Genomic DNA, 135814 nt, shown 5'->3' on the forward strand with positions numbered 1-135814 from the left:
AACTAAAGGCCTTGGTTGCTGCTGTCGTGTCTAAGCCAGCACAAGACACGTCAGTTAGCAGTGAGAAAATTCCCCCAAATGTAATGTACAGTGAGTGCAGTTCGGACAGTGAGATAGCAGCTTTGAAAAAACAAATGAAGCGCTTGCAACAGAAAGTCACAAATAAAGTAGCTGAACCGCAAGCTGCCGTATCAGCTGTGAATACCTCCAAACCAGTAGCCAGCTCCCCACAACGATCATTCAAAGTATCGGAGGAACACTTCTGCTATCGATGTGGTGAGAGTGGGCATTTTGCCAGGAAGTGTCAAAGCCCAGAAAACCAGGCTAAAGTTATCAAGAGACTTATCCAAGCTCTGAAGCTGTCCAAGAACAACCAGCCGTCAAGTGATGCCACCACTAATGCAGTCAACTGTTCTGTTAAGGAAAGTACAGCTGACATGCCTGAGCGTGTGCATGTCCCTGATGGGTTAGTTGGGCCGCCTAGTCTGGTGCCGCTGAAGGTTAATGGACAACCCTGCACTGCTTTATTAGATAGCGGCTCTCAGGTGACAATCATTTTTGAACCCTGGTACCAGAAGTACTTGTCTGATATCCCCATTCAGCCAGTAGCTGGTCTTTCCCTGTGGGGTTTAAGTGAGTCTGGAGCTAGCTACCCTTACCGTGGCTATGTGGTAGTTGATGTGGAGTATCCAGCTGAGGTGTTAGGAACCAGTCAGACTGTAACTGTCCTAGCTCTCATATGTCCTAACCCCAGGAGTGAAGATAAGACGTCTGTCATTGTGGGCACCAACGCGAGCCATGTTAGACGCTTGGTAAATCAATGCAAAGATAATGGCATTGATGTCACCCGAACACTAGGTCTTCGTGTTCAAGTGGAGGAAGATCAACCTGCTCTAAAGGGTTTTGCAGTCCCGGTCCAAGAGGAGGAGGCGGGCCGTGTCCGATGGATGGGTCCAGGTCCCTTGGTCTTACCCCCAGATGGTGACACTCAAGTTGTGTGCAAAGTCGACCTGAGGGAGCCTGTTTCTCAAGAAATCCTGATGATTGACTCCTCACCTGCAGCTGCCTTACCTGCTGATGTGATTTTTCATCCCATGGTTGTGCCCAGTGGGGCATTGGATGTCAACAGTTTGAGAATACTACTCAAAAATGAGTCCTCAAGAGAAACTTCCATACCTGTGGGAACAGTGATTGGATGTGTGTACCACATTGATTCAGTTGCGACGATTCCCCCTAAGGAGACTGCTTCCTCTGACTTTGATGAGAGCATGATCAATTTTGGAGACTCCCCCATCTCTGAACAGTGGAAGAACAGATTATGTAAGAAACTGGCTCAAAAGTCTCATGTCTTCTCAATGCAAGAGTGGGACGTGGGATTAGCAAGAGGAGTGGAGCACAGAATCCGACTTTCTGATTCCCGCCCTTTCCGTCAACGATCACGCCGGCTAGCCCCAGCAGATATCGAAGATGTGAGAAAGCATTTACAAGAACTACTGCAGGCTGGGATCATAACAGAGTCGCGGAGCCCCTATGCATCCCCAATAGTTGTAGTAAGAAAGAAGACTGGGGCTATTAGGATGTGCATAGATTACAGACTATTGAATAGCCGAACCATACCTGACCAGTACACTACACCATGCATTGAAGATGCGCTGAATGCTTTAACAGGAAGTCAGTGGTTCTCTGTACTGGATTTGCGTTCAGGCTACTATCAGATAGCCATGTCCGAAGAGGACAAAGAGAAGACGGCATTCATTTGCCCGTTAGGATTTTTTCAGTTCGAACGAATGCCTCAAGGGATCACTGGGGCACCAGCAACCTTTCAAAGGTTGATGGAAAAGGCTGTCGGTGACATGAACCTCTTACAAGTGCTGGTGTACCTGGACGACGTGATCGTGTTTGGAAAAACTCTTGAGGAACACGAGGAGAGACTGCTCAAGGTCCTAGATCGTCTCGGTGAAGTTGGGCTGAAGCTCTCAGTGGACAAGTGCCAGATCTGTCTGCCAAGGGTCAAGTACCTGGGGCACATTGTGTCTGCAGATGGAGTTGCCCCAGATCCAAACAAGATTGAGGCTGTCACTGCCTGGCCCAGGCCAACAAACTTGAAGACGTTGCAATCTTTTTTAGGATTTTGCGGTTATTACCGTCGATTCATCCAGAACTATTCTGAAATTGTAAGACCACTGACTGAACTCACAAAGGGATATGCTCCAACTCAGAAGAGAAAGAAGTATGACCAAGATGTGAACAAAGTCTACTTGAAAGAATCAGAACCATTCGGGGAAAGATGGGACCAATCCTGTACAGATGCATTTCATCACATAATTCACTGTCTGACGCATGCGCCTGTCCTGGCATTTGCCAATCCACAACGTCCATACATCCTGCATGTGGATGCAAGCTTGAAGGGTCTGGGTGCTGTTCTTTACCAAGAACACCCTGGAGGCTTGAGACCAGTTGCCTTTGCCAGCAGAAAAGTCAGCTCTGCAGAGAGAAACTACCCCATACATCAGCTGGAATTCTTGTCTCTCAAGTGGGCAGTAGTTGATAAATTCCACGACTATTTGTATGGGGCAAGATTCACCGTACGTACTGACAACAATCCGCTGACGTACGTGCTGTCCACAGCCAAGCTCAATGCGGTGGGGCATCGCTGGCTAGCTGCCCTATCGACGTACGAGTTTGATGTGCAGTATCGCCCAGGCCGACAGAACATTGATGCCGACCTGTTGTCCCGGAACATGTCAGAGGAGGATGACAATGGCTGGGTGACTATACCTCAGTCTGGAGTGAAAACCATTTGTCAGAGACTCTGCATCCCAGAGTCTGCACGTAGTACACCAGTCTGTGTTGCTCAGCTTGGAGCATCTCCACACTGTGTTCCTGACCTGTATGCGTTTCCAGCACACATGGAGTTAAAGTCCCTGGAGCTCATGTCCAAAATGAGTCTCAGAAAGGCTCAAGAAGAGGATGAAGCCATTGGACCGGCCATCCAAGCCATCAAGAGTGGGCACTGGCCAGAGGAGGGGGATATGTGTCCTGAGTTGTCCAGATTGAAAAGAGAAGCTGGGAAGCTGTCAATGAAGGATGGATTGCTGTACCGGTACACTAAGAAACCATCCGGAGATGTGGTCAATCAACTCATCCTGCCAAGAGAGTTCCGGGAGATGGTTATGCAGGCCATGCATGATGACGTGGGGCACCTTGGACAAGAAAGAACTGTTGACCTGCTCCGAAGTAGATTCTTTTGGCCTATGATGTCGAAGCAAGTGGAGGAATACATTAAGAACTGTGGGGAGTGTGTCACTCACAAGACCCCCATACAGAGAGCTGCTCCATTGCACCAGATTGTAAGTCAGGGGCCTATGGATTTAGTGTGCATGGACTTTCTTTCCATGGAGCCTGACTCCAAAGGCATAAGTAACGTGTTAGTGATCACGGATCATTTCACGAGATACGCCCAGGCTTTCCCAACTAAAAGCCAGAAGGCTCATGTTGTGGCAAAGGTTCTGATAGAGAAATATTTCATACATTATGGACTGCCTTCAAGGATCCATTCGGATCAAGGAAGAGATTTCGAGAGCCGTCTGATCCGAGAACTGTTGACCTTGATGGGGATACGCAAGTCGCGGACAACGCCGTATCATCCGCAAGAAGACCCGCAGCCAGAAAGGTTCAACCGGACTCTGCTCTCTATGCTTGGTACTTTAGGCCGGGAGAAGAAGCGTACGTGGAGTCAACATGTGCCTTACCTGGTCCATGCGTACAACAGTACTAAGTGTGATGCCACAGGGTACTCACCTTACCATCTAATGTTTGGCAGAGAGGCGAGACTTCCTGTTGACCTGTGCTTTGGAACGTCCCCAGATGGCATAGAAGAGGCGTCTCACACCCGATATGTCACAAAGCTGAAGGAAGACTTGAAGCAAGCCTACAAGTTAGCCTCTGATGCTGCAGACAAACGGCACCAGAGAAACAAGAGGTTGTATGATCGCCGAGTTACCTTTCAGTCCATAGAGATCGGCGACAGAGTACTGCTCCGGAATCTAGGTTTGAAAGGCAAGCACAAACTGGAAAGCAAGTGGAGTCCTGACCCGTATGTTGTCATTGGAAAGATGCCAAACCTACCTGTGTTCAAGATCAAGCGGGAGGATGGAAGGTTAGGGACAAAGACTATACACAGGGACCACCTTCTTCCGATTGGACAGCTGGTGAGAATGCCTTTCACTGACCAGGATGTTGATCCGCCTGAGAAACCCAAGACCAGAGCAGACACTTGTAAGAGAAGTCAAAGAGACTCAAGACCAGAGGTTCAAGAGTTACAGGAGTTTTCTGATTCGTCCTCTGACATGGAGTATTATGTCACTCACCGTTGCAATCGGAGAGAGCATGTCCCGAGGGTGCTAAATACTGCTAGGCCAGTAATTGAATTAGAAGATGACCCTGAAACAGAACATGAAAATGATTCAGGCCCAGAAGAGGTTGATCAGAACTCTAAGCCAAGACCTGAGGATGAGGAGTGTGATCCAGAAGTAGCTCTGGAAGAGACCAGTGAAGCTGGATCGGAGTCTGAACAAGAAGTAGTATCTGAGGTCCAGGAGGATAGAGTGCAGCCCAGATCTGAGCCTAGACCTAGAAGAACTGCCAAGCCAACTATTAGACTTACCTATGATGAGCCTGGTAGATCAAGGGATGAGCCTTTGACTATTGTACACAGAGGGATAGTCATTAAAATAGGAAAACACTAGACAAACTAGTTATTATGCCCTTATGACTCCTTTGATAGTTTATTAGTGTCTGATGAGGACACACAGACATTTAAAAGGGGGAGGGTGTAACCCTGTTGAAATCATTATCATTAGTAAAAGTTATATAAGATGGAATAAATAATTTCATTTTCATAGTTTAATAAATAGAATTTGAGGTTAAAAAAGTTAAGAATCATTGACCAGCAAAGAAGTTGTGATTTTGCTCAATAAGAAAAATGCATTTTGTGTTATGTTCATGTTTTACATTTAAAATATTTTTTGGTTAATAATATTTGTGAAGATGCTTTAGTGATGCCGGTAAGAATAGAAAGAAAGAATTAAATAAATGTTTTGTGAATTTATTTTATTTCTGAAAGTTTTGTAATGAGCCAATCACAGTTGAGGTCAAAGTACAAGGAAGAGAGAGGATCGCGAGACGCGAGAGACGGGAGTGTGTTTAATGATAAGAGAAACGTGGTAAATGTTAATATAGCTTATGCACCCGTTTTAGTGAAAGTGTTCAAACAGGACTCTTATATTCACTTTAATGGTGATAATTCTGTCAGTGTGAGTGGCATACTCCGCACACAAAGACTGAAATTAGTGCTTAGTGTTTCGCATGGACTTTGCTAACAAGCTAGCGGCCAGCGATCTCGAGTAGTTAAGCCTGTGTGGAACTGTGAGAGTGACGATGATCAAAGACCCTTACGGAGCCGGATAGCGTTGCCGAGTGGTGGACTTTGCCCGTATCGTCAACCATGTGACTTTCCTCGTCAACCATCATCTTTTCTCTTTAACTCTCTTCATCTTGTTTCCTGTTACTGATGCCTTTGATCCTGTCCGTGAGCTTACATCTACATTGAGTATATAAGGTACCATTTTTTTGTTTGGCCTGTGTGGTGAAGCAGCCATTTCGTTTAAGGCTACAACGTACCCAAGCTACATTCAGGCCTGCATCATTTGAACATTTGAAGGGTATTTCAAATTTAAAATAGAGTTTTGCCGGCTATTTTATTTTCTTGGGCCCTATTGTTTGAATGTGAATTTAAATACCTTTGTGATCTGAAAAGTGAGTTTATTAATACCTTTTACTTTCTGACACACTTTTTCTAACTAAATCTGTCCTTTTTTATAAAACAGTTGTGGTTACTGACTGATACTTTAAGTTGATTAAGGAAAAGGAGTAATTTTTGAGTTAAATGTGAAAGTATTTATAAGGTAAAAGTTCTTGAAAGACATTTCATTTCCGTTTAAAGTGTAAATAGTACTACTTAAATAGTGATTTAGAGGGAAAGAGTATTTCAAACAATGAGTTAATAATCACACACACACAAGTTGAATACTGATACATTTATTAGTGAAACTCACATATTTTACTGAAAAGAAAGTTAAAGAACTCAGGCTAGCCACCTCTCATTATAGTGAAACAAGCTAGAGAGGCGCTACATGTCGAAGATCGGTGTAACACTGCTTTCAATGTTTCTTCCTTACGCAAATGTATTTATTTGTGTCCCTATTGGAAGCTTTCTTCTCTCTTTCTGACTTTTACTCACAAAACATCACATATAATAAACACATATTGGTATCTTTGACCATGCCTCATAACTTTGAAGCCTCAGAAGTGCTCTACACAAATCAGTTATGCTGTCCATGGTGCTTAAGTAACTCAAATTATTTTTGCATGTGTTCGTTATTCTGATTCTTGTGGTTCTCCCCATCTGTTTTGTGATGGATATTATTTTGTAAACTACATAATTAAAGCATAAGCTTAATATGCTTAATTAAGGAAACCACATGGTTGTATCATGCATATGCTAAGTTGGACTGGTGGTACCTGTTGTCCACCAGATGGAGCCATAATAAATCGTTTCAGGACTGGAAGCTTAATGTCGATGAAAGTGGTTTATTATTTTAACCTGTATTAAAAAAAAAAAACTGCAACATTTTGTAGAAAACTTAACTGCAGCAGAAATGCAAAATTAAGTAACTTAGATTACTGTTGCATGACATTTATATCTTGAAAATAAGAGATATTTTATTACAGTACTGTCTACTTGAGATTGGACCTCTATGATCGCCATTATATTTATAATGAATGGTTATTATGTCTAAAGTATGATGTGTTTGTAAAATTACACTGTGCAACGTAGTGCAATGTCAAAAGAGCAAATATATAATACGTTTTAAACAGGCACCTGTGAAGCCTAAACATGCACCTACACCGACAACAACCGTGCGATGACAGTATTGCTGTTTCTTGATAAACAACAAAAAACGTAACTTACCTTGCACCATCTGATGACTGAAAAGATGCTGAAGAGCAAGAAAGGGTGACTGCATCTTTTTGTTAAATGTACAATCCCCATTTGCTATACACAGCTGGATTTATTTGCACATTTGAGTAGCGTTACTCATCACGGCAATGACATTGTTTGCCACTGTAACAGTACAGAGACGGATACAATCGCAAGTAAAAGAATGTTTATTCAAAGAACAGAATGCACTGGTCGGGAACAACACTCAGATGAAGGAATGACGCAGGGACTTCAATGGGCAACCCGGTGATGGTGTGCGGTGAACGGCGTGCTCAGGAACCAGGAACAATAAACAATCCAGACGCGTGAACACACAACGAAGCAAATCCACGAAGACAGGAATCCACACGAGGAGATGAGAGCCACACACGGGAACAGGACACGACACCGGGGAAGCCACAACGATCTGACAACATGAGATGGGAATTACTGCACATATAAAGGGAACGGGGATTGAACACAGCTGGCAACAATAATCACCACAATGAGTAACCACACCCACACACACACAACACACACACACACATCAGTAATGAGACAGCCGATTCATGAACCGTGACAGTACCCCCTCCCTTAGGAACGCCTCCTGGCGTTCCCCGATAACCCTACCTGTCGATTGTAATCATCGATAAGGGAGTGATCCAGGATGTCTCTAGCAGGTACCCAACTTCTCTCCTCCGGACCGTAACCCTCCCAGTCCACCAAGTACTGAAATCCGCGTCCCCTCCGTCTCGAGTCCAGAATACGACGTACCGAATAAGTAAGCTCCCCATCTACGAGTCGCGGCGGGGGGGGAACTGGGACTGGCGGATTAATGTGAGAATAAAACACAGGCTTAATTCTAGACACATGAAAGGCGGGGTGAATTCTCCTGTACGCTGGAGGAAGTTTGAGTCGGACTGTCACCGGACTAATAATCTTGGTGACAGGAAACGGGCCGATAAATTTGGGAGCTAACTTGTTAGAAACGGAGCGGAGAGGAATATTTCTGGTAGAAAGCCACACTTTTTGACCCACGACGTATACGGGAGGCTTTGACCGGTGGCGATCGGCCTTGGCCTTCATGCGCCCCCCCGCTTGGAGAAGAGTCTCACGGGCTCTAGTCCAAGTGCGGCGACACCTCTGGACGAAGGCGTGAGCAGAGGGGACCGCGACTTCGGATTCCAGACTCGGAAAAATTGGTGGCTGGTAACCTAAACTACACTTAAACGGAGAGAGGCCCGTAGATGACACTGGTAACGAGTTATGGGCGTACTCCACCATAGAAAGTTGTTGGCTCCAGGACGAAGGATTCTTGGTTACCAAACATCGCAACGTTCTCTCCAGATCCTGGTTGGCCCGTTCAGACTGGCCATTGGTCTGGGGATGATAACCTGAAGACAAACTGACCGTAGCCCCCAATAATTTACAGAACTCCTTCCAGAATTTGGACACAAATTGGGAACCCCTGTCAGAGACCACGTCCGTCGGGAGGCCATGTAACCGAAAGACATGATCAATGACCGTGACCGCTGTCTCCTTGGCTGAAGGTAATTTGGGCAAGGGGATGAAATGTGCCGCCTTCGAGAACCGGTCCACTACGGTTAAAACAACCGTCATGCCCTTGGAGGGCGGGAGGGCGGTAACAAAATCTAGTGCGATGTGGGACCAGGGTCTCGAAGGGACAGACAGCGGTCGAAGTAACCCATCCGGAGGTCGGTTGGATGTCTTACCAGTGGCACAGATAGAACAAGCCAAAACAAAATCGTGAACGTCGCGAGCCATTAATGGCCACCAGAATCGTTGCTTAACTAAAAAACTGGTGCGAGTCACTCCTGGATGACAAGCCACGTTGGAGCAATGACCCCACCGAATAACGTCGGACCGTAACCCCTCCGGAACAAACAAACGATTCGGTGGGCAGCCGGGCGGAGGCGTTACCCCTTCTAAGGCCGTCTTGACCTTCGACTCGACCTCCCATACGAGTGTGGAGATAACTACTTTCTCAGGTAAAATACACTCGGGAGTCACCGGGCGTTCGGAAGGATCAAAAATACGAGATAAAGAGTCGGGTTTGATGTTCTTGGAACCCGGGCGGTACGAGAGAACAAAGTCAAAACGTCCGAAAAAAAGAGCCCACCGAGCCTGCCTGGAGTTAAGTCTTTTAGCAGATCTAATATATTCAAGGTTCTTGTGATCGGTCCAAACGATAAAGGGGACCCCTGACCCCTCTAACCAATGACGCCACTCCTCCAACGCTAACTTGACTGCCAACAACTCTCTGTTACCAATGTCATAATTGCGTTCGGCAGGCGATAGTCGATGAGAATAAAACGCGCAGGGATGCATCTTGTCGTCTGAGGAAGCGCGTTGAGAAAGCACTGCTCCTACTCCCACCTCTGACGCGTCGACCTCCACCACGAACTGACGTGTGGGATCAGGGGTGATGAGAATGGGGGCCGAAACAAAACGACCTTTGAGTTTGACGAACACTGCCTCGGCAGTGTTCGACCACCTGAACGTCGTTCGGGGGGAGGTCAAGGCAGTCAGAGGTGCGACTAGTTGGCTGTAATTGCGAATGAAACGCCGATAAAAATTGGCGAACCCCAGAAACCGCTGTAGGGCCTTACGGGAATCTGGCTTTGGCCAATCTACCACAGCCTTAATCTTGTCAGGATCCATGCGCACTCCCTCAGAAGAGATGATGTACCCTAGAAAAGGAACAGACTGTGCATGAAACGCGCATTTCTCCGCCTTGACAAAAAGCCCATTCTCTAACAGTCTCTGGAGCACTCGTCTGACGTGTTGAACGTGTTCCTGGAGAGACGAAGAAAAAATCAATATGTCATCCAGGTAAACATATATGAACTGATCGACCATGTCTCTCAACACATCATTGACGAGTGCTTGGAAAACCGCTGGGGAGTTGGAAAGCCCGAAGGGCATAACCAAGTATTCAAAGTGCCCCCTAGGGGTATTAAAAGCGGTTTTCCATTCATCCCCCTTCCTGATGCGAACCAAATGATATGCATTACGCAAGTCCAGTTTCGTGAAAATGGATGCTCCCTGCAACCTCTCGAAAGCCGAAGACATCAACGGCAAAGGATAAGAATTCTTTACCGTGATGTTGTTCAGCTCTCGGTAATCAATACAAGGTCGCAGAGAGCCATCCTTCTTCCCAACGAAAAAGAACCCCGCCCCCGCAGGAGAAGAGGAAGGCTGGATGAACCCAGAGGCTAAAGAATCAGAAATATATTTCTCCATGGCCTCCCTCTCGGGAACAGAAAGAGAGTAGAGTTTGCCTTTAGGCGGAGATTTACCTGGCAGTAGATCTATCGCACAGTCATAGGAACGATGCGGAGGAAGAGAAGCAGCACGAGACTTACTGAACACCTCCTTCAGGTCGAGGTACTCCGCGGGCACGTTAGACAAATCCGCTGCCTCACTCTGAAACACAGAACCAGACACAGACGAACAGGCAGACAACAAACAAGACTCATGACAATGGTTACTCCAAGAGGAAACAGAATTATTGTGCCAGTCGATATGGGGGTTGTGTTGAGTGAGCCATGGGTGCCCTAAAACCACTGGTGCTAGTGGTGAATCCATGAGTAAAAAGGAAATGTTCTCGGTGTGATTGCCAGAAGTAATAAGTTTAAGTGGTTCAGTAGTGTGGGAGATTTCAGGAAGTTCTTGTCCATTGAGTGCGTTGACGGAGATCTTGTGGGAAAGGGGAGTGATAGGGATCTGGAGTCTGAGTGCAAGTCCGAAGTCCATAAAATTACCCTCTGCTCCCGAATCCAGCAGTGCTTGAGTGCGATGCGTGGAGGTTGCCCATTTCAGTCTTACCGGGAGGAGGGTCGATGATGGTGATGAGGTCTTCTCGGCGGAGATCCCACCCGATAGTAGCCTCATACTTACTATCGGGCTTGCTCTTTTACCGGGCAGCAAAAAAGGAAGTGGCCAGCCTTGCCACAGTAAAGGCAGAGTCCCTGGGACCTCCGCCTTTCCCTCTCCTCCCGGGAAAGCCGAGCTCTCCCTACCTGCATGGGTTCATGATCTGGAACTGGGCTGACCGCGTTCCCGCCGCTGGCCCGTGGATCCTCAGGATGGTGCTGGAGTCGACTCTGCTGTGCACGAGAAGCCACACGATCAAGACGAGCATCGACCCTCAGCGCAAGATCCACCAGGCCATCCAGGGTCTTGGGAAGGTCCAGGATGTAAATCTCTCTCTGAACGCGGTCAGCCAACCCATGCAGGAACATGTCCCACTGCGCCTCCTCGTTCCATTGGCACTCTGCAGCCAGGGTGCGGAACTGGATGGAATAGTCCGACACCGAGCCATTTCCTTGGCGTAGATCCGCGAGTAATCTGGCTGCCTCCTTACCCGCCACCGCTCGATCGAATACTCTTCTCATCTCCGAGGAGAGTGCCTGGAACGAGGCGCAGCAGATGTTTTGGTTCTCCCACACCGCCGTTCCCCAGAGAGCCGCCTTCCCCGACAGTAGTGTCAACACGAACGCCACTTTAGACTGTTCGGTGCAAAAGGTCCGTGGCTGCAGTGCAAAGTGCAAAGAACAAGCAGTGATAAAAGCCCTACAATACTCGGGCTCACCTGAGTATTTCTCTGGCGTGGGCAGACGAGGCTCCGGCTGATTCTCTTGCAGAGGCGGGGGGGGTTGAACGGGCGGTGTGGGCGGCGCAGTGGGAACACGGAGAAGTTGTAGCTGTTGGGTGAGCTCGGACACCTGCGTCACGAGTGTCTGAACCGCGCGACCTGTGTTCGCGATCTCTTCTCCTTGTTGATCCATTCTTGTGACGCTGTGCGTGATGAACTCATTCAATCTGGCAGTACTTGCTGTATCCATAGTAGGTCAGATCGTTCTGTAACAGTACAGAGACGGATACAATCGCAAGTAAAAGAATGTTTATTCAAAGAACAGAATGCACAGGTCGGGAACAACACTCAGATGAAGGAATGACGCAGGGACTTCAATGGGCAACCCGGTGATGGTGTGCGGTGAACGGCGTGCTCAGGAACCAGGAACAATAAACAATCCAGACGCGTGAACACACAACGAAGCAAATCCACGAAGACAGGAATCCACACGAGGAGATGAGAGCCACACACGGGAACAGGACACGACACCGGGGAAGCCACAACGATCTGACAACATGAGATGGGAATTACTGCACATATAAAGGGAACGGGGATTGAACACAGCTGGCAACAATAATCACCACAATGAGTAACCACACCCACACACACACAACACACACACACACATCAGTAATGAGACAGCCGATTCATGAACCGTGACAGCCACATACCATTAGCCATATGCATGTCAAATCAATTAGGCCTACGTAACACAATTCAACCATCTATTCTAGACTAACATGTTATTTCTCTGAGGTCTGTCTAATGTCATGCAAATGTTTATTATACAGTAAAGTGTCTACTGAATAATAAAAGAGAAATGTTTTACTTAGGCCAGTCTTTAGTTCAATCAATTGTCATAATTATTTTAAATAGAAACTGATGATTGTTGATGCTATCACCGAAAAGTAATTACAGTGATAAATTTACAATACGGTTCTATGCCATCATTAATGAAAAACTAGTCAAGTCAAGTCAAGTCAAGTCACCTTCATTTATATAGCACTTTTTACAATACGGATTGTTTCAAAGAAGCTTTACAGTGAAAATAGGAAAGTCAAAGGACAGATATTGTTTTGGCTTTACAGCAACTCTATAAAAAGTTATTGTCTATGTAAAGTGAGTTTGATTTTTTTCTACACAGGAGCAAATGAGTAGCACAAATATTAACACTAGTAACTACTATTTATTAACCAAAAACTCTGATTACCGAATTATTAAGTAATAGTGCTTAGTCGGCTTAGTAGTTCACTGTTATCTAATCAGTTACTAAAAAAAAAAATCACTCCTCCCTCAGGACTACTTATAACTGTACAGGTTCAAAATTAATGCGTGTAATGTTTAATGAATAATTAAAAGATGAAGATCATGGTGGTAACCAAATAATAATGACTCAAATATTCCAAAATTACAAATTATTTTGAACATTATTTCAAAGTGAAAATAAAGGTTGTTATATTGAGTTTCTAAAAGACAGATGCAGGCATGTCATATTTTTACAAGGTACAATATATATTTTTCCAATATCGTAGGCGCAGTCAAAACAAAACCTATAGATCCCCTCATTTATACTTTCGAAATGTTTACATTTAAACATCGTTATTACATTATATACTTTGTCAAAAAGCACCAGGCAGAATATTCTCCATCTCCTCTGCCATTTGTGGCCAGTGGAAGTGCTGATGAAGATGAGGGACACAAGTCTTCAGAGAAAGGTAGTCTTCACTTTGCATTGCATTATAGTGCGACCTCAAAATTCTGGCCAGTTGATAATACCTAGAATATCTAAATCGACTGCTGGCGGTAGATCCTTTTCCTATTTAGCACCAAAACTTTGGAACAATCTTCCTAACATTGTCCGGGAAGCAGACACACTCTGTCAGTTCAAAGCTAGACTAAAATGCATCTCTTTAACCCAGGGACGGACTGAGGCTAAAAAACAGGCCTGGACTTTCTCCCAAATAGGCCCATCATCCGGCCATTCGCCCCTGTGCGACAGACATAGCCAGGATGTCCGGATACTATGCCACAATACTGTAGCCTATCAGACAAAGTATTCACAGCAAGTAACATATCAAACCAATGATGATAATTGGGGTTGTGTTTATTAATGAAGCCTCAGCCTTCAAATAAAGGCAAAAAATGTACAATGCCATAAAATGCAAATAATGAAATGTCACTGCAGGCTACAGAAACCCCAAATTACACAAACTTGTAATTATAAAACATATACAGTAGTTATATACCAGGGGTCTCCAACCTTTTTGTGTGCGTGGGCTACCTCAGGGGATAAAATAATAGAAGGGATTTTTGTTTGTTATGCTCAAATATTTATTATACATATAACATGGTGGTGATTTTTTACTTCACACCATCATATGCGAAATAATAAAATATCTTGATATTCTGGTTCAGACTTACAAGCGTTAAAAAAAATCAACAATTCCTGAAAAATTATGAAAATATTTATTGATTTTTTTGTTGATTTTCTATAAACCTATTGTATGTGTTATCAAAACAGTAGCCCAAACATTTAGTATAAATATAAATGCAAAAAGAAATAAATAAACTGCCATAACTTGTAATAATGTCCGCGTGATCGAGATCAGCTTTGGCCGCGATCGCTGTTTTTTGGGCCGAGCTAATAATGCTCTGCGCTGCTCAGATCAAACCAGTTTTGTTCCGCTTTTTGAGCGTTTGCCATTTGATGTTTCTCATACGCAACGCAAATGCTGTCATGTGAAATCTGATTGGACCCTGTTTGGCCCCCGTTCCTAGGGTTTGGGGGAAAAATCGATTCTTAGATGCATCGCGATGCGGAAGTGGACGATTCTGAATCGATTCACAAATGTCAAAAATCGATTTTCTAAAAAAAAAAAAAAAAAAAAAAAAATCCTAATAACGTAATATTGACGGAACGCAAAAGGCGGAACTCTAAAGTGGACGTGCAGTGCGCGGACAGTCTGTGGCGCGCACATAACAGACGCATGATGGCTGAGCGCCAAATTCGAACGGCACCCTCTTCGTTAAAAGCTAACGTATGGAAAATTGGCAATTTCATTGTGACCTATTTAGTATTTTTTGTATGAGAGCTGCTTTCTGTATTGTTTAGTTTCCACATCAATATGCTGTAGCCTAAACCGATCTGTTATGTACGTTGTACTGCCCTGCAATATGTGCAATGCCAGTCACAAAAAGTTACATTTTGACTGTGCTCTCTGCAGATGTTCATTCACTTTTTTTGTATAAACTGTTTTTGATTGTGGTATACAGCAAACATTTCAAGTCATAACTCTTTATTATTTACTTGTGTATAAGAGCGGCTTTGTATGTTACTAATTATTCAGAATATGCGCAAGTCCACAAGCATTATGTTTGTATGAGAGCTGCTGGTACATAATTCTATATTTTTGAACGAAAACTGTTTGTGAATTTCAAAAGAGAAAAAAAGAAAAGAGGATAAAAGAAATCGATACTTTTATTTAATCATACTATGATTTCTGAAGGATCATGTGACACTGAAGACTGGAGTAATGATCACAGGAATACATTACATGGTGACAGTTTTATAATGTTTTCGTGAATAGACCTGATCGCGGACGACTTCCTGCCCGCGCTTGTCTGTATCGTGCTGAAGGCCACCCGGCCCCGACTGCACTTCAACATCCAGTACATCACCTGGCGGGTGATCTACTGCATCCCCAGCCGGCTCATGAGTGGAGAGGATGGCTCCTTCTTCACTAACCTGGTAAGAGTTCAGTGGTTAGCGAACTAAATGAGAATAAATCCATAACGCTTCTGTCATAGTCATAACTAAGTGTTAGATCGCTCATCACATTACTAGGAGCACTAGTATCAGGGTTCGTACAAGGTGCTTAAAGTGCTTGAATTTGACTTTTTGAAATTTAAGTCAAGTCACCTTCACTTATAAAGTGCTTTTAGCAATATGAATTGTTTCAAAGCAGCTTTAGAGTGATAATAGGAAATTACAGTAACAGAGATTGTTTTGGCTTTATAGCAGCTCTAGAATAAAGTTATTGTCCAGCTAAAGTTAGTTTTGATTGACTGAGTCACTTCCGTTACAAAGATCATTAGTTATTAACTTAGGGGCCGCTAACACGGCACCCGTTCTAACAGAAAACCCTTAACGCGCTCCGGCCGCTCATTCACACAACAACAGTGCCTAGGGCTCAAGAACGCAAACCTTGAAATAGGTTTCAAGGTGCAAGTATTGAAAAATTATGAAAAAAAAGGTTATCTCTTAGCAAACCTCAAAAGTGCGAACCTGTGAGAACGCTGACGGTGTACACATGTGTATTAAGTGTTTAGTCTATAGGTATGCACGTTTGAATATGCGCGCAGGCGTGTAGTCTTTCTGTACAAATTGACCTCAACAAATTACTAGTCTGGCCTTAAAAATATTAAATACTGAATTTTTTATCGCTTCCCATGTGAACTGGAATTATCTGACAACGTTTTATCTGTGCAGAGGTAAAGGGAAGGGAAGGAGGCCTTCACAGGGGAGAGACTAGTTGACATTTCAGAACTGCGCTGTCGTCGAATCCAGGCGTATGTCTTTCATCAGATCTGGATACAGCCTGGATCCAGCGGACTGCCGTAAACCTTGGGATAAACAGAGAGACTAATATTAACGTAGACGCTATTCTTCTTATGATGTAACGAGTACATCAGGATTTATGGGAAGTGTTCCCGGTTCCGGCTGATCTAAACTATGCATCCTAATATTGAATTATAGAAGTCTATTATGTGTTTTGTGTATGCTAGGTCAAAGAGATGTGTTTTTTTGTCTAGATTTAAACTGACAAAGTGTGTCTGCTTCCCGGACAATGGTAGGAAGACTGTTCCAAAGTTTTGGCGCTAAATAGGAAAATGATCTACCGCCAGCAGTTAATTTTGACCTGCTGTTTGCACTGTTGTTGTGTGAATGAGCGGGCCGGAGCGCGTTAAGGGTTTTCTGTTAAGCCTGGAACACACCAAACCAATGCCAAAGAACTAGCGCTGATGAAAGCCGACTGTGTTGTCCTGCGTCAGGGGAAAAAAGCGGCACCTGAACAACACACCGAGCGAAGTGCCTGTGTGCCTGCGTGTAAATGAGACAACTGTCTATTTCTGAAGATATATTCATCTATATTCGTCATTCAAAAAGAGAAACCGATGCTGCGGGCTGCAGATATACAAACCATAAACAAAGTAGTGCGTGCTTACCATTTTGAATATCAGTCCTGCTAAACACTTTCTTTATTCCACTCCGCTCATGTTAATATTGAAATATTCGCCAAGGAACACTCAGGTAAGATGACGTAACATTAGAACAGCCTTCAATCTGTACCGTTTTGACTTCTTTGCTTACTGTTTTGCTATTATTCTCGTCTCACGTCTCACTCACTAAGCTGAACAGCCAATCAGAGTTCTCTCTCTCTCACCGAAGGCCCGACGCCGATTCGACCGAAAAAAAGCCGACGAGGATGAATTTCAGCCGACTGTGGAACACACCGAGAAAACTTAGTCAGCCGACGCACAAAAACTGTCCGACGGCCGACCGTCGGCTTGGTGTGTTCCAGGCTTTAGAACGGTGTCGTGTCAGCGGCCCCTAAGTTGATAACTAATGATCTTTGCAACGGAAGTGAATCAATCAAAACTAACTTTATCTGGACAATAACTTTCTACTCTCTAGTTCTAGAGCTACTTCTAGAGCTGCTGTAAGGCCAAAACAATCTCTGTTACTTTAATTTTCTATTATCACTGTAAAGCTGCTTTGAAATGATCTATGTTGTTAAAAGCACTATATAAATGAAGGTGACTTGACTTGACTAAATCTGATGGTTTACTTTGCTGGATATAGCAAATGGTGATAAAATGAACATGTAAATTAGACAAATGATGTATGGTTAATTTTACCACAAGTGTGCGATTAAATCACGAAAAAAAAAAAAATCTATTGACAGCCCTATTGACAGTCTACTGACATTCATTGATTCTGTATTTGTAAAGTGAGAAATTAAATACTCACATGTTCCTGTTCATCAAGATATTTAAATTTCTTTCTTGAGTAACCTTCCTGATGACTAGCAAGCCAATCAAAGAGATAATTCACCTGCAGTGGCCCACAGATAAATTAAAAAGAGAATAGCATTAGTTTTTTTTTGATGGGCTATATATAATTTTTCTATATATTTTAACAAATATGTCAGCTCTAGTTCCTGCCCTTTATAACCCTAATTATTATGACCGCCGCTAGCGTAGCTAGCGAAAGCGGTCATATAGGGATTGTCAAAGTTTTTTTTTTTTTTTTTTTCGTCACCTTACTGAATTTTTCGTCAACGATACCAGGGACACCGGAACACCGGGGAACATGAAATTTGGTGGGCATGTAGCCCCACTAGACTTGTACGGAAAAATTTCGTTTGGTCCTCGGGGGCCACTCCCCCCCCCCCCCGCGCTGGGCCCCCCCAAACCCCAAAAAATGCAGTTTTTCCTAAATAACTACCTGAACCGTGGCACCGAGGATGAAGAAATTTTTATGGTATGTTGGTCTACTAGACTTTTACGGAAAAATTTCGTTTGGTCCCCGGGGGCCACTTCCCCCCCCCCGCGCGCTGGGGCCCCCGTAAATTTTTCGTCAACGATACCAGGGACACCGAAACACCGGGGAACATGAAATTTGGTGGGCATGTAGCCCCACTAGACTTCTACGGAAAAATTTCGTTTGGTCCCCGGGGGCCACCCCCCCCCCCCCCGCGCTGGGCCCCCCCAAAACCAAAAAAATGCAGTTTTTCCTAAATAACTACCTGAACCGTGGCACCGAGGATGAAGAAATTTTTATGGTATGTTGGTCTACTAGACTTTTACAGAAAAATTTCGTTTGGTCCCCGAGGGCCACTTCCCCCCCCCCCCCCGCGCTGGGGCCCCCGTAAATTTTTCGTCAACGATACCAGGGACACCGAAGCACCGGGGAACATGAAATTTGGTGGGCATGTAGCCCCACTAGACTTCTACGGAAAAATTTCGTTTGGTCCCCGGGGGCCACCCCCCCCCCCCCCGCGCTGGGCCCCCCCAAACCCAAAAAAATGCAGTTTTTCCTAAATAACTACCTGAACCGTGGCACCGAGGATGAAGAAATTTTTATGGTATGTTGGTCTACTAGACTTTTACGGAAAAATTTCGTTTGGTCCCCGAGGGCCACTTCCCCCCCCCCGCGCTGGGGCCCCCGTAAATTTTTCGTCAGCGATACCAGGGACACCGAAACACCGGGGAACATGAAATTTGGTGGGCATGTAGCCCCACTAGACTTCTACGGAAAATTTTCGTTTGGTCCCCGGGGGCCGCTCCCCCCCCGCGCTGGGCCCCCCCAAACCCCAAAAAATTCAGTTTTTCCTAAATAACTACCTGAACCGTGGCACCGAGGATGAAGAAATTTTTATGGTATGTTGCTCTTAAGGGCCCACATCAACCTAGCCCATAATCGATTGTCAAAGTTTTTTTTTTTTTTTTTTCGTCATCTACTGAATTTTTTCGTCAACGATACCAGGGACACCGAAACACCGGGGAACATGAAATTTGGTGGGCATGTAGCCCCACTAGACTTTTACGGAAAAATTTCGTTTGGTCCCCGGGGGCCACTCCCCCCCCGCACTGGGCCCCCCCAAACCCAAAAAATGCAGTTTTTCCTAAATAACTACCTGAACCGTGGCACCGAGGATGAAGAAATTTTTATGGTATGTTGCTCTTAAGGGCCCACATCAACCTAGCCCATAATCACTCATTTGTGATTTGCGCCCCTCCCATAAAAAATGAAAATGCAATATTATTCTGCTTTAATCGCCCCTATCTTCAGTTGAGATGTTCAGAACTGCACCATATTTCATGTGTATGATTAACTTGACATCCTCTGGGGGTATGCTAAGTTTCGTAGAATTTCATCCATGGAGGGGTATAAAATAAATTCATTTATGTGCACATTTAGTGACTGTACACTCATCGGCCTGTAGATAGGATGATACTGTCACTAAGGTTGCCAACTGTCCCGAATTAGACGTCCCGTATTTTGGGCCTAATTTATTTGTCCCGTGCGTGACCTCCCGTGTCCCATTTTTTGACAAGCTGATAAACCACTGACTGATACAACAGCAACAGCAGCAGTGCTGACCACGACACTTGAGAATGATCACCGACACCTGTCATCATCCAATCACAGCATTTTTTAATCACTGTTTTGAGACAAATCATTGTTTGATTTGCGAACATTCTCTGCCGTCTGGTCGCTTCCGCTTCAAGCCGGACTCGTCTCACGCTAACGGTAATTTCCTTTCACTGTCCACGTTTTGATTTCGGCTAATCAATTTTGGCGAATGCAAACAACGTGATTATTGTTCATGAGTCTAACATCCAGCCACGCAAGAAAACATGTAATCTACCTGAGGAAATAATATGCTCAAAAAACATTTCTGATTATTATTAATGTTTTAAAGCTTTTAGAAAGTACATAGAAAGCTTTTGTAACATTACCTTAACTGTCACTTTTGATTAATGTAATGCATCCTTGCTGAATAAAAGTAGGCAATTACTTTCTTTATTTTTTTTCCCAAAAAATAATCTTACTAACCCCAAACTTTTGAACTGTAAGCCTAGTGTATAATGTTAAAAAAGCTTTCTATTTTAGATAAATGCTGTTATTTTGAACTATGGTTTGTTTGTAATGTGACTTTTTTCATGTATGACATTAAAATTATTTTTAGAATTAAATACATAAATAGGTTAAGCAATACAAATGTGTTTATGTCTGATAACCTTTTAAACACAAACTTAACTGCAGACACTGAAATGACGTACACTGTGTGATACAGTACAAATATTTTGAGTGTCCCTCATTTTCCTATAAATAACCACGATTGTCCTGCATTTTCCTTTTCTGAAGTTGGCAACCCCAACTGTCACACACACACATGCAGGAATACAAACAAACGCAAGCATGCACACACACTGACATCCACACGCACAGACACACACCCATACACACACATACTGTACAAATCCACATGCACAGACACACACACACAAACACAAACACACACGCGCACACACATGTACGCACGCATACTTACACACACACACACACACAGACACACACATACACAAACACACACACATCCACACACACAGACAGACATGCACATACTACTACTTTTTTTAGGTATATACATAAACACGCAATACAGCCAAATTGCTCCACGTCATTTATTTTTGTGGAAAGCCAGTGCAGGCCTGAGCGGCGGTCATATTTTGTACCGCCATGCGGTACATCTAGTTAAGTTTCTATATCCAAAACTCTTCTTACCAATCTTAAAATCGACAATAGTCCACCCACGTTGATAATTGTTGTAAAAAAGCTGAATTGTTTTGCCTGTACAAAGAACAAAAAAAAAAAAAACACTTAATGTACTTCTTAAACAACTTTGGTTCTAATTCATTTAGTCATTACGAGTTGTGTCAGTGACTGACGAATTGAGATCATGCCTGAAAGTCCTATCTCCTTTGAGTGTTAATGTACCCTTGTTAATGGACATTGGCGGGTGAGATTTGCATTGCGTACCACGCCCTGTGCTGCTTGCATATAGGAAGCAAGCAGAGAGACACTCACCAAGCTTTTGCTTTAAAGCCGAGCATTTCTTAGATTCACCTCTGATTTTCATCTATGTGTGTTGTCTTCAGAACCCAGAAGTGTTCCTGTGTTGGTGTGACGGTGCATCAGGGGTTATCGTCTTCCTGGGGAACTCTGAAAGAGCCCTTCTCTGCATGCTGTCAGGCGATCTTCGCCTGTGCACTTCAACACTGTAACGCAGTTCAGACGTTATGGGAAGAAGGAGGCCGGAACCGGCGAACAATCAAACATATTTTAATAAATACAAAAATGAAAGTATAAGCCAGCAGTCCCTTGCGGACGACTGCTGGCAACACAAAACAGAAACAAAACATCAAATAAAACTCAGGCCTGTTCCTCTCTCGCTCTTCACTGTCGTTGCTCCTCCTTTATGCTTCCGCTCCTCCGTGAGAGATACGAGACCGGTGCGTCGCGCAGGTGTCGCTCATCAGTAATCACGCCACCAGCCTCGTGCCGCTCTCTCACGGCCCTCGGCCTCATCCTGCTCGCCACAAGCACAAAGAGCATTTCTTCTGAAAGAGTAACACGGGTGTGTTTGCATCTTTTTCAAAATGTCATTCGACCCGTGCATTTCTGGATGCGGCAGTTTCCTGGACCCAGCTGACAGTCCCGATCAATTTTCAAGATAAGATACATTTCTAACAAAGATACATTTCCTCATTCTCTGGGTCCTAAATGCCTTGCCCCTCTCAGTCCCCTCTTCCATCGCCAGCAGCGTGCAGTCAAAGACCCAAAGCCTTCTCACAAGAGTTGGCTCCCAAGATTGGTTTGCAGTAATCGACCTAAATGACTTTCATGTCTCAATTCTCCCTTGACACAAACCTTTCCTACACTTCGCATCATGGGACGGGCATACCAGTACAAATTCCTCCCCTTCGGGCTGTCCCCGTCGCCCCACGTCTTTAAGAAGGTCGCGGAGGCCACCCTTACCCCTCTACGGGAAGTGGGTGTTCGCATCCTCAACTAACTCGACGACTGGTTCATCTTGGCCCACTTGCGAGATCAGTTCTGCGAATCACAGGGACCTGGTGCTTAGACACCTCAGCCATCTAGGGCTTTAGTTCAACTGGGAAAAGAGCAAACTCTCCCTCAAGCAGAGGATCTATTTTCTTGGTATGGAGTTGGATTCGGTCCTGAACGGCTCATCTCAAGAATGAGAGTGCTCAGTCAGTGCTGAACTGCTTGAATTTGTTCAAGAGCAGGACAGCGGTCCCACTGAAATTATTTCAAAGGTTCCTGGGGCATATGGCATATCACGGTTACGCTGCTCTTATTGCTTCATATGAGACCACTTCAGCATTGGTTACACGACCAAGTCCTGAGATAGGCATGACACCGTGGCACTCTCCGAGTGACCATCACTCCAACCTACCGCTAAGCTTTCAGCCCGTGGTCAGACCTTGCTTTTCTATGGGCCGGAGTTCCCCTAGAACAAGTGTCCAGGCTTGTTGTTGTCTCAACAGATGCCTTCACCACCGGCTGGGGTGGCGTGTGCAACAGGCATGCTACCTTGGGCTCCTCGACAGGACCTTGACTGCAGTAGCTTATCAATTGCCTTGAGTTGCTAACAATGTTCCTTGCCCTCCGCCAGTTTCTACGTTGCTGCGGCACAAGCATATACTGATCCGGACAGACAACACATCAACCATTGCGTACATCAACCGTCAAAGTGGTCTACACTCCTGTCGCATAACGCAACTCGCCCTGCCATCTCCTCCTCTGGAGTCAGAAGCGATGCAGGTTATATTCTGGGCAAGCTCAATCCTGCAAGCTCATGCTTCTCCCCCCTCCCTGACACATTCCCCGAGGAAGGACCTGCTTTCTCAGGCACCGGGCACCATATGGCACCAAGACATTCTTTCCTTTCTGCAAGATGAGTAAAAGGCACACTATGCAGTTTCCATTTTTCTCAAAACAGTGACCCCTACAGTCGCTGTGGAGTACTTGTATTTAACATTACTCTCATAAATACCACACACGCAGAGCCGTCTCTGCACTCTTCCGACTGCGTTTTCTTCGTCGACTGAAATTACTTGCTATGATTCACGTCTGAAATGTGTGCTAGTGTCTTCCATAGAGGCTGCTTCATATGTTGTTGATGTATGTGACGTCATGCCGTAAATCAAGTCGTGATTCTCGCGAGATTTGTCGGTGGCGCCACCTCTTAAACCTGCATTGCTGGTTTTGTTCATGCCCGGTAGTCAGCACCTATGCTATACTAGGTGCCTATATGTTGTAATTCCCTTCGGGTGATCCCAGATGTGTATTCTTCCACGGTGCGGCTTCCTGGTTGGCAAGCCCGTGTGTTTCCCTTGGCAGAGCCGCTCTGCCATCCCTGTTGGTGTTGCCACCACCCTAGCTAGGTTAGATCCTCTGCAGGGACCTTCCATATGTAGTACTGCCCTCTAGCCAGTCCATATGTGTAACTCCACATGCTACCTCCCTACGGGCAGGATGTGGTTTCTGTAGTGTCCCTTTCTGGATGGATTAGGCAAGCTTTCCCAGTGTTTGGGTCAAGTAGGAACAGCAGTGATTGACTTCTTTAAGTAAGCCCTGTCCAAGGGGTGCGGGAGGATCAGGCGGCTTATGCGGAGCACTGGAAGGTGCAGCAATTGTGGCGTTCCCAATCCCAATTCATCAGGCACTGACGTAACTCGTAGTGACTGACTGAATGAGAACGTCGATGTTACCTATTGTAACCCTGTTCCCTGAAGGAGGAAACGGAGACGTTACTTCCCATCGTCACAATCCCTGTGCTCACCGCTGAGCGACCGGGCACTGCTCGACTCCTCAGTGAAAGCTTGGTGAGTGTCTCTCTGCTTGATATCTATATACCTGCAGCACAGGGCATGGTTTGCGATGCAAATCTCACTTGCCAATGTCCATTGGCTGGTTCTGTTAACACGAGAAGGTTATAAGACTCTCAGGTGAAACCCTAATTCGTCAGTAATTTCTCCTTCAGGAAACGGGGGTTACAATAGATAACCTAAACGTTTTGTTCTCTGAAAATATAACTGCATTTTATTAAGTTTAATGTCATTAACAAAGGTTGAACTGTCATTTGAAAAACTCACCTTGCCATAAACCAGAACATCCAAACGAATGCCATATCCCTTGATCAGGGTCCTGGTGTCTTTGCCATCACTGTTCTTGTAGTATTTAGCAAATCTGTAAAGATTACACAAAAACACCCATTTATTTGCAACATTTGTTCACTTCTTCTGAAGAATCATCTTTACTAGTTACTGTTAGACTGGAACCAAGCTGTCTAGACTCAGAAAGGGCTACACTCTTAGAAAACAAAGGACTTTTATGGAAATGAGCTTTTAAACTCTCTTCAACATGGGCATCCTCATCCTGAGTCAATCTCAATTTAATTATAAAGCCCAAAAAACAACAGTGGTTGAGCATTGCGCAGAACAATATAATTTAGAAGAAAACTAAAAGACAAAAAACAATATGACAATAAGACACAAACACACAATTGATGTTTAGACAAACCCCATTTGACTCAGTGAGTATAAGCCTTCTCAAAGAGAGGTTTTTAATTTTGCTTTAAAATGTGATTCTGACAAGATTATTCTAATAGAGAGTGGTAGGCTGTTCTACAGTTTAGGGCCGGCTATGGCAAAAGCCTGGTCAACTTTTTTCGGTGACTTTAAACATCTAGCTGATAAGAAGGTGCTAGTCCATTTAAAACCTTAAAAACAAAGAGTAAAATTTTAAACTCTATTCTAAAACAGACTGACGTGATTTGTTCGTATTTGCGAGTGCCAGTCAGAAGTCTTGCAGCTATGTTTTGGACTGTTTGTAAGCAATTTATATAGGATTGGCTAATACCTATATACATTGAGTGAACACCTGAACTGAAGTGGGCAGAGCACTCTATATATACTCTTAAGGCCTGAGTAAGTGCAAATCTTGCCTGTCCTCTGAAACCAGAAGAGAGAGTAATTACCTGTGCTCTAAATGGAGTAGAGAGCATGTTAGGTACATAGCTGTGTCTTGGTTTGAGGATGAATTTACAGAATATCAAAGCAAGAAGCGCTCACAGAGAGTGCTTGCAAGTCACACACTCGATTGACCGATGCTGGGGCTAGTAGGACGGAGGTCTATAGCGGAAAGCGCCACAGCTCGGCTGACTGGAACTGCTTGAAGGGTGGGCCCCTAATGGCCCTAAGGACTGTAGATGTTGGAATAGTAAGGAGACAAAGCCGGTTCAGCCTTCTAGCCACCTTCAGAAAACGAACGACAAAGTTATTCCAGCCTACAGACTGGCCGGCCACAGGAGCGTGGTACGCTGTTAAACTACCAAGCTCTGGGGTCTTGATTAATGCAAATTCTTATTGTAATTCATGTTTCACTTTGGTGGATGTTTTGTCTTGGTCTGAGTATTTAAAGAAATGTTGCAAGAGGAAAAATGGAGCGTAGCTGGAAGAAAACAATTTTTTTCCGCATTTCGTGGAAAGAGAGCACGATTTCATACAGAAAGGCCTTAAAAACTGCTAGATCTGCTTATTTTGTTTTTTGTCTCTTAGAAGAAAACAAACACAACCTTGGTATTTATTTGATACAGTGGCTAAATTAACAAGAAATAAAGCTTCTTATTCTGAAGTTTCCAAAAAGTATAGCAGAAAAGACTTTATGAACTTCTTTACTTGCAAGATTGATAATATTAGGAAAAAAATTATAACTATGCAAACGTCTACTACAGTATTGCATTGGACCGTGCATTGTAGTGTCCCTGAGGAACAATTCCATTCATTCGTTGCTATAGGGGAGGAAGAATTGTCTAAACTCGTTAAATCATCTAAATCAACAACATGAATGTTAGACCCTATACTGACTAAGCTACTGAAAGAGGGGGAGAAATACAAGATACAAGACAACCAACCGTGTCTAGTGTAAGTACACTCTCAGAATAGGTGGAGCAGGCCGACTGAAGTTTTAGAGCTCCGCCTAACAAATTGGGGATGTAGGGACTAATTATTAAATTTGTGTTTAGAGCAACAGAGTGTTGCTAGACCAATCTAAATAGGGTGAGCCTCAACCCTGTATTATTGTAATATTATTCTAACTAAGTGTACATGGGAAACCATGGCATGGCATGATTATATAAAGTCTCTTAGAAGAAAACAAGTCTCTTAGAAGAGTGTGTACAGATCTACGAGTACTAAATAGCACACTATTAGAAATAAGCAAGCATGGTGTGGCATCTAAAGGTAGTTTGGTTTGGTGTGAGGATGTTGGTCATCAGGAAGAAAGAACTGTCCTCCTGCAACATCAAAAACATGTGATTGTGATCACACCTGAAATACTCCCTCATGAGTATAAGATGTCTAAAGGCATGTTGATAGAATGTAACTATCCCAGACTGCATACATGTTGGTCAATAGAACGCATTTGTTTGATGAAACCTGTTTGGAAACGATTTTGGAATTCTGATTGGTGCTGTTAGTAGTGCAGAAATTACAAACTTCACTTTTAAGGTAACTAAAGTTGGTCAGCTTTATATTTATATGGTAATGGTCATGACTATTTAGAAATAAGAAAGCATGGTGTTGTTATATGCATTGTTCACTCTGTCATTCACTCTATTTTCTAAAAATAAATCTCACAACTGCATGCTTCTCAGTGCTTCAACTTTTTACTTCCTGTGTTTGCGCATCTCAAATGACGTCACATACACATTTAACCATACATGGTCTGTCACATCCTTCTGACAATATAGAACAATATATAACATATTGTAACATCCTTCCTTTTTTTTGTTTTGCCACTGTGGTCACTGTATGCAATAAACTTGTGACCATAAAACAACAATATAACACCATATACTCAAAGTAACTCTTCTGTGTCACAATAACAATTAAACAGATTTAAACAAAATCTTTCAAGTGTGTTGGTCTCTTGACTATTCTGCCACATCTGGTTGTCACAACACTGTTGCTGTTATCTGAATGTTGTGTGCGTATGTGTGTCTCTGGTACTGTCTGTGAATGTCCCTCATCCCGATGGATCTTCTGATTAGACTGTTCAATCTTCACACTCCTGTTTTGTGTGTCTGCTCTCTGTGGTCCTCCAGGCACAGTCCTGAGATGTTTCCTATTTCTCCTTACAACAGTTCCATTTTCCAGCTTGACTGTGTATGATCTGTTGTTGGCAATTCTTAACACTTTTGCTGGTGTCCAGTCCGATCTGTGTTTCGTGTCCAGCTGAACTCTTACGTGTTCTCCTTGCTGGTGAGGTCTAAGATCTCTTGCTCCTCTGTTGTAGTAGAAGGCTTGTTTGCGTTGGTTGTCTTTTACTGCATGTTCTGTGTTTACAACACCTGGCTGCAGGAGGCTGTCATGTGTCGGCAGTAATGTTTTAGTCCTTCTGCTCATGAGTCTTTGTGCAGGACTGGCATGGAACCCCTGAGATGGTGTGTTCCTGTGTTCTAGAATAGCTAGATATGGATCAGTCTTTGCTCTCTTTGCCTTTTCCATCAGCTGTTTGGCCGTCTTTACCGCAGACTCAGCTTTGCTGTTGCTTTGCGGATATGCTGGAGATGACGTTACATGCTTAAATTCCCAAGCTGTGCTGAACTGTTTAAATTCTTGCGAACTGTACTGTGGTCCGTTATCAGAGATCACAGTGTCTGGGATTCCGTGTTGTGCAAAATGGGCCTTTAACTTGTGTATCACTGTACTTGACCTGGTGTCTGTGAGACAGTCTACTTACCAGAAGTTGGAAAAGTAATCCACTGTGATGAGATATGCTCTGTTGTTAAATGAAAACAAATCTGTTCCCACTTTTGACCATGGTCTCATGGGAATGTCATGTGGGCACATTGTCTCTTTTTGCTGCCGTGCATCCACTGCTCTGCAGACTGCACAGTTTCCTATGTATGTTCTTATGGCGGCACTCATCCCAGGCCAATATACACAGTCTCTTGCTCGGCGTAAGCAGCTTTCTATGCCTAAGTGTGATGCATGAATTCTCTCCATGATTTCTGTTCTTAGCTTTGCTGGTATTACAGCTCTCTCTCCTCTGAAAATCACACCATGTTGCACACTAAGCTCTTCTCTTACTGAAAAAAATGGTCTCACCTCGTCTTTCAGCTGAGTTTTCTCTTCTGGCCATCCTTGGACTATCACTTGCTGTAATATCTGAAATGTCCCATCCCTAGCAGTTTCTGTCTGTATCTTTTGTAGACTTCCTTCTGATATGGGCAGGTACTGCAGCATGTTAATCGTCTCAATTTCTGTCTCTACGGATCCTTCTGAAGCACACTCCGGTAAGTACGCTCTGCTGAGGGTGTCTGCTAGGTACATTAGTCGACCTGGAACATAGACAACGTTAATATCATATCGCTGAAGCCTCAAAAGCATTCTCTGCAATCTCTTAGGTGAGTCTTTCTTGTGATAGTTTCTAGGTGTTTGTGGTCAGAATGGACTTCTATGTTCCGGCCATAGGTGTACTGGTGGAATTTCTCCATCCCAAACAGGATTGCCAGGCATTCTTTCTCTATTTGAGCATACCCCTTTTCTGTGGGTGTAAGTGCTCTGCTGCAAAAAGCAACTGGTTGTCCTGCCTGCAGAAGTGCTGCACCCAGCCCTGTCTCTGAGGAGTCACACTGAAGAACCAGGTCTTCTTCTGGGTTATAGTATTTCAAAACAGGTGCAGAGGCAATTATTTGTTTCAATTTATTGAACGCTTCTTCCTGTATATCAGTCCATTCCCAAACCACATCTCTGTGTGTCTGTTGTCTTAAAGTGTCGCAGCTATCTGACAAGTGTGCACAAAATTTGGACAGATAGTTCACCATACCTAATAATCTCTGCAGCCCCTTCACATCTGACGGCCTGGGCATCTCCACTGTGGCTCTCACCATCTCTGGATCAATCTTTAGACCTTCCGAAGTCAGTCTGTGTCCGATGTATGGCACCTCTTTCTGTTTCAGCTTGAGTTTGTTGAAGTTTAGTTGAAGTTTAGTTTGATGTTTCTGTTTCTACATTGCTCCAGTAGTTGTCTTAGTTTTTCGTTATGATTTTTCTCAGCTGTCTCATCATTATCGCCTTCCCCACAGATGAGGATGTCATCCGCTATTATCCGGATTCCTGGGAGCCCCTCCAGCGCCTGAGTCAACCTGTGCTGGAAAACTTCTGGAGCCGGGCAGATCCCCATGGGCATTCTGATCCATCTATACCTGCCGAACGGAGTAGCGAAAGTAGTAAGATAACTTGACTCTTCTGAAAGCCTTACATGCCAGAATCCGTCCTTTACATCACACACTGTAAAAACTCTCACCTTAGTCAGATCCGGGAGAACATCGTCTATGGTAGGAAGGGGGAAGTGTTGACACTTAAGTGCTTTGTTTAATGGTCTTGGGTCAATACAGATTCTTAATGTTCCACTTGGTTTCTTCACCACTACCATGCTGCTAATCCAATCTGTGCTCTTTTCCACCTGAGCTATGATGCCTCTCTCTACCAGGCTTCCTAGTTCATCTTTTAGATGTTTCATTAGTGCCACTGGAACTCTCCGCTTTGGAAGCCTCACCGGTTTAACTTCAGGATCCAACTCGAGGTTGTATTTCCCTTCCAAGCATCCATCTCCCTCAAATACATCAGCATACTCTCGTTGTATGTCTCTCTTGTCCCACGTTTCCTTTTCTCTGCATCTCTCTGTGGTAACGATATCATCAATTGCCATAATGTTTTCATGCTGTATTCTTGCCAGATCCATTGCTTGCACAGCCTTGTTTCCTAGCAGGGGCACTGATGAGCTTTCCTCCACTACAATGAACTCCAGACGATAAAGTTTTCTGTTTCTGGGGTTCCTTATTTTTATTCTGCACTTCCCTATGGGTTTCAAGGTGCTCTTGTTATACATGACCAGAATCTGTTCAGTCTTTTCCATTACTGTGTCAGGGTTTAACAGTTGAATGGGTATAACGTTGCAACTGGCTCCGCAGTCTAGTTGAAATTTTACTGGCCTCTCACCTATCAGCATGGTTGCAAACAGTTGATTTTCATGTTTGTCCTCCTTTTGTGAACTAAGGCTTAGGATTTCTTGATACGGTTCTTCTTCCATTTCTGCTACACTGTGTATTCCTTTTTGCATTGTCTCTTTTGTTTTGCATGTGGATGCAAAATGGTTCAGCTTGCCACATTTCCTGCACTGCTTTCCGTAAGCAGGGCAACTCTGTGTTTTCCACTCATGCTGTTTTCCACAGAATTTGCACTTAGCTGGTTGTGTTTGTTTGGCACTCTGGGCCTGTCTAACTCTCTAAACTGCGTGTACTTCCGATTTCTGACCCTCAATAGTCATCACATTCTCTTTTGACAGTTCTGATGCTTTACATATCCTCACACATTTCTCAAGTGTCAGGTCCGTCTCTCTTAATAGGCGTTCTCTCACGTGCGAGTTCATTATGCCGCATACTATTCTGTCTCTAATCAGAGAGTCTCTAGCAGATCCAAAATTGCATGTGTAAGCCAGCACTTTCAAATCAGTAACATACTTGTCAAACGTTTCGCCTGAGTTCTGATTTCTGGAGAAAAAATTTGTATCTTTCCACAGTTTCATTCGGTGCTGGATGGCAATGATTTCTGAACGCGGTTAACAGCCATTCCAGCATCAGCTCACCGTCAGCCGGCAGAGCCGCACTCAGCGTCTTACACAGTTCTCTTCATGTTTCTTCGATTACATATTGGAAAACTTTTACCTTTGTTTTGTTGTCCGAGTCTGTAAGCGACAAATCCATGTTCAGGGAAAACTCCTCTTCCCACGCTTTCCAAGCTTTGGGTATGCACGTAGTATTCCAGTCAAAATTTGCTGGCGGTTTCAATCCGAATGCACCCTCCATGACCGGCCCTTGTCTCTCGCAGTTGCTTTCTCGATAGCAAACTTAACTTAATCTTTCACTTTTATCTCGTACTTTACCGCTGCCACTATGTTATATGCTTGGTTCACTCTGTCATTCACTCTATTTTCTAAAAATAAAGAATCTCACAACCGCATGCTTCTCAGTGCTTCAACTTTTTACATCCTGTATTCGCGCATCTCAAATGACGTCACATACACATTTAACCATACATGGTCTGTCACATCCTTCTGACAATATATAACAATAACATATTGTAACAGGTGTGGCATCTAAAGGTATCACGGGAAAGAGAACAGCGGAGGCAAAAGCAAGTTAACTGGTTCTTTAATGTGCAAACAGAAACCAGACTCAAAACACGAACGAACTCAGAGCTTGCATGAAGATCACAGGAAATGTCACAATGGTAAATAGATCACTGGAACCAGTCTCAGAGAGGGATGCAGATCACGGCACAGGCGGTTGGCAGCGCAGGTTTGTAGAAGGCAACTCGGTCAGTGCGTGAAGTCAGATGAGTGAAGTGCAGACCCCGAAGTGAAGGTGCAGGAACGACGACTGGAACTGCTACAGATAACTCCCCACATGAAGACAGGAACTGAAGCACGGAAACACGAGGATGAACTGAACGGCACAGGAAAACATCCACAAACAACGATCTGACAAACACAAGACGCAAGAGGTGAGTAAAAATAGGCACTAGAAATTCGAATCAGCTGGCGCTGATTCTCTCGGAGGATCATCAGCGACCACGCCCACACACACACTCATGCACACACACATAAACACAGCGCAAGGAAGAGTCAATGAATTCATCAACCGTGACAAAAGGTACAAGCCAATTGCCTCTGTCTAATGACCAGGACCGACGAGTTTGATTATATGATCCGGATCTCCGGCTGGTGCGAGACTCGAAGTGTTATAGGAATCCGAATGTGAGTGTGATTTCAATAAAGAGTTAAATAGAATAATCAAGTGTGTAGATAAATTATTATATAAATGGTCAATAACTAATTGGCATTCTAACCTAAATTCGAGGTTGTGATAAAATGGAGTCAGATAAAAGTTTAATTGGAATTATATTACTTTGCCACGAACGCGCAGGACTGAACAGGCCCTACATAGTTACAGTACAAACATACCGTAAGTTGTGCACTGGGGTTTCACTACTTTCTGGGTCCTTCTTGTCTATTCTGCGGAAGGAGTACTGGGGAGCACACGAGTCAATATCCAGGTCACAATCCCACTGGATTTGCACTGCCATTATTCCCCCCTGAGCACAGAAAACACTTAAAGATGTCAGTCAGTTCTACAGCAGTGTTCCAACAAAACACATATTCATCAACAGAGTATCATAAGGGGATTAAAGCTTATTCATGATAAGATCAATGTCAAATAAAGATAAAATTAGTTTCTTACATAGACTGCCATGGTCTGAAAATCCTCTCGAGCCTCTTCAAAAATATCTTTGATTCTGAAAATTGGGCAGTTAGGGTCAGTATTTCTGTTGAACACACAGTTTGCCAAATAGGACCGGCTCATGTTTGGTAGGATATTCCTTCTGCAAGAAATTAAGAAATAAGCAACACTATATTAACTCACTTTATCAAGTAAAATTTATATGTTTGATTTGCAGCACTTCTGTTGCACATTTGTAGTTAAAATACAGAAAAAATGGTGCTGAATTATGTGTTAGAGATGAACATACTTGTTGAAGTTAAATTTGGTGAATTGAATATTATTCTTTATGAGTATCGTGAAGTTTTCAGCATCTGCCAGGAGTGCTGGACTGAAATATCAAGGCAAAAAACATGAATATTATGAATAACTTTACTGCTCAAACTAAGAAATAAGTTTCAACGTGTATTTTTTTTAGTTTGAGATGGTGAGTGGTGGGAGTTTTACTTCGGAGGTTCGACTTTCTTCTCCAGAGGACACCAGGCCAGCACCTCACATGTCTTCACTGAGTCTGAGAAATCGACACATCTACCTGTCTGAACACCTAAAACAGAGAGGCATGTCTTAATAGTCAGTACTGCATGGATTTCAAGTCACAAAACTTAATATTTTGTATGCAGTGTACAGATTGAGCCATACCATTCCCTCGAGCATCTTTAAAGCCTTTGGTGCAGTTCATGTCAGATGTGCAAATGGATTTCAGGGTTGGATACTAAATGAAATTAAAATGCATACCAAGTAATGTAATACAAAGAATTCATAAATGTAATACTAAGACGGGTAAATGTCAAATCAGTTGATTTAGTTTTAAAATAAATTAACAGCCAAATCTTTTATGGTCATTCAATAAGTTGAATGACATTGATATAATGTTATATATTATTCGGAATTTGTTTTGAGATGTAATTTTAGTTGTGTTTGTGCCTGTGTCTAAATGGAAGCTCAAAGAAGAGGAAAGATTAAACAGAGAGCACACTTTCTTCATGTCTCACCTCTGCACATTTTGACAGTGTTTGGTTTGGTGTGAGGATCATGTTGGTCATTAGGAAGAAAGAACTGTCCTCCTGCAACATGCAAAACATGTGAATGTGGTCAGTGACACCTGAAATAGTTCCTCATGAGTATAAGATGTCTAAAGGCATGTTGATAGAATGTGACTATCCCAGACATGTTAGTCAGTAGAATGTTCAGCGAATCCAACAAAGAGCAGAAAGACATTTTATCTCATAATGCCTAGTTCACACTACACAACTTTAAACGTCGGTAGATCGCTGTGCTGTTCAGACTACATGACTTGCTCTGGAGTCTTGAAGTCGTTGTGCTGTTCACACTACGCGACACTACGTGAATGATCTGCAACAGGGGGTTACACACTACACGAGCTGACAACAACTCTGTCACTCAACGACTCTCTCCAGTCCCCAAACCACGTTTTGTCACGAAAACACACGCGAGAGGTGGATGGGAACTATCGCGAAACATGTGTTAATTACGTCTATTTGAAAATGGACACCGGGACAAAATTGGCGGTGCAAGTTGTTTGCGCAATGGTCTGTTCAGAACCAAGAAAAAAAAAGGAGAAAAAAAGAATATGGGTCAAAGGCTGGATAAGCGCATGCAGGCAGCAGGGATTGTCCGTGCTACAGAGAGAGTTGGAGGTGAGTAAAACATGTATTGAAGCAGCTGCCTGCTCGTGTTGTGGTTTGGCAAAAATGTTTACAAATACAAAGGGTTGTGTATTGTGATAAGCTGACTTATTTCTTTATTTGTCTTTTAAATAGATGAATGATAAGTTCAGAATGAGTGGGTTTAGGGAGATGCTGCGAATGACCGCAGACGAGATTGATTTCTTGCTGGGGAAAGTCTGTTACGGCAAGCTGTGATATATTAACATCCAGAACATACATTCTGGATATTTACAATATACAGGACAATTACCTTGAAAATATTATTTTACTACAAAGTATGACCAGAAACAATGTCATTGTTAAATTCTGTGTATTTATTTATATTATTATGTATTTGTACTTGTATTACTTTATTTTTTATTGCATCTGTATATCTGTATTTTTTATATTTGTATGTGATGTTATTTTTAACTTTATTAGATATTATTTTATCTACCTATTTTATGTTTTATTTATATGCTGTGTGTAATTTTATCCCTAGTTTATCTTTTAAACCTTTTTTATGTTTTTAATTATATGCTCTTTGAACCACAAAAGGATGGCTATCCAATTTTGTTGTACTTGTGACTATGATAATAAAGGCATTCTGATTCTTAAATAAATTCCCAACCACTGTTTTTTTCCCCCTATTGTTGTAGACACCATCAACAGAGGCAGAATGGCGGGCAATAGCGCAGGATTTTGCAAGGAAATGGCAGTTTCCACATTGCCTTGGGGCACTCGATGGAAAGCACATTCACGTGCAGCCTCCAACAAAAAGTGGCAGTCTTTACCACAACTACAAGGGCAGGTTCTCTGTGCTAATGATGGCGGCTGTAGATGCGAACTACAAGTTCATCTATGCAAGTGTGGGTACCCAAGGTAGGGTGCTGGACTGTTTGCACACTCTGACCTGCGCAAAGCAATGGACCAGGGCCTGCTGAACTTTCCTCCACCTGAGCCTTTGCCCAGCTCTGACATACTGATGCCCTATATGTTTGTGGGTGATGACGCATATACCTTAAGACATGACCTGATGAAGCCCTATCCATTCAGGCAGATGGAGCACAGTCAAAGAGTACTGAACTACCGGCTCTGTAGGGCACGACGAGTGGTAGAGAATGCCTTTGGCATTCTTGCCAACAGGTTGAGAGTTTTCCGATCGACCATATGCTTGGAGCCACACAAGGTGGTGAAGATAACAATGGCCTCCCTGTGCATCCACAACTTCCTCTGCGAGCGGAGGTCTGAGGCATATACACCTCCAGCCTTTGCAGACTGGGAGAATGCTGACCATAACATGGTTGATGGAGTCTGGAGGAATCATGGGATGGGGGCTTTTCAGCCGGTGGAGCATAGAAGAGCGCGCAATGCAACAGTAACAGCAAAAATGCAGCGAAATCTTTTGCGAGACTATTTTGTCTCACCAGCAGGTAGCGTTTCTTGGCAGGAGCAACACATTTAGAAAAGTAGAGATGTCGAGGTATCTTGTCAGCCTATTTATTGTGTGTGTTCTGCATTGCCCTTTGTTGTTAAAAATTCTAAATTAATAAAGATCTTTAATTTACCTGTTATAAATTTTACATTGTCATTCTTTAAATGGATACTTCAAACAGTATATTAACAGTATACATTTTGCTCATTACTGCAGCTTCCAAACTATTTTTTTTAATGTGTTTAAAAGGCCAACAGACAATTAAACATATAAAGAAAATGTAAAAATGTAATGTATTGACAGGCTTTAAAGACACTATGAAATTTGTGAAGCAATGGCTTTAAAAAAATGTACAGACATGCTGTTTTTGTAAATTGATTTTCAAACATTTATTGAAAAAATACAGTTTATGTTACTGTGCAAAACCCATCCAGTGCTTTTACTTTACACTGCAATGTCAACATAGACTTTGAGAACAGTTATGGACAATACCAGTCAAAAATTTGGACATACTTACACATCCAAGATAATGGGAAAGTGTGTCCAAACTTTTGACTGGTACTATATATTTAAATGTGTTTACAAGTGCAATAGTGCAATAGTGCAAAAAAATGACAAATAAATTCACAACAATATGTAAACAGAAACACTGTAACAATGTAAGCTTTTCACAGTTTTCATAATGGCCATTATCTTGCAGTGTTTGCAAAAAGGTTGGATGAGGACTCAAAGCTGATGAGTAACAAGGATGAGACTGTGCCGGAGCCGGAGCTGAAATGACTTGTGCATGTGAAGACATGGATCTGTTCCTTTCAGTCTCCTGAGCGTCATAGATCATTACCATTATGTTCTTTTTCAGTCTTGCTAAATATCCAGGGTCTTGAATTTGCCTCAATTCCAGTACAACCTGGTTCCCAAATGCTGTTAATGCATCTGGAGTTGGTTGAACATCTACTTTAGCAGCCATCCTCTTTAGGACTTCAAGCTTCAGCAGCTCTACATCCGTTTCTGGCATCCTCTTGCGTTTCCCTCCCCTGGTGCTAAAAACATTTTGCGCAGCCATCCGATCAGTTGAGGCAGTCGGAGGAGTTTCCTCAACAGCTGTGGGTGAAGCTCCTTCATGTGATGATTCAACTGAAGCTGTACATGATGGGCTTGGTGCTAAAGGTGAGTCCGGTATTGATTCCGAAAGATCCTGCTCCTCTGCGTCACCCAGCTCGCTGAATGAAGCACCAAGCTGGAAGAGAGATGATTATGAAAGTTACTGGTAACACTTTATTTTACATTGTCCTTGTTAAATACAGGTGCTTCCCAATAAATTAGAATATCTTGAAAAAGGTCATTTATTTCAGGAATTCAACTTAAAATGTGAAACTAATATATAGACTCATTGCATGCAAAGTGAGATATTTTTTAAAACCTTTATTTGTTATAATTTTGATGATTATGGCTTACAGCTTGTGAAAACCACAAAATCAAAATCTCAGAAAATTAGAATATTTCATGAAAACACACAGTAGTTACACAGTAATCCCATGGTCATTGAACCCTATGATTGAACCAGGTTTTTGTTATTTTGGCAGTGTGGACAGGTGCAAATCCTGCTGGAAAATGAACTCAGCATCACCATAAACCAGGAAGACGGCTGCGTTGACTCTACGCAGCCGTCTACCAGGACATTTAGAGCACTTTATGCTTCTTTCAGCAGACAAGCTTTATGGTGATGCTGAGTTCATTTTCCAGCAGGATTTGCACCTGCCCACACTGGCAAAATAACAAAAACCTGGTTCAATGACCATGGGATTACTGTGTGATTTCATGTAATATTTACATTTTCACATTTTGTGTTTTTCACAAGCTGTAAGCCATAATTAGCTAAATTATAACAAATAAAGGCTTGAAATATATCACTTTGCATGCAACGAGTCTAGATAATATATTAGTTGCACACTTTAAGTTGAATTTCTGAAATAAATGAACTTTTTCACGATATTCTAATTTATTGGGAAGCACCTGTACATTACATGTACTTACCATAGTAATTAAATTATGTCCAATTACATAAACCTTCACCAAAACCTAATCCTACCCTAACCCTAAGTAAATAATTATTTAATATTTAATAATAGTTCATTAATATTACTTAAATATATAATTATACAATAACAATGACACGTTAAAATAAAGTGTAACAGAGTTACTTTAATCTGCACTTACAGTTTGTGGAACTTTTTTCAGCACTGTGTAATATTCAGTGCACGTTATCACGACATTTAATCTGTTGTGTAGACTGTGTAACTTACAGTGGTTTCACATGGACGGTGAACAATGTAGCTTTTAATAAAATCCATGACTCTGAGGAGCCACCTTTGTCTTGGTGTCATGGGTTTGCTGCCATTCCCACTCGGTTTTGGTTTTAGCAACCTACAGTACTGCGTTCGCAGGGATTTTGCCCTGGTCTTAACGTCCTCAACTGAAGAATGAAAAAAAATCATACATTTTAGAGTTGTCAGTTGTTAATGCAGTCCAGAAATTATTTGCCTGTTTCAAATTGCCTTGAACAATGTGACCATAAAAATCCAGCAATATGAATCAGGTACCATTAGGCCTAGATGCACATTTATTTTATTTTAACATTTTTATTTTATTGAACCTATATTTATGTTACCATTACAGAGAACAATGGAGATGCAATAAAAGAATATATGATATTTTCATCCTCACCTAATATAAAATCTCAATTTCAAAGACCACATCACCATTACAACCACAATCCTGCAAATTATAGCCTAATGCAAATGAATATCATAGCTAAACCTTGACTACAACTGTAACTGTACATTTGATGAAAATAAACGCAAGTACAACAATTATGCTACAATTTATAAAGTAATAGTCATGTCCATTGAAATATTAATACATACAATATTGTGTTATTACAACACAACTTCCATCTATCTCATCGTGCTAATGAATTAACATATTTGACATTAGCTCACCTGGCTGTTGAAGAGCATTAGCGACTTCTGTCCACCTCTTCTCTTTCTCAGCTCGGTTGTGGTACATCTCGTTTGAAATATCGTAGAGGCAGTTATGCTCCTGCCACAGTTCTATTAAATTTTGCTCCATTTTTTGGTTCCATAATTTCCTTGAAGCCATTGCTGGTGCTGCTGCTATTTTTCTTTCGGTGACCTCAACCTATGCCTTGCTCTCTCATTGGCTGTAGCTCGCCACGACACGTGACACCACACGCTATCGAGTCGGCCGACAGCTCCAGATATTTGGCATGCTAGATATCTGTCCGGCGTCGGCGACGCGTCGGCGATGTGTCAGCGAACGTTTTTGATGCGTCGTTTAGTATTTCACACTTAAAGATTGGCGAGCGCGGATCACCCGCAGATTTGCGCGCGATTACAGCCCGACCTGTCGGCGAGCTCGTTAACTTGCAAATCGGGCTTAAATCGGGCTTAAAATCCTGTAGTGTGAACTAGCCATAAAACTCATCTTTGATCACCAAAATGGACATATTTAAATGTTTTATCCTGTGGAAAAAAAAATGTCTTCAAGCATTAAAATAACTTGAATGTAACTCTACACCCTTGCTCTATTTAGTATACGCGGATCTATGAATATGCTAATTAGCCCCGCCTCCACTCACTCACACTAGCTCACAGATTCACTCGGTCAACTTACTGAGGTAAAATGCACAATGGTGTCGCTCTTTATAATGTCTGACACATAACAGTAATTAATATAATTAGCCATTTGCCTAGCCCTTGACTATGTTCTCAAACAGCTAATAATGTGTTGCTTATGTTTCACAAACTATGTTTCCATTCGCCCTCTCAGTCTGCCTTCTAACAATCATCAGAAACGCTTTGAACAACTCAGAACGTCAGTGGAAGAAGGCATGTACACCCGCTATATTGCTAAATCTACCCGATTTTTCATATCAACAGAAAAATATAATCTGGCATCTCTCGAGACTCCCCTGCTAGTTCGCTGTTAATGGCCCTGTCCCAAATGGCACACTTCTTGTGCACTTTCGGTCTTGTGGACTTACAATGGCTGCCACGTGTGCGTGTCCGTTAAGTCCGTGAGACCGCAGTGTGTCCCATTTGTCATTTTTAGATCTCAGAAGGGTGCTCGCGAGCGGCCCCAAGTGGTCAATTTGCGCCCTTGATGCGCACTTTTGCCGAGCCCACACTGATGTGGGCTCCGCAGCAGACTTATTCCGAGACAGTCAAAGTGGCATTACGTCACGAAAGTGCGGACTCAGAGGAAGACCGCGAATGCTTAGGGTTCCATTTGGGACAGGGCCTATGATATGTCAAAACCTGCCGGCATGTTGATCTGATTGGTTACAAGGAAGTTTGTGACGTCAGAAACACCAGCGATTTTAAACCGCGTTTTTGAGACTGTTTTTGGTTCACTGCAGTTTTAAGGAGGAAATACTCAGCAATGGTGTCGACTTATGAATTTACACATGGTTTGTCTTAAAGCATATTAAAAACACATTATTATAAATACAACATTATTACAACCTAGTGCTCTTGTTCAATGTAGTTATGGTGAAAGTGTTTTATAAAAGTCGTAAAATTTATAAAAAAAAATCTAAAAGTTATGAAAAGTAATTAAAAAAAAGTACAAAAGCAAGGCTTTAGTTCCAAAAGGTTGAGAACCTCTGCTCTAGTGTGTGAAGTGTCACGTTGTGATGACCAGGAAAGCACACCACACACTAACAGATTCCATTCACAAACAACCAAGTCCCACCTGTGAACACATCTCTCGTATCAAACATGGCTTTAAAGTAAACAAACATGGTGAACAACATATCATTAAGGAACCGCTCGGTATTTATGGAATGGACCGCCGGAGGAAAATAGGGGAGGGTCATGTCTTTTTATTCTTTGTTGAGGGGAGGGTCACCCAACTTTTTTAGTCTAGGGGAGGGTCACCCAACTTTTGTATTCATGAAAACAGCAACATTTCTAAGTGGCTTGTTGGGTGCATATTTTTCCATGTAGCTCCATGTAGCTCTCTCAGTCTCGGCCCCCCATCGCTAGCAGATGGGTCTGACCCAACAAAAATCTAGTTTGGCGCTGTTTGACAGTACGCGCTCAGAAAAAGTGCATCATGTCAGAACAGAACGCCAATGAAATGTTTACCCGGCAAAGCTTTAAAGCACGAGCAAATAATGAACTTTTGTGATTATGAATAAGTGCAGTGTCCTGTGAGTGTAACTCTACATATGATGTGAATGTACGTCGAGTTTTACAGTACTGGGACTGAGGCGCCAGAACTGCATCTGATAGAATGTGCGCTGTAGCACGATACTACCATTTACTAACTTTTAGTTTCCATGCTTATTGTGTTTCCACAACAATGTTAGTGAGTAAATCTACTGAAATGGCCACCATAACAGTGGAGTGTGATGTGTAAGATGAGAAAGCAGAAGTTAACGCCTGTTTCACACATACTCCGTGTGCAGTGCGTAGGCTATGCGGTGCAGGAGTGGCACGCTATAGTGCTTTCACATATGCTGCGTTTGCAGTGCAACTGATCACAAACACATACTCACTATTTTTATTTCAAATCCAGAAGTTATCAGCAACTTTTATTTAAAAAAAGTTTAGTCAGCATTGAGATTTTCTTTGCACACATATACACTCTTTAATATACGTATTCACATTTAAACACAATTTAAACTACGTATTATTCAATGCATTAGGCTACTTCTATATAGATTTATATATTTGCTCAAGTAAGAGGTAAAACAATTAACAATGTACTTATCAAAATCGCAGACATTTTAAATTAAAACGTAAAATTGACAAAAAGAGCCGACTCTCATGCCTTTTATTTTGCATTTAAATTTTAATACAATAAATCTTGCATTTCACAAATAACTTGTTTTTCCAGCTCCACGAATGAGACGAGTGTTGTTCATTATGTAGCCTTGTTGAGGTAAATTGTAGCTTTCCTTTCTTTACTTAAAGTCTTAAAGTAAAAACGATGACTGTGAAAAATAGTAGTATTTAATTAAATGAATTTATGGTGAGATTATTATATTTTCACGTCAATCTGTGTTCATTTTGACCACGAACCATGCGCTGTCACTTTAATTCCGCATTTGCAGCACAGCAGAAATAGACTCGTGTGGAGACCGCATCCGCGTGCAGTGTGAAAGCTCTAACCTGTTAACATGGGAACGGAAATAAATACGCACCGCAAACAGAGTATGTGTAAAATGGGTGTAGTCGTTTGTCATGGTTGTAAAAAAACAAGCGCAAACCAGTACAGAAGTAATTAGTAAATTATCGGGGAGGGTCATGCCTTTTTTTACAATCATTTTGGAGGGTCATAGAAAAATGTATTGCTGGCGAAGGGAGGGTCAAGTCTATTTTGACTATGGTAGCCCCTTAAAAAACGAACAGTCCATTATAGTGTATGGACTGCTTTTTACAGAAAATGTGCGGGGAAAAAAAGAGAAAAATGTTTAGATGAAGTTATGGAGACGGTGTGAACATGAACTTTACATGTTACAGCATGAGCTGGAGGTGAGTCTTCTGTCAGCTCGCGTTCTGAATGGCTATTGTTTCGTTTCACGTGACAATCTCCAGCGTGTGTGAGTTTGTCCTTGGGGTTCCCCTCACACAACAAGATTTCTGATTGTAAATATTCAATTCATGTTGAGATTGGGGCAGCTATGGCGTTCATCAGAGCAGATTCAGTCACTCTTAACACACTTCACACCACAGGAAAATCTGATATGATAATCAGGACTTTACCTGGGATTGCCGGAAGGGGAAAATTGGGGCCAAAATCAGCCCGATTATCTTGTATCTTGTATTACCATGTGTTCCTATAGGTGTCTAGTAACACCTCCCAATTTATCCACGGCCAAATCCTCGTGGAAACGCCTGGAGAGGCAATCAAAGTTGGGGTGCCCAGACGGCCTGGGTAAAAATAATGATTTTTTTTTTCCAATATTACCTTTTGAGATGTCTAACTAGGGTTTTTTAGGGGTGCTGAATCTATCTCAGCCATTAGTTTTGAGTAAAAATGACTCCAAGTCCATACAAAAACCACATAAAAATGGTTTTATTGAACAATTACAAAACAAAACTTACTAAATCAGTTTAAAATTTAACAAACCTCATCCAACTCCCCTACATCTCCCTCACTCCTGTTATTATCTGGCTGGTAGATGTTCTGGCAAGAGTTACCATGACAGTTCCCACAAACAGAAATATGCTTGACGCCTTGCTTTTTACAGCAGCACCTGAGAGTGTCACAGTCCCCTGCACAGTTGCAGCTGACAAACTTCAGAAGATAGTGCAGTGCAATGGGATCTGTTGTAGGGTCTGGTGCATAACCTTGTTCTCCTTGTTTCCATCCATACTCAAGGACATCCAGTGATGGACTTTGTAGCAGTAGCCAATCTCTGGTCTGGAGATACGCCCGCAGAGAGTGCTGTGCTGCAGCTCCTGTAGTCGGAGGCAGTTTCTCAGGCTTGATGCTCCCGGCTGTGACCCGCTTGCTGAAGATATAAAATCTTAAGTTTTCCAAATCTTCAGGTGGATTTCCACAGAATATGAGCTTGAACAGTTCGCAGCCAGCTTTGATGATGTCACTTTTCTTGGCTCTGATGTCATTGACAGGGTTGGGGAGTAACGGAATACATGTAACGGCGTTATGTAATCAGGATACAAAAATCCAGTAACTGTAATCCGTTACAGTTACGTCAAAAAACGTAGTAATCAGATTATAGTTACATTTTGAAAAAAGGGGGAATACTTTCAGGATTACAATGGTTCCTGGTTCTGTTGCCAGTAATGACTCAGGTGTGCCACGCGCTGGTGCATGTGCAAATAACAGCTGTCTACAAACTCCTCAAACGCAGATTGAATCACTGCTGCTAGTAGAAACGGTGCTGCCTGCGGGTAAAATCGCTTTTAATTCATGGAAATTCCGCTGCTATTTTGTAGAAATTAGGAGAGTAGCTTTTTTAGTACCCAAAATGTCCTTTCTTAATCTTTTCTCACGTAACGGGATGTTCGCTGTCTAGGTAACGTAGGGGAACTCCCACTACCAACGCCCCAAGTTCAGTCAGGCAAATTAAGAAAGATCACGGCTTTAGTCAACATGTAGGCCTATTTTAAAATAAACTTATGTAAATTGTGTAAAAATTTTAAATGTTGTGTTTTTATTTTTTAGTTAAAAATTTGTTAAAATTAAAACAAAATAATCTGTAATACCATACATTAGCCACTAGATGTCTGTATAGACCTTAACATAAATATGTGACCCTGGACCACAAAACCAGTCTTACGTGTAATTTTTTTTAAATTGAGATTTATACATCATCTGAGAGCTGAATACATAATCTTTCCATTGATGTATGGTTTGTTAGGAAAGGACAATATTTGGCCAACTATTTGATTTTATACAACTATTTGAAAATCTGGAATCTGAGGGTACAGAAAAATCGAAATATTGAGAAAATCACCTTTAAAGTTGTCCATTTCTATTGGCGATAGTGCTGCATCCATTCACAAAAATAAATGTTTTATATATTTAAGGTGGGAAATTTACAAAATATCTTCATGGAACATGATCTTTACTTAATATCCTAATGATTTTTGGCATAAAAGGAAAATCTATAATTTTGACCCATACAATGTTTTGTTGGCTATTGCCACAAATATACCCGTGCGACATAAGACTGGTTTTGTGATCCAGGGTCACATATATATATATTCAGGCCTGTGTGTATATTTTGCAAATATTGTACACTGGACCAAATTCTTAATAAATAAAAGTTTTTTTTTTAAATAATATTTCTTCTTCCTTGACTTTATTATATACGTGACCTTGAAGTAATCCAAAAGTAATCAGTTACATTACTTTCATATTATAGTACTTAAATTACGTTACTCAATACTTTTTTTATGAAGTAATTTGTAACTGTAACGGAATACATTTTTAAAGTAACCCTCCCAAGCCTGGTCATTGAACACATCCATGTGTACAGAGATCCAATCCTGGCTCTTCCCTTACCGAAACCCCTGGATCATTATGACCAGATTCCAGCTCAACATAAGAAGTTTCTACTTCTCCAGACTCAGGTAAGCTTTCCCTTACAGGTTCCTCTGAATTCTCCTCTAATAACTCACAGGTAGGTATACTCTCTCTTGCAGGTTCAACAGCAGGTAAGTCAATTGGGACTTTCTGAGGATTTCGACAAGGTAAGTGCTCGGGGCTCACCAAAACTCGGGTTTCAAAATCCAATGTATCCCTAAATGCAGGATTAATGAATCGATCAGTGTCAGACTCATATTCACACTCAGATTCTGGCTCTTGTGAATCATTATCATCTGCACAGGCTCTAGTTCTGGGCCTGCGATCCCTTTGCTTAGGCTGTTTCTCATATTGACTCGGCTGCAAAAATCCACAAGGTAACAACAAGTCACGATGTAATGTCCTGAGGGGACCACTCTGTCCAACTGGTCGGACAGTGTACACCGGTAAATCGCCCGCTCTCCTAACCACTTTCTTGAATTCCTTGCTCCCACTTGTCTGCGAGCTTGTGCTTTCCTCGCAATCTAACATTGCGCACAAGGACTCTGTCACCCTCCTCCAAGGTAGAAACAACCACGCGTTTATCAAACCTTCCTTTGTTACGCTCTGCTAATTTAACAGAGTTCTTCTTAGCTATCTCGTAGCTCCCTCGCAACCGATCTTTCAAATCCTTCACGTATTGGGAATGAGACTTGGCCGGAGCTTCTGTTGGCAACCCGAAAGCCAAATCAACTGGCAAGCGAGGCAGCCGCCCAAACATGAGCTCATAAGGAGCATACCCGGTTGTATCGTTGCGCGTACAATTGTATGCGTGCACTAAGGGCTTCACAAATTCTTTCCACCTGGACTTTTTCTCATTATCTAATGTTCCCAGCATTTGGAACATGTTGGTTCCAAGCATTACCAACTTTCTGTAACCTGCGTCGCGGCGACAGTACAACCCTCACTTACAACCAGCGAAATATGCAAATGAGCGTGAAGTGCACCGCTTAAAATTTGGACCAGTGACCAGAAGACCAGAATCGCTCAAGAGACTGCGCTAACAGCAAGGGGAGAAAGAATTTATGACAAACACAATTGTGTTAGAAAATTTAGGATGATGTATTTAAAAAAAATGTAATTAATAAAACAGTGAAATTTAATACATCACATCACATCAGGAGGGAAAGAGAAAATATATATATATATAATGGCAAGGAGAACAGCAGATCTGCCGTGGAACAAATAATTTATAAGCCCTAAAATAAACCCTAATTTGTATTTCCTATTTAGTTTATAATTATTGTTTCTCTTTTTTATGACCTATTTAGTTTCAATCTAATAAATTTAATTTACCCTTATTCTATTAATATCTATTATTTATTTATTTACCTATTTATTCAATTTGTTTCTAATTGGATTATTTAAGGTTAAGTAAACGTTTTAAATTCACATACAATCTTTCAAAATGATTACCCCTTTAAGAATACCTTTTTTTACTCTCGTTCTCCAAGAAAAATAAATAAAAATAAAATATAAAATCAAAATGAATTGAAATGAAATACAATGGAATTTGAAAGATTTGAAAAAAATAACAGTAGAGAAAATAAAATCACAGGTCAAAGTTTACTGCTTATTAGCAGTCTCAATACAATTCAAATTCCTCTTTTTGTATACATGTATATATATGTATATACACCCTAATTCTCAGTTCCAGTTCGAATGCCGCTCTCACGAGATCCTTCTTCCGTATATGTATCTCAGATCAACACAGTTCAATTCAGTTGTGTTCTCTGCTTTTTCAGTCTTGCAGAGCTTGGTGAGCAAAGTTGGTTTGCTAAACCCAGAAATTGCTGATACGGTATCGCAGCCAGAGAAGCTGTTTAGGAAGATCAGGTATTTACGGTATCTCTCTGGGAGGGCCTCCCGGATCTTTCGTTTGTGACGTCAGAAACACCAGCGATTTCAAACCGCGTTTTTGAGACTGTCTTTGGTTCACTGCAGATCTTTTTCAACCTCACTCAGACCGAAACCACGGTCTTCCCTTGAATGACGCCATTCTTCAACCTATTGGAGAGGCAGAGGTGGACAAAGTACACAACTTCCTTACTTGAGTGAAAGTACAGATGCTACTGGTCAGATATTACTCCGTTACAAGTAAAAGTTGTAAAGACCGATTTTTACTGAAGTAAAAGTACAGAAGTTCTTGTCTTAAGATAACTTAAGTATTATAAGTAAAAAGTAAATGTCAATGCATTGTTTTATTATTGTTGCATTGTTGTATGTAATACTTACAGTACCTTATGCCTCTAAATCTATGCCTGCCTACCCTCATATCAATATTACATTTATTTCTAGAACACAGTTCCAATAGTGGGATTGAATGTGAGATTGAATAAGTGCACTCAATAACGTCCACAATGGTTTCGGACACCCAAATGGCTGCTTGGCCAAACCCAACGTTGAAAATGAAAATCAAGTTGATGTCAGAATCCAACGGCAGATTGACGTTAATCTCCAACATTGGAGAGACGGTTTGACGTCAGAAACCAACATCAGTCGAGTTCTGACGTCAACCTGACTTTCATTTCCAACCAAAATGCAACCCTTGCAACCAAAATCATCCCCTTACTTTCTACTCAAGGACCTTGACAGAAATGTCGTGGAGTAAAAAGTACGATATTTGTCTTTCAAATGTAGTGAAGTAAAAAGTTTCCATTAAAAAATAATACTCAAGTAAAAGTACAGATACTCAAAAAGTGTACTAAAGTACAGTACTCAAGTAAATGTACTTTGTTACTGTCCCCCTCTGCTCAAGACCTAATATCAACAATTGTCAGGTGACTGACCTTAGGGGTTGGCTACATAACATCCAGGTAAACCAACCCCTTCCTAACTAACTATAGGCTTTTCCATGCATTATAATGGGAGTGAATGGGCACTATTTTTTACGTCCATACAAGTGCATCTATCCATCATAAAAGTGTCCCAAAAGGCTCAGAGGGGTTAATAAAGGCCTTCTGAAGCAAAGCGTTGCATTCTTGTAAGAAAAATATCCATATTTAGAACTTTATCGATTAAAATAACTAGCTTACGGCAGACGGCCATACGCATCGACTTATGCCACAAGAGGAACACTTGACCACAACGTAATGCACAACGTAATGACGAACGCGGTTGCCTAGCCCTGTGTGTTTGAACCACGAGAGGCTTCAAAGCTTACGCTACTCCTACATCTACGTCATACATCGTCAAGTATTACTCTTTTGGCGTAAGTCGACTTGCGTACGCCGTCTGGGAGTGCAACTTTTTACTAAAATTCTCAGAGGTATTGTAACGGGAGCGCAGAAGACGGGAAGCATAATAAAAGCTTTTTCTCTTCTGGACATTCAAACCTGAAACACCTGACAACAGTGTTGGGGAAAGTTACTTTGAAAAGTAATGCATTACAATATTGTGTTACTTCCTTAAAAAGTAATTGTGTTAGTTACTTTTTTAGAAAAGTAATGCGTTATGTTACTTTTGCGTTACTTTTTTTCACCTGGGCTAGGCTTAAAAGTTATATTTTTGGGCAAATGTAAAGACCTTTCCACACCAAGGGCCCTATCATACACCTGGCACAATGCAGCGCCAAGCGAGACGCAAGTGTGTTTTGCTAGTTTCAGCCCGATGTAGTTATCCTTTTCACGTCCTGCGCCACATTGTTTAAATAGCAAATGCATTTGCACCCATCTGTGCACCCATGGGCTGCTGGTCTGAGAACGAGGAGTGTGTTCAGGCGCATTGTTGGAGCATTGCTATTTTGAGGAACTGAAATAGACTGAACCGTTGACCAACAAAAACCTGGTCTAAAGTCAATGGCGTAATCATTTTTTTTGTTATTTAAAGAGCGCATTAGTAATGTGTGCCTATAGGTGGGTCCACTACGCGCGTACACACACAGGTACGTGCAGCAGCACACAAACATGCCAAATATTAAAAATAAAAGGATTATAATGTACTGTAAAAGATTAATATTGTGTACATAAAGATATGGTGGAATCCGGCTTGTCCCTTATGGTCTACTTGCGCGCTTTAACCTCGTGCACGAGCAGATCCGTTTGCGCTCTGGAGACGCATTCGGTCTTTCCGCTTGCAAATTCCGTCAAGTAAATAGCTAATCCGCCATGGGCGAGCGCAGCTGGCTTTTAAAGGGAATGGGAGATGAGACTCTGATTGGTTTATTTCATGTTACGCCCAAAACAAACCCATTACTCATTAAGAGAATAGGGACAACCCTTTTAGACCATGCGCCTGGCGCACCATTTTTCCCGTCGTTAAACTAGCAAAAGTGGATTCGGACGCCTCTGCACTTTGATTTGTCTCAACATGGGGACAGGAGAGCTGTCATCCAATAAATGGGAAAACAAAGTAAACTTGCGTAACTTATTTTAAAAAGTAACTCAGATATTTTGTTGTAAATAATACGTTACTTCACTAGTTACTTTCAAAAAATCTAAAATCTGATTATGTAACTCAAGTTACTTGTAATGAGTTACCCCCAACACTGCCTGACAATACACACAAGAACCAATAAAGTTTGTGTACAATTTCGCCTTCTCTTCATCCTAATATGGCAATAGAAGTCACTGTTTTTATGCCTGTAAATAAAAAATACTGTATGCATTGTTTGTAATTCTAACGCACTCTTATAACTGATTTGTTAAAAACAACACATCCTGTTAAAAACCACACATCCTGTGTTATTTATTAACACATTCGTGAGTCTAGTTAAGAACAATACAGTTTGGGCTATTGAGGACTTCTTTATTGAGGACTTCGCGTTGACATGGCTGCAGGAATCCAACATTTTCTAACAATGGGAACTTTACATGGTATCTTATAGGCATTTTACGAGGAGGGACTTTTGAGGGTGGAGACAAATTCAAACAAAGCATGTAACAGGTTTAGGTAACACCCTAGACTGAGGGTCTGGCCAATCCTAATTCAATCAGCATAAGGCTCTAAGAGCCATTTGGGTCCGAAAGCCATTTGCAGAACAAAAGGTGAGATTCTCAGTGAATCATTCGTGTGCTAATCCCATCAGTCTGAGTGAAACTGGGGCTTCAAGAGCCATTTAAGACAATAAGGAGAGAACAGGAATTGCAACTTTGCTGAGATCTTAACCTTAAAAACTAAAATCAGTTTTCTTCACTGTGATGTTATGTAAGGAAGCATATCTGAAATAGATTCTTAAATTTGTAACCCTTCAGTCCCCTCTTTGAGAGTTCTTAAAAACTCTCACAAAATACAAATTTAGACACTTAAAAGTTCATTCTTGTAACTTGAAAAAGTTACAGGCACAAGCATGATCTGTGTTGTTCATCTGTAATTGCATGCTGACACAGAAACAAAACATGCAATTAGGGTCCATGAAGTCTCTGCATTGTGTATTTTTTTCTTTTTCTTTTGTGATAGTTCGTTCAGCAGTGGGTCTAGTTGTCGTCTTGAGGTTGTGGCTTCATATGCAGATGAGACGGTCGTTGCATATGGATCTCGGAACAGCCATCAAGTGTTTATCTGTACAGAGGAAGAAAGAAAACAGAAAACAGAGCAGTATTTCTTCAAACACTAGGGTTGTATGGTTTTTTAGAGTCTGCTGTTGTTGTTTCATTCTTTCCCTATTTCTTAATTGTTTTGACACCTATGGACCAGTGAGGTGGGGATAAGCTACTGAGGGGGAAACCTATGAGGAAATCTTCACCACATGGCTGACCCCCGAAGCCTGTTGCTTTTGGTTCTTCCATGGGCTCCGCACTGGTCTGTGTGTCCTATTCTGTCCCTGTTGTGTGCACACTGTACAGTGTGTGAGAAAATTGGCACATTTCCATTCTCCAGTGAAACATCAGTCATAGTAGACATCATATATAGAGGATGGTGTCTGATTGTAATGTTCTGCAGTATAACATTTAAGGCTGTGAGTATACTGAATGTCCCCCAAACAAAGGCTGTGACAGTCAATAAGTCTTTCATCTTTGTTGTAAGTTACTGGGGAGATTAAGCAATCACAGCCCAAATGGTTAACACTTCAAAAAGCTTACCCACGAGTCCAATGACGAGGGGAGGGGCTGCTTCAAAGTAGCCAACAAATGTAGTAAAAGCTGCATAACATTGTTAACTTGTCTTAAGTTATTTTTGTTTTTTTCTACATTCTTTTCCAAAATGTCCGTGCTTGCCACAGTAAGAACAACTGGCTTCTCTATGACTTTTGCGTTTCTTTTGCTTCTCTGAGTTGCCCTTAACAGAAACTACTGCAATTCTTACTCTCTCTTTGACATCAGAGTCTCTTTCCCAAGTAACTAAACTATCCAAGTTGTCTTGCAGGGTTCTCGTACACCATGTGATGTTTAAGTAAGGCAACGCCTTTCTGTGTTCTGGCAAAAGACAATGAAACCATGTGCGAACCAAAGGGCCATTATCACCAAACACCTTCTCTGGAGAGTCAGCAATCCCGCTGTAAACTGCAGCGGTCTGGCAAAATCTTTCTGTGTACTCTCATACATTTTCACCCTTCTTCTGTACCAAACTAGTGATCTTTGACCAGTCCACGTTTGGTCCAACAATGTTCGTTAACACTCTCAGAACTCCCTCTCTCAATTCTTCTTTTCTGGCATTTTGAAACTCAGAAATGTTTACAGCACTTTCAAAATCATTGAATTCTGACTCAGTCAAAATCTGTGATATTAGCTGGGTGACTTCAGCTAGAGACATATCATAGAGCCGCATCTTTTTGGACAACTCTCTCCTAAACTCAGAAAAAATTCTTTGCACTAATGGCAAACTTTCAGCAATTCTCTCAATATCTTTAGGACCTAAAGATGTTTTGACTGCTTGTACCTGCAGTATGGTGGTTGCAAATGGAACTGTATCAACACCTTTTCCCTGAGGCTTTTTTCTAGCTATGCACACTTCAACTGCATTTACATCTGCCTTGACATTGTCCTCTATACTATCAAAAGACTGTAAATCAGGATAGCTTTCATCTGACTGTTGGTTTTCTGAGTCACATTTGGTTGAGGCCTTGTTATGGCCCACATTTGTCTTGAGGCAGGACACCTGAGTCTGCAGTTGTTTGATCTGTTCTTTTAACTTAGCAATACACTGCGCTTGTTCTTGTGCAATGAATAAGCTAAATTCTCTGTGACAACAGATAATGGCTTTCACATTGTTCTTGCGAATACTGGCTCCTAGTATCTTTTTACAATCTTCAATTGACCATACTTTTTCTGCATCAATGCCAAATTTCTTTGTCAAATTCAATCTGACTTCCTCAGTCACGATTGAGTCCATGTGCTTTCTTAACAAAGACTTAAACTCATTGTCTGTCCATAAAGGTGTAATCAGTCTAGTACTTTTCCTAAACATTTTGTGAATTTCTGTTACCACACAAACAAACAAACACTAAAAACTTCTCTCTACTGTCTACAATAGAGGTAACAATCTTATTAGCACATGACGCTAAATCTTCTCTAGCTTACAAAGGATAGGTCTTCTCTAGCAAGAGGATACACACAATATTAACATGTAACTGTTAATCTTCCCTGCCTGAACAACAGAGGATAAATTTCATCTCTAAAAGAAAACTTTTTTAGAGGATAGACTTAGTTAACCAAACCCTGCAGCTGTTTGTTAACTTCTTCTCTGAACGGCGCAGAGGAAAAACAAATTTGTACTGGTCTGCAATGGTTCTTTGAATGGGGTGAAACTCACCAAGTCTTTCGTTTGTAGAGAAAGATTCCGTCTGGAAAAATTCAGTCTTTGAGATTTTTTTGGAGCTTGAAGTTTTAAGATTCAGTTTCCTTTTTCTCCATCCGGGTCACGGCACCATCTGTTGGAAAGTTTTCTTTCATCGACGCAAAACCAGGAGACGTTGGGATCACGTTCAAACAAAGTTATTCTTTATTGAGGACTTCACGTTGACATGGCTGCAGGAATCCAACATTATCTAACTAAGGGAACTTCGCATGGTATCTTATAGGCATTTTAGGAGGAGGGACTTTTGAAGGTGGAGACAAATTCAAACAAAGCATGTAACAGGTTTAGGTAACGCCCTACACTGAGGGTCTGGCCAATCTCAATCCAATCAGCATAACCATTCAAACGCATATGTGCTAATCCAATCAGCCCAACGATTCAATGTCTGGGCTGTGGCTCTGAGTGAAACTGGGACTCCAGAGCCATTAAAGACAATAAGGAGAAAACAGGAATTGCAACTTTGCTGAGCAGAATCATTATCTCAACCTTAAACGCTAAATACAATATTCTTTACCGTGATGTTATGTATGGAAGCATATTTGAAATAGATTCTTAAATTTGTAACCCTTCACCTTCTTAACCAAGATAACACAAAATAGTGATAACACAAAAGGCTCATCAGAACCACTGTATTATAGCATATTTCTTTTTTATTTTTTTACTAACATTGTAAATAACTCTTGTAAGTTAATAGAGCAAACACAAAGCAGTGTATGCATGCAAAAATCCTTTGTAACACTTTATATTACGACCCGCAAACAACTGCGCAAGTAAACCGAAATTACGGTGTACGTTTCTGTAATTATAGTGTACTTCCGTGTAGGTATAAGGGAACAATATGTTAGGTTTTGGGTAATAAAGGGGTACAACCAGATATACAAGAAAATGATTTATAATGTAATTATTTTAAAACTAACAGGTACCTATTCTGTTAATATATTCCAGGCAAAAATTGTACGTCTGTTATATATAAAAGTTTTTATCACATTTCTGGCAAAATATGTTCTTGTGCAATGTAGTTACAGGGTAATTTTGACATCTGTGGGTTGTAAATTAAACTTACATATATATTAGTGGTGGGCCATACGAGACTCTTATCGCGCGATAAAAAAAATATCGCCGTTAATCTATTCCCCAAGTTGGGTTGGGAGATGGCTCTACTACACAAGCTATGATGACGCAATCTACCCGCGGCCGCGAGGTAAACCCGGCTGCAACGCATATTCGTCGTCATCTTAAGTAAACACGGCTGAAAGTGAAAGCTGCAACATCCATTATTTGGACTTGGTTCGGATTTAAGCCGTCCGACAAACAGCAGCAAACTATCCGAGTGTGTGGGGTAACGGTTCGGTAAGTTAACACACGACTAATCCGTTCTACCACCTCAAATTCAAAACGAAACTGAAACTGATATCACTGAATACCAGCGCGCGCGTATTATTCTCAATCCAATATATCTTAGTGGTGTAACGTTAACACATAATCTCTGTCTACACCCGATTTTAAGAATCGTTGTTGTGTTTCTTTTTAACTGAAAAGACATCAGTTAGACAATATTATAACTTTAAATTTGGGGTTTCATAAGCTCAAAGCTATAATAAACATTAGACCTACTTAAGATCTCTGCAGCTAGTGTAGGCTACTTAAATTTTATTTATCTGCAAAATTATGTTGTATACTTACAGTTTTGCACAATATATGTTCTCAAAACTACATGTACCCTTTAAAAAAAATAGCAGTTGTTTAGCAGGGTCTGTGTAACCTGTTCTGTAATGGTTTTATTATAATATACTGTATATCGTTATCGCAAGAGGCTACAATGTATATCAAAATATAGATTTTAGGCCATATCGCCCATCCCTAATTGATAGCCTAGTAGTTGATAATAACATAGGCCTTTGTTGCCTACGGACGGTAACAGTACAGAAGTAACCTTTTACAGTCTATGAGTAGAACAGCTTTCTCAAGCAGTTTGTGATGCATTTTGGAAACAGTTCCTGAGATGAGCCCCTAGTCTAAGGCGCCACCTGGCTTGAGAAACCCGTTCTCAAAGACTTAGCCTACTTTTATAGTCATTATTTGGGTAGCACACATATTCTGAATGCCTTCGGCAGAATTCAAATGAGCCATTTTAATCTAGATTAATCTAGATTAATTTCAAAATTAATCTAGATTAATCTAGATTAAAAAAATTAATCTATGCCCACCTCTAATATATATATATATATGGCTGTATGTAAGCACAGTATGATACAATTTTTATCTGAAACAATTTTATAAACAGCTGATTTCGAAAAACATTGGCAATGCTATTTATTGGCTTTTCTTACTAAACTACTTAACGTTAAGCCAAAAAAAAGAGTTTCTGCTATGATTTTAATTTAGAACGTACCATGTAGTACTTAGTACTTACCTTATCACATTGTATTGCAATGACACTTAAATGTCAGGGCAAATATACTGTGTAATTAAAAGTTTTTTTTTTTTTTTTTATAAGAGTACCTTTCTCTGTAATTACTGTGCAAATAGTGTTGTTTCGTATTGTTACATAGTAAGTAGTGTTTGTTACCCGTTTCAACTGTGTATTTACAGGGTAAGTGTAACTCCTGCGGGCTGTAAATTAAAGTGGCGCTTGTTACCCCCTTGTTCTGTGTAGTTACAGGGTAAGTGTAACTCCTGCGGGCTGTAAATTAAAGTGGCGCTTGTTACCCCCTTGTTCTGTGCAGTTACAGGGTAAGTGTAAGTCCTGCGGGCTGTAAATTAAAGTGCCGCTTGTTACCCCCTTGTGCTGTGTAGTTACAGGGTAAGTGTAACTCCTGCGGGCTGTAAATTAAAGTGGAGCTTGTTACCCCCTTGTGCTGTGTAGTTACAGGGTAAGTGTAACTCCTGCGGGCTGTAAATTAAAGTGGAGCTTGTTACCCCCTTGTTCTGTGTAGTTACAGGGTAAGTGTAAGTCCTGCGGGCTGTAAATTAAAGTGGCGCTTGTTACCCCCTTGTTCTGTGTAGTTACAGGGTAAGTGTAACTCCTGCGGGCTGTAAATTAAAGTGGCGCTTGTTACCCCCTTGTTCTGTGTAGTTACAGGGTAAGTGTAACTCCTGCGGGCTGTAAATTAAAGTGGCGCTTGTTACCCCCTTGTTCTGTGTAGTTACAGGGTAAGTGTAACTCCTGCGGGCTGTAAATTAAAGTGGCGCTTGTTACCCCCTTGTTCTGTGTAGTTACAGGGTAAGTGTTACTCCAGAGGGCTGTAAATTAAAGTGGCGCTTGTTACCCCCTTGTTCTGTGTAGTTACAGGGTAAGTGCAGTAAAAATACAATAAAGGATCCCATTTAATTTCTGACTTTTATTTTACAAAAAAATTTCAAAACACTTTTTCATCTTAATAAAACATTGTCTTTTCTACAGTATACTCAAACAACAAAGTAACACATTATATCCCCCCCCCCTTTTATTTGCTTCTCTTGCTTTTCTTGCTCTTCTTTTTCTTAACTTCCACTGGGGACTCTGAAGTTGAGGAGTTGATGGAGTCCCATTGGTCTTGCTGCACTGCAAAAATATGAATATATATACATGCTCTTAGCAAGCTACACCTTCAATTTTAAGTTGTCGAACAATCCTCCACTCTAAAACATTTTGTGCCACCTAATATTACTGTAGTAACTGTAATTTTTAAGAAAACACATTTTGGTGAAGTTTGAGGCAGATTATGGGGGGGGGTTGTGATATTTTATAGTGATAATGACTGTAGTACAGCAGAAAATGTTTTTTAAAAAGGCATTGTTGTTCTGACAGCAACAAAAAACAAAAAAGCATGAAACACAAACCTGAGGGCTGTGGCAATAGTTCAATAGTTCGGATTGAGCTGATCAACAAACGGACAGGGAACTACGTCATCACGGTGAAAGGTCACGCCTGCGCCGGCCGAAGTACCGCCCCACTGTTTACAATGCGACCGCACGTAGGAGGATAGTTCAAATAGTATTGTTTGCGATTATATATGTAAGGAATAATTGACGATAGGCCGTTGAATTATTAGAAAAATAATGCACACCCGAGGTGGTAATGCAGTCAAGACGCGAAGCGGATATATATATATATATATATATTATATATATATAATTTTTCGAAACATTGTTCAGATTATGTATTTCAAGACGTTTGTAAAGTTGTTGTCATTAAAACGCTCTTGTATGTAAGACAAATTTCTTACGCATCTAATCCGATGCCTCCGTTGCTAATTCCAAAATGTAATTTTAGAGTTAGTAACGGAGGTTTGAGCCGCTGATAGCAGACTAATGCTGGGGACACACGACTAGCTGACACATTCTCTGACTGTTTTCATCGACTGCAGCAGATTTTAAACACCGACTTTGAACACAGACTGAACGCGCTGAACACGCGTTTGGGCATGATCAGTCATAAGTATCAAATTACATTCATAACCGGCCTTTAAGTGTGTCCCCGGCTTTATGCAGTTATTAATGCAGTTATTAATGCGTTCATTCACTGGATTAAAATACTGTACACATCACCCAGGGCCACCATCACCACTAACAGAATCACTTCACAGAGTTTCACACTGCATCAGGGCACCAGACAGGGATGCCCACTCTCGCCTTCCCTCTTCGCAATTTTCATTGAACCACTCGCAGCAGCAATAAGACAAAACACCATAATCAAAGGAATTCAGGTAGACAACGCACAACACAAAATCAGTTTATATGCAGATGATCTTTTACTTTATTTACAGAACCCACGAGTATCACTTCAAGAAACTTTCAACATTATTAGCAGATTCTCCCTTGTCTCACATTACACTATCAACTGGAACAAGTCAATTTTACTACCACTTTCAGATGATGCATGGGATTCTGGAGCTCAGGACACATCCCTCCACCTTCACACAGGCAACATCAAGTACCTAGGGATTCAGATTTCCCCCAGGCTGTCAGAGCTTTTCACCCTCAACTATACTCCACTCCTAAAGAAGGAAGCAAACATCAGCCTTTGAAGACACCTGGTCCCCATTTTTGACATTTCTTAATACCACACAAACATAACTACAAGCCGTGTACATTACCAGCTTTTGTTCTTGCAGCCATCACTTCATACATACACATAGGCATACACTTATGCATAACATGTTTCCAAACCCTTTTTCCCCTCAAACACCCTAGCCATGACCAACTAATATAAATCTTAGATTAACAAATAAAATTTGCTTAAGATCATTCTACTTAATCAATAATAATATGTTGTTGTGTTTGTCAACTGTCTTGTCCCTCTGTTGTCTGTCTATCACCTTGTCATGTCTTTTATGTTACGTGTTACACTCTGTTCGTGGTGTTATAATCCCCCCTCCCCTCATGTACCCAGGGTCTCACTAAACTGGTTGAATGGTTACGCACTGTATATAAATCTGTCGTCAGTATTGTAATATATTGTGTATATAATTTGCTTTATTAAACAATAAAGTTGTCCTCCGAAGAGGGGGGGTGGTGGTGGGCAAAAAAAAAAAAAAAAAAATTAATGCAGTTATTAGAGAGAGATGTTGCAATAATGAGACAGAAAAGCATGTGCGTCAATATTATTATTTATTTATTAATTCAATTCGTTATAATTAATTTGTTCATTCTTTTTTATATTATTGACAGATGACAGTAGACTAGCCAAATAAATGAAACACAAAGCCCTTTTAACAAGTAGGCCTATCAATAATTATTTATTTGTTATATTATCTGCAATAATAATCCGTGCTGCAGGATTATCCATTTATTTAGCCTATATTCAGTTTAATTTTCTATTGATTATAGATAGGACTATATACTTTATTTATTCAAATTAAACTGCATGTTTCCATTGATTGTGAAGCTAGACATTGAAAATTCCAGATCAAGAGCATGCGGCTAAATGTTTTTTCTTGTTATGAATTGTATTTTCCGTTATTACCGTTAACTACGCGAAGTGATATGGAACTGTAATGCAGCCAAGACCTGCCTGGAACTACTATAGCCGTGCGTTTCCCTGAAAATAATGCACACCTTAGAACGTTCGTAAACCAATCAGATTCAAGCATTCAACGGCCCTGTAGTATAAATAGTAATAGTATTCAGTGAATATGAATATGAATAGTATATGAATAACATTCTGATGAATATGAATAGTAGTTCAAATATTATTGCAGGTGTGGCGAATAATACCAGAGAATGTCTAATAAGGCGAGAAGTTTCACTCTCAGTACACTTCAGTGCAGTTCCATTCTGATTCCATATGAGGGCGCTCACAGGACGAGTGCAGAATGAATGGAGGTCTATGGCGATATACCCATCAAATTTTGCCACAATTCGGCACGGTGACCCCAGGGCCCACCCCGATCGACATACCAAAAGCACAGGGCTCTAGAGCAAAGGTGAAAAATTTCAGCCGCTATTGGGGATGCGAAAGTGGACTGACTTTGGTGGCAGCGATATCTCTGGAACATTTCTCATTTGCAAATGCCTTTGCATTTATTTAAAATGGAAAAATGTATTTATTTATTTAAAACCTTTTCAAAAAGTAATTAATATGTCGGTAACAGGGTTGACCAAACACACACATTTACATTGGTTATATGAAAAAAATTAAAATAAAAATATGGCACGGCACATTTTCCTGGGAGGTAAGGATCTACTTCATCCAAAAAGGGGCTTAAAGATTTTCAAAACATTGAAAATCAAACATTAAAAGTGGGAAATGGCACGTTTTCGTATAATGACCCAGTTACATTTTCCAAGTTTTGATTTTAGATTGGGAGAGAAATCTGATTAATCATCTGTCCACTGTGGACCTCATGCATCAATGGCTACATTTCAGCTACAATTCATACTTAAACTGTGATTATTGTTTTCGAAAATACTTAATCTGCAGTGAATTTTTTTTTTACTGTAATTAAATGTATTTATTATTAGAATGTAATGTGATTATAATGTATGTGACTTGTAATGCATTACTTAACTCGTAACATCAAAAAGTGATCTGATTTCGTAATGTACGTTGTTGTCATGCGTTTCTTTACTCGTAACATCAAAAGTGATCTTATGTAATGCATGGTACTTGTAATATATTACTTTACTTATAAATGAGTTATAAATGAGAAGAGTTGTAAATGAGAGATAACTTCTTAATGAGTTTGTCTTATATAAAAGCCCTTAAAGTGATGAAAAAGAACAATGCAATAAATAGTGTTTGCATTAAAGAAGAATATGATTTACAAAACAAAAACACAACCAAGCCCCTTTAACCTTTCAATCTTTTTTGTTTCTTGTTGTATTTGTATTTCTTTTATGCACCTGTTCTGTATATTTTAATGCAAAGATGTAATGATATTGCCATGCCGTTTGTACATTACAAAAAAAAAACCTATTAGAGATAACGTTTTTTTACCATCTACAATATTTTTGCACACATCGAAAGGGCAATATATATATGTTACACAGGTTTTTAAAAACAATTTAACGCGACTCATCAATAAAATATTGTCATTTTTAAAGACACTTGAAAATTACCAATGAGAATGCCTCATCACTTTTTTTTTTTAAATGCGGGACTATATATTGTCATGTTTCACAGGTCCCTTTCGTCAGAAATTCTACCAAGTATCTCTGCGACAATTTCATCTTTGGACATCTGTGCATCTCTCTGGACAGTTTCATCTCTGTGACCAAACATCTCTGGACAATTTCATCTCTGCGACCAATACATTTACCTTACTTAATTCAAAAATACAATTTAATTATCAATTTAACTTTACATTAATTATTGTTTTTTTTCCCCTCATCATCCAACATCTCAGTAAGTATATCCATCACCCGGTGTATTTTAATAATGTTTAATTGTAGTTATATTTTAATATGCAATTATCGGCCTGTAATAATTTTTACCGTTATAGATACTTAAAACTAAGTTCACAATTCTTGCATGAGCATGCTTTTCTTTCGGAAAAACTATTTGCAATGTTATAGGCCTAATACAATTTGGACGAAAGTCTTTGTTGCCGAATGAAGAATTAAAAATTAAAGGCTATAGGCACTTGCATAAATACATCAAAGCGAGTTTGAGCACTTGCGCATAGTTGCATTGAATATATTAATATATATATATATATATTAATAACTCGTGCTATCCAAGTTATTTGTTTTTTCTGTCATCCTTTAGCTAGCGTGAAGTTGATCATGCTATTAAAGCAAATGGTTTTAAAACATTCGAGCGCGAAAAGACACACACATGTCCTGACAGTCACGCGCACCAGTAATGGGCAGTCGGCAACGCAGGTCTCAAAGGGACAGCACCCAATATAGCTGTCTCACTCGAGGTCAATCAAATAACAATGGGAAGAGAGAAAAATACTCACTGCTCCTAACTAAAGAACCTTTGTAGCTTTAATAAGGATTCATTTATATCTAATTTATAAATTATGCAGTGCAGAGTGTTTTACGCTCTATTCAATTTCTTTGTATTTCCCATATTTATCAAGACATCAGTAGCTGTATTAGTATCAGTGATACTGGCCTTCATTTATATAAAAAAATGTCATTAAACAAGTATTTAAAATATAATGTCTTTATTTGGTTATTTTATGTTGTTTCTACATTAAAAGGATAGTTCACTTTGAAATTAAATTTTGGTATGTTTTAGCTTACCTCAAGGGCATCCAAGATGTAGGTGTCTTTTTTTCCGCAGTAGTTTCAATTTTGATATGTTTAGGTCAAACCGTTCTTGTCTGACAGTCATATAATGCAGGTCTACGGTCACTGTCTCAAAACACAAGCACAGAGTCCAAATTAAAACAATTCCCCATCGTCCAAATGAAACAATTCCCCATCATAAGTACACATTGATGGCCTAAGACACGAAACGAGCGGTTTGTGTGAGAAAATGAACAGTATTTATATCGTTGTTATCTCTTGAAAACAGCACACGTCCAAATGATCTGACGGCGCGGGCGGGTATAGATATATACACTAGATGTCGCCTTGGCTACTGCAGTTCATTGGAACGAAACCGTAGCCAAGCGACATCTAGTGTATATATCTATACCCGCCCGCGCCGTCAGATCATTTGGACGTGTGCTGTTTTCAAGAGATAACAACGATATAAATACTGTTCGTTTTCTCACACAAACCGCTCGTTTCGTGTCTTAGGCCATCAGTGTGTACTTATGATGGGGAATTGTTTCATTTGGACGATGGGGAATTGTTTTAATTTGGACTTTGTGCATGCTCTTTGAGACAGTGACCACAGACCTGCATTAAATGACTGACAGACAAGAACGGTTTGACCTAAAAATATCCAAATTGAAACTACTGCGGAAACAAAGACACCTACATCTTGGATGCCCTTGAGGTAAGCTAAAACATACCAAAATTTATTTTCAAAGTGAACTATCCCTTTAATCTGGAGATTAAATGTGAAGTTATTGAATGATAAAATATAGTAAAAACGTTTAGAAACTTGGGTAACACTGTATAATAACGTTCAGTTGTAAGTCATTTATAAGTGGTTAGTTAATGATGAATTAATCATTTACAAAACATTCATAAATTATTAGCAAGTGATATACTAACATTTTTTGTATGTTTTGCTCACATCAGGTGCACAGTGGTTAAAGACTCATGTGTTTCAGAGAAGACAGCTGTCTATACCCTCACCAGTCAGCACTTACACTGCACTACACACTACACTACGCACTACAGTGTTCAACACCTGTTATAGATGTGTAAATGCATGAATAAATAATTTACAACACTTTATGCATCCCCTAATCTAAAGTGTAAATTATTCATCACTTGTAAATGTGTTACACTTACCTGTTACAAATGATCTTCATGTGTATTCAAGGCATTTACAACACTTTCTGCACCCTCTAATAGCTACATACATACAAAAAAAAAATAACATTATTTATTGAACATGTATGAAACGCATATTCATGTTTTGTAAATGATTAGTTAATCATTAACTAACCACTTATAAATGACTTAAAACTGAACGTTATTATACAGTGTTACTGAAACTTGAGTGTTTATGATTGTGATCAATCGCAATTAATCAGAACAAAAGTGTAATTAATCTAGTTAATTTTTTGGATCGATTGACTGCACAATTAATACGTTTAATCAACCTAATATCATTGCTTTTGTTTTGCATTAAAGTTATGTTACAGTTTGCGTTGCATGCTGAGGTGAAGGAGTACCTGGAGCGTGGAGTTTACCGAGAGAACGCCGACAACGGACGCAAGAGAATTGTCAGGCGTTCTGCTAAGAAGATCATTGTGCAGGGGAAGTAGAAAAAAATATCATTGCCTTTTAATGTGTTATGTATTCTGTGATTTACAGTATCCGCTATGTTTGCTTATGATAAAACAACTAATTTTACATAATATTTTCTTCAATAAATAACATGATTTAAATACTGTGTGTTGCGTTCCCTCACATTACCTCTTTATGTCTCTAATACAGATGGACATCTTTATTACAAGACTGTAGACGGATCAAACCGTCTAGTTGTCATGGATGAGCAACAAAAGGAACGAGTCCTTCGGGACTGCCATGACAGCCCAGCTACAGGTGGGCATCAGGGAAGAACCAGGACATGCAATAAGATTGCAAGCGCATACTATTGGCAAGGCATCTTTTCGGACGTCACGAAGTGGGTAAGATAATTGTAGACTCAAATTCCCGAACCACAAGATGGTTTCATACAGCCCCTCAAGTGTAAAAATAATTAACTCATGGGTACGTTATGTAGAGGCCACAACATATTATATTGAGGCCACAAGATAATATTCTATTAAATACTTAATGGTGTTAAGTCGTGTCCTCAAGATCCTATGTTGAGTTTGAGACCCCTGATGTAGTTGTACAAAGTAATGTGTTTCTGTTGTTTGTGATGTTACAAACACGAAACACCTACAATTTTTTTTTTTTTAGATTGCCCAATGTCCACAGTGTCAGCGTAATGATGCTATTAAAACAGTGGCTCCAGTGTTGCACCATATCAAGGTCACTAAAGCCTGGACTGTAATAGGAATGTATTTGATGGGACCATTTCCAACCAGTCCTCAGGGGAACATTTATGTCCTCACAATGACTGACCTCTTCACCAAATGGGTTTTCGCCAAATCCCTGAAGTGTAAGACCGCAGTTGAGGTGGCTAAAGGGGTCTTACAAGCATTTAATGCATATGGACTAGTTGAAAGAATAATCACAGACCAGGAGAGAGTTTGTGAACCAGGTTATTATTATTTAGTTAAGAAGATTTTATAAAAATTTTTGGCTATATGTTATAAGAATCTACCATGTCTTGCATACCTTTTTGATAACAACTAAATGAGGACATATTTAAGGAATTGGGTGTGAAGCAGTGTGTCACGTCAGCTTACCACCCTCAGTCAAATGGACAGGATGAGAGGACTAATCAGACTATAAAGAGGTCATTGTCAAAGTACTGACGAAAAACTGGAGGATGTGATGCATGCCATCAACACCTCAAAAGCAGGTGATTGGGACTGCTTAAAAAAGAATTGATTATATGCAATTGATTATGTAAATGTAATTTGTTGAAACACTTTTTTTTAGGGCTCTACAAAGTATACACCATTCTTTTTGATGTTTCACCGGCACCCAATCACGCCAGAGGTTCTAAGCACAAAGGTAGTATCTGAGACAGATTGCTTTGTAGCAGAGGATCCGAATATTGTAAAGGACACACGGATAGTAGAGGTGACAGCAGTACAGGCAAAGGTAATTGTCTGTAGTATGAACTATAATTAAGTAATAATTCACATTATTTAAGGTCCCCTATTATGCAAAATTCACTTTTGCATGCTGTTTGGATATAAATGTGTGTTGGCAGTGTGTGTACACAACCAGCCAATAGTGATAAAAATCCACTCACTCCTTTTTTATTAATCCCCATTAATCATCAGCAGTGTCTCCCAATGACCTGTTTAAACATGCTGTAAAAAATGATCTGTTGGGCATTTTGAGCTAAAACTTCACATACACACTCTGGGGACATCAGAGACTTATTTTACATCTTGTGAAAAGGGGCATAATACGGGACCTTTAAGGTATTCTATTAAGTCTGTTTATTATACATTATTTTCATAAGGTGCGGGATAACATTGAAAAAGCACAGGGGAAGCAAAAGGCGGAGTACGAGTCCCGGAAAAGAAAAAATGTGAAATCATTTCACATCCACGAAGGAGAGGAGGTACTCAAAGCAAGCAAAAGAAAAGAGGGACGCAAAGGTGGACGTTTGTAGTCGAAGACATTACCGGAAAAGGGGTTGCTACACTTGCAGACAAATCAGGCAACATTCTCCGCCAGAAAACCAATGTGTCCCAACTCAAACCATTCCTGCGGCGTGACATTAACCTGAATGGTGAGAAAGGCAGTACATTACAGTAGATGGTCCACTTTTTGAAGTAAATGTTTATGGCAAATTTAAAATATTACGTATACAACCTTTTTCTGTGAATATTCATGATGACCATGATTCTTACTGCCTGAAGACAGACATGGCAGGAGGTGATGCATCACGCACAGGTATGCTTTATTTGATTTGCTTTTAAAAAAGTTGAATAAGTAACTTTGACAAAAGATTTGTGACTGATCCAAACGTGTTTACAGAAATTGAAAAAAAAAAACAGTTTTCAGTGGATCGCTTTCACATCTTGGAGCTAGAAGAGGTAAGATGTCAAATAAATGGAAGTCTGTTATATAATATATAATATTATATATGTAAGACAATTACAAAGCATTTTTTTTTCTAGGAAATGTATATGAGAATTTTGAGTGAGGAAACCGACAGAAAGCAGCCACTCATTCAGCTTCCGAGATGCCAGGCCACAGTTGAAGATTTCGAGACACTGTGTCCACAGAAGAAAAGTTTCCCATGGCTGAATGATGACGTTAGAATTTTAATTTGCGAGTCTCTATTTGCCCCAATGGAATAAATGCTTTGTGGGATCTCCATATCTCAGCTCTGGAAGGCTCTAGAGCCTCCAATCATGCATTCATGTCTGTCTCAGCACCCTCTAACAGAATCCAAGATTTCAAGAATATCCAAGAAACTTTATTTTTCGACCCAAAATATATATAAGGGGGTACTATATCAAATATATTATCTGGATCTTAAAAGGATGTTCCCATCATGTTAGAACATAACTGCATTTGAAAATGGAGGTACACCTTATAGTTTTTTTGGGTCGAAAAATAAAGTTTCTCGGATATTCTCGAAACCGTGGATTCTGTTAGAGGCTGCTGAGACATAGACATGAATGCATGATTGGAGAAATTTTGGGACTCAGGCGAGCCCTCCATATGCGTCCAATGGCAGCTTATTTGTATGGTAATTTGTACAAGAACCTCCTATATGTAGGCTACTTCTTATATTATTCAACAACATTTTATTGAAATCTACTATTTATTTTAGATTCTTGACACAAGGATTGCACAGCTCTGTAAAGCACATGGTGGAACTGCTTTACAGGTGCACACGTTCGTTCTCTGGTGGCGATCCTTCACTATCAAGAAATGTGGATGACAGTCACATTTCTTGTCTGAAGGTAATTGAAAATCTATCAAATAAATTTCAGGGGCAGGGGACACATTTACTTACTTATTTACTTACAAATATTTTAAAGGACCTTGATGAGAATGACACAGTCCTTATTCCAAGAATTGTTGGTGGAGAGCCCTGAAAAGGGAAACCACTTCATTTTGTGGGTATGTGTGGATAAAAAAAATACATTTGTACTCAACAGTTGTTACTCTGGTTAAAGCGGTTTCTGTTTATGTTGTAAAGGTCTTGGATGGTTTGCTGAATCGTATTCGAGTTTACGACCCCACTGGCAACTACAAGTCAATTTCTGCGATGGACCTGGCTATACTATGGTATTATGTGCTTTGTAAATGTCAAAATTGTTATCTTTATTTACTAATGTACATTTATTAATTTCTTTTTTCTTTTGTACAAAAGCAATGCCTTCCGAAATACTTGGGACTTGGGAAAATGGACTGTTGAGTACCCAGAACAGAGGAGGCTGGCTGACTCTAACAACTGTGGGGTTTTGGTTTGTACAGTAAGTTAAATAAATGCTTTTATTTATTTATTTTATTTTATTTTATTTTTATCTACATTACTTTAACAACTGTGTTTATTGCATTAGATGGCAGAAATGGAGGTGAGGGACAAATGGACCTCTATGAAAAACGAGGTGATACAGGGAGACGATCTGTGGCATCTGAGAAGATATCACGCATCATCAATGGCAGCATATGCTGTTCAGCATATGACGTATAAAAGGTATGTGTAAAATGTGTGTCCTCATTCATATAAATCAACTTAAAAGTTTAATAAATCAAGTAGATCGATGATTTTTAAAATATAGGACAGTCGAGGAGGTGGAAAAAAAAGGAATTTGTTCTCGTCAGTGACACTGAAATTCAGGTACATAAAAGACTTTACAAAATTTAAAATGGCTAGATATTGTTTGCTATACTAAATATTCTTTTCAGGAGTTGTTCCAAGGAATTGTGAAAGGCTCACTGAAACCCACGTGGAACAAATGGTGGCAAATGAAGACTGGGAAAATGACAAAACCTAAGAGCTTTCATCCAGCCTTGTCAGCACATGTTGAGGAACTTCTAGGACACATCGACAACATTGTGTTTGAGCAAAAGAAGGACAAAAATCTTGAACATATCAACCTTTTAATGTGTGAATTGATTCCTGAGGTAAGCATTTCATGGGATCGTGTTGGTACAAATAAGTACTTGAATTTTTTATATCAGCAAAAAAACACATAATTTTCTCACCCTGGTATCATTTGATAATATGCTGGGAGAAACTGATGGCTGACTTTTATATGTTTTGGTGAACTAACTCATTAAACTAACTCATTAAGTAATTACTTTTTTTTATCTTGTGTTGTACAGATCAGCCTTATAACACTGAGACGAACGGAAGGTTTCAGTCACTTTTGGGCTGATATATCTTATCTTGTGGAGTGTGTCATTAAAATAGCCTTTTAATGTCACAACATCCCAGGTTCAATGAGCTAACTGCGTCTGCTGCGTTGCACCTTTGGGCTTGCATACCAAAGCAATAACAGTGAGTGATGTTCCATAGCACTAAAGACTGTGCAAGTGTACAGTTGCACACAACGTGTTGCAGCATGTTTGTGTGTTTTTGCAGAGTTCCCTCAAGCCAGTCCATGACACCCAGGTTCAACGAGCTAACTACATTCTGCTGCGTTGCACCTTTGGGCTTGCATACCAAAGAAAAAACAGTGAGTGATGTTCCACAGCACTAAAGACTGTGCAAGTGTACAGTTGCACATGACGTGTTGCAGCATGTTTGTGTGTTTTGCAGAGTTCCCTCAAGCCAGTCCATGACACCTAGTCCAGCCTCCTCACCTACCAGGTCACGACCGCACCATCTAAAGGGGAAATTGACTGACTGCATCATCTAGGCCTTAGGATGGTTCCACAAAGAATTGACTGCACATACAACATGAATTTACTTCAAACTAAAGATTTGACTTTTCATACAGCAAAAGACACTGCATCTATTTGTGTCTCATTAGCTCTCAAAAAACTTTAACCTTACAGTTCATTAAATATTTTAACACAGCTAACTCAACATTAATTGTTTTTAAATCTTCACAATGTATAGCCAGAGGACTATCACAAAAGTGTTTAGGAAAGTTAAGACATACTAGAGTATGTTTGTTTAAAGCTGCTTTGTATTGTTGTGTATTTGAAAAAGCTCTATAAATATCCTAAAACGATGTGCATTTTTCTTGTAGTTTTGTGTTAATAAAAATGTAATATTACATTTCATAATTCCGTTGAATTCATTATGTATTGTATTGTGTAATTTAATTACATTTTTATATCACTAATTCTAATCTTCTAATTCTCTAATTTTATTACATTAAATGTTATTGTGTTGTATGATGGTCTGTATTAAGAATTAATTATAACATAAATCATATGCATTAGTACACAAATGACATGCTTGTAATAAAAAAAGCATATTATGCCCTATTGCTTAATAACAAATAACTTTGTCACAAAACATACTTAAAAAATTGTATTTCTTTCAAATAAAAGATTATTATATGAATTAAGGGGTTTGATTAATTACATTAAGATTGTGATTCCATAATTTTATTATACTGTTCTTTTGTCAAGGCTAGACAACCAAGTAATATTTATACCCACAAAACATAGCTAGCATTCTGTAATTTATTTAAATGTCTAAACTGTTAATAAGAAAAATAGTAATATACAAAAATAAACATTATTTTATGGATCTTTTAATAAATAAAAGTGTAAAAAATAATGACATAATTATAATTGCATTACGAATTGCTATGAATACGGTAAGGCAGTATCAATGCAGTATAAGCTCAGGTAAAGCTCATAGCACAATCGGATTGCTTGGGTCCTACGCCCGGACTCATCACACCGAAGTGACCGGATAATTCACCACACCGGCGCAGGCGTGACCTTTCAACGTGATGACGTAGTTCCCTGTCCGTTTGTTGATCAGCTCAATCCGAACTATTGAAGGTAAAAAGTCTATAAATTATTATTATTATTTTTTTTAAATGACCTTTTTTTTTATCTAGTTTCGCTAGATAACAACCTCTTCTTCAGCTGTGATCGCGTACAGCCCATTTAAGCACTTAAAAGACTTTTGAAACTGCATTGATTTGGACTTAACAACGATGGTGACCAATGAAGTCCATTGTTAGAAGAAAAATACAGAAATGTTTTCCTCAAAAAACATAATTTCTCTCCCACTGAGGATAGAAACACATGGATATCTTGGATGGCATTGGGGTGAGTAAATTATTAGGAAATGTTCATTTTGGGGTGAACTAATCCTTTAACAAGTGCATTTATAATGTACAGTACCAGTAATGTTTAGTTCTTCAATTTGATGTTTTAAAAAATAGGAAAGTGGTCACAAGTATAAGCCCTGGAGTAGAGCAGGAGTAAAATTTAAACGTCTAACTTCTTTCTTTCTTTTTTCTTTCAAAGATAAGATTATCACTCTTAAAGCAGAGATCACCTTGCTCAAAGATGAGTGTGATTTTTTGAAAAAGGAAATTAGGACTAATTCAAGGAAATTCAAGACCAATAGGACTCCATCAACTCCTCAACTTCAGAGTCCCAGCCCAGTGGGAGTTAAGAAAAAGAAGAGGGGGGGGGGGGGGTGATATAATGTGTTACTTTGTTTTTTGAGTATACTGTAGAAAAGACAATGTTTTATTAAGATGAAAAGTCTGAAATAAAAGTCAGAAATTAAATGGGATCCTTTATTGTATTTTTACTGCACTTACCCTGTAACTACACAGAACAAGGGGGTAACAAGCTCCACTTTAATTTACAGCCCGCAGGAGTTACACTTACCCTGTAACTACACAGAACAAGGGGGTAACAAGCGCCACTTTAATTTACAGCCCGCAGGACTTACACTTACCCTGTAACTACACAGAACAAGGGGGTAACAAGCTCCACTTTAATTTACAGCCCGCAGGAGTTACACTTACCCTGTAACTACACAGAACAAGGGGGTAACAAGCGCCACTTTAATTTACAGCCCGCAGGAGTTACACTTACCCTGTAACTACACAGAACAAGGGGGTAACAAGCGCCACTTTAATTTACAGCCCGCAGGAGTTACACTTACCCTGTAAATACACAGAACAAGGGGGTAACAAGCGCCACTTTAATTTACAGCCCGCAGGAGTTACACTTACCCTGTAACTACACAGAACAAGGGGGTAACAAGCGCCACTTTAATTTACAGCCCGCAGGACTTACACTTACCCTGTAACTACACAGAACAAGGGGGTAACAAGCTCCACTTTAATTTACAGCCCGCAGGAGTTACACTTACCCTGTAACTACACAGAACAAGGGGGTAACAAGCGCCACTTTAATTTACAGCCCGCAGGAGTTACACTTACCCTGTAACTACACAGAACAAGGGGGTAACAAGCTCCACTTTAATTTACAGCCCGCAGGAGTTACACTTACCCTGTAACTACACAGAACAAGGGGGTAACAAGCTCCACTTTAATTTACAGCCCGCAGGAGTTACACTTACCCTGTAACTAGAGATGCACCGATTGATCGGCTGGTGACTGGAATTGGCCGATTTTCACGTGATCGGCCGTGACCGGCGACCGGCCGGTCAGTCTGACAAATGCCGATTTTATGCCTGTCAAATGCACTCGGGCGCCGCATAATTAACATCGCGCAACATCAGCATCACACGTGCACACGGAGCACATGCAGAAAACCTCGTGAATTACGTCCGTTCAGACCGCAAGCGCGTATTTTTTTTCGGCGTGCATGTTAATCATTGAGTGCATTCACAACGGAAGCAAGAGCAGCGCGTGAGCGTCAAGCAGGAGCGTCGCGAGCAGTGAAGCGCGTTTCGGCGCCGAGTCAATTTGCTGCACTGCTCACGCTCAATTAAAGGGAAAGCACACTTTTGATGGAAAATAGCCTAAATAGGGTTTCACAAAAAAAGTGCCCAAAATGCACAGAATTTGCGTGTTTTAACAAGAACTGGAGTAGGCTATGTCAGAAAAGAAAACAAAGACTAATATTTATAGAAAATGTACCCATTTAAACTTGTTTTATTATTCAGTTTGTACAAGTGATTGCAATAGGCCTGTGTGTGTGTGTGTGTGCTTTGAGAAATATCTTTATACTGCAAGGCTATATTTATTTTATTTTGTATTTATATATTATTTTATTGCCATTCCCTGTTTTCATACAGACGTTTCGTTTGCTAAATACATATATAGGCTATATAAAATTATTGGATATTGAATGTGAAAAGGAAATGGTTTTTCCACAACACTGCACTTTAGATGTGTGTGAACTATGCAAATTGTAAAATGTTCTATTACAGAAATGATATAAAATAAATATTTGTGTGTGCTGTAAAGTGGTTAGAAAAAATGAAATCGGAATCGGCCAAAATCGGTATCGGCAGGTCAAACTTAATGAAAAATCGGAAATCGGAATCGGCCCAGAAAATTGTAATCGGTGCATCTCTACCTGTAACTACACAGAACAAGGGGGTAACAAGCTCCACTTTAATTTACAGCCCGCAGGAGTAACACTTACCCTGTAACTACACAGAACAAGGGGGTAACAAGCGCCACTTTAATTTACAGCCCGCAGGAGTAACACTTACCCTGTAACTACACAGAACAAGGGGGTAACAAGCGCCACTTTAATTTACAGCCCGCAGGAGTTACACTTACCCTGTAACTACACAGAACAAGGGGGTAACAAGCGCCACTTTAATTTACAGCCCGCAGGAGTTACACTTACCCTGTAACTACACAGAACAAGGGGGTAACAAGCTCCACTTTAATTTACAGCCCGCAGGAGTTACACTTACCCTGTAACTACACAGAACAAGGGGGTAACAAGCGCCACTTTATTTACAGCCCGCAGGAGTTACACTTACCCTGTAACTACACAGAACAAGGGGGTAACAAGCTCCACTTTAATTTACAGCCCGCAGGAGTTACACTTACCCTGTAACTACACAGAACAAGGGGGTAACAAGCTCCACTTTAATTTACAGCCCGCAGGAGTTACACTTACCCTGTAAATACACAGAACAAGGGGGTAACAAGCGCCACTTTAATTTACAGCCCGCAGGAGTTACACTTACCCTGTAACTACACAGAACAAGGGGTAACAAGCGCCACTTTAATTTACAGCCCGCAGGAGTTACACTTACCCTGTAACTACACAGAACAAGGGGGTAACAAGCTCCACTTTAATTTACAGCCCGCAGGAGTTACACTTACCCTGTAACTACACAGAACAAGGGGGTAACAAGCGCCACTTTAATTTACAGCCCGCAGGAGTTACACTTACCCTGTAACTACACAGAACAAGGGGGTAACAAGCTCCACTTTAATTTACAGCCCGCAGGAGTTACACTTACCCTGTAACTACACAGAACAAGGGGGTAACAAGCGCCACTTTAATTTACAGCCCGCAGGAGTAACACTTACCCTGTAACTACACAGAACAAGGGGGTAACAAGCGCCACTTTAATTTACAGCCCGCAGGAGTTACACTTACCCTGTAAATACACAGAACAAGGGGGTAACAAGCTCCACTTTAATTTACAGCCCGCAGGAGTTACACTTACCCTGTAACTACACAGAACAAGGGGGTAACAAGCTCCACTTTAATTTACAGCCCGCAGGAGTTACTCTTACCCTGTAACTACACAGAACAAGGGGGTAACAAGCGCCACTTTAATTTACAGCCCGCAGGAGTTACACGTACCCTGTAACTACACAGAACAAGGGGGTAACAAGCACCACTTTAATTTACAGCCCGCATGAGTTACACTTACCCTGTAACTACACAGAACAAGGGGGTAACAAGCGCCACTTTAATTTACAGCCCGCAGGAGTTACACTTACCCTGTAACTACACAGAACAAGGGGGTAACAAGCGCCACTTTAATTTACAGCCCGCAGGAGTAACACTTACCCTGTAACTACACAGAACAAGGGGGTAACAAGCGCCACTTTAATTTACAGCCCGCAGGAGTTACACTTACCCTGTAACTACACAGAACAAGGGGGTAACAAGCGCCACTTTAATTTACAGCCCGCAGGAGTTACACTTACCCACAGAACAAGGGGGTAACAAGCTCCACTTTAATTTACAGCCCGCAGGAGTTACACTTACCCTGTAACTACACAGAACAAGGGGGTAACAAGCGCCACTTTAATTTACAGCCCGCAGGAGTTACACTTACCCTGTAACTACACAGAACAAGGGGGTAACAAGCGCCACTTTAATTTACAGCCCGCAGGAGTTACACTTACCCTGTAACTACACAGAACAAGGGGGTAACAAGCGCCACTTTAATTTACAGCCCGCAGGAGTAACACTTACCCTGTAACTACACAGAACAAGGGGGTAACAAGCACCACTTTAATTTACAGCCCGCAGGAGTTACACTTACCCTGTAACTACACAGAACAAGGGGGTAACAAGCGCCACTTTAATTTACAGCCCGCAGGAGTTACACTTACCCTGTAACTACACAGAACAAGGGGGTAACAAGCTCCACTTTAATTTACAGCCCGCAGGAGTAACACTTACCCTGTAACTACACAGAACAAGGGGGTAACAAGCTCCACTTTAATTTACAGCCCGCAGGAGTAACACTTACCCTGTAACTACACAGAACAAGGGGGTAACAAGCTCCACTTTAATTTACAGCCCGCAGGAGTTACACTTACCCTGTAACTACACAGAACAAGGGGGTAACAAGCGGCACTTTAATTTACAGCCCGCAGGAGTTACACTTACCCTGTAACTACACAGAACAAGGGGGTAACAAGCGGCACTTTAATTTACAGCCCGCAGGAGTTACACTTACCCTGTAACTACACAGAACAAGGGGGTAACAAGCGCCACTTTAATTTACAGCCCGCAGGAGTTACACTTACCCTGTAAATACACAGAACAAGGGGGTAACAAGCGCCACTTTAATTTACAGCCCGCAGGAGTTACACTTACCCTATAACTACACAGAACAAGGGGGTAACAAGCTCCACTTTGATTTACAGCCCGCAGGAGTTACACTTACCCTGTAAATACACAGAACAAGGGGGTAACAAGCTCCACTTTGATTTACAGCCCGCAGGAGTTACACTTACCCTGTAACTACACAGAACAAGGGGGTAACAAGCTCCACTTTGATTTACAGCCCGCAGGAGTTACACTTACCCTGTAACTACACAGAACAAGGGGGTAACAAGCTCCACTTTAATTTACAGCCCGCAGGAGTTACACTTACCCTGTAACTACACAGAACAAGGGGGTAACAAGCGCCACTTTAATTTACAGCCCGCAGGAGTTACACTTACCCTGTAACTACACAGAACAAGGGGGTAACAAGCTCCACTTTGATTTACAGCCCGCAGGAGTTACACTTACCCTGTAACTACACAGAACAAGGGGGTAACAAGCGCCACTTTAATTTACAGCCCGCAGGAGTTACACTTACCCTGTAACTACACAGAACAAGGGGGTAACAAGCTCCACTTTAATTTACAGCCCGCAGGAGTAACACTTACCCTGTAACTACACAGAACAAGGGGGTAACAAGCGCCACTTTAATTTACAGCCCTCTGGAGTAACACTTACCCTGTAACTACACAGAACAAGGGGGTAACAAGCGCCACTTTAATTTACAGCCCGCAGGAGTTACACTTACCCTGTAAATACACAGAACAAGGGGGTAACAAGCGCCACTTTAATTTACAGCCCGCAGGAGTTACACTTACCCTGTAACTACACAGAACAAGGGGGTAACAAGCGCCACTTTAATTTACAGCCGCAGGAGTTACACTTACCCTGTAACTACACAGAACAAGGGGGTAACAAGCTCCACTTTAATTTACAGCCCGCAGGAGTAACACTTACCCTGTAACTACACAGAACAAGGGGGTAACAAGCGCCACTTTAATTTACAGCCCGCAGGAGTTACACTTACCCTGTAAATACACAGAACAAGGGGGTAACAAGCTCCACTTTAATTTACAGCCCGCAGGAGTTACACTTACCCTGTAAATACACAGAACAAGGGGGTAACAAGCTCCACTTTAATTTACAGCCCGCAGGAGTTACACTTACCCTGTAAATACACAGAACAAGGGGGTAACAAGCTCCACTTTAATTTACAGCCCGCAGGAGTTACACTTAGAGTTACACTTACCCTGTAACTACACAGAACAAGGGGGTAACAAGCGCCACTTTAATTTACAGCCCGCAGGAGTTACACTTACCCTGTAAATACACAGTTGAAACGGGTAACAAACACTACTTACTATGTAACAATACGAAACAACACTATTTGCACAGTAATTACAGAGAAAGGAACTCTTATTAAAAAAACAAATCAAAAAAAACTTTTAATTACACAGTATATTTGCCCTGACATTTAAGTATCATTGCAATACAATGTGATAAGGTAAGTAAGTACTACATGGTACGTTCTAAATTAAAATCATAGCAGAAACAATTTTTTTTGGCTTAACCCAGATAGCACACGTACGTCTGGCTGACATCGGCCCAACATCGAGCGTCGGCCTCCCTCCCTATAACATCGCAAAGGCGTCGGCCAGGCATAGGCAGATCTCTGTCACAGTCAGTGCTCTATTTCCCAGCTCCCTTTCGTCGGGTTTAGGTCGGCCCACTATACGGGAGGCCGATGTCGCGTTTATGTTTGCGCAGGGTCCAAATAATGAAATGTGTTTTAAAATGAACCATTTTGATAAATTATGTGATAAAAATATGAGAAATGGCTGGTCTTTTTAGACATGTAGCGCGGTATGCTGCACAATTTAAACCTCTGCGTGCATCTCAGACATGCTCAGCAGTCAGCACTTTTTTTTTGTATAAATTAAATTATTAATTAAATAAAATTAAACCTTTAAAAATATGTTTGTTTGTTTTTTTACTGAAATATAAAATATACATTTTTAGACATGTATAGAGCTGTAGGCTCCGTCTCAGACATGCTCAGCACTATCGATCTGCGGCTCTCCTGTGCTGCACGCGCTGAATTAAAGTGACAGCGCATATGGTTCGTGGTCAAGACTCAAAATGAACACAGATTGACATGAAAATATAGTAATCTCACCATAAATGCATTTAATTAAATTATAGTCTACTGCTATTTTTCACAGACATCTTTTTACTTTAAGCCCGGGGTAATAGGAATTACTGGTAACACTTACCAGGAGTAGGCTTATACTTTAGCAAAAATAAAAATAACTAATGAATAATAACTAAGCCAAAAGTTTTTTTTTTTTTTTATTATTATTATTTTTGTGAGTGACTGCAGTATTGTGGGCAAAGGCCATTGCAACGAGTCATAGATCTCCAAAATCAGTTTTAAATTCATAATTTAATATTAATGAGATTTTTATTTAAGTAATGTTCTAATTCTAGATGTTTGTAAATGCTGCATGATTTTGACGTGGTTTAATCAATGGCCATGCGCGTGAATTTTCAAGTCGCTTTCAAACACTGGAGCGGCCGCGGCGCAGAGTTGCCATGGAAACGGCGCGGGACCACTGCAACTGGTAAGCAGGAAAACTCCCTCTCTCGCTGTTGTTCCCTTTCAAGGCGGTCACTTCGACATTACGTCACTGACGTATATGGGAACTCCCTTCCTCCTCATTTTCACTGAAATCTTATAGGCTAACGCCAGCTGGAGACAGCTGGCCAATTGACGCGAAACATGCAAATGCTGACCGGACCGCGGACAGTATAAATAGCATGGGCGCGGCAATAACGTCAGAATCTCTTTCTTCACGCTAGAAGTCTTATCTGAAGTCATCGTGGAAGTTGCAATAGAGGTTACTCACCATGTTTCCTCCCCGCATCCGATGGCTGCTAACTTACATGCCAGATATGTGCGGGTCCTATCGACTCGCTCTACCCTAACAAGGATCAACCGAGGCCGCACTCACGACGGCGGGCATGTGCCGGACAGTGCGCACCCTCAGGGGAATAAACCCGGGCATCAGCGGGATGAGGCCCACTGCCGCCAGCAGGCCGCTGGTGGGCCCTCTCCCGCCCTAAGACGAGTTGACGCTGCCCGTCGCCACTCCGGTCCTTTTCGCGGGCTCGCTAGAAGGACTCGACGCGAGAGGCTCTGTTGATAAGGATACTTAGCCCGCCCGGTATCTCAGCCAGGCTACTTCAAGAAAGACACCGTCTTCCACGGCGTCCTTTGGTAGTCGTGTGCAAGACGCGCGTCTAGAGAGACAAAGGCCATGGCTCCGTGTCCAAAAAGAAAAAAGGGAAGTACGGATGTTATAAGTCTCTAGCATAGAGGTCTCTAGCCGCCCCCGCTCTGACAATGGAAAGTGCACAGCCACAATCCGGTGAGTGTTGTTTACCCCTAGTCAGTCTTGACTACGGGGTTGCGCAGTCGTTACCGCTTATGCTGTTGAGGCTGGGCCTACATAACATTACATTTTGATGTGCTTACAGCTTATGTTGTCAGGCTGCCCTGTATCCTTCAGTGCAACTGGCCATGCTGATTTAACTACGTATTCACAGTTGTTGTGCAATGCCACTGACGCTGTGTTTATGTACACTGATGTGTGTGTTATGCTTATGCCACGACATTGCCCTGTATCCTTCAGTGCAACTGGCTATTTTGATTACTACGTAGTCACAGTTGTTGTGTGATTCAACTGACTCTGTGTAAAGTACACACTACACACTGTTATGTGTTTGGATTTATGCCACTATATATTGCCCTGTATTTTTCAGCGCAAATGGCTATTCTGATTACTACACAGTACGTATTCACAGTTGTTGCGCGATGCAACTGACGCTGTGTTTACGTACACACTACACACTGATACGTGTTATGAATTTTGCCGTTGTATATTGCCCTGTATCCTTCAGTGCAATGGCTATTCTGATTACTACACAGTACGTATTCGCAGTTGTTGCGCGATGCAACTGACTCTGTTATGTACACACTACACACTGCGTGTTTGGATTTATGCCACTATATATTGCCCTGTATCCTTCAGTGCAATGGCTATTCTGATTACTACACAGTACGTATTCGCAGTTGTTGCGCGATGCAACTGACTCTGTTATGTACACACTACGTGTTTGGATTTATGCCACTATATATTGCCCTGTATCCTTCAGTGCAATGGCTATTCTGATTACTACACAGTACGTATTCGCAGTTGTTGCGCGATGCAACTGACTCTGTTATGTACACACTACACACTGCGTGTTTGGATTTATGCCACTATATATTGCCCTGTATCCTTCAGTGCAATGGCTATTCTGATTACTACACAGTACGTATTGGCAGTTGTTGCCCGATGCAACCGACGCTGTGTTTACGTACACACTACACACTATATGTGTTATGATTTTGCCGTTATATATTGCCCTGTATCCTTCAGTGCAAATGGCTATTCTGATTACTACGTATTCACAGTTGTTATGCGATGCAACTGACGCTGTGTACACACTACGCACTGATATGTGTTACGATTACGCCGTTATATATTGCCCTGTTCCTTCAGTGCAACTGGCTACTCTGATTATTGTGTATTCACAGTTGTTGTGCGCTGCCACTGACGCTGTGTTATGTACATTGATATGTGTCTATGGTTTATGCCGTTATATATTGCCCTGTATCCTCAGTGCAACCGGCTATTCTGATTAACTACGTATTCACAGTCGATGTCGCTATGCTTCTGACGCTGTGTTTTGTACACATCAATGTAACTATGCTATCACGTTGCCCTGTATCCTTCAGTGCAACTAGCTTTCCTATCTAACTGTGCATAGTCACAGTCGTCGCTACGGCGACTTGCGCTGCATCTGTGTACACACTGAAGCGTTACGCTGTTATGTTGCCCTCAACGTAACTGACCATTGTGTTTGAACTGCGCATATTCATGCAGTTTCGGTCGCTTCGACTAGCGCTGCATTATACACACAGATGTTTTAAATGTGCACACTGATGTGTTATGCTGTTATGTTGCCCTCTATCCTTAAGTGCAACAACCAGCTGTCCAATCTAACTGTGCATATTCACAGTTCTATCGCTACGGCGACTACACTGCACTTATGTACAAGGATGTGTTTTTGCTATTTTGTTGCCCTGTTCCTTCAGTGCAAAACTAGCTATCCTAATCTACCGTGCATATTCACAGTTTCTGGATGTATGTATGTGCACGGATGTGTTATGCTGTAATGCTGCCCTGTTTCCTTCAGTGCAGCTAGCCATCCTGATCTAACTGTGCATCTCAGCTACGGTGACTTACGCTGCGTTATGTACATACATGGATGCGCTATTCTACGCACTTGTGTTATGCTGTCATGTTGCCCTGTATCTTAGTGCGACTAGCTATCCCAGTCGAACTGTGCATATTCACAGTCTCTGTCGACCTGCGACCTGCGCTGCATTATTGCACATGGATGTGTTCGTGCTGCGGTGTTGCCCCGTATCCTTCAGTGCCTATACTGAGCTACTGCGTATAGTTGGCGCTACAGCGACCGATGCTGTTACGTACATGTGCTACGCTGTTATGTTGCCCCGTTTCCTTCAGTGCAACTGACTATTCTGTACTAACTCGTATACTCACAGTTCTAGCTACGGCTACGACTGTGTTTGTGTACTTCTGAGGTGCTATGCTATTATGGAAGGCTATTATCTAACTGCGTATATTCACAGTTGTTGTCGCTACGGCCACTGGCACTGTGTTTATGTACATTCAGTTGTGTTAATTTGCACTTCTGTACATCGGCTTTAGAACATTGGCTATGTTCTACAAGGGAGTGTCAGTTTCCTCGTGACCCCCTTACTGGCCTATCATCCCCGGTTCACGGACCTGAGAGAGTTATGGGGCTCCCCCATGACTATCCCCCTCAGATGATTGGCACCCCAGCCCCAAGCTGTGGAACCTTCTTGTGTGTCCGCTGCTGGGTCCTTAGTTGAGCTAGACACTTCACACTAATAAGTGCTGAGAGATCTCCTTGAGAATGACCTTCCACCTGCTCTCGCCCCAGCGAAGCACTTGGAGACCTACGCTCATTCTACGTGAATGATGTTGCATTGTCTCGGACCTAGTGACTGCAGCGTCACTCTCCGTCCGATACCAAGCTGCGTTCCAGTCGCTTACACCGTTCAGAGCACAGATTGATCCCTGCCCGCCTTCTGCTGAGCCGTCAGCCTCACATGATGCTGATACTCAGAGTGCTGTTGGCCCTGTAAGGGCTTTGCGGATGTACGTGGACCACTAGGCAGCAGTCTGACTAGCTGTTTGTGTGCTTGGTGGATGGTACTAGGGACTGAGACTTTCTCACTGAATTCGACGCTTTTCAATCTGGCTTAATGCCCACGGGATTTAGGTATGCTGGCTGTCTTCTCAGAACACGTTCGCCAGGGTTTCAAGTTTTAGGCACTGCCTATAGCGTCGTGGGTTTGGTGAGTTTTATTAATGTACTCATGAACTGTTACCACCAGCTGTACAGTAGTCTGCATTATGCAGAGTTACCATTGCTGCTAACTCTGTGTTATGACTATAATGTATATAATGACTATACATAGCTGTTTCCGCATTACGCAGTAGTTTTCTATGTTCTGTTAACTCTGTGTATGGCTATAAGGTTATGCAGCTGTCACCGCTATTGCCGTTGACACTGTGTTAACTCTTATGCTGAGTGCTTATGGTGTTGTGCTGCCCTGTCCAGTGCAGCCTTCGCTTCATTGCATTGGATATGCAACTGGGTAGGTCGGAACAGACGTTCGGAACGAAGTATAGTCTAGTTTCGCCTATCAGTTCGAGTGCTCCTAGCGGCGCTGCTGGCTTAGAACTGTTGTCTCTCGTGGGAGTGTAGCTTGACCCCGTTCAGGGCTTATCTTCACTGCGCTCACGGCGGGATTCTATACAGTTCCCATATACGTCAGTGACGTAATGTCGAAGTGACCGCCTTGAAAGGGAACGTCTCCGGTTACTATCGTAACCTCGGTTCCCTGAGAGGCGGGAACGAGACATTACGTCAGCCGCCGTGCTCGCCGTTTGATCAGCTGTGCTAGCGTTCAGTCTTGATTCTGACGTTATTGCCGCGCCCATGCTATTTATACTGCCCGCGGTCCGGTCAGCATTTGCATGTTTCGCGTCAATTGGCCAGCTGTCTCGAGCTGGCGTTAGCCTATAAGATTTCAGTGAAAATGAGGAGGAAGGGAGTTCCCATATACGTCAGTGACGTAATGTCTCGTTCCCGCCTCTCAGGGAACCGAGGTTACGATAGTAACCAGAGACGTTTTCACTACTTTCAGGTGATATTAGTCTCTAAAATCACACGAATAATACACACAACTGTTCTTGACACTTCTCTTACTTGTAATTGATACGCTTCTGTTGAATATTTACTTTTATAGACATGGTTTTGTGTCTTCGGAAAAAGTCTGTTAGCATCTAGCTAAGTTAACGTTAACTCGTTTGAGCTTTTGTTTATGAAAGTTTGGCCTTTTAATCACCTCTTATGTGTATATGAGAGGTTTTGTAAAGGTTTTCCTTGGAAGTGAGGTCATTTATTTTACACAAAGTAAACATAAACGTATTTAATCGGGGACGTCACTTACATGGAGTGAGAAAATTGGTTGAAACTAAGTTAGCTCAATGGTAACCTAAACAAATATTGATAAAAAAAATGTTCTGTGATTTCAGCAGCAACAAAATAACGCATAACAGAGGAAAAGCTCCACGACTTCAACATTTCTGAAGAAAGCTGCTGCCGGAGAAGTAGGAAATACAGGTAGGAAATCCCAAACTAAAGAATTAATTATTGATTTTAGGAAACAAAAATCTTCCCCTCACTATCATTGATGGCCAACCTATTGAGATAGTACAAGAATACAAGTACCATGGCACAATAATTGATAGTAAGCTATGTTTTGAATCACACACTGATGCTGTTTGTGCCAAAGCCCAGCAGCGAATGTATTTTTACCGTAGACTGAGGAATTTTAACATTGACCCCACTTTGATGAGAATGTTTTATTCTTGTTTTTTAATTGAGTCTGTTTTAACCTTCTGTTTTATCTGCTGGTTTGGTTCCTTGTCTACAAAAAAAAAACAAAAAACGATTAGAGAGTATTGTTAGGACGTGTAGCAAGACTGCAGGCATTAACTTCCCCCCTCTCTCACACATTTACTCCAGCAGAGTGGCAAAGAAGGCACTATCTATTGCAGCTGACCCTAGTCATCCTTTGTCCTGCCAGTTCAAGCTACTTCCCTCATGCCCAGATGCAGGTCAAATAGATTCAGAAACTCTCTTATCCCGACTTCTGTCTCGATTTTAAACAATTTGTCAGAACTGTTTTAATGTATTTCTTTACTAGTGTGTTTTAGAGACTGTGAGTATTCTATATTATGCTGTATTGTTGTGTGTGTGCGCGACGACGCCGACGGTAAGTTACCAGGGTTGTCTCTCTGCCACATACAAAGGCCAGAGTAAAACATTTTAATATTCCGTTTTTTTGCCACTTTTTGTACTTTGTAGATAGATCAGCTATGCCACCCAAGAAGAAGAAAGGGGACATACGAAGCTTTTTCATAAAGCAGAGTGTAAGTAGGCAAAATAACTAGCCACACAAATAAACTAGCAGTAGTAGTGACTGACCAGGCTTTCAAATGCAGATTCTACTGTGGAAAATAGTATTGGTGATAGTATGTGTTACCCAGGATGTTGCTACAGTTAAACCTAGCAGCAGCAATCTTTCAACTAAGGTTAAGAGTATTGATTAGGCTGTGCAGCACAGCACTGATAGACTCATAGAAGTCGCGCTATCATGATAGAATGCTACGTTAGCAAGTCACTGAATGTTAATTAGCTGACCTTAACTTAGAATCTTGCAGTCAACATAAACAGTGGATCTGAGACATTTTTCGTTTCTACATTCTATTTATGTAATGTATTTGTGAGTGAGTGTAGCCTAAGAATTTAATATTTAAGAATAGAATATATCAATAGAATTTGATATAGAATAGTATACAATTTTAGTATTAATGGAATACTGTAATCATGGATAATAATAATAATAATAATAACAATAGATAATAATAATGGATTTGTTGTGTTGAATGCATACTATGATACGTGTGTATTTTATTCATTTGTTCATTATTTAATTACATATAGAAAACTCAGACATCTTGTGAAGATGTCACAGAGCATGTTGAGGAAGAAGTAGCTGGACCTATACAGTTATACTAGCTCTTTAGGGACAGTATACAGGATGGTGTATTGGGGTCAGGATACAATATAATGAGATGAAGTAGATTCACTTCTGTATTGTGATATTCTGTATTGCCAACAGTCTGAAATCGCCATTAAAGCACTGGTATCTTACAACAAAAGAATTCCAGGGGGAAGGGGATGGGGGATGTCCCCACCAAAGCTGAGGCCAAACCTACGCCCTTGGTCATTAATATTGTGTTTAATTTGTTCTGTGTCCTAGGGATATGCCACTGCAGCTGACCTTGAGAGTTCACTCTCTATACCTCCTCATCTGATGCTTCTTGGTAAGTTGGTTTTAGATAGGACAGTTGGCTTTAGTGTTGTATGTAGTGAATTCAATGGTATCAAACTAAACTGTATTCAAAATGAAAACTAAAAAGAAATTTGACAGTTAAAACATTTCTGTTTCAGGAGAAACGGGAAGCCGCTTCCAGCGCTGGATGCTCAGCCTTAGGGGCCAAATCGTTTGCAAAGGGGATCCAGTCCACCTTTGTGACAGGGCTGGCGTCTTTTTTCCCCTGTTTTTACATATTTAACCAACAGTACCAAGCCTATGTGTAACATTTTTATGTGACCAGGAGTCACAGTGTATATCCTTGGATTGAGTCTTTTTAGCTGAATTTTAGCAGTTCAGGGAACATTAAATGTTGAGGTTTAGGGCCATATCTTGCACCGACGCAGTACAAAGCCAAATGCAAGTGTCTTTGCTAGTTTAAGACAGACGCAGTTGTTATTTTCCGTCCTGCGACCACGGATGTCAGCAATGAACATGATATACAGTATATTTCTGTGATTGGTCTGATCCATGTGTGCCTACATTTGTAAGTATTTACCTTTCAGTGTTTGTATTAAAATAAAAAAAAAAGTTATTTTCAACACTGAACTATTCGTTTTCTTTCACTTAAGTGTTATCTGATGGATTATGCCTATTTTTGTATTAACTCAAGCTAGAATATGTCTATAACAATCAGTGGAACACGTTACTATGCTAAAAATAATTAACAATATTTAATGGAAACAAAATAAACGGTGATTTAACAGGAAAATAATGGTAACAAATGCTGACAGTTGTTTCCTGTTTTTTTCTGTGATTCACAGTAAATTCCTGTTGAAAAACATTATGGGGAGTGCACTGTAAAAAAAAACATTAACATGAATAAGTTTAATTTACAACCCACAGATGTCAAAATTACCCTGTAACTACACTGCACAAGAACATATTTTGCCAGAAATGTGATAAAAACTTTTATATACAACAGACGTACAATTTTTGCCTGGAATATATTAACAGAATAAGTACCTGTTAGTTTTAAAATAATTACATTATAAATAATTTGCTTGTATGTCTGCTTGTTACCCCTTTATTACCCAAAACTTAATTATTGTTCCCTTACACGGAAGTACACTATAATTACAGAAACGTACACCGTAATTTTGGTTTACTTACGCAGTTGTTTGCGGGTCGTAATATAAAATGTTAACAAAATCATCTAGCCTGTACCTCTCACCATATCAACAGACTACCTGAGATGGGATGATGTAGTCAGCCACATCCCAGATCTGTTCACCGAGCTCGCTGGTGTTTGTTAGAGCAATGCCTTTCACTTTGGTTGTGACAGAGCTGAGGATGTCGTCGGTGGTCTGGTGTTCTTGACGCAGAATCACATACCTGTAACAGAATCACATACAAGTAAAAAAGTATAAAAAAGTAAACATTACTATTGTATGCTGAAGTTCTGTGAAATTAACTGTGTGAATATCATTTGTTTACAAATCATTAGATACACTGCAAATTGATGACGCTGAATTTTCTACGGTTGCAACTTACATTAAAATAAATAGAATCGCTGACATCTGATATAGGCGATACAATATTCCGATTTTATGGGATTTTACCACTAGTATTTGTGGTGTAGAGTATTGACAAAAAAGGCTCTTCAAAAACTTCATCATTGTGATTTAGGCTGCTTCATATAGTTGAGATTCAATTCTCTCGCGTTCTCTTCTCTTTCTGTTTGAGAAAGAGGTCTGAATTTTGTAGGCGTGTACTAATAAGACTGCAGAGACACACTGAGAGTGAAGTAGGGGAGAGAGGGTAAAATCTCTGCGTGGCAGGGGGAGCTGCCACTCCACCTGTCACTCAACCCGTCACCGCTAGAGGCAGCTGCCACTCGACCAGTCACCGTTAAATGCGCCTGCCACTCGACCAGTCACGGATATGTGCCTGTCACCGCGCCTGCCACTCGACCAGTCACCGTTAAATGCGCCTGCCACTCGACCAGTCACGGATATATGCGCCTGCCACTCGACCAGTCACGGATACGCCTGCCACTCGACCAGTCACCGTTATGCGCCTGCCACTCGACCAGTCACCGTTATGCGCCTGCCACTCGACCAGTCACCGTTATGCGCCTGCCACTCGACCAGTCACCGTTATGCGCCTGCCACTCGACCAGTCACGGATATAGCCTACGCCTGCCACTCGACCAGTCACCGTTATGGGCCTGCCACTCGACCAGTCACCGTTAAATGCGCCTGCCACTCGACCAGTCACGGATATATGCGCCTGCCACTCGACCAGTCACCGTTATGCGCCTGCCACTCGACCAGTCACGGATATAGCCTACGCCTGCCACTCGACCAGTCACCGTTATGGGCCTGCCACTCGACCAGTCACGGCACCTAAGAGTCGCACCTGCCACAAGATCTCTCACTGTTTACATCTACCAGACACTCCGATTGATTCACAAGAGCAAACAGACAGTGCAATCCTGCTCTTATTTACCTTTTTGTCATATTATCTTATATTTTATTCGCTCATTTTGCCCGTAATGGAGCGCGTTTCGTGGCTCTAACTAAGCGTCGCTCCGGCCACTATAGCGTCGCACCTGCCACAAGATCTCTTTACATCTACTAGACACTCCGATTGATTCACAAGAGCAAACAGACAGTGCAATCCTGCTCTTATTTACCTTTTTGTCATATTATCTTATATTTTATTCGCTCATTTTGCCCGTAATGGAGCGCGTTTCGTGGCTCTTACTATATAAGCGTCGCTCCGGTCACTAAAGCGTCGCACCTGCACAAGATCTCTCACTGTTTACATCTACCAGACACTCCGAATGATGAACATGTGCAAACAGACATTAAAACACTGCTCTTATTTGCCATATCTTACATTTTATTCGTTCTTTTTGTCCATAATCGACAAGAACGAATAAAATGTAAGATAAGATGGCAAATATGAGCGGCACTGTCTGTTAGCAAATGTGCATCAAATTGAGATCTGGTAGATTTAAAAAGTGAGAGATCTTGAGGCAGGCGCATATTTGATAAAATTATTGTTTTTATATTAAATATATATTAATTATATATTATAGTAATTCATAATTATAGGCTACTTGTGATCGATATTCTGATGTAGAAATTACGATTGTGTCAACCAAGTAATGTCCTATCTCCCATCTTTCGCATTAGATGTTTGTGTGAAAAACTGTCAAAATAACAATTGTCCAAAATATTGCCGTGTCCTCTCTTTTATTTTAATATTTTAGATTAATCATTAAAATGTTGTCAATTTCACAATCTAAATTCATTAGGCTATATGAGTCCATTTGTGCTGGATTTGCCGTACAGGTGTTGATTTTTTTAACGGCCACTGGTAGAGTCACCGATTGGTAAAACCCCATGCACTAATTTCTATTTATTTAATTATTAAAATAAAATTTTGCTCTCTGCCTGAATGTGCAGACTCATACAAATTCGAAGACCTCATCCTTAAATATTGACATTCTGCAATTCTGTAAATAAAATGAAATAAAATAGCCTATAAAACAAACAAATCGATGTAGTGAAGAAGACTCTTCGTCTGCGTTTCGCTTCAGCATGTCAATCGGAGTATCAGCCAGTAAAACAGTGAGATCTTGAGGCTGGCGCGACGCAACAAGCGCGCTCAATTATGGACAAAAAGAGCGAATAAAATGTAAGATGGCAGTTTGTAAAGCGGCTCACACTGAAAATAACAGCAACATTTTGTCACATTTAGCTTCAAACAATGTTTACAAAACTGGTATGAATTTTTGATGGTCACTTTTTACCACATTTACAACAATATTTGTCAACTTAGAAATATTTTAAATAGTTAAATCTAAATATTAAATGTTACACCTAAATGTTAAATGTTAAATCTAAATGCTAAATCTAAATCTAAATGTTAAATCTAAATCTAAATGTTAAATCTAAATGTTAAATCTAAATCTAAATGTTAAATCTAAATCTTAATGTTAAATCTAAATATTAAATCTAAATCTAAATGTTAAATCTAAATATTAAATCTAAATGTTAAATCTAAATATTAAATCTAAATCTAAATGTTAAATCTAAATATTAAATCTAAATCTAAATGTTAAATCTAAATCTTAATGTTAAATCTAAATATTAAATCTAAATGTTAAATCTAAATGTTAAATCTAAATCTAAATGTTAAAACTAAATCTAAATGTTAAATCTAAATCTAAATGTTAAATCTAAATCTAATGTTTCAGGTGAAACTAAATATTTAACAAATATGCAAATTCAAAATGGCGGTAATCGGATTTAGATTCAACATTTAGATTTAGATTTAACATTTAGATTTAGATTTAGATTCAACATTTAGATTTAGATTTAACATTTAGATTTAGATTTAGATTTAACATTTAGATTTAGATTTAACATTTAGATTTAACATTTAGATTTAGATTTAACATTTAGATTTAACATTTAGATTTAGATTTAACATTTAGATTTAATATTTAGATTTAACATTTAGATTTAACATTTAGATTTAACATTTAGATTTAACATTTAGATTTAGATTTAACATTTAACATTTAGGTGTAACATTTAATATTAAGATTTAACTATTTAAAATATCTCTACGTTGACAAATATTGTTGTAAATGTGCTAAAAAGTGACCGTCAAAAATTCATACCAGTTTTTTAAACATTGTTTGAAGCTAAATGTGACAAAATGTTGCTGTTATTTTCAGCGTGAGCCGCTTTACAAACGGCGCCCCATAGTTTCAAAGCATTTTGTCCTTCATGTCAGTACGTCATCAATAGAACGAGGTCAGTTTCCTGTCAGAGATTTGTCGCTCGCGTCGCACATCCAGTGTAGACAACATCACTGATTATAACTAGTTCTATTGTCTTTTGTTGCGCCGCTTGCGTCTGGTGTAGACACATTGTTAGACCTAATTTTATGTGTTTGTTGATTTAGAACTACAGTCACCTCAGGTCTCCCCAGGCGATAAACCAAACCCCGCTCAAGTGAGAGTACTTCTCCTGTCGCACAATCCCAGTCCCGTCCAGGTTAATTGACACACGGTGAAATGATATCATTGACATGATGTGCAAATGAGTGGTAAAACCCTGATCACGCATTCCTTTTCTTTTTTTCGGGGGAGATGCCCCTTCTAGACGCTGCCTATGCCTAGCTATACAGTATCATCGAGGGCACTTTTTAAAGTGATTTCTTCCTCCTTTTTTTAAATGAACTTTTGTACCAATAAAATCTTTGCATTTTTATACTTTTTATTTGTTATACTTTACCCACGTTTCCTGCCTACCATTTATGAAAAGAGAGTTGAACCTGTGTGACCTAATAACACCTCTTTAGAATTAAATGAATACAACTTAAGGTGGCTAAACCAACAGTGTTTGTGGATCAAAGACTTTCTCAGGGACCGCTTTTTATTAAGGTTTATTGTTGTGATTGGTCGTAGTGTTATCCAATTGTGTTCTTCTTTTTTAATCTGAACCTTATAGCCAAGGCAAAGACCTTTCTTTCTTTTAATGACCTTGAGAAAGTAATTCACGCCTTTATTTTTTCACTACTCGATTATTGAAAACACAGGAGTTAGCCAGACAGTGTTGGCACGTCTGCAGGCAGTCCAAAATGCGGCCGCTAGGCTACCGTCAGGCACACGAAAGCGTGAGCACATTACACCGATTTTGTATTCACTGTAATGGTTGCCGATTCGTTTCCGTTCTGTTATTAAAAATGATAGCCAGCAAGAAGATTTGCGATCCAAATTGTCTGTGTGCTGATTTGCAGCGAAAAGGAGAAACAAAAACAGCTTATGCAGGAGGAAATGGTTGGGGAGACGAGGGGAGCAAAGGTGTGTGTTCTGCAAAGACAGTTGGGAGTAAATAAATAATTTTGTAACTGTATCTATTAAAATACTGATATCTGGTCTATAACTCCTCCCTGAACATTCCACTGTCCTGTATCTTGCTCTCTCATTGGCTGTAGGTCTTCGCCGATGAAGTTCTCAGTCAGAACACATTCACATAGCAGGATTTTGAACTGCGACAGCTCCAGATATTTAGCATGCCAAATATCTCACAGATATTTTCTCAGATCGAGTCTGATAATTCACACTGCTTGATTGTCACTCACGTGAACGAGCACAGATTTGCCTATGATTTTGGGCATTTGTCAGCGATCTCATAAATACTGTCTGCGAACGAAAATCGGGCCTAAAATCGTTCAGTGTGAACTCAGCATTAGGGGTTGACCGCGCCTTCTCAATCGCTGCCCTGAAACTGTGCAATTTGTTACCCGTTCACATCAGATTGGCTCAGACTATTTCAAGTTTTAAATCATTGTTAAAAACTCATCTATTAACTCAAGATTTTAATTCCTCTGGGTGTTGAGTCATATTTTTGAGACTGCCCTGCTCTCATAATTGAAGCTCTGAGACTGGCAAGAGCAGCTTCCAAATCCTCAGTTCTCATCCTGCTGGATCTGCTGCTGCCTTTGACACAGTAAACCACCAGATCCTCCTGTCAATCCTAAAGATGAAGGGCATCTCGGGAACCGCACTCCAATGGTTCAAGTCTTACCTCTCAGGTAGGGCCTTCAGGGTGTCGTGGAGGGGTGTGGTGTCTACGACCCAACATCTAGCTACTGGAGTGCCTCAGGGCTCAGTGCTTGGACCACTTCTCTTCTCCATCTACATGACATCCCTAGGATCTGTGATTCAGAAACATAGCTTTTCCTATCACTGCTACGCTGATGACACACAACTCTACCTCTCATTCCAGCCTGACGATCCGACGGTAGCTGATCGCATCTCAGCCTGACAGACAGACATTTCTGGCTGGATGAAAGAATCTTCTAATTTATATCTATTTATGAAAAAATAAAAAGTACATATACTGTGTTAGATTAAACTGGGAAGGGTCATAACACTTGCATGTTGTTGTCCTGTTGTTAGTTTCACTGCTTCTATTGTTCTCATTTTTAAGTCGCTTTGGATGAAAGCGTCTGCTAAATGAATAAATGTAAATGTACATTTTTCTGTTCTTGTTTCATGCCATTTTGTGTTGTCTTTGTATTTTTATATTACATTTATTATCTATGTACAGCACATTTGGGCAAAGGTAGTTGCAAAAAAAAATAGTTCTATATAAATACAATAAAGACATATAATATAAAGAAAGAAAAGTTAACACTGCTGCCCTGGTTAAAAAGGTCCAACAGAGACTGAGGAAGGCCCATATCTCTCTGCCAGACTGCATGGTAGAAAGCAGATATTGCATTACAGTCTGGTATGGAAACTGTTCAAGGGTTGAAAGAGCTGCACTGCAGAGATCATCAACTTCCACTGCCCCCCCTTGAGGACATTTACAGGCTTCGCTGTCACAGAAGAGCCTGTACCATCATTAAGGATAGTACTGACCCCTTTCATGATCCTTTGCACTACTACCATCTGGAGACATTTTAATCTCTTTTTTTTTTTCATTTCTCCATATTTTTATATATTATTGTTTTTTGTGTGTGTGGAATGTGGACAAATACAGTTTTTTTTTTTACAGTTGGTATCTTCCCGAAATAAGACTTTAGACTGCACCTGAATATGCATGCTTCCCTATAGTGGGTGAAAACAACAGTATGTCCAAAATCATATTTTCATAAACCAGTCGACAAAATGTCCCCGGATGTCCTACAGCTTCCGGCCAGATTCTGAAGTGTGCATGTGATGGATTCTTTACTATCCCATCTCTGTGTCCGAAATCACATAATGTCACAGATGCTACTACATTTGAGTACGTTCTGTAAGGTATAAATGTAATCTGGACTACATTCACCATGGTATCATTGTCACCAATTTGATGGTTTTAGTGTTGTGGACAATAATTATATTGTTTGCCAAGTAATAAAATGAAAAAAATAAAGAGATTGTTCATTTTATGTTTTGTGAGGTAAGTTGTAATAATGCTTTGTTTTAGTACATATACTTAAAACTATAATATTGTGTGTACTCTGTACCATTATTGGATGCTCATCTGTAGCAAACGAATATGGAAAATACCTCTAAAGAAAAAACTTTGCAATGGCTACTTGTCCTGAAAGTTACCTCGGTTATTGGAACCAAAAGTTAAGGTTTGAGTACATTGACCCGGGAAACTTGCTTGACCTGCATTCTGGGATATCCACCGGAGGCTGGACTCGAGCTAAAACACTGAATCAGACCTGTTTGAGTACATTGACCCGGGTCAATGTTTTAGCAGACTACATGTACTTGTCTAATCACTTTATGCTGTTAACAGAGCTGAACTTATTTTTCACCTGGATCGCTTCCTTAAAATAGAGTATTGCCTAAAGTAAACATTTAAACCGTTTAGCCACTTATTAAACTGAAGCCTTCGGAGAAGCAGCATGAAAACAAATAGGCATAAGCCATCTTTATTATCATTCACTTGCCTCTAGCAGAACAAAATACAATAGATCTGAAAAAAGGAGTTGAATCTGGACCTGACCCCAGTTCTAGAAGAGCCCTGGAGTGAAAACTGAACACAAGGAAAAGCATATGGACGTGCCAGTGTTTGCAGTCATGCATTACACACTGATTCTGCTCGATCACACGATGTGCTGCATCAGTTTAGACATGATGTACGCCGCTGGATTAGCACAGCAATAACAGACACAGTAAGTTCATGATTCCAGAGGAGGAGTTTGAGATGTTCAGAGTCTGGCCAGGCTCTTCTCCAGCGCGTCGATGCCAGCGATGTCTCCGTCTTCTGCTTTGCTCCCTCGAGCGCTGCACTCGATGAACTCCACGCGGCCCGGCAGCTGAGAGAACTCGAAGTCTTTGCCTCTCTTCCCCAGATACACCGAGCCCCCGACCGACCCGTCCTGAGAGGAGAGCGCAGCGGATCGCGTCATCCTCAGCGTGTTCCTGTGGAGGACACACAATCAGGCCACCAGCAACACCACATCTGACCCCGTCAACCCTGAACACAGACTAAATCTGTTAGCTCATGGAGCTTTCCCTCCACCGGCTATAATGATTCATTACAAAAGTGGACAAAACCAGAAGCGCTTGTGTGTCACTAATCAACACTGACTGAAAACAGGGGATTGCGTAGGTTCCTTACTAAAAGCGTACGTGCGCCGAAAATATTCAGATTTATAAAAGCGTGCTTCACCAGAACCTGCACAAAATTCCCTTCATAAATCCCAGTCAGCGGAAGACTGTGTGCACATGCGTCTCCACCCTGAAATAACCATATATGGAGCTTACAATGCCTTGTTTTACTATGCATATGCTCATTTGCATATCATTTGCATATGTATATTCATACACGCGATACCATGTTTAACAGTACAAGACATTTGGAAAATATGATACACGGTTGTGTCGTCACATTGCATTTCTTAAAAATTGTTGGTTGTTTTTGAATAAACCAATCAAAATAGTTTAAAATACATTTCAGAGAAGTTTTTCTCAATCTTTTCCACTGGCCAAATAGTATTATAATATTTCCTCAGACCATGAGTTCTGCTATTATCATGCGCTAAGCAATCCTCGCTGTAGTTAAAACACAGCATGCCACAGGAAAAGTGTTCAAAATATTTCTATTTATTACAATATAAAAAATGTAATATCTCGGTAATGATTTCATGTAATTTAAGTGCTTAACTCCATTAATGAGAATGGCATATTTTATTTTGTTTAAACTGTTAATGTGAACATGCACTGCATTTAAGATTATGACTCATAATGAGGATTTAAAGTGGTTTTCCTTCAATCCCTCAGCTCACCATCGGTGTCGCCGAACTGCTCTGTCACCTGACTGTTCGTACTCAATTTTCCATCAAGTTTGATTTTAGAAATCACAACTTATATGTTGGAAGTTGCGTACGCCTCTTTCAGGGCCTGTTTTGTGCAACGCAGCGGTTATAAACGAGGGCCCTGGTCTGGATGACTGGATTTCCACTCCAGGATCTTATGGTTCCTTGATCAGCCGCTCCGGGTTTTCCCGGACTGGACCGGCTCTACTATGAAGCAGTCCTGAGTTTGACGCATGTTGAAAGATTGATTGATCTCCAGTGGGAAAACGCCCCCTTGTCACGACCTGTCTGGTTTTACACACAGGAGTATTTTAGGGACAGATACCTATTAAAAAAAAAACAACTCACAATTTGCAGTTGTAATTGATAAGATGTTGAATTAGTGAAAATATAACTAGTGTGTGGAGAGAGTGGAGCTGAGCACGTGTTTTCTGTTCATCTCTATGAGAGCTGAGCGACAAACTCTTGAAGGGGATTGTGGGATTAATTGGGATCCAAGTCTAAAAGTTCATGGAAATGTCAAGTGAAAAAACACCTGGCGACACACAAAGCATCTCATGAGCGCTTCAACATTTGACAACTGACTGTGCTGGATTTAGTGTGTAAATCATATTGTTTACATATTACATACATTTCACTCGGATTTAAAGTCGATTTATCTGTAAAGTGTCCCAATTATGCCCCTTTAAAGGTTCTTAAAGTCCCCCTGTGGTGAAAATCCAGCTTTTCATGTTGTTTACATGTTGTTTACATGTCTATGTGGTGTTTTTAATCTGCTTTAAGACAAACCATGCGTAAATTTGCTAAGTATTTTCTCCTTAAAACTGCAAATCGCTGGTGTTTCTGACGTCACAAACTACCTTGTAACCAATCAGATCAACGTGTGATCGTCAACCAGTGGATCTCTGAGCTGAGTCAGAGAGTGAGTGGAGGTGGGGCTCATTTGCATATTCATAGAACCGCGCATACTAAATGAGGCAAGGGTGTCGAGTTACATTCAAGATATGTTAAGGCATGAAGAATTTTTTTGAAGGAAACCCGTTTAAATATGTCATTTTGATGATCAAAGATGAGTATGTTACTTGAATGATATTGTAGTTACATTTTTAAGTTGACTAGTTAAACAAAAAAAAAAAAAAAAAAAAAAAATTGATTGTTCTGATGATTTTTTTTTTTTTTTTTTGCTAAATCGACAGCCCTATTACACACTGCATGAAAGATCATATCTGATAAGGCATAATGGGGCACTTTAATTGAAAATAAAGCTGGCCTCTTTCTGACTGTAATCATGTATTAAAATCAACCATAGATCTCTCTCACACACACACACACTAGCGTCTGAAGCGCCACATTGGACATGTACTTTACAGGATACTTCACATTTATTTTCGTCTTACGGACCCTAACATTTCACACTATCATAACAGAGCCAGAAATAAGCAGATACTCACAGCTCCTTCTCCAGCTGCTGCTGGATTAATTTGGCTGATTTCGCCATAGAGATATCTGCAGAAAAAAAGAAAGAAAACAATCATGTACTCCACACTTCTGAAATCCATTCATACATTTCACACATTTTCATTATAAAATACAATAGGCATTATTTTCCCTCCACATAATGGTTGTTGACTGCACCAGTGACCTTGTTTGTTGCAGGCCACCACGAGCGCGGGGCTGTTTTTGGCCACGGTGCCGTCGGTGAGGATGGAGTAGAGGAACTCGGCCACGTCTCGGACGTCCTTCTGGAAGACGCTGCTGTCCACCACAAACACCACGGCTCTGAAACATCCATCAAAGGGCCTTCAGACACTGGGATAAAGCACTGCTACAGCTGATCACACACACCATTGAACAACCATTCACGCCGATCGAGAGATCGAGAGCCTCGAAAGGCCCTTTCACACAGTGGTGTGGGACTGAATGATGGGATGACTATGAGGAAATCACATGGTGGGTCAGCTGATTGTAAAGGCCAATATATATCCCTTCATCAAATGTGTCCACCATTTGCCCGAGGAAGACCCAGCAGGGTCGAAACCTTGCCTTATATTAAATATGGGAGTTTAAAGCAGTGTTGCGGACATTACATTTTTTTCACGTTAGTAAGTTCCTCTTGTCCTGCACCTGCCAGAAGGTGGGATGTGCACACAATTACTTTATTAAAAAATAATCAAGTAACTGTACACAAAATATTGATTCGACTTCATTTTAATATTTTATTAGCTCACCAAACGCAAAACTTCCACGAACAAAAACCATTCCTAGCGAGTGTATAGCGCTGCTGACTCCAGTGCGTTATCCGCTTTGAGCGGCTGTTATCTGGGAATAATGTACCGTTGGATGGAGCGATGTCACGTGTTTTTTAGGCCAAAACATTTTTTGTCACATACAGCAAACATCTCCTCACTCTCCGCTAGCTGCGGATTATGGCCGACACACGACCAAAGAGACGACGTTACGATGAACTAATTGCAAAGAAGTGGGACAAGGAGAAGGAACGTGCAAAGTCCCGAATTTACATCGGAAAAACCTTTGAAAGGTGGGAGAACTCCGCCGGTAGAAGGGATTAGCTACTATCCGACATTCAGTTGCTCTGTCTTTGCAGAACAGGTAAATCCATCTTTCTTTCTAAACTGACGTTCATGTTCGCCAAACCAACACAAGGATGTAATTAGCTAGATCTATGCAGTCAGCGTTAACTTTGGTGAATACAACATGTAAGTTATGTTTCTAGCAGCGATCAATCTCTATTGTAAATGATCAAGCAAATTCACAATAAGGCGACAATTTGTGTAAGTTAACGATTGTTTTCACCCACGGTTTGTTATGAATTTGAATGTTCATTTATAGGCTATTGACAACTTTGACTAAATTTGTTTACGACGCCGCTGTTGTTTATGCTCACTGGGAAACGCGAAGCGAATGTTATCATGCTATCATTGCGTCCTTGTATGGGAACTAAAGTTATAACCTCAGGTGGCGAGACGATTTTAAGATAATGTTTCTCTTTTTCTGCATTCTGTTCTGCAATATATAAAAGCATTTATCTAACTTGGCGACGTTACACATTGAATGAAGTATCAGTAAAACTTAACTTTGTTTGTAGTGACTACTTTGACTTTCCTTTATGCCGAAAGGGAGGGGAGGAGGGAGGAGACGGGATGAGGAGGAGGGAGGGTCTAGCAAGGTGTTGTCAAGCATTTTGTTTGACAACAATTCGAATGTCAACAATAAGTGATGTCTCCCGGCATCGCTTAGAGCACCTTTAAGTAACTGTACACAAAATATTGATTCGACTTAATTTTAATATTTTATTAGCTCACCAAACGCAAAACTTCCATGCACAAAACCCGTTCCTAGCGAGTGTATAGCGCTGCTGACTCAGTGACCCGGATGAGCCTGCGTTATCCGCTTTGAGCGGCTGTTATCTGGGAATAATGTACCGCTGGATGGAGCGATTGACCAATCAGAATCAAGTATTCCACAGAGCCGTGTAATAACAGGCCATAATGCTCATCTTCATCTTCATCACTCACCGAGCCACGGCCTTGTACTTCTCCACAATCTGAACTCTTAAACTTTCATGACCAGGAACATCTATAAGAGTCCAACTGCTGCCCTGCAATATCAAAAACACGGTTAAACTATTGTACTCATCTCAGCGGTAGTGTCCTATGAGTATGACATCACATGCGTATAAAGTTTTATACATTAGATCATAACTTACTCGGTCATTCTTGCTCTTGTATGTGGCACTGCTCTCTGTGATGGACGTCTGAGTTCTTGCAAACTTCCCTAGAAGCAACTGGAAAAACACAGAGAATCATTTCCAAGCTGACGTTCGTGTTGTGGACGGATGTATGATGTTCTGAGTGTTACTCACTCGAGTGAACAGAAGAGTTTTCCCGGAGTCACACAGTCCCAGCAGCAGCACGGCGTTCCTCGCTTTACTGGAGCCCCAAAAATTCCCAAAGAAAACTGAAATGATGAACACCCATCAGCTCAAGCCTGCACTGACGCGGGTCAGCTCTGGTGGCCTGTGTTTGCTTTTACACTACATGCTGGAAATGACTATCGTACGGAAGCTCGTTTCTGCCACAGAATAAAACATTTAAAAATATAATTGCGACTTTTTATCTCACAATTCTGAGTTTATTTCTCTGAATTGCAAGATATAGTCAGAATTGCTAGCCTGGGAAAACACAGACAACTTCCGGCAAATTTAGATTTGCTCTGCAAGTAGTCTAGCAAAGAGCTCATTCAAGCCCATTTCTAATCTGTCGAAATCGCAGCACCAATCAGAAACGTTGAGGCGGGCTTTACATGATGACGATCGCTCTGATTGGTTTCAGAGGCATTTGAGTGACGTCCGTTGATGAAGCGCAGCAGCTTTTAAATGCATTATTATATTCAAACTGCAAACACATGAGGACTGTCTCCATGAAAGACCCACTGGCAGATGAACGTGCTACTACATTTCTCTCACGGTAGGAAATTAAATTAGATTTAATAGAGGATTTTAACTGTGACAAGATGATTGACAGGGCAGTTTACGTGACAGGACGCATGCGACAGATCCGTCCGATAAAGATGACGAAGTAGTATGTCCCAAAGCTTGCCTACTTTTTTGCTACACATTCAAAAGTAAATACATTTTCTTCACAAAAAGACTACATACTTTTATGGCGTAGTGTAACTTAGGACGCAGCATATGGCTTTACACGATGACGATCGCTCTGATTGGTTTTAGGTCTATCCAATTGCGCCCAGAGGCATTTGAGCGACGTCTAAATGAGTTATTAAAGTCGGCATGAAACGGAAGTTGAGATTGTCATTTTTTCCTTGTTGTGACGTATATCCGAGTGAAATGGCTTCTAAAATTAGAAAAAAATGTAGGGCGGGGCTTGATTTCGTCCTTTGGGAATTGATTGGATCGTTGGAGGTTGGGCGTTGCATACAAAATGGAGGAAGATTTGAATGCCAGTTTACATTAAGACTCCCCACCGTTACCCTCCCATGAAGGATTTTTTATTTTATTTTATTATTCCCACGAACCAAGATGAGTCAAGTCAAGTCATCATCCGTATTAGACATTCTCTGTTATCAGTCAAGTTCACCCTCGAGAGCATCTCGATAGCCGCACCCTCATCGGCTCTGGCCGCACCCTTTCGCCATGGCACGTGACCGAAAGAGAAGAGAGGTCGTTTCGAGGGGGGAGGGAAGGGTAATGTATTTGATTAAAGATTATAAGGGTACATGAATTTTAAAAAAAATAATGAAGTGCACTTATAAATCATTTATAATAAACACTACAATATTACATATAAAAAGAAGATTTGTCAAATTTGATTTCATGCCGACTTTAATGAAGCTTTGCCAGACCATAACTCAGTTACTACTGAGAATGGTCTGGTTTTAACCAGGCTACAAAATTGCGTGATATAAAGTCGTAATTGCATGTATAGTTAAATTCTGACTTTATATCACGCAATTCAGACTTCAGGCTATATCTCGCAATTCTGACTTTATAATTCACACAATTGCATGTTATAAAGTCAGAGTTGCGAGATATAAACATGCAATTCTGAGAAAAAGTCAGAATTGCGAGTTTATTTCTCACAACTGCGAGTTTATATCTAAAAATTCGGACTTTCTAACACGCAATTGCGACTTTATATCACGCAACTCTGACTCACGCATTTCTGACTTTATAACACACAATTCTGACTTTATAACACAATTCTGAATTGCAGAATGAAAACTCGCAATTGTGAGATAAAAAGTCACAATCACCTTTTTTCTGTTTTATTCTGTGGCAGAAACAAGCTTCCACACTATTGTGATGTTCATCTGGCCTCATTCACCAACCGTTCTTACGAAAAAATGTGTTCTTAAACCCCACTTACACACTTTTTACGAAGATTCAGACATTCACTAATGTTTTCTTATCTTGGATTTGTTCTTAGCTAAGAACAGAATCTGCGCACACTCAAGAGCGCTCTTACACACATCTGAGTGATGACAGTTTGCTCCAAATAACTGGTTACTGCATTTTATTTAATTCTACAGTCGTTTACAGTGATAGTATTTTACTGTAATGTATTTCTGATCATTTGTAGGGAAACAAACTATCATAGTATGCAAAGAAACACTAACACTGCGATTTACATCAGCAATTAAGCTGATTAAATCAAATATCATGCCTCGTTTGGCATTTCCCTGTTGCAGTGGAGTTTCTATTTCAGAATTACTGAAGGGGTTTTCTCGTTTGGTGATGGGTGGACCACCACATTCTCCATCTTTTCTTGCACAGGGCCCTGAAGTGTCATGTCCTTATGGAAATTTGCGGGATTTTGTTTTCTTATGCTAATTAGGAACAACTGGCACGCGCTTTCAATTATGAAGACGTGGGATTCATCAATCCTAAGAACACGGGTGCGAACAATTCTGTTGTTTAAGAGCATGTCATGAATCCGACATAGACTTTTCTTAGGATGTTTATTAAGTACAAAGTTAAGAAAATTCTTATGAAGATATTGGTGGATGAGGCCCACTGTTAGTAATGTGACTGGCATTTAAAAGAAAGCCCCGCCCACTGAGAGCATCATCAGCACCATCATCATCATCAGCAGCATCACCTTCCACAGGATCCTCATGTTAGCAAGTCAAGTGCCTGTTTTGGTTTGTTTTCAGTGTGTTTCTTTCCTTAAGTGTGTTGTTTCATCAAGCTGTTCTGGTGTGTGATTAAGCTTCTCATGTAACCCCACACTGACTGAACATGATCAAACCATCTGGAAGACTCCATATTCACACACAATCTCACTGGTTTATGGTTAATTGAACTGTCCTAAATCCAATAAATGTGTGAAACATCTAATGTGTAATCAAAAAGACACAAGGGTGCGTAAGTAATAATAACAATGAATATGAATAATGTCTGACTTGGCTCTCCTGCTTCTTACCGACAGTGAGGATCACGAGCGCTAAAGCCACACAGATCCCGATGAGGAAAACCACCTCTTCCTTCTGGATCTCCTTGAGGAAGCTCTCCAGGAGCGGCTCCGCGGAGAAATCCTCTAAACCCTGATGAATCTCCTCGTCCATGATGTGTGTTTATGCACACATGGGAAGCGAACAGAAGACAGCGGAAGTGAATGACACGTGTACTAACTTAAGAAATAACTACTATGGCGACGGCTTTCCTCATGAATATTAATAAGTATACGCTAAAAAAAAAAGGCACTTTGCAAGTTTCTAACATTCAGCGCAAGAAAATTTATTTTTCTGAACTGGTTATTGGATAAAGCCCCCTTCGATGGCACAATGCTTGAATATGTATCTTTAGATTACTTAACCCGTGCTTCTTATCAAAGATGCCATGTTTCACAGGAGGTGGGATCCATATGGGGTTAAATATATCCTCTACTCTTAGAGGGTTTGTTTAATGAGGTTTAAATATGTATGGTATATTCAAGTGTATGGAAGGCATATTGTTAGTACAATCGTTTAATTTTCTTCTTTCTTTCACCTTTTTTTTCAGATTAATTTATTGGAGTGGTGTGCCATAATATATATATATATATATATATATATATATATATATATATATATATATATATATATATATATATATATATATATATATTATTATTATTATATAATATATATATATATATATATATATATATATATATATATATATATATATATATATATATATATATATATATATATATTTGTGCTCCGTTGTTCTCTTGTTCGATTTTAGGTTATGTTTGTTATGCTTTAAAATGAATAAACACAGTTTAAAAAAAAAAAAAAAAATATATATATATATATATATATATATATATATATATATATATATATATATATATATATATATAAAAATAAGCATACACTGCCGTGATTGGCCAATCTGCCCGTATTGTCTAATTAATATTAATGAGCTGATCCTTTACCATAGTAGCATTCGTTCACCAGCTGTTGGAGTAGCGTGAAATGTGTCCTAATAATTTGTCAATTACAAAATAGATAAATGATCACCTAATTGTGTACTTTTAATTGAATATCTATTAGTATTATTATTTTATTATTAGTATTATTTAGGTAGGAGATTGTGATTCATGACAAATGTTACTTTTCTCAGCGTTTAGCAGGACGAGCCAATCACAGTTGTTTGAGCCGCCGCGCGCGTCCCGCAGAAACAGCCGTGCGTGCGCGTGCGCGTGCCGCTTGTGCGTGCCGCGTGTCATCATGTTGTGATGTGTTGTGATGTGGTGAAGATGCCAAGATGGCGGCCAGCAGCGCAGCATCGTCGATGTGTCAGTTCTGGAAGCGCTTCGACTTGCAGCAGCTGCAGGTCAGTGGATCTCGAGCCCTGTTACACGTTCATCTTCATGTGTGATCGGCTGCTGATCTGTTATCGATCATCAGTCATCGATCAGCGGCTGGGATGTAAACACCATCCTCAAAAGTAGTACTCACTTATAGAAATATGAACAGATTTTCAACGTTCCTTTAATGCTGGACTTTTTTTTTTAATCAGTGAGACTCATTTGGTGTAAAGATGCTGTCTGTTCTGTTGTCACATCTCAGTATTTTACCAGGCCAGATTAATAACCAATAGTTCTTCCGACTGAGCTAAAAGTCAGTCACACACGGAACTATAATTTTGTCATATTTAAATTCAGTTTCACTCCTAACACTTTTGCAGTATATGTGTATGTGTGGTAGTTGGTCCACTTAGAATGATAAAAAAATAAAACTTTTATTCAAATTGTGCTTGGATTATATATGGTATGATATCATAGGCAGGTGTGTTGTGTGTTTTGAAGCTGCAGTGTTGGCAGAAACGTTACACATTACAAGTAACGTGAGTTATGTAATCAGATTACTTTTCCAGTTAACTAGTAAAGTAATACATTACTTTTAAATTTACAACAAAAATCAAGTAACAGAGGCTATTTTGTTATCCTATGTTGTGACTGACAGCTCTTCTGTCTCCATGTTGAGGGATATCTTGAGATGAATACATGATAGTTATTGTAGTTCTAGAATAAATGTGATAGGCATTTACTTATCTCACTTGCTCTAAAACAGATTCAGTATTACTCAGTATAAATAAAAACAGCAAACCTGCAATAATTAGCCTAAATATTAGAGCTGCAAGATTCTGGATAATATTATTTAAAATGTTTAATAAATCCAAAAATTAATAATGAATTATTTAAGAAAAAAATGGGTTTGAATGAATGATTCAATGGCTCGCGCTTAACGACTCCACTTATTTAATTTCTGGATGAATCAGCATTTTTGAACAAATCTCTTGAATGAATGATTCAATGACAAACATTTTTTAACAGTCACTTGTGTAACTATGTCATCAATACAATCGTTATTTGAAGCGCCAAGTTACTTTCTGGTCGCTGCCATAGACATCAGTGTTTATATCCGAACTATAAATGTTTATCTCAGTACTTCTATGTGATTTTTGTCAAACTCAAAAGCCTAATAGACATGGCTAAATCGCTGTCATGTCGGAATTAGATCGCATGGGTGTTCGAATCAAGACCGTGATCTTTTAACAATTAATCATACAGTTCTATTAATTATCTTAAAAACATATGTTTGACTTTATGGGCCCTATTTTAACGATCTGAAACGCAAGTGTCAAAGCACAAGTAACTTTGTGGGCGGGTCTTGGCGCTGTTGCTATTTTCCCAGAGGGATAAATGACTCTTGCGCCAGGCGCAAATCTAAAATGTGTTGGTCTGAAGTCGCTTCATTATTCATAGGTGTGGTTTGGGCGTAACGTGAAATAAACCAATCAGAGCGTCATCTCACATTCCCTTTAAGAGCAGACGCGCTTTTTCCTTGGTGTATTGCTATTGTAACGGCGGATTTGCCAGGCGCGCGCCAGGAGCGGTTCACAGCCAAGGAGAGCAACGCTCTCGTCAGGGACGTTGGGGATGGAGAAACCCACCCAAATTAGCTTCGGTTAAAAAGGCGTATGATAATTTGGGTAAATGTGTAAGCTAGATGTATGCTTTTATAATAAATTGTCTATCTATCTATCTATCTACCTATCTATCGTAATAATGTATGATTTGCAAAAATGAAAACTGCTGCTTCTGTGTAGATGAGAGAATCAAAGTGTATGCGCTTTGTGCACACGCTACATTGATTATGGCCAAGCATGCGCCCTTAAAATAGCATATGAATAACATGCGCAATGCGCCACTGACTTTAAACTATTTTTTCCTGGTTAGTGGTGCAATTGTTTTCTAAACCTGCAAAATAGCATGAAGGAACGTTTGCGCCAGAACACGCCTCCTTTTTTGCGCTGAACCGCCCAGGGAGCGCAAGTTCATTCCCTAGTTTAGCGACGTGCTTCTGTGGAGGGAAAAGCGCGCTTTGCGCAAGTGCAAAATAGGAATGATACATGCGTCGGTGTACAAAGTCAATTGTGCTGGGTGCAAGATAGAGCCCTATGTATTTAATCTCACTTTTTTAAACAATGTCTTTGCTGCTGACCTTGAATGATCCAGTTTTACCATATTAAATAAGCAAAAATGACTTTAGTTAAACATCACATTTGCATTTAATTTTTGTTTTTTATTGCTGAGATAAGAGTCCGAGCCCGTCTGCGGAGAGCCTGCCCACTCCCTATTAAGTCCTATTGTAGCGAATGTTGGTTGTAGTTCCACCAAAGTTCCACTGGGGGCGATCGCCCATGAGTGCAGAATGAATGGGAGTCAATGGGGCTAGAACAGCTAAATGTGTCTCTTTCACCCGATTGCCGTTGATAAATCTCAGATTATATTGTAGGTTTTGCAAGTTCAACATGGGTTATAGGTCGAAAGTTGAAAGAACAAGTACTTATGTCCTTTCGGTTTCTTACAGGTTGAGTTGTTGTTGCCCATAACACGCTAGCATTCTGCTAATGAACGCTGATTGGTTTTGTTACTGTGTATTTGCACTATATAGTCTTGCGTAATGTTCCATGTTAAAGAAACGCCATCTCATTCCAATGTACTTGTTATAGAGAGGAATGACAATAAACATGCACTGGACTTGATAGCAATACTAGAGCCAGCATACGAGACGTGTGTTTTTATAGATCAGTGAGTGTGAGAGCAGTGTTATCAGCGGATGTGACTGTAATCCCGTGTGTTTTGCTGTGTTTCAGCGAGAGCTGGACGGCAGCGCCACACTCCTGGCCAGCCGACAGGACGACAGCGAGCAGTCCAGGAAGAAGCTCATCGAGCAGAGCCGCGAGTTCAAGAAGAACACGCCAGAGGTGTGCATGTGACGCAGTCGTTCAGCTGTTAAAGGATTATTCACAGACCTTTCCCACGCCACGTTTAGCCGAACACTAGGATCCGCGCCAGCTGCTGTCCCTGTAGTCAATCATTGTATCCCTTAAAGCTCTTTGATCACCAAAATGACACGTTTAAACTTTTTTCCTTGAAAAAAAATGTCTTAATGCTAGAGGTCTACACGGAGCACCCGAGACCCGGGATCTGTAAATATCTTGAATGTAACTCGACACCGTTGCCTCATTTAGTATGCGTGGATCTATGAATATGCAAATGAGCCCCGCCTATTTTTTAACAGCAGATGGCACTGCGTGCTCTAGAAACACACACCACTTGAATCTTCCATAAAATAATCATTCATAAAGTTGGAAAAGGTTGAAGTGAATTTCAAGGGTGTTTGCAGTGGCTGTTTACATTAATCTTGCGTCATAGAAGCATTCTGAGGTGCGAGTACATTCTCAGACTCAACCGAACGCACATCTGTGGTTAAAAACCAGCCTTAGAGCGCCATCTGTTGATCATAGCGTGCACCTGTAGTTACTACTACAGTAGTTCAACTAGCGCTCATCTGTAAATGCAGTGGGCAATATAGAGGTCAGCAGAGGGATTGAGGACACACACACACACACACACACACACACACACACCTAGGCCTAGTGCTCGCTCAACAGGAATATGGACATCTTGGGCTATTTGTGTGACGTAAAAGCAAACGTGAGTGTTTGTGTGTGAAATGCAGGCCTATCTCTTGTTGAAGTGTTTGGTACTGAAGCTTCTTCTTCGTGTGTGTGTGTGTGTGTGTGTGCCGCAGGATCTGAGGAAGCTGGTGTCTCCGCTGCTGAAGAGCTTCCAGGCCGAGGTGAGCGTCGTCACGTCATGAGTGTGTGTGTGCGATGCTGTCGGTGTGTGTGTTAGACTCGTGTGTTCCCTCTCTCTGTCTCCTCTAGGTCGATGCGCTGAGTAAGAGGAGTAAGGAGTCGGAGACGGCCTTCCTGAACGTCTACAAGCGGCTGATCGATGTGCCGGGTACGTCTGGTCAAAACACCTCAATCTCAGATATGCCCCATAATGCATCACAGTTAAAGTACTTTTAGTAGTAGCACAGTAGTTGCTGTTTATCACCAGGAAAGACATTTCAGAGTCAGAGTCCCGGTGTGTGTCAGGCTGCTTCATGGGCAGAAGAGTGAAGGCCCACAGTGTGGATTAAATCCTGCTTCTCTGCTCATCATGAGAGTGTTTTAGTGACACAACAAACTGTGTCTGACATGTTATTCAACACACACTCTTTTCTCTCTGGGCCGCCCTATCGTAGGAGGAAAAAAATAAAAAATGTGTGTGTGTGTGTGTGTGTCTGTGTCTCTTGCTCTCTCTTTGTGTGTGTGTGTGTGTGTGTGTGTGTGTGTGTATGTGTATGTGTCTGTGTCTCTTGCTCTCTCTTTGTGTGTGTGTGTGTGTGTGTGTGTGTATGTGTCTGTGTCTCTTGCTCTCTCTTTGTGTGTGTGTGTGTGTGTGTGTGTGTGTGTGTGTCTGTGTCTCTTGCTCTCTCTTTGTGTTTGTGTGTGTGTGTGTCTGTGTCTATGTGTGTCTCTCTCTCTCTCTCTCTCTCTCTCTCTCTCTCTCTCTCTCTCTCTCTCTCTCTCTCTCTCTCTCTCTCTCTCTCTCTCTCTCTGTGTGTGTGTGTAGACCCGGTGCCGGTGTTGGAGCTGTCTCAGCAGCTGCATCTGAAGGTTCAGAGGATGCATGACATCGACACGGAGAACCAGAAGCTGCGCGAGACACTCGAGGAATACAACAAAGAGTTCGCTGAGGTCAAGAACCAGGGTGAGACACACACACACACACACACACGGCCTGTCGTCGGCTCTGCCACTGACGGCTCGTGTTCGAGTATCGCTGTCAGGCCTGATACTGCACTCATTACAGTGTGAAAACATGAGAGGAGGGACAGTTCACCCAAACATGAAGATCATTCACTCCCTCTCATGCTGTGCCAAACCTGTGTGAGTTTCTGAACACATAGGAAGATATTTTGAAGTATTGAAGTATTTTTTCATACTGTGGAAGTCACGGTCATCAACTGTTGGATTTCTGACATTCTTCAAAATATCTTCCTTTGTGTTCAGAAACTCACACAGGTTTGGCACAACATGAGAGTGAGTGAATTATTTTAACTGTCACTTGATTTCTGTATAACGAGTGCTTCCCTAAATGATTAAAGGGCCCATAACACACACACAGTTTCTGCCGATCTCACGTTAATCTTGAGTACCTATAGAGTAGTGTCGCATCCTTCAAATCTCTGAAGACTCTTTAGTTTGATCAGATTTATAAAAAAGACAGATACGCTGTACCGGTTCTTTCTGTAAACAGGCGACACAGAAACAAACACACTTGCACACACTCGGTTTCTGCTAAACGAACTGTTCCTCAGCGCTGGGCTCTATTCAAGATCACCACCAGCAACAGAACTTAACACAATAATATAATTACAATATTATATATAATACAATATTTTTTCACAGTCTATGTGTCGAACTCATTCTAGAAAAAAACATGTTTGAGTGTGTGTGTCACAGCTTCACAGTGATGTGTGTGTGTCCTGAGAGCTGAGGAGTGTGGTTGATATTTGCCGTGTGTGTGTGTATGTGTGTGTGTGTGTGTGTGTGTGTGTGTGTGTGTGTGTGCAGAGGTCACCATTAAGACTCTGAAGGAGAAGATCAGGGAATACGAGCAGAGCGTGAGGAACCAGGCGGAGAATCTGGCCCTGGAGAAACAGCAGCAGATTCATAAAGACTACGCCGAGAAAGAGAGGTCAGTGTGTGTGTGTGTGTGTGTGTGTACATCACACCTTGCTTTACTGTCATCAGAGCAGGAAAACACACATTTCATTGCAGAAAATGATCTGGTATTTTCTTCCACTCCAGATTGTGTGTGTATCAGTGTGTGTTTAACTCCAGTCCTGATCCCGTCAGTCTCTAGTCATCCTGAAGACTGTGTGTGTGTGTGTTCAGCTGTGTGTTCAGCTGTGTGTGTGTGTGTGTGTTCAGCATTGGAGATTTGAAGATCCCGGATTTAAACATTACTAGCATCATCTAATCAGAGTCTGTTTATGGATCCTGTCATGTTTGTGTCCAACAGGAAGTTCCAGGAGTCACATGAGTCTCTGGTGTGTAAACTACAGGAAACTGAACTCAAAGCCCAGAGCCTGCAGACAGGTGTGTGTGTGTGTGTGTGTGTGTGTGTGTGTGAGGGTGCTGGAGAGTATTAATATGAAATATTCTGCATTATTAAATAGATCATGGTGTATTGTGGTGTCTCTGCAGCTCTTGAACGAACTCAGACGGAGCTTTTCTACCTGAAGACTAAATATGACGAAGAGTCGGCTGCTAAGTGAGTGTGTGTTAAACTACTTCATACGCATCATTCACATTCATCTCTTCATCAAGCGAACTACTACAAGTACAACACAGTTCAGAAGTTCAGGGTCAGGGGGTTTAGAAAGGAATTAATACTTTTATTCATCAAGGACGCATTCAATTCAAAGAAAGTGACGATACAGATTTATATAAACGTACTATAAACATTATTATGACTGTCGCTAGCGTAGCGGTCTCATAGGGATTGTCAAAGTTTTTTTTTTTTTTTTTTTTTTTTGTCACCTTACTGAATTTTCCGTCAACGATACCAGGGACACCGAAGCACCGGGGAACATGAAATTTGGTGGGCATGTAGCCCCACTAGACTTCTGAGGAAAAATTTCGTTTGGTCCCCGGGGGCCACTCCCCCCCCGCGCTGGGCCCCCCCAAACCCAAAAAAATGCAGTTTTTCCTAAATAACTACCTGAACCGTGGCACCGAGGATGAAGAAATTTGTATGGTATGTTGCTCTTAAGGGCCCACATCAACCTAGCCCATAATCACTCATTTGTGATTTGCGCCCCTCTCATAAAAAATGAAAATGCAATATTATTCTGCTTTAATCGCCCCTATCTTCAGTGGAGATGTTCAGAACTGCACCATATTTCATGTGTATGATTAACTTGACATCCTCTGGGGGTATGCTAAGTTTCGTAGAATTTCATCCATGGGGGGGGTATAAAATAAATTCATTTATGTGCACATTTAGTGACTGTACACTCATCGGCCTGTAGATGGTGCTGTTGAGCGAAGGGTTGCTGGTTTAGGATGATACTGTCACACACACACATGCAGGAATACAAACAAACGCAAGCATGCACACACACTGACATCCACACGCACAGACACACACCCATACACACACAGACAAATCCACATGCACAGACACACACACACAAACACACACGCGCACACATGTACGCACACATACATACACACACACACACAGACACACACATACACAAACACACACACATACACACAAACACACACACACACACACACACACACACGCACACAGACAGACAGACAGACATGCACATACTACTACTTTTTTTAGGTATATACATAAACACGCAATACAGCCAAATTGCTCCACGTCATTTATTTTTGTGGAAAGCCAGTGCAGGCCTGAGCAGCGGTCATATTTTGTACCGCGATGCGGTAGATCTAGTTTATAATGTAAATAAATGCTGTTCTATTGAGAAAATAAAATGTATCAGGGTTTACGCACAAATATTCGCAGCACGACTATTTTCAGCATTAATGATTATCAGAAATGTTTCTTGAGCAGCAAAGCAGCAGATTAGTAGAAAACAGAGAGAAATAAAGAGGAATGAGTCTTCTGTTGTCTGGTGTGCTCATAATCCAGACACAGATATCATAAGAGGTGTGTTATAACCCTGCAGCTGTAGATTAATAACAGAATTTACCGTTGTGTTCACTCTTCCACTCAGATCTCATGAATGTGTTTCCCGCCGGAGAAATGATCTTGCTCATAGTGACATTAATTCAATTCACCTTTATTTGTATAGCGCTTTTCACAATACACATCGTTTCAAAGCAGCTTTACAGCAAATGCATGAGTCCACATTACAATTCAGAGTGATCTGATATCAGAGCTAACTAAGTTATGTATTTCAGTTAGCGAATAATGTAGTAATTTAAACAATGTAATAATTTAAGGCAGAAACAGTGAGTCGTTGAAGTAATGAATACTTGTTTGTTAAACATTAGACCATCAGATGTTTTCAGAGTGTGTGTACAGTAAAGCACATCTGGACATGTGTGTGTTATGACGGATGTGTGTGTTTCTCAGGGCTGATGAGATTGACATGGTGATGACGGATGTGGAGCGAGCCAATCAGGTGCAGTCATGAGTTCGACACGCATAAGATCCTCTCTAAAGCCTGGCTCACACTACAGGAGTTTTAGGCCGATTAAACCCCGATTTCCCCCTCCTGAGCATCGGTTCTAATGTTCGGCGCAGATTATCTGGGAATGTGAGGTGTTCACGGATCGAATCTTGCACCTCCTGATCCGCTCTCACACAAATCGGGCTCGCCCCGATCATATCAAACATGTTTGATATTTAGGATTTTAAATCGGGATGAGCAAGACTGTGATTACGTCAGTACTGTCACAATAGGCAATAAGAATCAAGTCTACGAGGAAAACTCCTGTAGTGTGAGCCAGTCTTAAGAGCGGCTGAGAGTCTGGTGGAGTTGTTAACAGGGGCCAGTTTCACAAAGCTATTTTAGACCGGTCTGTAGTCTTTGACAAGTCTAAAATGTGCTCATAACTAGTCTAATGCAAGTTAGACTGTTTCACAAAAATAAAGACTGGCTTAATTTAGACCTAACAAATCAGACACCTCTCACCCCCAGGCTAACTTAGGTCTAAGACTCTATGTTACCTTGGCAACCAGCTGTAACAATCAGTTACATTACAAACAGCCAAAAGACAAGGGAAATGGCTCATAATTTAAACATTTCTTCTTGTTACTACATTCTCCGCTAAATTTCCCAAGTAAAATGTCCTTGTAACTGTTATATTCCTCCAACAAACACATATTTTCCACTGGGGTAAACTGCACTGAGCGGTTGAATGTGCTTACTCGATCCGCCATGTTTTTTGTTTTGAAAAGTGTCTTATTTTACCCAGAATGCTTTGCAGTGTAGTCCTACTTAAGATAGTCAGAGTCTTTAGTGCTTTGTGCAGCGGTCTGATTTAGATGTCTATCTGAAGTCTGACTATCTACTATATCTAAGCCATAGTCAAAGTCTATCTTTGTGAAACCGGCCCCTGTTCTGATGGTGTTTTCCTGCAGAGAGCAGATGATAACACACACACACATGAGTTTGACAGACATGCGTGTGTTCTAGTGAAGCTGCTCTCTGAGAGAGAGTTGTTAACTGTTCTTCTGGTGTGTTCCTGCAGAGAGCAGACGCTGCTGAGAGAGAAGCTGAAGCTCTGAGAGAGCAGATCAGATCAACACAAGCGCCGGCACGCACGGACAACACGCCGTACACGGTACCAGCTCACAATATAACACTCTCAATACACTCTCTACATGCTTTCTTCACATTAACTGCTACCACATAAACTAAAGCACTGATATAACCATCAGATAAACACTGCCAGTAACATAAAAGCATAGCTCTGAGTCAAACAAACCTTCCTTCTGTTGGTGTTATTTCAGCCTGAAAAGCCGCTTTGTGTTCTCCAAACTCCCCCAAAAACAGCACTGTAGTGTAAAGGTCCTTGCACAGTCCGAAATGTTCGTATTCGTCATTCGGTGGCTCTGAATGGTCAAAACCCCTCTCTAAATGCTTGCTACGGATGCGAAAAACGCAGAAAATCGAACTCGATCCGAATGTTTTTATGACGGACGAAAGTTTCGGAGGCAGTGTGTAAACGTGATCGACACAACGTGAGGTCGTATTTATGTTTTAACGTGCGAAAATTTCATACCAGAAAGGACCTTAAGAGATACAGTATGACCTACATATTATATCAAGATATGATCACGATAGCGGTATACATCAGGATATAGCTATTCTTGATGAAAATAACATTGTTACGACACCATGCTTTCAGATGCCATTGAAATGTCACATTTCTTGATAACAGTAAAAACTCACACTTGTCTAACTAATACAAGTAAAAGGATCTCAAGCTTATTGAAGACAGTCTGAATAAAACTGAAAGAAACTGAATAAAGTGATGAATGTAAACACCCTACATATTCTTCACTGTATAAATTAAACATACATTGATTCTTATTAAAGTTATTCAGTCAACAGAAGTGAGTCATTTTCTCTTTGTTTTTTCTCGTTTGATTAACATTAATGACTCAGCAGCAGGAATGAAAGGCTACTGTCACTTTAAGAGCGAATGCACTGATCTCATACACTGTTACACATCTGATGTCTTTCCCATCTGTTTACATTCACCTGTGACATAACTGACTGCGTTTAAGTGAATGCTCTTTAAGACGGGTATTTTAGAATATTTTTGTGCATATTTCTTTTAAGCTTAGGCCATCTCGATATGCCCAGGGGTGTGGTAGAACAGTTTTAGATTATTTTTTTACGTCCATTGCTATACTTATCACTGTGAATCAGACTCAATTGTGCATTTAAATACGGTTGTCAATCCAGAAAGTTTGCAATGTGTAGTTAGCAGCATGAAAAGTATGCATTATTATACACCTTATTTTTCAGAGGAAGCACAGGCGCGTAATTTACGCACCATTTGTAATTTTAATGTGTCATTCGCTTCCAGTTAGTTTTAGCTGTACAAAAAAGCTCTTTATTCTGCTTGATATTGCAAACTGGAATTTCTTACTATATTATTTTAATGTAGTGTCTTAATTATAAACACACTGGTTTGTAGCACAAACAGTTTTAGCATTTACTGCACTTTGATATTCTTATCGTTATTTCCCTATAGCGACGGATAAATCGGAAGTCTCGCACATTCACAGAAAACACCTTACTTCCGCGTTGAAAAATAAGCTGGATAAAGCGAGCAAAGATCGCTGCTATTATAATCACTGAAGCTGTCAATCACAAGATACACAGCGCTGTACTCTCACGAATCTCCTGTTATAATCAATGAGGCTGTGCTATGAAGCTCTTATTGACATTGTGTTTATACTTTGTGGGTTATAATGAAGGGATTGGCGAGCATGCAGAACTCAAACTCAGCGGTGTTGACTGGATCATCTGATTGGCCACTGCGTTCATGCCCTCAAGAGATATGACTGAACGGCTGCAAAGCTCAACACTGCAGAAACATGTTGCAAATATAAACATGTGATGCTCTTCACGGTGCGCTTACACTGCAGATGATCTTCACAGTAACTGATCAGATGCAAAGATTAATATTGGCAGCTGGCAAAATATCTTCAATGCAGGAAAACCCCTGTTGTTTAATAAATGCTAATGTCAGTGTTGGTCAGCGTTCACCTCATTCATCGCAGCGCATTCACAGGAAACCTCTGTTCCCCACGTCTACAGGTGTGTGTGTGTGTGTGTGTGTGTGTGTTCATACGATGCTCAGTGTTGTTGTGTGTGTCCAGCAGGACGAGTGTGCGGAGCTGGTGCCGCGCTCCAGCGTGGAGGCGGAGCTCAGTGCGAAGGAGCGAGAGATGCTGCAGCTGGTGGAGGACGTTCAGAGACTGCAGGCCAGCCTGTCCTCGCTCAGAGAGAGATCCGACACACACACCAGCCGACTGCAGCAGCAGCTCCAGGACAAGACCACCGCGCTCCAGGTGCGCAACACACACTCATGTGCACTGCTGCGTTATAGGCACAGTTCACCCAAAAATGAAAATAAATGTACTCGCCCTCATGTGCTTCCAAACCTGTATGAGTTTCTTTCTTCTGCTGAACAAAAAAGAAGATATTTTGAAGAATGTCAGTAACCAAACAGTTGATGGGGCTCTGTGATAGAGTGACCTGTCCCTGTTGGTTAGAGCAGCCCTTACACACACACACACACACACACACACACCCCCCATCTTACCTTGTTCCTCCATTCCCTGCTAGGGCGATGTGGGTGCACACACACACACACAAACATATCCACTCCATTTCCATCCCTGACAGAAATCCATGCTGCGCACAACACACACATATCTAAGTTGTCTTTTGTTTCTCTTGATTTTCGTTTTGTTTGTTGCAGTTTAGTTCAAATCTAGATTAAAGACACATCTCTTTGGCCTAGCATACACATAACACATAATAGACTTCAATAATTCAATGTTAGGCTGCATAGATTAGGTCAGCCGGAACCGGGAACACTTCCCATAAATCCTGATGTACTCGTTACATCATAAGTAATAATAAATTAATAATAATGAATAATTAGAGTTTTTGGGCGAACTGTCCCTTTAAGGGCCGCTCACTGTACTACACACACAGAGGCATCACAGTTTCAGTTCTGAACTGCAAATTCACATCATATGAAGCAGATCTGCACAGGTCAGTGTATGGCAGGGGTAATGCTGGGCATTTGCATTGGCTAACACTCACAAATCATCATCAACAAGAACAATTAAAAACGGCATTTTAGGTCAGAAATGTGGCCTCGTAACGTGTGTGTGTGTGTGTGTGTGTGTGTGTGTGTGTGTGTGTGTGATTGAGCTCCAGTGCTGTACATCTGTCTTCATCACGGTCTCTTCATCTCTTCCAGCACCTGGAGCAGAAGCTGCAGACGCAGGCAGACTATGAGGAGGTGAAGAAAGAGCTCAGGTGAGAGTCCACGCTTGGCCGTGGCAAACATTATTGGCCATTTTAATCAGTTTATCTACTCGAGTTATTGACGGGTGAACCACAATTAAAGAAATATCTGCACTTTTGGAAATTGTTTCTTTAATTGTTGGTTAAAATGTTGTTTTCAGCATCTCAGTAGGGCCTGCTACAAAAACTACAAAAGAGCATCATGTTTTATCAGTGTGTGTGTGTGTGTGTGTGTGTGTGTGTGTGTGTGTGTGTGTGTGTGTGCGTGCTTGTGTGTATTATTTGGTGTTAATATAAACTGTATATAATTGGCACAGTTGTAAGTCATGAGTTGTTTCTTTAAAGATCATGCCCATTCTGAGTGCTCGCGTCCATGAACATGTTGTATGTTGTGTTTAATCATGGCTGAAGTAAGGCTGTCAGAAAGACTAGACTCGATTGGCTCCTGGTTGCCTCTTACTGATCGGCTCTGATTGTTATTGACAGCATCCTGAAGTCGATGGAGTTCGGGCCGTGTGACAGCGCCACAGTGCAGGTAAACATCAGTCTCTAGTGTGTTTTAGTGTGTTGCTGGAGGTGTTGATGTGCTGGTCTCTCGCAGGACTCCTGTAAGCCGTTGGAGGTGCTGCTGCTGGAGAAGAACCGCGGCCTTCAGTCGGAGAACGCGTCTCTGCGCATCGCTAACACTGAGCTGAGCAGTGAGTCTGGGGGGTATTTAAAGTGGGGAAAGGGGCAGAATAGAGGGAATGCATTAACATCACTTTCCTGTGGGAACACACTCCCTCAGCTGGACTGAATGGCAGAAGAGCGAGATGGTCCTCACTGCAGAACATGAAATCCAGGGGGAGGAGTTAGATCCAGATCCAACTCCTCCCACCTTACATATACCTAAACCTACCCATCTCCACCCCTTAGATCTGGATCCAACTCCGCCCCCTGGATCTCATGTACTGCAGTGAGGTGCTACTGAGAAGAGCTGCTGAGTGACTGGATTTAATAGGTTTTTAATAGGATTTAATAGGCGATTATCAGTTTAAACTAAAGGTTGGACTCAAGTGTTCCTTAAACTTACCAAAGATCCAGTGATCCAGTGATATTGACATGCAGCCAGGAATCGTGTTTCCTGATATTTATATCAGCCTGATTTCGACGCTGGGGAAAAACATAAAGCACATTTGCCTGTGAACGCTTTACATAAATACAATATAGGTCTAAATCCATGTTTTACTCATATCAATGTTATATATATATATATATATATATATATATATATATATATATCATCAAATCGTCCAGCCTTATAACTTGTATAGTTTTTTATCAGTGTCTATTTAAAAACATCCAACTATACAGAGTATATGATGGTAAAAATTTAATTGATGAGTTGTCAATACAATATAACAATACAATATATAGGGTATAATTTTACCCCTAAATTCAGCATATTGACACAATGATAACTGCAAATCCCCCTTTCTCTGCCTGGATCCAGTTGTTCCTGTGAATTGCAGCGATCCATTCGCTTCTCTGTTCTTTAACTTTCTGCAGTCTGTAAAAATATACCTCAGATTTCTTGTCAAATCTGTTTGTACAGTCAATCTCAAAGCTCTTTCCCGTTTTAGATGTGTTTTTCACGGCATGAAAACCAATGTGACTGATGAAGAGTAAAGGTCCTAGAACAGAGCCCTGGGGAACACCGTGCGATATTGATATGGCGTTTGTGGACCAGAATAAGACCAGTTCCAGGGTTACCAAGAGCAGAGAAAGGGGAAATGAAAATACTAGGAGAAATGGTGTCAAATAGAGAGGAAAAGTCTATGAGAATTAGGATACAGATGAAGCCAGAGTCAACAGCCGTAAGAAGAAGGCAAAGTCAGTGAAAGTACCAAGACTGTAGAGGGGAAGAAGTTATATACACTACATTTATGTTATTTAGGAAGAAGTGTAAAAACGACTCCCAGAGCTCTGCTGGGTTTTTCAGGGACAGGAGGGTTGGTGAGGTTACTGACAGTGGAAAGCAATGTTGTGGGTCAAGAGGAAGCATTACTAACAGGAGTAGAGTAGTGAACTGAGCGTGCTGATTTGTATGACTGGAAATGGTTCATGTAAACAGATAAGTGCACAGTTAAGCCGGTTTTCCTATAGAGATGGCCAGCTGTGTTCAGAAGTGCAGGAGTAAACCAGGGAGTCGAGTGTGTGGAGAGGACAAGTCTAGTTTTAAGGGGGGTGTGGATGTCAAGGGCAGTGGAAACAGGGTTATCAAGGGAGCGGGTGTGTTCTGTAATGTCTTAAGCTCTGTTTTAATGTGCACTTTGGGATATCGCATCAAAAACTGCTGGATGGAAACGGCAAGTTGCGCATAATTTAAAAAAAAATGCACATAAAAAATGTATGCGCTTGTTTGAGTTGGATACATGTGACAAAGCGTGCATAAACTACGATGGAAACGTCTTTACTGAATTAATTCCTCAATGTGCACTAAAAACAAACATGTGACTTTGTGCGATGAGACGCAAGTAATCTATTATATATACAGTGGCTTCTCTTAGTTTTCTTAGTGATATTTAGCGCCAGTTTATCAGGAAGTATTAATTCGCTTCTCTTTGACTCACTGGATGGAAACGCTGGTTTATTCGCAAATGTTTTATGCGGTATTCCCATTTTGTTAAATTCGCAACTTTGGATGGAAACATAGCTAGTGAGATGAGTTTGCACAGATGCAGAAATCAATAACAGATCAGTAAATTTAAGATTATGATAGCCATGGTGGATTTACAGTTTAGCTCAGTGAACGGTTGATCAGACAGATACATACATGACATAATCCAGTAGAGCAAACTTTGAACAGTGTAATGTGTGGGAAAGTCAACGTGCTGTACGAGACTGGAGCTTTCAGACGCTGACGGAAGCTCGTGGGTTTCTGCACAGTCGGTATATTAAGGTGTGTGTTGAAAGCAGCTCGCGATAGTACAGAAGGAGACATGGCACAGGCCAGGGTTAGTGGGGTTCAGAGTTAGACAGTGGTTTTGGTGGAGAACCACAAGCATAATATTCAAAGGTTAGAATCTTGTGAAGGTGGATCTTCTTGAGACGGTACACACACTGATGTGTGTGTGTGTGTGTGTTCAGGCCGGTACGCGTCTCTACAGCTGGAGTTCTCTGCAGCGGTGAAGACCAGTGCTGATCAGAAAGAGCTGATCCTCAAACTGGAGCAGGACCTCAGCACCATCCAGACCATGTCACGGCCCGACGCCGAGGTCAGACAGCAGACCATCTACACATTCACACACATCCTGTCCTGGGAATCCTCACATAGACTCATGATATAACTTCTGGGGATAATGAAATAATTATATTATAAATTTGAATTATCTTTATAGTAAAGTAACTAGCAGATGATGTCTCTCTCTCTCTCTCTCTCTCTCTCTCTCTCTCTCTCTCTCTCTCTCTCTCTCTCTCTCTCTCTCTCTCTCTCTCTCTCTCTCTCTCTCTCTCTCTCTCTCTCTCTCTCTCTCTGTCTGTTCACTTGTTTCACTTCATAGCTTTTAGCACCGGGAGTGTGGAAAAAACATGAGCGTAGGTTCAGGAAATACGTGCTGCATTATTTATGACATGCTAAACAGTCCATATTAATTGCAGAAATTAACATTATTTTTCAGTGCTCTAAAAACACCGGTGAAATAAATGATTTATGGCAGTAAATGTGGAAATGGAATAAAAAACACTACCGTTCAAAAGTTTGGGTGTCACAAAACTTTCTGTTCATCAAAGAATCCTGAAAAATAAAATGTAAGACAGTTTCCACAAAAAAACTGAAGCAGAACAACTGTTTTCAACATTGATAATAATCATAAATGTTTCTTGAGCAGCAAATCATCATATTGTGATGATCATGTGACACTGAAGACTGTGGTAATGATGCTGGAAATTCAGCTTTGATCACAGGAATAAATTACACTTTACTGTATATTCACACAGAAAATGGATATATTAAACTAGTATTTCACTGTGTTTACTGTATTTTTGCTCAAATAAATGCAGCCTTGGTGAGCAGAAGAGACCAATCTTACAGACCCTAAACTTTAGAGCGGTTGAGCGTGGCTATATAGTCAATAGTAAGTCTCGATCAGTGAGCAGGTGTTTTCTGGAGAATGTTGTCTAACACTGAAGTGTGTGTGTGTGTGTGTGTGTGTGTGTGTGTGTGTGTGTTCTAGGGTGCAGACAGCAGCGCAGTGATCGTCCCAGAGCCCATTAAAGAGGCCACAGCTCTGTTCTCAGGTAAATATGCATTACACACAATACAATACAGACTGAGTTACACTTCTATTGCTCTCCTCGTTGCGTCTGCTAAATGATTGAATGTAAATGACTGTTGGCTAGGGCTGTCAAATAAAAATTCGAATTTCGAATATTCGTTGAATAAAAAATAAAAAACGGCACATTCAAATGCAAAAACCGTGTGTTTTCTCAGATTACTGAAGCACTTACACAGTTTTATGCACTATTGTAACCTAATTATCCTTGCATACACATTAAGGAAATTATAATTTATTTAAGAACAGTAGTTTCAAAAGTTAATGCTCTTCATAAAGTGAATGTCATTTAATTTCAATAAAAGATGCGATGCTTGATTTGCTTATTGCGCTCACATGCACCCTCTTGTGGGCATAGGAGACAATACAGTACATTTTTCCTCTAACAGTTAGCATTGCTTTTAGAATTCAAATTTTGCAGATATTTAAGAAAGAAATGCGAATTTAGCTTTTCAGCCATTTTGACTGCCCTACTATTAGATAAGCAGATCCCTCAGTAGTCGTGTGTGTGTGTGTTGAGGTGCTGGCGGCTCTCCTCAGGCGGATCTTCCTCAGGGTCAGATGGACTCTCTGCTATCTATCATCTCCAGTCAGAGGGAGAGGTTTCGCCTGCGCAACCAGGAGCTGGAGGCCGTGAGTGCGCATCACATGACTGTACCATCACATGACTGTACACATCACATGACTGCACCATCACATGGCTGTACCATCACATGGCTGTACCATCACATGACTGTACCATCACATGGCTGTACCATCACATGACTGTACCATCACATGACTGTACCATCACATGGCTGTACCATCACATGACTGCACCATCACATGACTGTACCATCACATGGCTGTACCATCACATCACATGACTGCACCATCACATGACTGCACCATCACATGACTGTACACATCACATGACTGTGTCATCACATGACTGTACCATCACATGACTGTGTCATCACATGACTGTACCATCACATGGCTGTACCATCACATCACATGACTGCACCATCACATGACTGTACAATCACATCACATGACTTTACCATCACTTGACTGCACCATCACATGGCTGTACCATCACATCACATGACTGTACAATCACATCACATGACTTTACCATCACTTGACTGCACCATCACATGACTATACCATCACATGACTGTACCATCACTTGACTTAGGGCTGTTTTCGACTAAGGATTTTCATAGTCGAATCTGATTCGTTAGATTTTGCCGTAGTCGACTGATAGTCGAATCTTTTTTTTTCTTTTTTTTTTTTTTTAGATAGCAGCTAGATTTTTTCCATTTCAAACAAAAGAGCTAAAAAACACATATATATCACACATATATCATAACATTTCATAAACATGAGGAGCAATATGAGAGAGAAATTTGGTGATGGTTGTTTAGGTACATTAAATCACGTAAAGCTTTTTCACGCCCATGAGAACCGCGTGGAGTCAACTCACAGCAGCTCTGCTGAAAATGTGAAGCAGAAACGCTTAATATCAGATAACGTCCATAATAATTGGACTCTGGGTTCGATTTTTTGACCATTTTCAGTGGTTATGAGGAGCAATATGAGAGGGAAATTTGGTAATCGTTGTTTAGGTACATTAAACAACGTAAAGCTTTTTAACGCACATGAGAACCGTGTGGAGTCAGCTTTTTAACGCACATGAGAACCGTGTGGAGTCAGCTTTTTAACGCACATGAGAACCGTGTGGAGTCAGCTTTTTAACGCACATGAGAACCGTGTGGAGTCAGCTTTTTAACGCACATGAGAACCGTGTGGAGTCAACTCACAGCCGGTCCGCAGCCCTGCTGAAAATGTGAAGCAGAAACGCTTAATATCAGATAACGTCCATAATAATTGGACTCTGGGTTCGATTTTTTTTTATCATTTTAAGTGGTTATGTGGAGCAACATGAGAGGGGAATTTGGTAATCATTGTTTAGGTACATTAAACCATGTAAAGCTTTTAACGCACATGAGAACCGTGTGGAGTCAACTCACAGCCGCTCCGCAGCCCTGCTGAAAATGTGAAGCAGATTTTTGAATACATTTTTATTTATTTACATTAGTAAGCTACAGGACATCGTCTTTCAAAACATGACCTGAAAAAATAAAATAAAAATGGTACCCAGCCCTTCTGAAAATGCGAATGCGTCTCTGTCCCCAGCACATTTCAAACCAAACTGACGCCCATGTATTCGACTATGAGGTTCATAGTCGAATCAGACCTCTCCGAATCGAATCGTCGAATCCTCGACTATTAGAAGTCAGCCCTAACTTGACTACACCTTTACATGACTGTACCATCACATGGCTGTACCATCACATCACATGACTTTACCATCACTTGACTGCACCATCACATGACTGTACCATCACATGGCTGTACCATCACATCACATGACTTAATCATCACGTGACTGCACCATCACATGACTGTGACATTACATGACTGTGCCATCACATGACTTTACCATCACATGACTCACATGACTGTGCCATCACATGACTGTGCCATCACATGACTGTGCCATCACATGACTTTACCATCACATGACTCACATGACTGTGCCATCACATGACTTTACCATCACATGACTCACATGACTGTGCCATCACATGACTTTACCATCACATCACATGACTTTACCATCACTTGACTGCACCATCACATGACTGTACCATCACATGGCTGTACCATCACATCACATGACTTTATCATCACGTGACTGCACCATCACATGACTGTGACATTACATGACTGTGCCATCACATGACTTTACCATCACATGACTCACATGACTGTGCCATCACATGACTGTGCCATCACATGACTGTGCCATCACATGACTTTACCATCACATGACTCACATGACTGTGCCATCACATGACTTTACCATCACATGACTCACATGACTGTACCATCACATGACTTTACCATCACATGACTTTACCATCACATGACTCACATGACTGTGCCATCACATGACTTTACCATCACATGACTCACATGACTGTGCCATCACATGACTTTACCATCACATGACTTTACCATCACATGACTTTACCATCACATGACTCACATGACTGTGCCATCACATGACTTTACCATCACATGACTCACATGACTGTGCCATCACATGACTTTACCATCACATGACTCACATGACTGTGCCATCACATGACTTTACCATCACATCACATGACTTTACCATCACTTGACTGCACCATCACATGACTGTACCATCACATGGCTGTACCATCACATCACATGACTTTATCATCACGTGACTGCACCATCACATGACTGTGACATTACATGACTGTGCCATCACATGACTTTACCATCACATGACTCACATGACTGTGCCATCACATGACTGTGCCATCACATGACTGTGCCATCACATGACTTTACCATCACATGACTCACATGACTGTGCCATCACATGACTTTACCATCACATGACTCACATGACTGTGCCATCACATGACTTTACCATCACATGACTCACATGACTTTACCATCACATGACTTTACCATCACTTGACTGCACCATCACATGACTGTACCATCACATGGCTGTACCATCACATCACATGACTTTATCATCACATCACATGACTTTATCATCACGTGACTGCACCATCACATGACTGTGACATTACATGACTGTGCCATCACATGACTTTACCATCACATGACTCACATGACTGTGCCATCACATGACTGTGCCATCACATGACTGTGCCATCACATGACTTTACCATCACATGACTCACATGACTGTGCCATCACATGACTTTACCATCACATGACTCACATGACTGTACCATCACATGACTTTACCATCACTTGACTGCACCATCACATGACTGTACCATCACATGGCTGTACCATCACATCACATGACTTTATCATCACATGACTGTGACATTACATGACTGTGCCATCACATGACTGTGCCATCACATGACTCACATGACTGCACCATCACATGACTATACCATCACATGACTGTGCCATCACATGACTCACATGACTGTGCCATCACATGACTCACATGACTGTGCCATCACATGACTCACATGACTGTGCCATCACATGACTGTGCCATCACATGACTGTGCCATCACATGACTGTGCCATCACATGACTGTGCCATCACATGACTGTGCCATCACATGACTTTGCCATCACATGACTCACATGACTGTGCCATCACATGACTGTGCCATCACATGACTTTGCCATCACATGACTCACATGACTGTGCCATCACATGACTGTGCCATCACATGACTGTGCCATCACATGACTGTGCCATCACATGACTCACATGACTGCACCATCACATGACTATACCATCACATGACTTTATCATCACATGACTATACCATCACATGACTTTACCTGGTTCCTGTGGCCCAGGGAAGAGTCTGAGTGTTGTTGTTGTGTGTCAGGCGAGCGGATCCCTACAGCAGACCTTACAGGCTCTTCAGAGCGAGCTGGACAGTCTACGGGCCGACAACATCAAGCTCTACGAGAAGATCAAGTTCCTGCAGAGCTACCCTAGCAGAGTGAGTCCTTCACGACACCATTAACGCTCGCGACCAAACGGGACATCGCAATTAGTGATGCACCGATTGATCGGCTAGTGACCGGAATTGGCCGATTTTCACGTGATCGGCCGTGACCGGCGACCGGCCGGTCAGTCTGACAAATGGCGATTTTATGCCGGTCAAATGCACTCGGGCGATGATTAGCATCGCGCAACATCAGAATCACACGTGCACACGGAACACACATGTAGGAAACTTCGTGAATTACGTCCGTTCAGACCGCAAGTGCGTATTTTTTTTTCAGCGTGCATGTTAATCGATGAGTGCTTTCACAACGGGAGCGGGAGCAGCGCGTGAGCGTCAAGCAGGAGCGTCGCGAGCAGTGAAGCGCGTGTTTCGGCGCCGAGTCTATTTGCTGCACTGCTCACGCTCAATTAAAGGGAAAGCACACTTTTGATGGATAAAATAGCCTAAATAGGGTTTCACAAAAAAGCGCCCAAAATGCACAGAATTTGCGTGTTTTATGTCAGAAAAGAAAACGAAGACTAATATTTATAGAAAATGTACCCATTTAAACTTGTTTTATTATTCAGTTTGTACAAGTGATTGCAATAGGCCTGTGTGTGAGTGCTTTGAGAAATATCTTTATACTGCAAGGCTATTTATTTTTTATTTTATTATTTTATTGCCATTCCCTGTTTTCATACAGACGTTTAGTTTGCTAAATACATATATAAAAAAATATTGGATATTGAATGTGAAAAGGAAATGGTTCTTCCATAACACTGCACTTTAGATGCTTGAATTACCCACACCTGGAGTAATTTATATAGTTCTATTTTATAGCGTTTATCTGTTCAAAAAAATATTATGCAAATTGTAAAATGTTCTATTACAGAAAAGATATAAAATAAATATTTGTGTGTGCTGTAAAGTGGTTAGAAAAAAAGAAATCGGAATCGGCTAAAATCGGTATCGGCAGGTCAAACTTAATGAAAAATCGGAAATCGGAATCGGCCCAGAAAATTGTAATCGGTGCATCTCTAATCGCAATATTCCCTGGGATTTCATGTGTGACGATATTCTGCTGTTTTTGTGCTGGTTTCCGCCTGTCATGGTCGACTCCCGAAGCTTTACATATTCCTCATATTCTGTGTCAGACACAAATTCACTCTTTCATTAACCTCATTAAAAAAAACTTACAATTTTAGGTCCATAGTGGACAAAAATGTCTGTGTCTAAAAACTGTCATGAAAATGTGAAGCTTAGTGAGCACAGACTTAAGTTTGGGACAGTTTTAAAGAAGACCCTTGCCAGATTATTGTTGAGGGGAAAAAAATTTAAAAGTGAAACTTAAAAAAAAAGTTATTGAGGTTTAATTTTATAAAAAAAAATTATGAACATTATTTTATATAAAATATATATTTTATGAAACATATTGAACTCTAAAACTGCTAGAAAATCAAAGCCATAAATCTTAACAAGTTCCAAATTTGAAGTTGATATCTCAAAAAATAGCTTTCAGTGAGCTTTAGTTCCACCATTAGATGCAGTAAAACTCCACTGGGACACAGTGCTGGATTTGGGATTTGCAGTTGAGTTTTTCACTCTCAGATATTACACACCACACTCAGACATCCATACCAACATACAATTATCACTGCATCATTTATCCAATTGGCTCTATAATATGCAGAAGCAGAAAACAGGAATAAAGCGAGTATTTGCTTGCAAAAATGTAATTATATTTTATAGTTAAATGGCCCTGGGATTAAAATTTGCAGTTTAAATGGGCGTCTATGGGGACATGTTTGTCATTCAGGTCCTGAGTGGAACTATTTTGTGTTACTAGTGCAAAATAAATGTATTAAAGGAAATGGGGGTGAAATAGTCAAATTCCAATAAAAATACACAACTGTGCCAAACTTTATGCAGTTGGCATTAGCACAGGCAAACTGATCAAAAGACAAACATGTCCATAAGGTCACGCAAAGGGTAAACGGCTCATATTTCCCAACTTAAACTGATTTCCACGTTTATAAGTGGATTTTTTCTAACCTTATTAGATGTATGCAACATCTTAGATGTTGTACAGTTAGAATAATGAAACACAATAGGGCTGTTACCAATCAAATAAAATCAGCATTAACAAAATTCATCTTTGCACTGAGGAGGAAACACAGAAGCTGCATCTGAAGTGGCGTTTAGGTCAGACTTACACTGCTGATTCATTCAGGAACGAAGCAAGTGACTCTTTATGAATGGATCTCGAATCACTGACTCGCCTGATTCGTTCAAAAACAGGGATTCATTCAGAACTGAAGCTCTGCTTTTGTTTATATTGGTAAAAACAGTCATTATTGTGTCTAAAATGTAACTCACAATATTAAGTTGTTGATTGAACTGTTGTATAAAATCAGTATCACATTAGCAATCGTGCTGATATTTGGGATAAAACAGCATCATCTCTGCATGTGAGTTTAATGTGTGTGTGTGTGTGTGTGTGTGTGTGTGTTAGGCTGGAGACAGTGATGATACAGTGATGCGTTACTCGTCTCAGTACGAGGAGAGACTCGACCCCTTCGCCTCCTTCAGCAAACGGGTGAGAACAACATGAACTCGCTTCTGAAAGGGTTTGTCTGTTGTTGTTGATTCAGGTGTGACTCTTTCTAATGTGATTTACTCCTTTAGGAGCGTCAGAGGAGATATCAGAGCCTCAGCCCGTGGGACAAAGCCACGCTCAGCCTGGTGTGTATCTCACTCACACACACACACACACACACACACACACATCTCCATCATCTCTGTGAGTTTCAGTCGATTATAACGTGCCTCTGAAACTCAGCGTACACCAACGGCCAAACATCCTCCTAAACCTGTAAAGAAGATAGTTTATGAACCGAGATTAGTTTATAGATTATAAAAAGAGAAGTCATCATGAAATACTTATATTTTTAACGGAATATTGCAGCGTTTAATACTGAATGATTTGTTAGTGCACATCATATATTTTAGATTGATGTGCCCTCGTAATCTATTATCAGAAGCATGAATCATCAACAGTAGGCCCGCCCCTCACATGACATCACAGCGCCTCATTAGCATACAGTCCAATCAGGTCTCCCTGTACAGAATCAAGTCCCGCCCTACATTTGGTCCCCGTTTCGCTCGGATAAACCCCACAAAGGAGCCTTTTCACATTTCCAGGGTTCTCAGAGGCAGAAGTCGTCAAACTATAGCATTATAAAAGTGCATAAACATTGAAATGATATCAAATTGACTGTATTTGCGATCGATACCTGTGGAAACGCATCATCACCGACTGTGAAAAGGGTTCATAGGAAAGAAACAAAACAAGAGCAACTTTCAGTTTTCTGCCAGAAGAATCTCTGTTCTGACCGTTGAAAGCACAGAAATCACGACAGCCATAAATATCAGTGTTGTAGTTGTTCTATTAAAATGCGTGTCTGTTTCAGGGTCGTGTGATCCTGTCCAATAAGACGGCCAGGACTGTGGCGTTCTTCTACACACTGATCCTGCACTGCCTCGTCTTCCTGGTGCGTCACGTGACCCTCAGATTAACTGTGCGTTACTGCTCGTGTTGAGCTGGTCTGAAGCCTTATGACCGTGTGTGTGTGTGTGTGTGTGTGTGTGTGTGTCAGGTGCTGTATAAAACCGCCTGGAGTGAGAGCATCGGCCGGGACTGTGCTGCATTTTGTGCGAAGAAGTGAGTGTCTTCACCCAGTCTGAGATTTGATGGTTTTGAAGCTCTGTGTGTGTGTGTGTGTGTGTTTAATGATCCACACACTCTTTCCACAGGTACTCGGATCACCTGCACCAGTTCCATGAGAACGGAGACACCTGGCAGTAGCTCTTCACATCATCACATCTACATGGCATCAGAATCAGAGGTTGTCACTGGGTTATTGGGACCAGGACCGTTTGGGAGAATAGTGGGTTAAACATTATTAAATAGACGGCAGGTGTAAAGGTTTGATGGGTCATTTTCTCTCTCTCTCTCTCTCTCTCTCTGTAACGAGCTCCTGCGCTCGTGATCCTAACGCCTTACAGAGACTGATATCAGTGCTAGCGGTTTATTTAATACTTCCATCATCTGACACCATATCTGTATCCCTTCATTTTCTATATTCAGCTGATGGGACTTTAGATGTAGTCTCTTCCAATTAAATTAAAGCTTTCAGGGAATGTGTGTGTGTGGTTGTTTATTATGAGATTCAGTTATTAATAAAACTTTTGAAAGAAGTCTCACGCTTGTTTGATCAAAAGTACAGTAAAAAAACAGTGAAATATTATTAGAATGTGAATATATAGTAAAGTGTAATTTATTCCTGTGATCAAAGCTGAATGTTCAGCATCATTACTCCTCAGTGTCACATGATCCTTCACAAATCACTCTAATATGATGATTTGATGCTCAATTATTATTTCTCGGTTATTAATAATGTTTATAATAAACTTTTTTTGCTGCTTAATATTTTTGTGGAAATTATGCTAAAAGAATAGAAAGTTCAAAAGAACAGAATTTACCTTAAATAGAAATCTTAAGGAACATTATGAATGTCTTTACTGTCAGTTTTGATCAGTTTAATGAATCCCTGATGAATAAAAGTATTAATTTTGTTCTTTAATAAAAAGGTTAAACTTGCCTGTAGTTGACCCCAACACTAATGATTCGCAGGTCCAGACTTGCAGATGTTTCCAGAAGTTCTGCACTGGTTTGGTGGAGACTTTAGATGTGTGTGACGTGAAGTGAAGCAGAAGCTGATCAAAATAAAAACAAGAGATGCAAGGATTCGCTTTCTTAACCGCTTTAAAATGGCCTTTTTGCCACTTTTACACAGAACATGTAAAGAAAATGACATACGGCGAGACAATGGACCCCTATCACATACTTCAGTCATCAGCATCCTAAATCCTGCAACGTTTTTTATATTTTACTTCTTTTTTTTTTTATGTATGTACATTATAACATTATACCTTGTATTATATTACCTTTGCATCAAATTACAGGACTAATTACTCTCTCTGACTGCCTTTATCAGTCTCTCTCTAATTCTGTCCTCTTTTTGAAAGTTATGAAAACACTATTGTGGAGTTTTTCTTCTGCTATTTGAGCAAATGGGAACATGAAAACTGTATTTAGTGTAGTCTCCCATTCACCACTATAGAAGTTTACCCAACTATGACGACTTCTGCTTCTGACAAACGCGGAGATGTAAAAAGGGTCTATATATCACTGGACTAGCCTTTCAGATCCACCGTCTGGCCTTCTAAATGTCCGTGTTAAAGAGCACAGGGTTCAGTCCTCCAGTGAAGATGATTGCTCTTCCTTCATCTTTAACTTGTGCTGCTCGATGGGGATCTTGGTAAATTTGTTGGTGATCAAATATTCGACTATACTCTCCATAAAACCCTTGTGCGTGCCCTTATGGACATTTCGGTCTTTTCCAGTTTTGTTTTCTTGATCATTTTACCTTTTGCCAAATGCATACATTTTGGCACAGGTGTGTATTTTTATTGGATTTTTAGTATTTCATCCCCATTTCCTTTAATTAATCAATTTTACAGTAGTAACACAAAATAGTTCAATTTAAGATCTTAATGACAAAAAATGTCCCCATTGAAACCCATTAAAACAGCTTTTTTCAGTCCCAGCCAACGTAAAAATGCTGCAATCTTTGTTAATAGGCTTTCATTCTGATGGCAAGGCTTACAATTTAAAATTTGTACTTTATTTTACCATATGGTGCCATTTGATCAGGTTTGGCATGTAAAGCAAAAACTCTTGTTTTCTGCATCTGCATATTATAGAGCCAATTGGATAAATTATGCAGCTATAATTGTGTGTGTGTGTTGGTATGCGTGTAATCAAAAAATTGTGTGTGTAATATTTGAGAGAAAAACGTCTCCGGTTACTGTTGTAGCCTCGGCTCTGTGAGAGACAGGAACGAGACAGAAGATGGGCTACGCAATGAAGGACAGTAACCAGAGACGTTCCCTTTCGAGAGCGGTCACTTCTCACATATACATACACACATAGACACTTGAGATGCCAAAGACGGCACGTCCAACTTGTAAAATCTGGCGAAAGTGTAAAGACCAGCCAGCAAGCCGAAGCAAGGGCAAGAAGAAAAGCAGTTTTGAGAGAGAGCTCCCAAACAGCGTCAGAATCCAAGGGCTCGAACGGGGGCAGAGAGAGAGCTTGGGGGGCGTGGGGGATCTCCTCGCCCCCTGAGAAAGCTGGCCACCACTGCATGCTTCCGATCGATTGCCCGTGAACCAGGGAACAAAACTAGGCGCTAGCGGCCACATAAACTTTTAGCGTGGACGGTAGGCTCCCGTTATCCAACCTGTGCTGCAGGAAACGTAAAACTTCCGACACGGGATACCTCGCCGGGTCAATATCGTTATCACAACCCCATTTCACGAACTCTCCCCATTTCAGAGTGTAAAGGCGCCTTGTGGAAGGTGTGCGAGACTCTGTGAGTGTGTCCAGCTCATGGAGGTAGTGCACCTGACCTCTCTAAGGTCCCTGAAGCAGCCACGCATGACAACTCCACAACAAGGAGGAGCCTTGAACTGGAGGGAATACCATAGACAGTAAAAGAAATGGACACAGCGACCCCATAGATTTCAACAGAGAAAAGTGAAGTAATTTAGAAGCTCTCACTTCTGATGGCTGAGCGACTGCGCAGACTCAAACTGAGCTTGACGACGTAGATGTGACGTGAGCAACCCGTCTGTCTTCTAGTAGCTGTGCCGAGAGAAATCTGAATCATTCCCTTCCGAATCTTGCAGAGACGGAGAGCATGAGGAGCTGTCCATGAGCTAGGAGCAGGAGATACTTTTGCTAAGTATTCTGATTAATTATTTTGTCACTTTGCCTCCACGTCCCCCCGAATGCCTGCGAGCTTCTCCTCCTGTCCATACGGTAATCTCTCTACTGTGCAGGCCCGGAGTGGGTAATCGGGAGAATCGGGAGAATTCCCGGTGGGCCGCTTCACTTTTGGGCCGGTCGAGGAATTTAATATTATTTTTTTTTCACATTTCAATGTCACGTTAGTTACATAGGCTACACACGTTTCGCATTCTGACACCGCAGCGCGCAGCCTCTGCATGGGTTGTACCATGTGAGGGAGTTCTCCCCTCCCCTCCTATAGAGTTGGTTGGGTCCATAGTCCGTCTTTTCCTAAACGTTTTCTCAGGAAGGCTACCGCGGCAACGCCGGCGCCTACCGATAGCTGGGCCGGCCCTACCGTAACGCGTCAGGGAGGATGGATGGGAGGAAGAGGCCAGGAGGTATAGAAGCTTTTTTTAAGCCACAGAATAAAACATTTTAAAAGATAATTGCGACTTTTTATCTCACAATTGCGAGTTTACATCTCGCAATTCTGACTTTATTTCTCAGAATTGCGTGATATAAAGTCGTAATTGTGTGTTATAAAGTCAGAATTGCGAGATATAAATTCAGAATTGTGTGAAATAAAGTCGCAATTGCTTCTTATAAAGTCAGAATTGCAAGATATAAAGTCAGAACTGCGTGAAATAAAGTCGCAATTGCTTATTAAGTCAGAACTACAAGATATATAGTCAGAATTGTGTGATATAAAGTCGCAATTGTGTGTTATAAATTCATAATTGTGTGAAATAAAGTCGCAATTGCTTATAAAGTCAGAACTGCAAGATATATAGTCATAATTGTGTGAAATAAAGTCGCAATTGTGTTTTAAATTCAGAATTGTGTTAAATAAAGTCGCAGTTGTGTGTTATAAATTCAGAATTGTGTGAAATAAAGTCGCAATTGCTCATAAATTCAGAATTGTGTGATAAAGTCGCAATTGTGTGTTATAAAGTCAGAATTGCGAGATATAAAGTGGACTGCGTGAAATAAAGTTGCAGTTGCTTATAAAGTCAGAACTGCCAGATATAGAGTCAGAATTGTGATATAAAGTCGCGTTATAAAGTCAGAATTGCGAAATATAAAGTCAGAGTTGTGTGAAATAAAGTCGTAATTGCTTCTTATAAAGTCTAAGTGAATTATTATTTAAGTTTTACATTATTTGTTAACCCATGGTATTAATACAAACTACACAATAGTAAGAGCTGAACTGTTGCTTCATTTATCCAATTTAGAAAAAGTGCTAATTTGGAATTCCGCCATGGAAAAAGTGGGCCGGTCTTGGGCCTGAAACTCCCGGGCTGAAAAGTGGCCCCACTCCGGCCCTGCTACTGTGCGACAGAGTGTCGCGTGGTTATGACGCAATCGTTAGCCTACTTTTACAAAAACGGCTTCTACGGGACCATAACGTAAGATACAAGGTAATTTTATACATTTTCGTGTTTCTTTAGAAATAAATAATGGACAAATGGAGTCTTTAAATGCCTCAGATGTAAAGTTATTCGCTGTCAAAGTGACGCCAAAATGAATTGGAGTCAATGGAATGCAAACAGCAGGAGATGGTCTGCTAATCAATGGTGGCGCCCGGGGAAGCTTCAGTGTTTTCTGAAACAGTGCCCCCCCTGGGGAATACCTGTGTTGAATTACATCCAGCAACCAACGCGAAATGCCTGGAATAGCTCTCCACACGTATAAGAAATGAGATAGCGGCCAAATCTCTCTGGTCGCCGACGCTGGCAGGGAAATGGCTGGTGACGGATGAGCTGGCTGCTGTGTGAATGTTCGAATAGGAATGTTGGCAACCCGGTGGCGCTGGGAGGTCATAACAGGCTCAGCGCTGCTCTGAGGCAGGGCAAGTAACACAGGCCCTGTCCCAAATGGCACCCTAAGCACTCGTGGTCTTCCTACGAGTCCGCACTTTCGTGACATAATGCCGCTTTGATTGTCTGGAAGAGCTTGGCTAAAGTGCGCATTGATGGTGCGTATCGACCACAAAGGGGGCGCTCGCGAGCACCCTTCTGAGGCCTAAAATGACAAATGAGACACCCTACGGTCTTACAGACTTAACGGACACACGCACGCGGCAGCCATTGTGAGTCCACAAGACTGAAAGTGCTTATGAAGTGTGCCATTTGGGACAGGGCCGCAGTATTGATAGGATGAGGAGGAAACAGCGCACCTAGCTGTGGGCTTCCACTATGTCCATGTGGGAAAAGGAGGCCTTTGAAGAGGCATGGACGCGCACCGACTGGGGTGCGCACCACGACTTTACCACATGCTCATGGACGTCCGGGAAAAACGGCATCCTCCTCCTAGAAGCAGTTTGGCAGCTCGTCTGGAGGTACGAGGAGTGTAGCTTACTCCTGGTGGGCTCATCCGGAGCGCTCCAGGCGAGGTCCAGCACCTTAACCGCCTTCTCAAGAACCCTGACGAGCTCCTCCCGGGCCTTCTGTGTCGGGGCGCTCCGGCTGGAGGAGGGCGGAAGCTCTCGTCAGAGAAATGGACTGGGGAATGGAGCGACAACGGAGGACGACGGGTTCGATGGGACACGCACAAATCCTGCAGAAAGTAGCCATCGGATGTGTTTAAGAAGTCAAGACATGTCTTTAGGTGCGTCTTCAACGATGGCAGCGTGAAGGAAAAGATTCTGACGTCATTGTTGCCCCTCTGCATTTTATACCGCCTGAAGGCTCGACAGTATTTGCATAGTCGCGACAATTGCCCAGTTAATTCACTGCCGCCGTTATCCTATAAGGTTTCAGGATTTCTAAACAGGGGAAGAGTTCCCACAGCGTACCTGGACACGCAATGTGGAAGTGACCGCTTTTGAAAGGGAACTCCACTGCAAATCACAAATCCAACCACTGTGTACCAGCGGAGCTTTGCTGCATCTAATGGGGAAAATCTGGTACTGCGCCCAAACTAAGTAAGTAAGTAAAGTTTATTTATAAAGCGCTTTTCACAGATAAAATCACAAAGTGCTGTACAAGAGAATAGGTAAAACAAACAATATAAAAATGTAAATACATATGTAAAATTCAAGTGACAGTAGTGAAAACCCATCAACCAAAAGCTTTCCTAAATAAACATGTTTTCAGATCCTTTTTAAAAGAGACAACAGAGTCTGCCAGACGCATGGACAGGGGCAGGGCGTTCCTCAGTCTGGGAGCAACAGACTGAAAAGACAGGTCCGCTCGGGTCTTATAACGAGTCTTAGGGACTACAAGCAGGTTCTGGCCAGAGGACCGAAGAGTGCGGTCAGATGAATACGGCTTCAAAAGGTCCGGGATGTACTGTGGGGCTTGACCGTTTAAGGCTCTGAAAGTCAGCACTAAAATCTTAAAATCAATCCTGAATTAAACAGGGAGCCAATGGAGAGTCGACAGGACTGGAGTGAAATGAGACCTTCGAGGGGCACCTGTTAGAAGTCTAGCAGCAGAATTTTGAACAATTTGCAGTTTGTTCAGAGCAGACTTATTCAGACAGGTAAAAACAGAGTTGCAGTAGTCAAGTCTTGTCGATATGAAAGCGTGAATTATCATTTCCAGATCCTTCTTTGACAACATTTTGCGAATTTTAGAGATGTTCCTAAGATGATAAAAGCAATTTCGGACGAGCTGTTTTGAGTGTGTCTCCAAAGCCATGGCCTGGTCAAACACAACCCCCAGGTTTCTGAGGCTGGATTTGACAGAGGAGCCCAGAGAGCCAAGGTGCTGTTTGATCAGCGGGATCTTATGGTCTGGAGCAAAGATCAGCGTTTCAGTCTTGTTTGAATTTATCTGCAAGTAGTTAGTGGCCAGCCAGTCTTTGATGGAGGACACACACTCTAGGAACAGAGACAAACGATGGAACTCAGCATCATTAAAAGAACAATACAACTGGACATCGTCGGCATAGAAATGATATGATACATCCTTGAAACAACCGATAATTTGACCAAGTGGCAAAATGTACAGTAAAAACAAAATAGTCTAAAGTTCTAAAGCTCACTAAAAAAGCATTTTTTTTTTTAGATATAAACCTCAAATTTGGAACACTACTTGTTTAGATTTATGGCTTTGGTTTTCTAACAGTTTTTGAGTTCAATATGTTTTATTAAATATATGTTTTATATAGAATAAATGTTCATAAATCATTACATACATTTTTGTTTCACTTTTTTCACTTTTGTTTTTTACTTCAACAAAACCCGACCGGCGAGAGTTGCGCGTGCAGACGGGAGGAGCAGAAAACAGAGACGTGAAGTGGTGTTTGCATACTTTATCACTGCTGAAGTGAAATAAATGCAATATTTGTCAAATACACAGAAGTTTGTGATGGATTTTTTAATAAATAAAATAGTAAACTGTATATCAAACTAATCATAATTCTAACATCTAACCTTACTTCTCCTTAGGCCTAACATTCAACCACTTGAAGTTTGTGTTGAAACCAGTGGAAAATCCTGAGATGCTGCTAGACAATATCAAAAATACAACAGTCTAGAATAGTCACATGACGTATTGAGTAATCAACTGAACTTCTAACCTTTTCCATTTTTTGAGGATTTGAGATCTAAGCTGCTTCTACCTAGTAACAGAAGGGTTTGCATATGAAGAATCAGTCAAACTGTAGGGAAATTATGTAATGTATCATGTCATTTTTGCCATGCTACTATTCTATTAAAAAGGTTGTATTCTTTTTGCTGGTGGGATTCTCTCTGAAATATGTCTGATATCCTCCGGCCGTGATTAAAGCATATTCAAAGGCATTGTCTGGAGTCTGTCCAGTTAGTTAGTTAGAGGAACTAGTTACAGGTTATGTGAGACACTAAAGACCTTATTCCCGAGTGATAGTGTTGAAAGGGGGTGAGACGTCGTGAGACTCTTAGGCGGGGTTAGATTGCGGTCAGGTAACTATAATTCTTAGGGCATTTTATTTTATGTGGTAAGAATAGCTACTCTTAGGCATCAACCCGCGCGTTCAGAGATGAACTCAACTGAGAATAATATTTTCAGGTGTCAAGGACACTCGGTTCAACCGAAGTCAGGTGCGTAGGGGAAAACTATACCACAAGTTTCAGGTACGTTTCCATTTAAAACTTTATGTACAGCTTAATACATCGTCTGTTTGTACAAGAATAAAGTTCAACATAAGCCTATACTATTTAAAGCTACAATATGTAAAATAAAATTCGCCACTAGGGGTCGCTAACCTCTTACAATAAAAAAGGCGTAGACTGATGACGCAGTGATAAGCGGAATGATGGGACTTGCTGTCATGCTGATGGATCTGATAATGTTTATGTTTTTAACATGACTGTGGTGA

General features: G+C 41.0%; 4 protein-coding genes and 1 long non-coding RNA gene across 21 annotated transcripts; 2 read left to right on the forward strand and 3 right to left on the reverse strand.

Moving 5' to 3' along the window:
• Positions 1 to 27011: 27011 nt before the first annotated feature.
• Positions 27012 to 31421, reverse strand: LOC308693635. The gene is made up of 3 exons (XR_014030497.1): positions 29674 to 31421; positions 29194 to 29572; positions 27012 to 28705 (listed from the first exon to the last, which is right to left on the reverse strand). It is a non-coding gene; the product is annotated as an uncharacterized lncRNA (long non-coding RNA).
• A 141-nt stretch (positions 31422 to 31562) lies between these two features.
• On the reverse strand, positions 31563 to 85603 carry LOC308693633 (P2X purinoceptor 4a-like). The gene is made up of 9 exons (XM_081370692.1): positions 85419 to 85603; positions 85115 to 85259; positions 33700 to 33771; positions 33347 to 33419; positions 33155 to 33251; positions 32958 to 33038; positions 32669 to 32810; positions 32392 to 32522; positions 31563 to 31908 (listed from the first exon to the last, which is right to left on the reverse strand). Exons 1-9 carry the CDS (start codon positions 85541 to 85543, stop codon positions 31683 to 31685), a joined length of 1092 nt encoding a protein of 363 aa, XP_081226818.1. The 5' UTR covers positions 85544 to 85603; the 3' UTR covers positions 31563 to 31682.
• Positions 61793 to 68835, forward strand: LOC308693634 (uncharacterized protein). Of its 16 annotated transcripts, none has more exons than XM_081370701.1 (19): positions 61793 to 62045; positions 62855 to 63354; positions 63632 to 63935; positions 64048 to 64199; positions 64280 to 64444; positions 64815 to 65087; positions 65218 to 65251; positions 65336 to 65394; positions 65479 to 65616; positions 66141 to 66273; positions 66352 to 66433; positions 66513 to 66601; positions 66687 to 66789; positions 66877 to 67013; positions 67099 to 67157; positions 67226 to 67444; positions 67646 to 67820; positions 67905 to 67998; positions 68082 to 68835. In XM_081370701.1, exons 11-15 carry the CDS (start codon positions 66359 to 66361, stop codon positions 67142 to 67144), a joined length of 450 nt encoding a protein of 149 aa, XP_081226827.1. In that variant the 5' UTR covers positions 61793 to 62045; positions 62855 to 63354; positions 63632 to 63935; positions 64048 to 64199; positions 64280 to 64444; positions 64815 to 65087; positions 65218 to 65251; positions 65336 to 65394; positions 65479 to 65616; positions 66141 to 66273; positions 66352 to 66358; the 3' UTR covers positions 67145 to 67157; positions 67226 to 67444; positions 67646 to 67820; positions 67905 to 67998; positions 68082 to 68835. The 16 variants fall into 16 exon arrangements, with proteins under 16 accessions (XP_081226827.1, XP_081226824.1, XP_081226832.1 ...); XM_081370706.1 differs by having other exon boundaries at positions 61809 to 62045; positions 62855 to 62984; positions 63161 to 63354; positions 63632 to 64199; positions 65222 to 65251; XM_081370705.1 differs by having other exon boundaries at positions 61826 to 62045; positions 62855 to 62984; positions 63161 to 63354; positions 63632 to 64199; positions 65479 to 66056.
• A 6684-nt stretch (positions 85604 to 92287) lies between the features above and the next one.
• Positions 92288 to 101141, reverse strand: srprb (SRP receptor subunit beta). Its single transcript, XM_081371302.1, has 7 exons — positions 100676 to 101141; positions 97597 to 97691; positions 97441 to 97518; positions 97250 to 97332; positions 95356 to 95492; positions 95165 to 95219; positions 92288 to 92817 (listed from the first exon to the last, which is right to left on the reverse strand). Exons 1-7 carry the CDS (start codon positions 100815 to 100817, stop codon positions 92604 to 92606), a joined length of 804 nt encoding a protein of 267 aa, XP_081227428.1. The 5' UTR covers positions 100818 to 101141; the 3' UTR covers positions 92288 to 92603.
• Positions 101142 to 101943: 802 nt separating this feature from the next.
• Positions 101944 to 127851, forward strand: cux1b (cut-like homeobox 1b). Of its 2 annotated transcripts, none has more exons than XM_081370122.1 (23): positions 101944 to 102075; positions 104905 to 105015; positions 105846 to 105893; positions 105982 to 106060; positions 106718 to 106855; positions 107722 to 107845; positions 108173 to 108249; positions 108358 to 108424; positions 110270 to 110318; positions 111391 to 111483; positions 113540 to 113728; positions 114652 to 114710; positions 115185 to 115233; positions 115300 to 115396; positions 117828 to 117955; positions 118913 to 118976; positions 119532 to 119644; positions 123490 to 123606; positions 126107 to 126190; positions 126280 to 126336; positions 127065 to 127145; positions 127251 to 127315; positions 127408 to 127851. In XM_081370122.1, the coding sequence occupies exons 1-23, from the start codon at positions 102007 to 102009 to the stop codon at positions 127457 to 127459; spliced, it is 2010 nt and encodes a 669-aa protein (XP_081226248.1). In that variant the 5' UTR covers positions 101944 to 102006; the 3' UTR covers positions 127460 to 127851. The 2 variants fall into 2 exon arrangements, with proteins under 2 accessions (XP_081226248.1, XP_081226247.1); XM_081370121.1 differs by having other exon boundaries at positions 101968 to 102075; positions 113537 to 113728.
• Positions 127852 to 135814: the final 7963 nt, after the last annotated feature.

The sequence above is a fragment of the Scardinius erythrophthalmus genome (assembly GCF_964197995.2).
Source record: "Scardinius erythrophthalmus genome assembly, chromosome: 7".
Lineage (NCBI taxonomy): Eukaryota > Metazoa > Chordata > Actinopteri > Cypriniformes > Leuciscidae > Scardinius > Scardinius erythrophthalmus.

Bases quoted from the DNA above. Each gene is read 5' to 3' on its own strand.
- srprb (XM_081371302.1), bottom strand. From the start codon at position 100,817: ATGGACGAGGAGATTCATCAGGGTTTAGAGGATTTCTCCGCGGAGCCG. The intron at 95,493-97,249 runs GTGAGTGATGAA...TGGATGTTTCAG, and splicing joins AAGTACAAGGCCGTGGCTCG to AGCCGTGGTGTTTGTGGTGG. The intron at 95,220-95,355 runs GTCACTGGTGCA...TTTTTTCTGCAG, and splicing joins GGTGGCCTGCAACAAACAAG to ATATCTCTATGGCGAAATCA.
- LOC308693633 (XM_081370692.1), bottom strand. From the start codon at position 85,543: ATGATGAAGTTTTTGAAGAGCCTTTTTTGTCAATACTCTACACCACAA. The intron at 33,772-85,114 runs GTAGTCTGTTGA...TGCATGTTGCAG, and splicing joins ACTACATCATCCCATCTCAG to GAGGACAGTTCTTTCTTCCT. The intron at 33,420-33,699 runs GTGAGACATGAA...AATTTCATTTAG, and splicing joins CACTGTCAAAATGTGCAGAG to TATCCAACCCTGAAATCCAT.
- cux1b (XM_081370121.1), top strand. From the start codon at position 102,007: ATGGCGGCCAGCAGCGCAGCATCGTCGATGTGTCAGTTCTGGAAGCGC. The intron at 108,250-108,357 runs GTGTGTGTGTGT...GTGTCTCTGCAG, and splicing joins AGCCCAGAGCCTGCAGACAG to CTCTTGAACGAACTCAGACG. The intron at 127,316-127,407 runs GTGAGTGTCTTC...CTCTTTCCACAG, and splicing joins GCTGCATTTTGTGCGAAGAA to GTACTCGGATCACCTGCACC.
- LOC308693634 (XM_081370701.1), top strand. From the start codon at position 66,359: ATGAGAATGACACAGTCCTTATTCCAAGAATTGTTGGTGGAGAGCCCT. The intron at 66,434-66,512 runs GTATGTGTGGAT...TATGTTGTAAAG, and splicing joins GAAACCACTTCATTTTGTGG to GTCTTGGATGGTTTGCTGAA. The intron at 66,790-66,876 runs GTAAGTTAAATA...TTATTGCATTAG, and splicing joins GTGGGGTTTTGGTTTGTACA to ATGGCAGAAATGGAGGTGAG.